Source organism: Dipodomys spectabilis, unplaced genomic scaffold, assembly GCF_019054845.1.
Source record: "Dipodomys spectabilis isolate Male_0828 unplaced genomic scaffold, ASM1905484v1 ptg000103l, whole genome shotgun sequence".
NCBI classification, from domain to species: domain Eukaryota; kingdom Metazoa; phylum Chordata; class Mammalia; order Rodentia; family Heteromyidae; genus Dipodomys; species Dipodomys spectabilis.
Genome location: NW_024870780.1, coordinates 169,373 through 313,551, shown reverse-complemented (window position 1 = coordinate 313,551; position 144,179 = coordinate 169,373). Strand labels below are relative to the sequence as shown.

Sequence of the window (144,179 nt, the reverse complement as noted above, 5' to 3'; positions counted from 1 at the left end):
CCCACCTCAAATGTAGTCAGCCTTCACACTGAGCACAAATCTCTAACAGTGGATGGAGTTTCATCAACTGTTACCTGATAACATACAATTACCTGCTCTCAACAGTATAAACTCTAAGGCAGTATTATTGAAAACTCATGTGTGATTGTCTATTATGCTTTTATCAAAATACTATTTTTTAAATGATATTGATGACACTCCATACCAAGGAAACTCAAAACTGTCAGAACTACTCAGTCACGTGAGTCTGTCCTTCATTCTAGTCACTGCTGCCAGTGTGTTCGGCATGAGCAAGGGATGCACTGCACATCACTTCTCCTTCACTTCCTCACAGATCCAAAGTTCACATGACATCACTTACTGCACATCAGCTGATTAATAAAAAACAGGAGGGGCTGGGAACTTAGCTCAATGAAAGTAAACTTGCCTGGCAAGTGCAAGAATTTAAGTTCAGACCTCAGCTCTGAAAACTACAGAAACAATTAAACAACAACCACAACTACAACCACAACCACAAAAAGTGAGTCTTACCTGATGTTGATGGCTTATACCTGTAATCTTAGCTACTTAGGAGGCTGAGATCTGAGGATTGTGGTTCAAAGCCAGGCTGGGCAGGAAAATCAGTGAGACTCTTATCTCCAAAAAGCCAGAAGTGAGACATAAATGGCTCAAGTAGAGTGCTAGCCTTAGGCACAAAAACTCGGTCAGTACCCAGGGCCTAAGTTCAAGCCCCAGATCCTGCACACACTAAAGTATCTTACTCTAAGACTTATTTATAAACTATCATCACCTAAATTCCTGTCACAAACAAACCCAAAATGAATGCCACAAGACATGTCTTTCTAACACCACTCTTGGAATCCTCACAAGTGGCACAGCCACCTCTACATACACACGTATAGATATTATGTGTATATATATATGTATATATATTTATATATATATATATACATATATATATACACATACATACATACAGGCATATAATTGAAGTAAAACAAAAGATCATTGAAACTATGGAATTCCAGATTGAGCAACCACTCAAAAAGTTTCTGTTCAGGTCCCATAGAAGAGAATGGTAGTAAACCTAATTTTACTTTTGGCATTATTGTTTTATACATTTGTCTTTTAGAACAAATACTCAAGGAAAAAAGTTCTGTCTGGCATAGTGGAACATAGTGGAACACTAGCATTCGGGAGGTGGCTGTAGCAGGCTCACAAGTTAGAGGCCAGCCTAGGACACAGAGAACTCCAGGTCACCCTGGAACTTTCTCCAGAATAATACTAACAACAAATAAAAACAAGATTGCATAAAAAGCTTAGATTCTATAAAAGAAGAAAAATGGAAGTAGAGATTCATCAAGTTTTCTAATTTATTGAAAGGTGGTCTTACACATTTTCTTGCTCTACACCATGCCTTGCCCTACAGTATATCCTTTCACTTGCTCAGCAGACACCATGAAGGCCAACATTACTGTAAAACCAAACACATACCTACTCTAGCAGAATCTAGATCTAGGCAAAGATCTAAATTATCATGAAGTCATAGAGAAATGTCTAACAGGAGCAAAATACAGAGAAACTTCTCTTGCAGCTGCAACCCACATCTACAAATGACTATAAAGTAAGATGCAATACCAAGAAGCTAAAAAAACTCTGAAAAGTCTCAGAAAAGTATATAATATGTGGGTATTTAGAAAGCTTCTTCAGACATACATAAATATGCTATGCCATATACTTGTTAGGGCATCAGCAAGTATGTAGACATCTGTCACAAATCATTTAGCTAATATAAAATTAAAAAGATCTTTAAAAGCAGTTTCAAATCTAAATGCAACAGAACAAACTTGTTTTAAAAAGTTATTAGAAGCTGGGCACTCGTGGCTCAGGCCTGTAATCCTAGCTTCTCAGGAGGCTGAGATCTGAGGATTGTCGTTCAAAGAGAGCCCGGGCAGGAATGTCCATGAGACTCTTATCTCCAGTAAACCACTAAAAACTGGAAGTGGTGCTGTGGCTCAAGTGGTAGAGAGCTAGCCTTCAACTGAAGAGATGAGGGATAGCACCCAGGCCCGAAGTTCAATGTCCCATGACCACCACCAGCACCACCACCACCACCAACAACAACAAAAAGTTTTCACCTAGGTACTTATACCAAAAAAAATTATCTCAGTAAATCAAAGCTCCAAATCAGCCTCTGCTTAGGGATATATAATCATAAAGCATAATTCAACTATCACAATTCTCAATATAAGCAAATAAAAGTACATAGATTTCCACTTCCTCATAGGCTTTCAGAGGACACAAATTCACTCCTTACCTAGAGCCTTTACCTAATCCCCAGGTAACAGATCCATATCCACACATGCTGTCTTCAATTCTAATAGCTCTAGAGAAATGAAGAGTATTCCTGTAACCTACAATTGATGCTCTAGTCAATTTCTACATCAGAAAAAGTGGACCATAAAAGTTGTCCCAGGATCATCCTTTCACAGAGTAATACCATACTGATATGAAGTTGGTTAAATACTAATACATAATTAACAGATTCATATATTACTGAAACTTATGTGGAAAATAGCATTTATAAAGTGACTTACATTTTATCATTCCCACTGTATATTTCAAAATCTCATTTCCCTCTCTGGTCAAATGCATCAAAAACTCTGTTCCCAGGACCACCTCTGCCTCTGCTTCACATGACCCCTCTTGGGCCTCCACGTCCTCTCAGTGGCCTGTCTCGATCAAACCTGTCCACTGGTCTAGGAAAAGGTGACAATGCAATAAAATAAGAGAACCCAAGCCTCTTCCTGTGTTTGGCCACATCCAGTCTCCTGGATGGTGTGGTACACCCTCAATCACCTGCCCACTTTCCCTTCTGCCCATAGTCCTGCTTTCTGAGAACCTACTTTTTTCTACTAGAGTATAATTTCCTAAGATGTAGTTCTAAAGGACTACATCTTTTTAATCATTTTAACCCTTGTTTATTGACATTTTTTATTTGTAAAAGCTTTTCAAAACATTTGCCATAAAATCAAATTATTTATTTAAAAGAGATCCTGCCCAGGCACCAGTGGCTCACACCTGTAATCCTAGCTACACAGGAGGCTGAGATCTGAGGAGCACAGTTCAAAGCCAGCCCAGAGAGGAAAGTCTATGAGACACTATCTCCAATGAACCACCAGAAAACTGGAAGTAGGCTGTGGCTCAAAATGGTAGAGCACTAGCCTTGAACAAAGAAGCTCACAGAGAGGGCCCAAACCCTGAGTTCAAGCCCCATGACTGACCAAAACAAAAAGGGATCATGAAATCAAGAAATTCAGAGCATTAATAGCTTCAATACTTGCACCAGTAACATTATACTACCATTTTCTCATGGCTAAGAAAAGCCATGCTTTCCACAATAGAAAAAAAAAAAAAAAAGATCCCATTTACAAGTTTTCTTTTCTTGAAAAGAAATGCCAAAGTACTGATGATTAATTTTGTTTTTCATATAAAACACTATTCTAAATAAATTCTCTACATTGGCTTTTCTACCCTCTAACAAATCCAAACCAATTTTAAAACAGAAATATTTTTTTCTGATTTTAAATTCTATTCTTTTCCAGTTTTCTTTATTAGCATTTAATATAATTTTGAGAAAAAAGAAATTATTTTTAACATATCAAAATCCCTTATGGAAATTGGACTAGATATAGAAATACAGAAAAAAATCATATCACATTATGAATTGCTAGAATATAGTCCAAAGGGTAATAATTTTTTTAAATAGTTTTAATTGAGATTAAGTGATTAAATAAAATTCACAAATTTCACACTATTGTGGAATAATAATATTTAGTTAAAATCATATACACATTTTAACCTTCACAATGCAAAATTGTCATTATCATGGTCTAAAAAGTTTGTGAATTCTATAAGCTTTGACAATACAACCATTTCTTCCAGATCGGGTGATATGTACCTTTCTTTCCTTTTGTTTAGTGTAAGCTAGTCCCTCTTTCCCTCTCATTCCCTCCTTCCCATTGCTGCCCTTGAGTTGCTTAGTTCATTTTCATCAATGTCAGATGTAGCTGATGGGCCCGCTATCGTGTATATTCCCGTTACCCTCTGATTCTGTGTCCTCCTCGTAGCTTCCCTCAGATGTGCACATATATATGGCATATATATATAATATATATATGATCAAGAACATGGAGTCATTTAGAAATGATATGACAAATTAAGTAGAGGTCCTTTGTTTCTTGAGTCCTGTTTGTTTTGTTATATCCTTGCATTTTGGATTTAACATCCATATATCAGGGAGCCATTTGCAATTTGTCTCTTTGATCTTGGCTTACCCTGTTCGAAATTATTTGTTCTAATTCTATCCATTTCCCTGTGAATGCCATTATTTTGTCCTTTCTAATGGCTGCATATTTCATTTTATATAGGTACTACAATTTTTTGATCCATTCACCTGTAGTGGGGCATCTGAGTTGCTTCCATATCTTGGCTATTGTGAACAGTGCTGCAATAAACATGGAGGAGCAAGTGTCCTTGTATCCTGGTTCTTGTTGCTCAGGGTAGATGCTTAGGAGTGGTATGGCTGGGTCATATGGGAGGTCTATATTTAGCTTTCTAAGGACCCTCCAGACTGCTTTCCAAAGTGGTTGTATTAGTGTACATTCCCACCAGTAATGCAGTAGGGTTCTTCTTTCTCCATATCCCCGCCAGCATTTGTTGTTGGCTGAATTTAGGATGTAGGCCATTCTAATTGGGGTAAGGTGGTGAACATTTCCTCATTTGTTTCTTTGCCATTTTTATCTCTTCTGAGAAGTCTCTCTTTAGCTGCTTTCCCATTTAATCATTGGTTAGATTTGGGAGGGGATAGTTTCTTAAGTTCCCTGTATATAATGAATACTTTCTCTGATATATTGCTGGTAAATAATTTTTTCCCAATTAGTTGGCTGTCTTTCTAGTTTGGTTGCTATTTCTTTATCTATGCAGAAACTTTTTATTTTAAGGTAGTCCCATTTGTCAAGTATCTCTCCAATTTGTTGTGATCCTGAGAATCTGTTCAGGAAGTTCCTGCCTGTGCCTGCAAGTACAATTGCCTCTCTTACTCTGTCCTACAGTCCATTTTGAGTTGATGTTAGTGCAGGGAGACAGGTTAGGGTCTACTTTTAGTTTTCTGTATGTGTCCACCCAGTTTTCCTAGCACCAATAGTTTTCCACAGTATATCTTTGGCTCCTTTGTCAGATATCAGCTGACTGTAGGTATGTGATTTTAATTTTCTAATCTGTTCCATTGGTCTTCGGGTCTGTTACTTTGCCAGTGCTAAGCTGTCTTTGCTATTATGGCTCTGTAGTAGAGCATGAAATCTGGTATCGTGATCTGTCCTGTGTTGTTTCTTTTACCTGTAATTGCTTTGGCTATTCTAGGTCTTTTGTAAAACAGAAATCTTAAAAAAAAATTCTACCCAAAACTTGAACAGCAAATACATATATGGAAAGTTACATCAGGAAAAATCAATCCTACATTTATAGAAATCTAGATCAGATAACAACAAAACACCAAAGTCTTCTCAAATACATTAATGATAGAAACCAAGCCTAAAAACACCCTGTGTTCTGTAATGCTTGAAAACAGTATCTATTCCATATACCTTTTCCCCTTTCCTTTTTTTAAAAATTTTTGTTGTTCTTTTGGGTTTACTTTTTTTGAAACGTGGTCTTCCTAATCTAACCCAGGATATAAACTTGAAATTATCTTGCTTCAGCCTCATAATTACTAGGACAACAGGTGTAAACCACCATATCAGGTCTTCTGTATTTTAAAACCTGATAAAAATTAGATAATCTTGAACTCACGAAGTTTAATATTTGACAAACTCAAACACAAAAGGCAGAAAAATAACAAATAGATCAAGGATCCTGAGCTGGGTGCCAGTGGCTTACACCTGTAATCCTAGCTACTCAGGAGGCTGAGATCTGAGACTTGCAGTTCAAAATCAGCCTGCTCAGGAAAGTCCATGAGACACTTATTTCCAATTAACCACCAGAAAACCAGAGGTGGTGCTGTTGCTCAATGTAGTACAGCACTAGCCTTGGGCAGAAAAGCTCAGGAACAGCTGTGCCCAGAACAATTTCAAGGCCCAAGACAAGAAAAAAAAAGTGATATTTCCCTACATATTTGTCACATGACTCATTGACAGGACACCACTTCTGGTGCTCCTACCAAATGTAAATGGCAGTGTTCCTCCAGGGAAAAAAAATCAGACAAACACAAACCATGGTGTGTGCTACAAAAAGAACTAGTCTACACTCTATTCCTGATTAAAGAAGGTAGAGCACTTCATAAAATTTGAATGCAAATTGTATAATTTAAAAAATTAGGTAACAGTGCTATATTAATGTTAACAATTGTGTCCTGGTTTTTGACGAATAAATAAAGTATTTAGAGATGAAGGAACACATACACACCGTACTTTCAAATGACAAAGAGAAAAGTATGTATGTAGAAAAGGAGAGAATGATAAAGCAAATATATTAACAAGTTGATATTTAGGGAATCCAGATGAAGAGTATAAAAGAATATTTTATATAATTCTTGCAATATTTTTTTATTGTAAAGATACTATACAGAGGGTTACAGTTACATGAGTGAGGTAATGAGTACACTTCCTCTTGAACATTGTTACCCTCTCCATTGTTTTCCCCCTACCATCCCCTCCCTCCCTCCCTTCCCCGAGGTTCTTTTTTTTTTTTTTGATTGTGATTAAGTGATTACATAATTTCAAAGTCACAAGTTCATTCTAACTTTCCTGGAGCAAATTGTCTATCACAGTCTGTAATATATAACAGGGTTCACATGTTATATAACATATTTGTGATCAGCAGCATGGGGATATTTAGTAGTGCTTCAACCAGATGAGTGGGAGTTCTTTGTTTCTTAAGTCCTGTTAGTTTTGTCGTATCACATAACATTTTGGATTTAGCATCCACTTATCAGGGAGACCATGAACCGTTTGTCTCTTCGTTCTTGGCTTACCTCGCTCAACATGATTCCTTCTAGCTCCATCCATTTCCCTGCAAATGCCATTATTTTGTCATTTCTAATGGCTGCATAATATTCCATTGTGTATAGATACCACAATTTCGGATCCATTCATCTGTGGTGGGGCATCTAGGTTGTTTCCATATCCTAGCTATTGCGAACAGTGCTGCAATAAACACGGAGGTGCACATGGCCTTGTATATTGGTTCCTGTTGTTCAGGGTAGATGCCTAGAAGTGGTATGACTGGGTCATAAGGGAGGTCAATCTTTAGCTTTCTAAGGACCCTCCAGACTGCTTTCTAAAGTGGTTGTATAAGTGTACATTCCCACCAGCAGTGTAATAGGGTTCCTCTTTCTCCACATCCCCTCCAGCATTTGTCGTTGGCTGATTTGTGGATGTGGGACATTCTGACTGGGGTAAGGTGGTATCTCAGGGTTGTCTTTATTTGCATTTCCTTCACCACCAGGGATGATGAACATTTCCTCATGTGTTTCTTTGCCATTTTTATTTCTTCATTTGAGAAGTCCCTCTTTAGTTCCCTTGCCCATTTAGTAATTGGTTTGTTAGGTTTGGGAGGGATTAGTTTCTTGAGTTCCCTGTATATACAGGAAGTTAACCCCTTGTCTGACATATTGCTGGTTAATATTTTTTCCCAATTCATTGGTTGTCTTTCTAGCTTAGTTGCGATAGATTTAGCTTTGCAGAAGCTTTTTATTTTAAGGTAGTCCCATTTGTCGAGTCTCTCTCCAACTTGTTGTGATCCTGGGACTCTGTTCAGGAAGTTCCTTCCTGTGCCTATTAGTTCAAGTGTCTCTTCTACTCTGTCCTGCAGTAGTTTCAGAGATTCAGGTTTAATGTTAAGGTCTTTAATCCATTTAGAGTTGATGTTGGTGCATGGTGATAGGCTCGGGTCCACTTTTAGTTTTCTGCATGTGGCTGCCCAGTTTTCCCAGCACCAGCGGTTGAAGAGGCTGTGTTTCTTCCATTGTATGTCTTTGGCTCCTTTGTCGAATATCAGCTGGCTGTAGGCCTGTGGATTTATTTCTGGATCTTCTATTCTGTTCCATTGGTCTTCGGGTCTGTTTTTGTGCCAGTACCATGCTGTCTTTGTTATTATAGCTCTGTAGTAGAGTTTGAAGTTCGGCATGGATAGCCCTCCCATATTGTCTTTATCCCCTAGAATTGTTTTGGCTATTCTAGGTCTTTTGTTGTTCCATATAAATTTTTGGACTGTTTTCTGTATTTCAGTGATGTACGTCATTGGGATTTTAATAGGAATTGCATTGAATTTGTATGTTAGTTTTGGAAGTATTACCATCTTCACTATATTAAGTCAGCCTATCCAGGAGCATGGGAGGTCTTTCCATTTCCTAGTGTCTTCTGCAATTTCTTTCTTTAACTTTTTATTGTTCTCATTAAATAGTTCTTTTACATCTTTGGTTAGGTTAATTCCTAAATATTTTATTTTTTGGGAGGTTATTGTGAATGGGGTTGCTCCCTTTATTTCTCTCTCTTCCTGTACGTTATCAGTGTAGGAAGGCAACTGATTTTTGTGGGTTTATTTTGTATCCTGCTATTTTGCCGAAGTGACTTATGATTTCTAAAAGTTTGGGAATGGAGTTTTGGGATCGTGGAGGTATAGTATCATGTCGTCTGCAAAAAGGGATAGTTTAACTTCTTCTTTCCCTATGCGGATCCCTTTAATGTCTTTTTCTTGCCTTACTGCCCTGGCTAAGAGTTCTAGGACTATGTTGAAGAGGAGTGGAGACAATGGGCATCCTTGCCTTGTTCCTGATTTTAGGAGGATTGGTTGTAGCTTTTCCCCATTAAGTGTAATATTGGCTATTGGTCTGACATAAATGGCTTTAATTGTTTTTAGAAATGTTTCTTCTATTCCTATTTTTCCAGAGCTTTTAGCATGAATGAATGTTGAATTTTATCAAAGGCCTTTTCTGCATCTGTGGTGATAATCATGTGATTCTTGACCTTGGCTCTGTTGATACGTTGGATTACATTTATTGACTTACGTATGTTAAACCATCACTGTGTCTCTGGGATGAAGCCTACCTGATCATAGTGTATTATTTTTTTATGTGTTTCTGGATTCTGTTAGCTAGAATCTTGTTAAGGATCTTTGCATCTGTGTTCATCAAGGAAATTGGCCTGTAATTCTCCTTTTTGGTTGGGTCTTTGCCTGGTTTGGGGATGAGTGTGATATTGGCTTCGTAGAATGAGTTTGGGATAGCTCCCTCCTTCTCTGTTTCTCTGAAGAGCTTGAGGAGTATGGGTATTAGTTCCTGTTTGAAGGTCTTATAGAATTCTGCTCTGAATCCATCTGGTCCTGGGCTTTTTTTTGTTGGAAGACTTTTGATAGCTTCCTGCATCTCATTATAGGATATTGGCTTATTTAATTGGTTAACTTCTTCTTTGCTCAGTTTGGGCAACTTGTATTTCTCTAAAAATGCATCCATTTCTGCCAGATTTTCTTCCTTTAGAGAGTATAGCTTTTGAAAATAGTCTGTTAGAATTGTTTGGATATCTTGGGTACGTGTTGTGATGTTTCAGGTGGCATCCCTAATCCTATTAATATGGGTTTCCCCTCTTCTTTTTTTAATTAATCTTGCCAACGGGCCATCAATTTTGTTTATTTTTCAAAGAACCAGCTTTTTGTTTGGTTTATTTTGGTTATGGTTTTCTGATTTTCTAATTGGTTAATCTCTGCTCTTAATTTGGTTATCTGGCTTCGTCTAGTAGCTTTAGGTCCAATTTTTTCTTGTTTTTCTAGCTGTTTTAGTTGCAACATGAGATTATTTACTTGGTCTGTCTCCATTCTCTTGATGTGGGCACTGAGGGCAATAAATTTGCCCTTCAGGACTGCTTTTGCTGTGTCCCACAAGTTTGTTTGTGAGGTGTTTTCATTTTCATTGAGTTGTAGGAAATGTTTTATTTCTTCTCTGATCTCTTCTGCTACCCAGGCATTGTTAAGGAGTGTGCTGTTCAATTTCCATGTATTAGAGAAATTTCTGCGGTATGCTTTGTTATTGAGAGCTAGCTTGATTCCACTGTGGTCAGATAGGATACAGGGGATTATATCAATCCCTTTGTATTTGCTTAAGTTCCTTGCATGAACTATGATATGGTCTATTTTGAAGAAAGTTCCATGAGCTGCTGAGAAGAATGTGTACTGTGTTGTTTTAGGGTGAAATACTCGGTAGATGTCAGTTAATTCTGCTTGAAGTATAGCCTCACTTAATTCGGTAGCTTCTTTGCCAATCCTCTGGTTGGTAGACCTGTCCTTTGGTGAGAGTGGCATGTTAAAGTCTCGTAGTATTATCGTATTTGGATCTATTTTATTCTGTAAGTTTGAGAGCATTTGTTTGACATATCTGGGTGCACCAATATTTGGGGCATATAAGTTGATGATCGTTATATCCTCCTCTTGGATTGTTCCCTTTATTAATATGTAGTGCCCGTCCTTGTCTTTCTGTACTGATTTTAATGAAAAGTTTATTTTGTCAGATATCAGGATAGCTACAACTGCTTTCTTACTGGGGGCATTTGATTGGTAGACCCTTTTCCACCCCTTCACTCTGAGTTTGTTTGTATGTTTGGCTGAGAGGTGGGTCTCCTGAAGGCAATAGATGGATGGGTCTTGTTTTCTGATCCAGTCCTCAGTTCGTTTTCTTTTAATTGGCGAATTCAGCCCATTTATATTAAGAGAAAGTATAGAGAGATGCATTGTTGTCCCTGCCATTCCGTTTTCCTAAGTTTTTCTTCTTTCCTTTCCTCCTGTGCTTGCTCAGTTAGACTTTGAGTAATGCCTGTTTGGGGCAGGTCCTAGTTCCTGGTTGCTTTCTTCAGGTTGTGTCCCCCCTTTTAGAATTCTTTGTAATGCTGGCTTAATGTTTATGTATTCATTTAGTTTTTCTTTGCTATTAAAAGTTTTCAGTTCTCCATCGAATGTGAATGCTAGCTTTGCCAGGTATATCAGTCTGAGTTGGCAGTTATTGGCTCTCAGTGCTCGTATGGTGCTTTCCCAGGCTTTTCTTGCATTCATTGTTTGTGTGGAGAGATCTGCAGTGATTCTAATATTTTCCCGTTGTAGTATAGCTCCTTGTTCATTTTTGCTGCATGCAGGATTGTTTCCTTATTATTCAGATCCATTATTTTTACTCTAATGTGTCTAGAAGTGTTTCTCCTGGGATCTTGCTTGTTGGGTGTTCGATAAGATTTTGTGATGTAGTTAAGATGGTCGTTTTTGAGGTGGGGAAAATTTTCATTGATTATCTTGTTAAATAGGTGTTGCATTCCCTTGCTCTGGAATTCCTCACCTTCGTCCACTCTGATTATGCGTAGGTTAAATTTTTTAGCATTATCTGCTTGCTCTTGAATTTCCCTTTGGTTTAATTTGAGTGATTTTTCCATATCTGTCACTTTTTGGTCCAGTTGGTGTATTCTGTCTTCTGTATCTGACACTCTACCTTCCATTTCATTCAGTCTGTTGACCGTGGCTTCTATTGTGGTTTGCATGGAGGAAATGGATCCCTTTATGGATTCAATGTTGGTTCACAGAGTACTGATCTCACCTCTCAATGAGGTGCATTACCTCTAATTTGGCGCAAATTAGAGGTGCATTACCTCTAATTTGGCGTTTATCTCACTTCTTACTGAGGTTTGTGCAGCTTTTATTTTTGCATCCAACTCTTGTTTGATATCCTGTATCTCTTTTGATAGTTCATCCTTGTGCTCTTCCAATTTCTGATCAATTTCTCGCTTTATTTTTTGAGTCATTGCCTCCAGCAACCCTTGGATGTAGCTTTTGTCTTCCATTCCTGCTTTGCTCCCACTGGGGCTCTCCCCTGCGTGGCTGCTGGCTTTTGAGGTGAGCTTGCTGTCCTGGGTGGTGGTAAACCTTGTGATTTTTCTCTGTGATTTTTGCATGGGGGTTCAGGAGACTGCTCTGCAATTTTGTTTTGGTGTGTCTGTCTTTGCTTGGTTGCTGATTCTGTATTGGTAGAGAGAGTCTGTGCCTGATCTGGGTTCTGTTGGGAGCCTATTTCCAGCTGCTATTCTGACTTACTTAGGATTCTCAGCTCTCTGCTGTAGATTGCTGGTAATTCCCGCCTTTGGAAGGGTTGAGCAGCCTAGACTGCTTGTGTTTGCTCCTACGGGTGCTCTTGGGAAGATCAGATGCTCTGGATGCACTCTCCCAAATACTGGAGTCTGCTATGGGCTCCTGATGTGTTTTTGTTTGTTTGTTTTGGGCTGGTTGTGGGCTTGAACTCTAGATTTGGGTGCTGTCCCTCGGCTCTTCAGCTCAAAGCTGACACCCTACCATTTGAGCCACAGCACCACTTCTGACCCTTTTTGCTTTTGTGATGCTGAGGAATCAGATCCAGGGCCTCATACATCCAAGACTATCACTCTACTGCTGAGCCGCCTTATCAGCCTGAGCTCCTGCTTACTATCAGGTGCTGGCAGCCTGTGTTGCCCAATTCCCAGCCTAGGGTATATGGGTGGAGTTTTGGTTGGGTTTGTGCTTCTCTTGTCCTGTGCCTCCAGGTCTTTTGTTGTCACAGGCGTGCTTCCCGGGTAGTGTTGTTTCCTGGTTTTCTCCCCTCTGTTGAGGCGTATGCTCAGCTTTTTACTTCAGTTGGGAGGAGTTGGTTGTGTTGTTCAGGCGCCGGATCCCCGGGCCTGGTTCTGGCCCCAGCCTGGAGCGCGCTTGTTAGGCCTGTGCTGATGTGTATACCACCTAGGTTATGCAGCCTGGAGGACACAGTTCAAATTTCTTCTACTGTTGGTAGTCTTGACCCAGGGGCGCTGTTCCTGGCTTGGGCATTTAAGCTCCCTTCCAGGGGCACTCTTGCTCTGACCTGGCCAGCAGAGTGTGCTCCACGGGCTGGTGGAGCTCTCGAACAGTTCCCAGTTTTAGTGGGTCCTGTGGTCCGGGTGTTGGGGTAGGGAGTCTAGGTCAGGGTCTGGGGATTCCCTCCAGCTCTGGTCTCCCTTGAGGGATACACTGTCCCCTGTGGGGTACTCACCCTGGAGCTGGTTGTTTCTGTGTGGTGTAGGTCGTCAGTTGTTGTTGCAATCCGAGTTCAGTTTGGGTGGTAGTGGGCTGGGTTGGGCGGCCCCCGCCGTGTCGTTGCGATCGCTATTGGACGGGTGGTCTGCCGATAGGTTCCTTTGTTGCGCTGCTGGTGCCGGGCAGCTTTGGTGGGATGGAGCCTCTCTGCTCCGATGGTGAGTGAGGGGTGGGGGTAGGATCCTCTTGGAGACTCCCGGCTGGTAGGTTTCTCTGTTCCTGGCGATCTGCTGTTCTGCAATCCGGTACCTGGTGATCTGCAAGCAGGCCCCTGTGTCTCTGGGGCTCCGGCAGCCCCCGCCGAGCCGGCTTGGCGCACTGCCGCGCGGCCAGTAAAGGTTGGGGGAGGGTTCTTCTCTCTTCTCTTTTCTGAAATTCTTCTTTTCCTCTCTTTCTTTTTTTGTTATTTTCCACTTCTGGTTTTCCTCTGAGTGTTCGTCTTTTTGTTGTTGTCGGTCTCTTGGGGAGATTAAGCGTTGGAACTCGAACTCTCTTTTTGGTTGGAGAGAGCTGTGGCGTTTCCCTACTGCTCCGTCGCCATCTTGATCCCCCCACCCTTGCAATATTTTTATAAATCAAATTATTTTAAAAGAAAAAAAGTAAAGGTCACTCCATACTCTCATATCCCTAGGCCCTTACCATTACATATGTTATTTCACTTCACAGATTTTCATGTCACAAAAATATATCCTTTTCAAGGCTACCATACTTATTATTAAAACAAAAAAGAAAAGGTAGCGGGGAGGGGTTGGAAGATACGGAAATGATGAAAGGTGTGACAGTGATCAAGATGCATTGTATTCAAAAGCTGACATGTTCAATTATACTTTTTTTCCCACCCAGGGCTGAGGATGGAACCCAGGGCCTTGCGCCCACCGGGCGGGCGCCCTTCCGCTGGGCTAAACCCCCAGCCCCAATTATACTTTTTAAAGTTCCATACTTTTTAAAAATTCATGGCAATATGGGTTTCTGCCTTTGAACAAAAATTTCGTTTTTTTTTCCATAGAATAAAAGTCTGAATAGAGAAAAAATACATAAACCTTTCAAAAATGTAGTTCTGATCCATGAGGCTTTTCATATATAAGTGGCCATTATGGAGAAAATTTGAAATAATCATCAAAAAATAAAAAATAAAGTTAGCTTTTCCAGAACTTTCTCCAACCTTGTGACAGATCCACCAGGCGGTGGATTGCTGTTTTATGTGTCCCTTCTAGTTGGTGACCACATGCACACCCCTTCAGATGAGCTGATCTCTGCTACATGTGCTTTATTTGCTTAATTGTAATCAACTCTAGCAAGGGTGAGGCACATTTGACTCATGGGCCATATAAGACCTGAAAAAATCATTTGGTACATGACAGGTTATAAATATCCAAATGGCCCTTGGCAGAAACAGGTTTCTCACTCCAGTCTTACAAAGCCATGTTCTTTGGCTAAGACATTGTTTAGGACAAGGTCCTAAATGAATTTGGTAGTCAGGAAGTCAAAACACTTTGAGAACCTTGACTCCCTAGACAAAGAACTATCTTGCTAACAGGAGGCATGAGATAAATAGTAGCTACCTTTGTAGAAGTCTCTGCTCTGATTCAGGAGACATGGTAGAATGAACCATCCCTATGCCATACTTCACACCAGACAACTTTCCAGAGATTGGTACTATGCATCATATTAGACTTTTCTTCACATGTCTCATGATTAAGAATCTGTTTTAATCTGCTTAAGAGTCTGAATTCATAATGCTAAAGCAAAACCTAATTATATCCCTATTCTAAAATTAGCTCCTTAGTCTAAAACTCAAGTAAATTTTTAAAGAATCCAATACACTCATCTGTTTTGGTTTTGTTTTGTTTTGCTGTACTGGCGCTTAATTTAAGGGCTGTATCCTTGCTACAAAGAACTCTACTTGAACCATGCCTCCAGTCCCTTTCGATTATTTACTTTATTTTTTTCTGGTGTCAGTATTGGTGCTTACACTCAAGAGCTTGAGCTTTTACTTACCCTTTTTTGTTTACAGCTGCTTCTCTATTAGGCCACACCTCTAGTCTGGCTAATTGGAGAAAAAATATTATGGATCTTACTGCCTGGGCTGACTTCAAAATGGGATCCTCAGATCTTAGCCTTCTGGGTAGCTAGTATTACAGATATGAGCCATTAACGTCCAGATATTTTGTTACTTTTGTATACTTGCTTTTGTTTAGGCCAGCTTGGACCCCATATTTATGCCTCCCACATAGCTGACAGGCATCTACCACCACACACAGCTTTTTAAAATTTTTTATTGTGTAAATACCGTGCAGAGGGGTTACAAATACATGGGCAAGGTAATGAGTACATTTCTTGTCAAGCATTGTTGCCTCCTATTTTATTTCCCTTTCCCATCCCTTCCCATCTCCCAAACCTCCCACCCCTCCGGCCAAAGTTGTAAAGTTCATTTTTCAACATAACGTCTTGTACATCTCATTGTTGCAATGGGTCCACCTGTATCCCTATTTAAACGTTGTGTTTTTTTTCCTTTCCCTCCATAAATTATACCAACATCAAATACAATGAAAGCAGGGGTTATACCGTGGGTGAGGGACATAGAAAGCAATAAAAATCATCTTATAAATATGTTAGAAACAATCACAAGAAAGAAAAAATGTCTGAATCCTTATCTTGCGATTCATTTCACCTAACATCGACTTAACTGACCTTTTCTGCTTGTCTCAGACATATACTAGTTATTGCAAATAAGGGAAACCATAGGACATATGTTTCTTTGGGCCTGGCTTACTTCACTTAATATAATTTTTTTCCAAGTGGTGTCTTGCAAAACTGCTATGTTAACTGGTGTGAAACACTGAGTGCTTCTCATAGTTACAAGAAAATTATTTTTTTCCTTTACAGTGGTACTAGAAACTGATCCTAGGGCCTTGAACATTCTAAAGTGCTCTATCAATGCTCTACCACTAAAGTACCTTCCAAGTCCACAGTTAATTTATTATTTATTTATTTTTGTTGGTCATGGGGCTTGAACTCTGGGCCTGGGTGCTGTCCCTCAGCTCTTCAGCACAAGGTTAGCACTCTACCATTTGAACCATAGCATCACTAAATGTTTTCTGGTGGTTAATTGGAGATAAGAGTCTCAAGGACTTTCCTGCCCACGCTGTCTTTGAACCGTGATCCTCAGATCTCAGCCTCCAGAGTAGCTAAGCTTATAGGCATGAGCCAACAGCACCAAGCTCCACAATTTAGTTTTAATTATACAACTGGTCCTGAATCTTAATATAAGGTAATCTCTGAAATACACGTAGATCTTTCAGGTGTCATCTAAGATAATTATGACTTGTCGCGTACACTAGCAAAATATTCCTAAGACCCATAATATGGAAAGGTCACAAAGGCTATGGGTGTTATGAAAAGTCATCTGGTTCCCCAACCCTCCAAATTGAGGACTGTGATACATACTTTACCTCTGAAAACTTCTTTTTTTAATTTAATTTAATTTTTTATTGTGAAAATACTGTACAGAGGGGTTCCAATTACATGGGCAAGATAATGAGTACACTTCTTATCAAGCATTGTAGCCTACTTTTTGTTTCCCCTTTCCATCCCTCCTCATCCTCCCCCACACCCCGCGCCAAAGTTGTAAAGTTCGTTTTCGACATAATGACTTGTATATCTCATTGTTGCAATGGGTCAACCTGTATCCCTATTTAAACAATGTGTTTTTCTCCTTCCCCTCCACAAATTATACCCACATCGAAAACAGTGAAAGCAGGGGTTATACTGTGGGGGAGGGACATACAAAGCAACAAAGAAATAATCTTATAAATGTGTTAGAAACAATCTCATGAAAGAAAAATATTTGAATAAATATCTTAAGGTTCATTTCCCTAACATCACCTTATCTGATCTTTTCTGCTTGACTTAGACATATACTAGATATTGCAAATAAGGGAAACCATGGGACCTATGTTTCTTTGGGCCTGGTTTACTTCACTTAATATAATTTTTTCCAAGTCTTTCCATTTCCTAACAAATGGGCAATGTCATTATTTTTGATGGAGGCATAGAATTCCATTGTGTATATATACCACATTTTCTTGATCCATTCATCTACTGAGGGGCAACTGGGTTTGTTCCATATCTTAGCTATAGTAAATAATGCTGCAATAAACATAGTCGTGCTGGTAGCTTTAGTGTAGTCTTGTTTGTAAACATTTGGGTAAATGCCCAAAAGTGGGATTGCTGGGTCAAAGGGGCGCTCTATGTGGAGTCTTTTGAGGAACCTCCTTACTACTTTCCATAGTGGTTTAGCAAGTTTACACTCCCACCAACAATGAAGTAAGGTTCCCTTCTGTCTACATCCCCTCCAGCATCTGTTGTTATTAGAGTTCTTGATTTTTGCCATTCTAACTGGTGTGAGGTGGTATCTCAATGTTGTTTTGATTTGCATTTCTTTTATGGCTAGGGATGTTGAACATTTCTTCATGTGTCTATTGGCCATCCTTCTTTCTTCAGAGAAGTTTCTCTTTAAGTCTTTAGCCCACTTATTTATTGGGCAGTTGTTTCTTTGAGGATTTCTTGTTGGGGGATTTAATTTTTTGAGTTCCAAGTATATTTTAGATATGAGACCCTTGTCTGTTGTATGGCTAGTGAAGATCTTCTCCCAATCATTAGGCTTTCTATAGATCTTGCTAGCTATGTCCTTTGCCATGCAGAAGCTCTGCAACTTCATGCATCCCAATATCCCAATTGTCCAACCTTTCTTTGATTTGTTGTGTTTCTGGGTCTGTATTCAGAAAATTTCAGCCTGAGCCAAGGAGACCTAGGGTTAATCCTATTCCATCCTGTAATGTTGTCAGAGTGTCTGCTTTGACTCCAAGGTCTTTGATCCATTTGGAGTTGATTCTGGTGCAGGGTGATATATAAGGATCTAGCTTTAGTTTTCTACAAGTAGTTAACCAATTTTGCCAGCACCATTTACTGGAGAGGCTGTCTTTCTTCCATTCTATTGTTTTAGCTCCCTTATCGAAGATTAGATGGCTATGGTCTGTAGGTTCATTTCTGGGTTTTCAGTTCTATTCCATTGGTCCTGAGGTCTGCTCTTGTGCCAGTACCAAGCTGTTTTGATTACTCTGGCTTTGTAGTAGAGTTTGAAATTTGGTATTGATATTCCTCCAACAGTGTTCTTTCTGTTGAGGATCGTTTTTGCTATTTGGGGTCTTTTATTGTTGCATATGGATTTTTGGATTGCCTCTTCTATTTCCTTGAAGAATGAGGTTGGAATTTTGGAATTTTGATAGGTATCGCATTGAATTTGTAGATAGCCTTGGGAAGTATTGCCATTTCCACGATGTTAGTCTTTCCAATCCTGGAGCATGGGAGTTTTTGCCATTTTCTAAGTTCTGTTTTGATTTCTTTTTTCAAGTTTTTAAAGTTTTCATCATCTTTCACTTCTTTGGATAAGTTAATTCCTAGATATTTTAATTTCTGTGTGGCTATTGTGAATGGAGTTGCTTTCTGAATTTCATCCACACTTTTATCATTGTTGACATACAGAAAAGCCATTGATTTTTGAGGGTTAATTTTATACCCTGCTACTTTGCCAAAGATTTGAATCAGCTTGAGTAATTTGGGAGTGGAGTCTGTGGGATTCTTTAAATACAAGATCATGTCATCTGCAAAGAGGGAGAGTTTTATTTCTTCTTTCCATATTTGGATCCCCTTTATGTCTGCATCTTGTCTTATTGCTGTAGCTAGGCATTCTAAAACTAGATTGAAGAGAAGTGGAGAGAGTGGACATCCTTGTCTTGTTCCAGAGATAAGAGGAAATGGCTTAAGTTTTTCACTATTAAGTATGATGCTGGCTGTAGGTTTGTCATATACAGCTTTTATTGTATTCAGGAATGTTCCATGGATTCCTAATTTTTCCAGAACCTTCATCATAAAGGGATGTTGGATCTTGTCAAATGCTTTTTCTGCATCTATTGAGATAATCATGTGGTTTTTATCCTTGGTCCTGTTGATGTGATGAATTGTATTATTTGATTTGTGTATATTGAACCAACTTTGCATCCCTGAATTGAATCCTGTTTGCTCGTGGTGTATGATTTTTTGGATGAATTGTTGAAGTCGATTGACCAATTTTTTTTTAGAAGTTTTGTATCAATGTTCATCAAAGAAATGGGTCTATAGCTCTCTTTCTTTGAGAATCCCTGCCTAGTTTTGGGATGAGGGTTATGATGACTTCATAGAATGTGTTCAGTAATGAACTTTCTCTTTCAATTTCATTGAAGAGTTGGAGGAATACTGATGTGAGCTCAGCTTTGAAGTCCTTGTAGAATTCCGTGTAAAACCACCTGGTCCTGGACTTTTCTTAGCTGGGAGGTCTCTTATTGCTGTTTCTATTTCAATGCTTGATATAGGCCTGTTAAGATGGTTTAACTCATCTTTGTTTACTTTTGCCATGTCAATTTTTGCTAGGTAAAGGCCCATTTCTGCCAAGTTCTCAAACTTATTAGCATAAAGTTTTGAGAAGTATTCCCTTATAATGCCCTGAGTCTTGGTTGTTTCTGTGGTGATGTTTCCATTCTCATCTCTGAGTTTATTTATTTTGGTGTGTTCTCTTCTTTTTCTGATAAGATTTTCCAAGGGTCTGTCAATTTTGTTAAGTTTTTCGAAGAACCAACTCTTTGTTTTGTTGATTCTTTTTTTTTTAATTTTTGTTTATTTTTTATTGTGAAAATACTGTACAGAGGGGTTACAATTACAAGGGCAAAATAATGAGTACATTTGTTATCAAGCATTGTAGCCTCCTCCTTTTTTTCCCCTTCTCAGCCCTTCCCAGCCTCCCCCCGCCCCCCTACCCAATCATCCAATTTTGTTGATTCTTTCTATAGTTTTTTTTTATTCTAATTCTGATTCAATTTTAATTATCTCTTTCTGTCTATTGGATTGGGGTTTATCTTGCTGCTCTTTTTTTCAAGGAGATTCAGATGTCTCATTAAATTGTTGGTTTCAGATCTCTCCAATGTGTTGATATAGGAACTCAGAGCTATAAACTTGCCCCTGAGTACTGCCTTTGCTGAGTCCCAGAGGAGCTGGTAATTTGTGTGTTCATTTTTGTTGAATATCATGAACATTTGAATTTCCTTTGTAATGTCTTCCATGACTCGCTCATGATTCAGCAGTATGTTGTTCAGCCTCCATGTGTTACAGGACTCTGAAAGCTTCTTGGCTGTATAGTCTGCCTGCCTCTGGTCTCAGACAGTCAATATTCCCTGTAGGATCTCCATGCTCTCTATCAAGTATTACATCTGTTCCCAGACTGTCATTCCATCCTTGTTGCTCCCCTCTTCTAGGAGTCCACTTCTAGCCTGCCAGCAGAAAACCAAAGCAGAGGGATAAAACACAATATCCATGACAGCACTGGTAAAATTCTGTAGGTTCCTTAAGATTTCATTTTTCTAAAAACAAGTTGGAAAACCATTGGAAAAACTTGGGTATTTCAGGGGGGAAAACTTACTGATGCTATTTCCTGGAATTTATTTATTTTTAATAAAACCTTATTAGTATTGTGACTTCACTTAAGTTTTAGAGAGTATAAGATAAACCATATGGGCTGGGAAGGTGGCTCAGTGGTAGAGTGCTTGCCTTGCATGCTTGAGGCCCTGGGTTTGATTCCTCAGCACCACATAAGCAGAAAAAACCAGAAGTGGCGCTGTGGTTTCAAGTGGTAGAGCACTAGCCTTCAGCTGAAGAGCTGAGGGTCAGTGCCCAGGCCTAGAGTTCATACCCAACCATTAGTCCCCCCCAAAAAAGATAAACCATATAATTATAGGTATCTTTTTCTTTCTTTCTTTCTGTTGTTGCTGTGTTTTGAAATAAGGTCATTACATGTGCTTGACACTAGCCTGGAACTCACAACCTTTCTATATCAAGAATCCTGAGTGTTAAGATCACAGGCATGCACCAGACCTGGTTAATTATAGGTGACCTCTATTAACACATTTTAATAAATTAACTACATTTCACATTTCAAAAGCAGCTTTATGAAACCATAGTTCTAAACCTCATCCAGAAAAGTAGATACATACCATTTCATTAGATTTTACTTTAAAATACATATTAGATTGTACTTAAAATTGTATTTTAAAAAGATTTTCCTGCTCTTTGATGGGATTTATATATTTGCCATATGTCTCTAGTATGGACCTCAATTCAGTTTCCAACTCACTCAAGAAGGCATCTTTTTTCGTCCATTTAAGAATCCACCATCCAGGTAAAACAAGGACAATGTGCTAGCCCTCTCTAGTCTTTTCTCTTCTGATGCATTAGAATGTTCAATCAAATCCTATATTTTTAGCCATCTAATAATTTAGTAAATAAGTTATGAACTTTGTCATTTCTTAACCATCTTCCAAAATTGTCTTTTGCCCCCTTACATTTGAAAGGTCTCCTCAAATATTACTTATAACTTTTACTATAGTTCTTTGATTTTCCTTAGGAGTAATTACTCCACATTAACAGTGCAGATAGAAAACCTTAAAATTTATTCAAATAATGGGTGTACATCTCATTGAATTCCTCTCATGTATCCACATTAAAAATACCGGCATAGAGCTAGGAATGTGGTTTCATGGTTGCCTAGCACGCATGATACCCTGTACTATACAAACAGAAAAAGCCAGAAGTGGTCCTGTGGCTCAAGTGGTAGAACGCTTGCCTTGAGCAAAAGCAGCTCAGAGACAGTGCCCAGATGCTGAGTTCAAGCCCTAGGACAGGCAAAAAAAATATAAAAAATACATGCATTTTTCATTTGTCTCATTAATATTTCCTAACTAAACTTTATAGCCTAACACAAATAAGTACTATCAGGTCTTAAAATAAAAATCCTGTTTGTACATCACAAACATAAAATTACATAATTACCTTTAATATAAAATGCTTTGAGTGTCAACTATTGTGCAAAAGATTTAAGTTCATTTTGATATGGCTTTAATATTCTATAATATCTATAAATATTTAAATCTAATTAATATCACTTAATGGTATTTTCACAGAGGATTATACTTCTACTGCAGAAACAAATCAGGTCAACAAAATTAGAAGGGGTGTTTGAAATCAGAGGAGAATGTCACTAAGTATGTTAACAAGTTGAGCCAGGCACTGGTGGCTCACACCTCTAACCCGAGCTACTCAGAAGGTTGAGATCTGAGGATCATGGTTCAAAGCTAGCCTAGATGGGAAATCCATGAGGCTCTTATCTCCAACTGACCATCAGAAAAACTGAAATTAACACTGAGGTTCACAGTGGTAGAGTGCTAGGCTTGAGCAAAAGATCTCAGGGACAAAATCCAGGCCCTGAGTTCAAGCCCCACAACCAAAGGAAAAAAAATAACAAGGTAAAGCTGGGCACTGGTGGCTCATTCCTGTAGTCCTAGCTACTTATAAGGCTGGGATCTGAGGATCACAGTTCGAAGCCTATCTTGCTATAAAAGTTATGTTATCTCCAAGAAAACCAGAAGTGGAGCTGTGGCTTCAAGTAGTAGAGCAGTAGCTGTGAGCAAAAAGAAAAAGCTAAGAGACAGAGCCCAGGCCTTGGGTGCAAGCTCTAGAACTACCATATAAATAAATATAGTTAACAAACTGAAAAATTAAAGAATTTGCTTTAGATTTTCTATTTGTAACCCATAAGCGTTTGTGTTTTACCATTATAGTATATCCATTCAACTACAGAATTACTTCAGTGCTTATTCTACCTTCTTTTTGCTACCCTATTTTAATTATATCAATTAAAAATGCTTTATAGTAAAGTCACTTCCATCATTTCTGTATGTAAACTGAAAAGTGTTAAATAGAATTGGTTACTTATTAGGACAATTACAAACATTACATTCTCCCTCTAAATCTCCAAAGACCAAAGCTAATAGTAACAGACATTTTGCCCCAGAAATCAGTAGTAAGAGGTCAAGACTACAATTGAATCCACCTTGTTTTTCCATGCTGGAACAGCAGCTTGAAGTAGGTAATGCAAACCTTGCATTTCACCAGCCCTTTCCAATTAAAGACTGACATAAGCATTTTGATCACTGATCTAAACACAAGCCTAGAGAAGAAAAAGAATACAGTAAAATTTCCAGCACGAGTTCCCATAAAATAGTTGCATTTTGGCTCAAAGAGTTTCCTAGGCTCTGAAAGCTGAGGAAAGTAAGCTGAAACAGCCTCTGATGGTTCGAGAATATACTGAGCAAAGGGCCTCTTGAAGGTTTCTATACATATTTGGACAGTCTAGTTACATTAAAACCTCCATTTCCACCGGGCAAGCTTCTGATTTCCACACTCTGGAGGATTAATGTTTCTGGTGTATGTCAAAAAGCATATTCCAAAGTGCTAGACATTTCTCTATGTTAAGCATTCACTCAATCTCCAGACTAAATTTAAAATATTTGAGTATAGAAAAGCACAGACGTTCATAACAGGGCTAATAGGAGTTTTTGAAGATCTCTAAAACCCATTACAGATAATTTTAGTACAGTAACTACATAAATGGAAATTAATGAGGTGCTTGCTGCTATTATGCACTTGAAAAAGAACTGCAATGATATTCTAACTATAATATTAACTCAAGATTTTCAACTATAGATCTCAAAAGCCAGATTGCTTAGACGCTAAATGGGCAGATAAATTGGTAAGTGTGCTAGATTACAATGTCAAGCAGGAAGTAGACTGCATCCCAGTTTTATAGCACTTAAGTTTTGAAAAAAGAAACAGCATTGTGCATTTATGTAATTAAATTTGGGCATATAAATTCACATTTCTGACAGCAGGAAAAATAAAGGGTCTTCATTCAATGTCATGAATGTTTAAAATTTCCAAAACAGGGTAGGACTGCTGTTCATTGGTAAAGTCCTCTGGCCTGGCTTGCTTGAGGCCCCATGTTTGATCCTCAATACTATAAGAAAAAAATGACAAAAACATAATTTTAAATCGAAAACAGTGAAAAGTCAGCTTATTAGCAGTACTAGCTGCAGTGTCACACTCTTCTAAAGGACACAACATTTTCATTTGTTTAAAAAAAAAGAAGCTAGATATGAAGTCATGATGCCACACACTTCTAATGTCAGCTATGTAGGAAGCATAGGGAGACATCTATGTCTGAAAAATAATGAGGCCATCAGTTCAAACTATTACAGCCAAAAATACATAAATAAGTAAATAAATGGAAAAGCCTTGCCTCGTTTAACTTTGTATTTGTCTAATTTAAGAAAAAGTAAGGTCAAAAGTTCATTATCTCATTTGTTCAAATAAGGTCATAAACTTACTGACATATGGAATAGCATTTGGTTTTCAGCATCTTTATTTTACTGACTTCTGATTCTTGTGTAGCAAATCGACTTTACACAGATAAAGGTAGAGCAGTGATTTGCACAAGTCAAGGTGCCAGTTCTTAAAATTTTCTGAACTGGGCTGGAACTCACACTTTGTGTGTGTGTCTGCACACATGCACATGTTTGTGTTCATGCATGTCATGCTCAGGCCTGAGCTCTGTCTCTCAAGACTTCTGGCTCAGGGTTGGCACTCCACTATTGAACCGCAGCCCCACCATGGTTAATTGGAGGTAGGAGTCTCCTGGACTTTACTGCCAGGCTGGATTCGAACCTAGATTCCATCTCAGCTTCCAGAAGACCTAGAAGAAGAGGCATGAGACTCTGTTTCCCAGAAGCAGTGCACAAGTATTGACCAAGCCAGGAACAGGCCAAATAAGCTCTGCTAATTATGACAACTACACATCTAACATCACTACTCATAACAGTGACACTACAAACCTAACCTCAATACTCAGAACAGTAACAACTATACACCTAACCTCAATAATCAGAACAGAAAGAAGAGTGACAACTACACACCTAACCTCAACACTCAGAACAGGGACAAGTGCACACCTAACCTCACTACTATGAACAATGACAACTACACACCTAACCTCAGTACTCAGAACATTCACAACCACATACCTAACCTCAACACTCAGAACAGTGAGAACAGTGACAACTGCACACCTCACGTCAATACTCAGAACAATGACAAATACTTAACCTCAACACTCACAAGAGTGACAACCACACACCTAACCTCAACACTCACAAGAGTGACAACCACACACCTAACCTCAATACTCAGAACAAGGACAACTGCACACCTAACATCAATATCAGAAGAATCAGAATAGTGGCAAACTCACACCTACCCTCACTACTAAGAACTGTGACAACTGCCCACCTAACCTCAATACTCAGAACAGTGACAACTACACACCTAATCTCAACACTCAGAACAGTGACAACTGCACACCTAATCTCAATACTCACAACAGTGACAGCTACACACCTAACCTCAATACTAAGAACAATGGCCGGGCACTGGTGGCTCACGCCTGTAATCCTAGCTACTCAGGAGGCTGAGATCTGAGGATCGTGGTTCAAAGCCAGCCCGGGCAGGAGAGACCGTGAGACTCCTATGTCCAATAAACCACCAGAAAACCGGAAGTGGCGCTGTAGCTCAAGTGGTAGAGCACTCGCCTTGAGCTGAAGAGCTGAGGGACAGCCCCCAGGCCCAGAGTTCAAGCCCCACGACTGACAAAAAAAAAATACTAAGAACAATGACAACTACACACGGAACCACAACATTCAGAACAGTGACAAATGCACACCTAAAATCAATATTCAAATCAGTGACAACCACATACCTAACCTTAGTACTCAGAATAGTGACAACTTCCATATAACCTCAGTACTCAGAACAGTGACAACTGCACACCTAACCACAATACTCAGAACAGTGATAACTACACACCTAACCTCAACACTCAGAGCAGTGACAACAGCTCACCTAACATTAATACTCCTAACACTGACAACCACACACCTAACTTCAACACTCAGAACAGTGACAACTTCACATCTAACCTCAGTATTCAGAACAGTGACAATGACACACCTAACCTCGATGCTCAGAACAGTGGCAACTACACATCTAACCTCAGTACTCAGAACAGTGACAACCACATACTTATCCTCAACACTCAGAACAGTCTTAAGAGTGACTACTGCACACCTCACCTCAATATTCAGAACAATGACAACTATACAACTAGCCTCAAGACTCATAACAGTGACAATCACACACCCAACCCAAATACTCAGAAAAGTGACTATTGCACATCTAACTTCAGTACTGAGAACAGTGACAACCACACACCTAACGTCAACACTGAGAACAGTCTGAACAGTGACAACTGCACACCTAATCTCAGTACTCAGGACAGTGACAACTACACACTTAAACTCAACATTAACAACAACAATGACTACACATCAAACTTCATTACTCACAACAGTGACAACTGGACACCTTACCTCAACACTCAGAACCCTGACAACCGCACACCTAACCTTAATACTCCTAACATTGACAATCACACACCTAACTTCAACACTCAGAGCAGTGACAACTATACATCTAACCTCAGTAATCAGAACAGTGATAACCACAGACCTAACCTCAACACTCAGAACAGTCTGAACAATGAGTACTGCATACCTCACCTCAATACTCAAAACAGTGACAACTAACCTCAACACTCACAAAAGTGACAAGTGCACATGTAACCTCATGACAACAGCACACCTCACTCAGCAATCAGGGAAGAAGGGGGAGACAGGTGCAGGCACCTTAGGCCAGGGCGGTTCAGGTGGAAGTGCTTTCTGAGGTGCTCTTCCCCTTCCTGCACCAGGTGGTGGTCTGATGAGGCAGGAGGCATCTAGAAGCTTGGAGGTGACAGAGTTAGGAATGCCATCTTAGCACAATCAGGGGTGATTCAGGACTGCAAGTGCTGCCAGGCCAACGCCAGCTGGAGAACTGGAGAACTGCAGCCCTGCCCCTGTCCTCCGCCTCCAGCCCCCTGCATTCTCCATGTCCCCGTCCCCCCCACACTTTTCCCCCCTTTCCAGGTCACTCTCTTCCCTTTATGCCGATCCCCTTCCGCACCATGCACTGGCTGGGACAGTGGTGGCGGCAGCACCAGCCCTCTCTGGACTTCTTTCTGCGCAGGCAGGCCCCGCGACCCCCCAACTTTGCCTGACTCCGGAGCCACCTGGGGCGCCACCTTCGCAGCCATGAATGCTCTCGACCCTTGCAATGCCTCTAGGGTGCCCACCCTTGCTGTGCACAGCGCCACTGGCTCACGTGGAGGGTACAGGATGCCAGCCAGAAGGCCTTGTGCCCCACACCCTTCCTCTCCTACCTGCTCCCAGCCAGGGCTGTCTGGGCATGGCACACCGGGCGCTGGGATGATTTTGAGCTCCTTCTGGGACTCCCCGCAGCTGCCGCCCATGCCCAGCCTGGGGACCGAGGTTCCGGCCTGGTTGCGGCTGCCTTGCTTGGCCACACTTGGCCACCCAGGCCGCCAGGAGCCGCCATCGCCACCTGGTCTTGCAGGCAATGCTGTAGCTGCTGCTGGTGCCAGAGCTTAGCATAGTGGAGATTGAACGGGTCCCACTTTTCCTCCAGCAGCTGGTGGAAGCGGTTGGCCACGACCCAGCCGAAGCTCTCCTGCATTGTGATGCAGGTGGCGACCATAGGGCACCCCAGGGTGCCCTTATCCCACCGAGGCCACTGCAGGCCCCGTGGTCAGTCCAAGCAAGCAAGGCTCAGGGGAGCCTGTGGTGAGGACCCATGCTGCCTGCCTCCACCCTCCCTGCCAGGCCCATTCTAGTCCCTCCCTGTACTGCCACTACCACTGCCCGCCCAACTGCCACGAGACAGCCAATCAGCACACAGAGACACGCCCCTTCCCCAGTCTGCGTGCTAGAGAGCCCAAGCGCAGGCTGGGTGGCTGTTACATCACAGGACCTCCCTACCCCACCCCCGGCCTGTTCGGGAGAGGCAGGCCAGGGGCAGAGCCACTGCAAATGAGAGCAGGTGACCTGGGCTGCAGACCCATTGGACACAGCCATCCTGTAACTCCTTGGAGCTTGGGGCACGTTCTGTGTCCGCCACACTTCTGTGAAGGTTACCCATTCACTTAGCTATTCAACAGCCCTATACTTGGCAGTTATTGTGTGGTTGAGGAGGCACCAGCTGCTTCTGTTATGAACCTTAGATGTTATTCTGTCTGAGTGCTGCCCTGAGCTTTTTTTCCCTCAAGATTAGTGCTCTACCAGTTTGAACCATACTGGCACTCCTGGTTTCTGGTGGTTAATCAGAGATAAGAATCTCATAGACTTTACTGCCCGGGCTGGCTTTGAACTGTGTTCTTCAGATCTCAGCCTTCTGAGTAGTATTACAGGAGTGAGCCTGGTTGGACAAAGGTTTTGATTGCATGCAATGATATAAGCTAACTTTGCAAACACTGTACTAACTAAAAGAAGCCAGAGATAAAAGGCCATTTATTGTATGATTCCACTGATATAAAATATCTGTAGAATAGGCAAATCTGTAGGGACAGAGTAGATTAGTGCTACCAGGAGCTAGGGCAATATAATTTTGGAGAATTACTCCTTAATAGGTCTTCTTTAGGGGAAATAAAAATACTCCAGAAATCATGCAATAGTAGCACAAAATTGTGAATTGCTAAATGTCACTGACCTACACATTCTCACATTGTGAAAAATAACTAATATTTTTACCACAACTTAAGGAGAAAATGTACTTTGTACCCAGATCAAGATTTGAGCCCTGATCCTGCCACCCATTAACTCTGTGATTTTGGACACATATTTCTGGGCCTGGTTTTCTCATCTGTAAAATGGAGACATCACAGTCCCTACCTCCAAGGGCTACTTTGAAGTTGGAATGAGATCATTTATTTACAGTGATCAGCACAGTGCCATCACAGAATAAATCCTCATGAGAAGACTTATTATTAAATGTTATTAGTATCATTCATCATCGATCACATACTTTTCAGTCAGGCTTAATAGAGATAGAGTTATCTTAAATTTTCTGAAGATTTGTTTTTGCTTCTGTTTTGGGGCTTGATCATAGAGCCTGAGCACTGTCCCTGGGCCTCTTTGTGCTCAAGGTTAGTGTTCTACCACTTGAGCCACAACTCCGCTTCCAGTTTTTAGGGTCTAATTGGAGATAAGAATCTCACAGGGACTTTTCTGACCAGCCTGCTTCAAATCTGGATCCTCAGATGTCAGCTTCCTGAGTAGCTAGGATTACAGGTGTGAGCCAACATGTGCTGGTACTGAGGCTTGAACTCAAGTCCTCTCATTCTTCCTTGGCTTTTTTGTCAAGTTTTACATTTTACCACTCGATCCACACCTCTACTATTAGCTTTCTGCTGGTTGATTGGAGATAATAGCCTCATGATTCAAACCTTGATCCTCAGATCTCAGCCTCCTAAGTAGGTAGGATTACAGGTGTGAACTACCAGTGCCAACAGAAGATTCTTTTTTGGGGTCTGTTCTTTTTTGGTAGTGGCAATTGAACCCAGGACATTGTGCTTGCTAGACAATCACTTTGCCACTGAGCTACATCCCAGACTGAAGATTCTTTATTCAACAACATTAATACCTATACAAGAGACCATACTTTGTGAAGCACAGTGGTAAGCCAATGTTGTCTCTGGTACCTTTAAGCTGCCACTATACCTCCATAAAACCATCCACTTAAGAAGTTATTGTCTTTCCATTGGACTTCTGGACTCAGACCACTTCCCCACTTTATTCCTATTCTCCTTCCAGCAAGGTTAGCATACAAGTTCTTAGGGCTTGTCCTATGAGCACTGCATCTTAATTTCCAAATCACAAAGGACCATAATAACTGTAAGTAAACCAATGCTATTTGCTTCAGGACTAAGAACAGCTTTAGGATTGCTGAAATGGAGATAAGCTGTCTCTTGCTGATATTATCTGGTCACTTGTTTCTGAATGTACTGTAGACCTTATAATAAGAGGTCTCACATATTTTACTTATCATTTTTCTGCTAGGAGGTTGTAATCTTAAATACATTCATGAAATACAATCAGACTGCATTAGCATGAGTTATTTAAGACACTGCTTGATGTGATCAATTTTGCAAACATCAAATAACTCAAGATGTGAAAATGATCTGTAGTAATTATAATAAGTAAATACACACATCCCTATAATGTAGAAAATATATATGTAACATTATATATATTCCAGTGGTTATTACCACCAATGGATACACAGTGAATCTAAACTACACAAAATGTAAAATGTTTTGAGTTTCAAGAGTTTCATTAAATATAACGTAAAATTGCCAAATACCAGTGGCTTATGCCTATAGTCGTAGCTATTCAGGAGGCTGACATCTAAGGATTGTAGTTCAAAGCCAGCCCATGGCAAAAAGTCTATGAGACTCTCTTTTCCAACCAACCACCAAAAAGGCTCCAAGTGGAGCCATGGCTCAAGTCTTAAACTGAAAAGCTTATGGACAGTGCCCAGGCCCTACATTCAACGTTGGGCGCCAAAATCTTCAGATAGACTTAGAATTTAATTCAGTTGAGAGTTCAACTCTCAGTAGTTACTCCTTTCAATTACATCTTGGTGAAGCCAACGAAGAGCAGCTTCAGTGCCTTGAAATCACCTTTCATTCTGTAATTATTTATTGTCGATGAGTGAATTTCTTGTTTGTGTGTCTTTGCTCAAGGCAAATATTCTTTAATGTGTTAAAATTATATAAAGGGCTAGGTGCTTGTGACGAATTCCTGTAATCCTAGTTACTCAAGAGGCTGAGATCTGAGGTTTAAGATTCAAAGCTAGCCCAGGCACGAATGGCCATGAGATTCTTATCTCCGATTAACCACAAAAAGCCAAAAATGGAGTTGTGGCTCAAGTTGTAGAGCACTAGTCTTGTCACAAAAGCTCAGGGACAGCACCCAGATCCAGAGTTCAAGCCCCAGGACAGGCAAAACGAACATAAAACTTTAACAAATTAATATATGACAAACTAGATATATCACAAGATCAAGTGGATGTGATACTGTTTATTTTTACTAGTAATTGCAGCTGAATCTTATACAGTGCCTACTAAGTGCCAGTTGTATGTACACCTGACCTGCTTGTGCAATCCATGTATCTCCTTAATGACATGGATGCCTTCATTTCCCCATGTTCTGTGGCATGAGTGTTCTAAGAGGAAGATCTAGGTCTGTCAGTCCAGGGAGTGTGTCCTGAGTCTGCTCTCCTAACCTGGTGCTTTAGTTATAATCACTGAGCTAAAAGTTGGGATTTTAGTAGGGCAATCTTTTCTTAAAGACCTATTTACAGTAATAGTGGGAAACAGTGCTGAAGCCTGTAATCCTAGCTACTTAGGAGGCTGAGATCTGAGGAATGCAGTTTGAAGACAGCGTGTGCAGACAAGTCCATGAATCTCTTATCTACAATTAACCATAAAAAAAAAACGGAAAAAGAAGTATGGTTCAAGTATTAGAACAGTGCCTTGAAAAAAAAGCTAAAGCCCCACAACCAACCAAAAAATAAGAATAGAAGTGAAGTAGGAAGAGGAGGAGGAGGAGAAGGAGCTAGAGCAGGAGGAGGAGGAGGAGGAAGAACTATGTAAGCAAAGAACAATCAATATTGTTAGACCATGTACTGTTTGTCTGCTGTTGGCTTACCTCGCTCAACATGATTCCTTCTAGTTCTATCCATTTCCCTGCAAATGCCATTATTTTGTCAATTCTAATGGCTGCATAATATTTCATTGTGTATAGATAACACAATTTTTGGATCCACTTATCTGTGGTGGGGCATGTGGGTTGTTTCCATATCTTAGCTATTGTGAACAGTGCTGCAATAAACATGGAGGTGCAAGTGTCCTTGTATATTGGTTATTGTTGTTCAGGGTAGATGCCTAGAAGTGGTATGACTGGGTCATAAAGGAGGTCAATCTTTAGCTTTCTAAGGACCCTCCAGACTGCTTTCCAAAGTGGTTGTATAAGTGTACATTCCCACCAGCAGTGTAATAGGGTTCCTCTTTCTCCACATCCCCTCCAGCATTTATTGTAAGCTGATTTGTGCATGTGGGATATTCTGACTGGGGTAAGCTGGTATTTCAGGGTTGTCTTTATTTGCATTTCCTTCACCACCAGGGATGATGAACATTTCCTCATGTGTTTCTTTGCCATTTTTATTTCTTCATCTGAGAAGTCCCTCTTTAGTTCCCTTGCCCATTTAATATTTGGTTTGTTAGGTTTGGGAGTTCCCTGTATATACTGGATGATAACCCCTTGTCTGATGTATTGCTGGTAAATATTGTTTCCCAATTAGTTGGTTGTCTTTCTAGCTTGGTTGAGATAGATTTAGCTGTGCAGAAGCTTTTTATTTTAAGGTTGTCCAATTTGTCGAGTATCTCTCCAATTTGTTGTGACCCTGGGACTCTGTTCAGGAAGTTCCTTCCTGTGACTATTAGTTTAAGTGTCTCTTCTACTCTGTCCTGCAGTAGTTTCAGAGATTCAGGTTTAATGTTAAGGTCTTTGATCCATTTTGAGTTGATGTTGGTCCATGGTATAGGCGGGGGTCCACTTTTAGTTTTCTCCATATGGCCGCCCAGTTTTCCCAGCACCAGTGATTGAAGAGGCTGTGTTTCTTCCATTGTATGTCTTTGGATCCTTTGTTGAATATCAGCTGGCTGTAGGCCTGTGGATTTATTTCTGGATCTTCTATTCTATTCCTTTGGTCTTCGGATCTGTTTTTGTGCCGGTACCATTCTGTCTTTGTTATTATAGCTCTGTAGTAGAGTTTGAAGTTCAGCATGGATATCCCTCCCATGTTGTCTTTATTCCCTAGAATTGTTTTGGCTATTCTAGGTCTTTTGTTGTTCCATATGAATTTTTGGACTGTTTTCTGAATTTCAGTGATGTACATCATTGGGATTTTAATAGGAATTGCATTGAATTTGTATATTAATTTTGGCAGTATTACAATCTACACTATATTAAGTCGGCCTATCCAAGAGCATGGGAGGTCTTTCCATTTCCTAGTGTCTTCTGCAATTTCTTTCTTTAACTTTTTATAGTTTTAATTAAATAGTTCTTTTACATCTTTGGTTAGGCTAATTCCTAAATATTTTATTTTGGGGGAGGTTATTGTGAATGGGATTGCTCCCTTTATTTCCCTCTCTTCTTGTACATTGTCAGTGTACAGGAAGGCAACTGATTTTTGTGGGTTTATTTTGTATCCTGCTATTTTGCCGAAGTGATTTATGATTTCTAAGAGTTTGGGGATGGAGTTTTTGGGATCATGAAGGTATAGTATCATGTCGTCTGCAAAAATGGATAGTTTAACTTCTTTCCCTATGCAGATCTTTAATGTCTTTTTCTTGCCTTATTGCCCTAGCTAAGGTTTCCAGGACTATATTGAAGAGGAGTGGAGACAGTGGGCACCTTGCCTTGTTCCTGATTTTAGGAGGATTGGTTGTAGCTTTTCCCCATTACGTATAATTGGCTATTGGTCTGTCACAAATGGCTTTTATTGTTTTTAGAAATGTTCCTTCTATTCCTATTTTCTGCAGAGCTTTTAGCATGAATGAATGTTGAATTTTATCAAAGGCCTTTTCTGCATCTGTGGTGATAATCATGTGATTCTTGACCTTGGCTCTGTTAATATGTTGGATTACATTTATTGACTAACATATGTTAAACCATCCCTGTGTCTCTGGGATGAAGCCTACCTGATCATAGTGTATGATTATTTTTATGTGTTTCTGGATTCTGTTAGCTAGAATCTTGTTAAGGATCTTTGCATCTGTGTTCATCAAGGAAATTGTCCTGTAATTCTCCTTTTTGGTTGGGTCTTTGCCTGGTTTGGGGATGAGTGTGATATTGGCATTGTAGAATGAGTTTGGGATAGCTCCCTCCTTCTCTGTTTCTCTGAAGAGCTTGAGGAATATGGGTATTAGTTCTTCTTTAAAGGTCTTATAGAATTCTGCTGTGAATCCATCTGGTCCTGGGCATTTTTTTGTTGAAAGACTTTTGATAGCTTCCTGCATCTAGTTGTAGGATATTGGCTTATTTAATTGGTTAACTTCTTCTTTGCTCAGTTTGGGCAACTTGTATTTCTCTAAAAATGCATCCATTTCTGCCGGGTTTTCTTCCTTTAGAGAGTATAACTTTTGAAAGTAGTGTGTTTGGATTGTTTGGATATCTTGGGTACGAGTTGTGATTTTTCCCGGGGCATCCCTAATCCTGTTAATATAGGTTTTCTCTCTTCTTTTTTAAATTAATCTTGCCAAAGTTCCATCAATTTAATTTATTTTTTCAAAGAACCAGCTTTTTATTTGGTTAATTTTGGCTATAATTTTCTGCTTTTCTAATTGGTTAATCTCTGCTCTTAATTTGGTTATCTGGCTCCATCTAGTAACTTTAGGTTCCATTTTTTCTTGTTTTTCTAGCTGTTTTAATTGCCACATGAGATTATTTACTTGATCTGTCTCCATTTTCTTGATGTGGGCACTGCGGGCAATAAATTTGCCCCTCAGGACTGCTTTTGCTGTGTCCCACAAGTTTCTTTGCGATGTGTTTTCATTTTCATTGAGTTGTAGGAAATGTTTTATTTCTTCTCTGATCTCTTCCGTTACCCAGGCATTGCTAAGAAGTGTGCTGTTCAATTTCCATGTATTAGAGAAATTTCTGCGGTATGCTTTGTTATTGAGAACTAGCTTGATTCCACTGTGGTCAGATAGGATACAGGGGATTATGTCGATCCCTTTGTATTTGCTTAAGTTCCTTGCATGAACTATGATATGGTCTATTTTGGAAAAAGTTCCATGAGCTGCTGAGAAGAATGTTTATTGTATTGTTTTTGGGTGAAATACTTGGTAGATGTCAGTTAATTCCGCTTGAAGTATGGCCTCACTTAATTCGGTATCTTCTTTGCCAATCCTCTGGTTGGTGGACCTGTCCTTTGGTGAGAGTGGTGTGTTAAAGTCTCCTAGTATTATCGTATTGGGATCTATTTTATTCTGTAAGTTTGAGGGTATTTGTTTAACATATCTGGGTACACCAATATTTGGGGCATATAAGTTGATGATGGTAATATCCTCCTCTTGTATTGTTCCCTGTGTTAATATGTAGTGTCCGTCCTTGTCTTTCTGTACTGATTTTAATGAAAAGTTTATTTTGTCAGATATCAGGATAGCTATACCCGATTTCTTACTGGGGGCATTTGATTGGTAGATCCTTTTCCAACCCTTTACTTGAATTTGTTTGTATGTTTGGCTGAGAGGTGGGTCTCCTGAAGGCAACAGATGTATAGGTCATGTTTTCTGATCCAGTGTGCAGTTCTTTTTTGATTGGCGAATTAAGCCCATTTAATATTATGAAAAAGTATAGAGAGATGCGTTATTATCCTTGTCTTTCCATTTTCCTAAGATTTTCTTCTTTCATTTCCTCCTGTGCTTGCTCAGTTAGACTTTGATTAATGCCTGTCTGGGTGCAGGTCCCCGTTCCTGGTTGCTTTCTTCAGGTGGTGTCCCCCCTCTTAGTATTCTTTGTAATGCTGGCTTAATGTTTATATATTCATTTAGTTTTTCTTTGCTATTAAAAATTTTCAGTTCTCCATCGAATGTGAATGCTAGCTTTGCCAGGTATATCAGTCTGGGTTGGCAGTTATTGGCTCTCAGGGCTTGTATGGTGCTTTCCCAGGCCTTTCCTGCTTTCAGTGTTTGTGTGGAGAGATCTGCAATGATTCTAATTTTTTTCCCATTGTAGGATAGCTCCTTCTTCATTTTTGCTGCATGCAAGATTGTTTCCTTATTATTCAGATTTATCATTTTTACTATAATGTGTCTAGAAGTGTTTCTCCTGGGATCTTGCTTGTTGGGTGTTCTATGTGCTTCTGTTATGTAGGTAAGATGTTTTTTTTGAGGTGGGGAAAAATTTCACCGATTATCTTGTCAAATTAGTGTTGCATTCCCTTGCTCTGAAATTCCTCACCTTCGTCCACTCCAATTATACGAAGATTAAATTTCTTGGCATTATCTGCTTGTTCTTAAATTTCCGTTTGGATAAATTTGAGTGATTTTTCCATATCTGTCACTTTTTGGTCCAGTTGGTGTATTCTGTCTTCTGTATCTTACACTCTACATTTCGTTCACTCTGCTAACTGTGGTTTTTATTGTGGTTTGCATGGAGGAAATGGACTCCTTTATGGATTTGATGTTTGTTTTCAATGTACTGATCTCACCTCTTAATGAGGTATGTACTGCCTCTAATTTGGCATTTATTTGCAGCCTCTATTTTTGCTGCATCTCCTGTTTGATATCCATTATCTCTTTTGATAGTTCATCCTTGTGCTCTTTCAATTTCTGGTCTATTTCTTGCTTTATTGCTTGAGTCATTGCCTACAGCATCCCTTAGATGTAGCTTTTGTCTTCCATTCCTGCTTTGCTCCCACTGGGGATCTCCCCTGCCTGGCTGCTGGCTATTGAGGATAGCTTGCTATCCTCAGTGTTGATAAACCTTGTAATTTTTCTCTGTGATTTTTGCATGGGGCTTTAGGGATTATTGGAGACTAATCTGCAATCTTGTTTTGGTGTGTCTGTCTTTGCTTGGTTGCTGATTCTGTATTGGTAGAGAGAGTCTGTGCCTGATCTGGGTTCTATTTGGGGCCTACCTCTAGCTGCTGGTCTGACCTACAGAGGATTCTCGGCTCTCTGCTGTATATTGCTGGCAATTCCCGCCTTTGGAAGGATTGAGCAGCCTAGACTGCTCCTGCTTGCTCCTATGGGTGCTCTTGGCAAGATTGTATGCTCTGAATGCACTCTCCCAGATGCTGGAGTCTGCTATCGGCTCCTTTTTTTTTTGGCCAGTTGTGGGCTTGAACTCTGGGTTTAGGTGCTGTTCCTCAGCTCTTCAGCTCAAGGCTGGCACCCTACCATTTGAGCCACAGCACCACTTCTGACCCTTTCTGCTTATGTGATGCTGAGGAATCAGATTCAGGACCTCATGCACCCAAGACTATCACTCTACTGCTGAGCCACCTTACCAGCCTGAGCTCCTGCCTACTATCAGGTGCTGGCTGCCTGTGTTGCCCAATTCCCAGCCTAGAGTATATAGGTTGGGTTTTGGTGGGGTTTGGGTTCTCTTGTCCTGAGCCTCCAGGTCTTTTGTTGTCACAGGCGTGCTTCCCAGGGGGTGCAGTTCCCTTTTTTTCTCCCCTCTGCTGAGGCATATGCTCAGCTTTTGACTTCAGTTGGGAGGAGTTGGTTGTGTTGTTCAGATGCCGGATCCCCAGGCCTGGTCCCAGCCCCCACCTGGGGCACACCGATTGGGCCTGTGCTGCTGTGTATACCACTTAGGTTATGCAGCCTGGAGTACACAGTTCAAATTCCTTCTACTGTTGGTTGTCTTGACCCAGGGGCACTGTTCCTGGCTTGGGCATTTAAGTTCCCTTCCAGGGGCACTCTTGCTCTAGCCTGGCCAGTGGAGTGTGCTCCATGGGCTAGTGGAGCTCTCGAACAGTTCCCAGTTTTAGTGGGTCCTGTGGTCCGGGTGTAGGGAGTCTGGGTCTGGGTCTGGGGATTCTCTCCAGCTCTGGTCTCCCTTGAGGGATACACTCTCCCCTGTGGGGTACTCACCCTGGAGCTAGTTGTTTCTGTGTGGTGTATGTCGTCAGTTGCTGTTGCAATTTGAGTTCAGTTGGGGTGGTTGTGGGCTGGGCTGAACGGTGGTGGCTCTGTGTGATTCTCTTCTGTCTCTGCCTCTGTTGACGCTGTCGGTTCCACAGTGCCCACGCTGCAGGCGAGGGGTGGGGGCTGGTCCTCCTTACAGGTTCTGAGGGCTGGGGTTTGCACTCTCCGGATCAGCACCAGTTCCTTGTAGGTCTTTTGCTTTGCTGTTCTGTGGGAGTCCCGTGTAGCTCTGGGGATCCCGTCGTGGGGCTGAGTTCTGGGCTTGGGATATTTTTCTGTTTATTGGCAGGTCTTACACCGGTACCTCAGGTGGCTTCTGAGCAAGTTATCTGTAGACAGCTCCCTGTGTCTCTGGGAGCCCTGCCGTGTCCTCGTCACAATTGGTGTGTCTGACACTGGTACCTCAGGAGACTTCTGCGTGGGTGATCTGCAGGCAGCCCCCTGTTTCTCTGGGATCCCGGCAGCCCCCAGCGGATCATTGCAATCGGCGGGTCTGACACCTGTACCTCAGGCAGATACTGCTCGGGTAATTTGCAGACCGCCCCCTGTGTCTCTGGGACCCCGGCAGCCCCTGCTGGGTCATCACAATCAGTGGGTCTGACACCAGTACCTCAGACTGCTTCTGCGTGGGTTACCTGCAGACAGCTTCCTGTGTCTCTGGGACTCTGGCAGCCCATGCAGGGTCCACTGGTGACGGCTTCATGTGCTGCCGGTGCCGGGAGGCTTCGGTGGGATGGAGCCTCTCTGCTAGGGTGGAGACTGAGGGGTGAAGGTGGGATCTTCATGGAGACTCCGGGCTGGTAGGTTTCTCTGTTTGTGACGATCAGCGGGTCTGCAAACCAGTACCTCAGGTGGCTTCTGCATGGGTGATCTGCAGGCAGCCCCCTGTGTCTCTGGGACTCCGGTAGCCCCCGCCGGGCTGGGTGTCCATTGCTTGGCGTGCTGCCGCACAGCCAGTAAGGGTTGGAGGAGGGGTCTTCGCTCTTCTCTGTTCTGTAATTCTTCTTTTCCTCTCTTTCTTTTTTGTTATTTTCCACCTCCTGTTTTTCTCTGAGTGTTCATCTTTTTGTTGTTTTCCATCTCTTGGGGAGGTTAAGCGTTGGAACTCGAACTGTCTTTTTGGCTGGGGAGAGCTGTGGCATTTCCTTGCTGCCCTGTCACCATCTTGGTCCCCCCTTCCGTTTCCTTAAGTTTTAATACTTTATTTTATCCCTTGGCAGTACTGTAGTTTTGATTCTGAGGCTCATGCTGGGCAAGCAAGTGCTCTACCCCTTGACCCCTGCCCCCAGCCCTTGTTATTCATTTTACTTTAGATGAGCTCTTATTGTATTATTTTGCTTGGGTCAGAATCAGACTGTGATTGTAATGTATTTTCCTGCTGGGAAGCTTTTTTGTCCTTTCATATTTTTTGTAAATATAATTTTTCTTCTTATTAAAAAGAAGGTGCACAGAGGTGTACATTTATATGTCATTTTAAAATTCAAAACATTATTTTAAGAGTAAAAATGCATTCTTTCTGATGGAGGCATAGAATTCCATTGTGTATATATACCACATCTTCTTGATCCATTCATCTACTGAGGGGCATCTGGGTTGGTTCCATATCTTAGCTATGGTAAATAATGCTGCAATAAACATAGTTGTGCTGGTAGCTTTAGTGTGGCCTTGTTTGTGATCATTTGGGTAAATGCCCAAAAGTGGGATTGCTGGGTCATTGGGGAGCTCTATGTGGAGTCTTTTGAGGAACCTCCATACTGCTTTCCAAAGTGGTTGAACAAGTTTACATTCCCACCAACAATGAAGTAAGGTTCCCTTCTGTCCACATCCCCTCCAGCATCTGTTGTTGTTAGAGTTCTTGATTTTTGCCATTCTAACTGGAGTGAGGTGATATCTCAATGTTGTTTTGATTTGCATTTCTTTTATGGCTAGGGATGTTGAACATTTCTTCATGTGTCTATTGGCCATCCGTCTTTCTTCTTCAGAGAAGCTTCTCTTTAAGTCTTTCGCCCACTTACTTATTGGGCAGTTGTTTCTTTGAGGATTTGTTGTTGGGTGGTTTAATTTTTTGAGTTCCAAGTATATTTTAGATATGAGACCCTTGTCCGTTGTATGGCTAGTAAAGATCTTCTCCCAGTCCATGGGCTTTCTATTGATCTTGCTAGCTATGTCATTTGCCCTGCAGAAGCTCTGCAACCTTATACAATCCCATTTGTCCAACCTTTCTTTGATTTGATGCCTCCATCAGAAAGAATGACATTTCCCCATTTGTTAGGAAATGGAAAGGCTTGGAAAAAATTATATTAAGTGAAGTAAGCCAGGCACAAAGAAACATAGGTCCCATGGTTTCCCTTATTTGCAATATCTAGTATAGGTATGAGTCAAGCGGAAAAAGTCAGAGAATTTAATGTTAGGAAAACGAACCCTCAAATATGTATTTTAATGTTTTTGTTTCTTTCATGCATGTGTTCTAACGCATTTATAAGATTATTTCTTTGTTGCTTTGTATGTCCCTCCCCCACAGTGTAACCCCCGCTTTCACTATATTTGATGTCAGTATAACATGTGGAGGAGACGGGGACAAACAAGTCGTTTAAGGATTCAGGTGGACCTGTTGCAACAATGAGAAGTACAAAATGTCATGTCAAAACCAATGTCGGTGGAGGGGGAGGGGGGGTATGATTGGGTGGGGGGGAGGGGGGAGGCTGGGAAGGGAGGTGAAGGGTAAACAAAGGAGGAGGCTGCAATGCTTGGTAAGAAATGTATGCATTATCCTGCCCATGTAATTGTAACCCCTCTGTACAGTATGTTCTCAAATAAAATAAAATAAAATTTAAAAAAAAAGAGTAAAAATGCAAATAATCACAAAAATTCATCTCTAGAAAAAAATGACTACCAGATTAAATGTTTTTGGAGGCTGGGTCAGTGGCATTTGGTATAGTTCTCACTTCAGCTCTAGACAATGCTTCATAGTTCCAGGCCTGCATGACCTAAATAAAAACAAGTAAAAAAGTAAGAAAAATGATCCTTTAGGGCACAACTGTGGAAGATTTGAAATACTCTTGTACATTTTATTGACCATTTGTACATTTCTGTGGTGATGAAAAGTTATATAACAATTATGGTAGAATTTGTCACATTATTCTAACAAAACATAGCATGACCACATTACCCAGCAATTCTATTGCTCATTGCATTACAAAAATAACTGAAAAGAAAAAACCTGGAGTGTCTATCAGATGAACAGGTTTATAAAATATGAGATATGTATGAATGGATTATGACATCCACAAAAAGGCTGCAATTTAATATATGTCTGTCACGGATGGACACCAAAAATAATCTACTATTTATGTGAAACATATTGACTAAACCATTTCATAAGAGAAACTGGAAGATTAAAATTTCTGGAGCAGGTCATTGGGGTGATTATTACTCTATGATTGTGTGGATTCCATCAGTATCGAAAAGATAGTTCACAAACAGAGGTAATGGTTACAAAGTAGTGTGGATATAATTAATGTCCCTAGCAAGCATGAGGCCCTGCATTCAACCCCCAGCACATCCAAAAAACTGCTAAATCTTCCTTCCTTTTCTGCTGTTTTGATTGTATTCCTCAGAGGATCTCTGGTGGATCTCTGAGGTTTAGTCATGCATTAGAGAAAATCCATTATTTGAATATTAATTTTAAAGGAAACCTCGTATATTAAAATGAGAGCAATGCTTGCAGTTCTAACCCTGGGCTAAAACAGGAAGATCCTTACACAGTCAAGGCTGCATAGAGAGGTCATGTCTAAATCATTGTGGTATCTGCTGAAACTGGAGGGACAACTATTTGTAAGCAATTACAAGTGAGAGATAAAAGAGAGATAAGTTTTTGATCACATTATATTTTGGTCATGTCGGTTTGTATTTAATATTTACATGATTTTTAAAATTTTTCCTTTTTCCCTTACTCTCAGTATGTCATTTTGAAACTTTGTACTATGTTCTCGTTTGCCGCATTAAAATAAACATAGTTTTCCTTTATAGCATATTAAACATGGTTTTTAATTTTTTCTATATTACAACTACTTTTATTTATTTTAGAAAGCTTTTATCGTTTTTTTTTCCTGCATGTAGGGAGTGGCCACTGTCTCAGAGATTTTTCTCAGTTCTGCTAATTGAACCACAGCGCAACTTCCACATTCATTCTTTTGAAAAGTCTCATGCAAAGCCCAGCACAACTAAGGAGGCTAAAATCTGAGGATCTTTGTTTGAAGCCAGTCTGAGCAGCAAAATCTGAGATTCTTATCTCCAATTAATCACCAAAAAGCAGTGGGTAGTAGAACTCTAGCCTTGAGTAAAACAGGGCAAGTTCAAGCCTTAGTACTGGTAATTACACAAACAAGTATCATGGACTTTCTTGCTTGGGCTGGCTTTGAACTGCTGCCCTTAGATTTCAGCCTCCTGGGTAGTTAGGATATACAGGCATGAGCAACCAACTGCTGACTTATTTTAATTTTTTTTGTGGTAGTTTCATGGGGATTAAAATCTGGGCTTAGGCAAGCACTCTACTGCTTGAGTCATAGAACCACTTCCAGTTTTCTGGTGGTTTATTGGAGATAAGAGTCTCATGGACTTTCCTGCCCGGGGTGGCTTGGAACTGTGATCCTCAATATCAGCCTCCTGAGTAGCCAGGATTACAGGCGTGAGCCGTGGTACACGGCTTATTTTAATATTTTTAACGATCTCTTTCTTGCTTTCAACTTCAAAACATTGTTTATTTTGTCCAGTAGACATGATCTTTGGGCCACATTGCTGTTTCTTAGTTATTTTGAAGGGCGGTAGGGGTGGAACTCTCAGCCTAGGTGCTGTCTTTGTGCTCTTCAGCTTAAGGCAAATGCTCTGCCAGTTCACCCACAAAGCCACTTCAGGTTTTCTGGTAGTTAATTGGAAATAAGAGTCTCATGAACTTTCCTGGCCAGGCTGACTTTGAACCGTGATCTTCATATCTCAGCCTCCTGAGTAGTAGGATTACAGGCTAGAGCCAGCAGTGCCCTTCTGTTTCTTAGCATTTTGACTCAAGGATGATGTTCTACAATTTCAACCACAGCTCCACTTCTAGCTTTTTTTGGTTTATTGGACATAAGTTTCAAATGTACTTTTCTGGGTAGTCTAGCTTCAAACCATGATCCTCAGATTTCAGCTTCCTGAGGTGCTCCGATTATACACATGAAGCACAAACCCATTGATCATTTAAAAAATATTAATATGTTTTTTCACTTTTTAATTTTAAATTTTCCTTGTTTTTTATTTTTGTATATGTTCTAGTCCTGGGACTACAAATCAGGACCTAATACAATGCCAGAGATTTTCTTCAAGACTAGTGGCTTATCACATGAGCCAAAGCATAACTTTTGGCTATGCTTGTTTGTCTTCGTGCTAGAAGTAGAGGCCTGGGTGCTGTACTAGAAAGTGATTGCCCAGTTTGCATCTTGGGTTATAGCTCAACTCCAGGTTTTTTTTTAAAATTCTTGGTAGTTAATAGGAGATTAGTTTTATGCAAAGCCTAGCATGAATCAATTGGCTGAATTCTAAGGATCATGGTTCAAAGCCAACCAGGGCAGAAAGCCAATGAGACTCTTAGCTCCAATTAATCACTGAAAAGCTGGGAATGGTAGAGCTCTATCCTTGAAAAAAACAACATAAATTCAAGCCACAAGATAGCACACAGATGCACATACAGAGAAGGCTTCATGGGCTTTCTGGCATGGGCTAGCTTTGACCCATGCTTCTCAGATTTCAGCCTCTCTTCATCCTCTCTTCTTTGAAAATTTTATTGGTTCTGTGGTTTGACCTCTGACTCTAAGGCCTATATGTTAGCTTTTAAACTCAAGGCTGGTGCTTTACCACCTCAGCCACAGCTCAAGACTTTGTAGCGTGTAGCTACAGATGAGAATCTCAAGCACGTTCCTTCCTAGGTTGACTTGACCCTGCAATGCTCAGTTGTCAGCCTCTTGTGTAGTAAGGATGACACACAGGGCCATCAACATTTGGGTCATTTTAAAACTTTAATATGTGCTTGTTTCCACCTTCTTTTTCTTTTTCCATTTTTGCTTGTCCTGGGAGTAGAAAATGAAGCTCAGATGTTGTCTCAGAGCACACATGGGACAAACCATAACATTTGGCTTTGCAGGGGAGGTTAATTGGAGAGAAAAGAATCATGGAGAGCTAGGCCAGATTCAGGAGGCTGAAAATTGAGGAGAGTTCATGACTCTCTTTTCTCCAACTAACCACTAAAATCAGAGTTGTAAATCATTGAGCAAAATAGTGCAAGTTCAAGCACCAGGATTGGCAAACACACACACACACACACACACACACACACACACACACGTCTTATGAACACCTGTACATGAGCTAAGCTTTAAAGAGTATCCTCAAATTTCAGCCTGAGTATATAGAATTATAGATATGAGCCACCAATGATTATCTCATCAAAAGCTTTGTTATTTAGTTTTTCTTCTCTTCTTCTACCCTTCTTTTCATTTATTTCTTTCCTTTTGTGTGTGTTGGTGCTGGAGCTCGAGCTCATGCAAGGCCTGGCCTGATTCAGGAGGCTGAAATCTGTCCATCATAGTTTGAAAGCAGCCTGAGCAGGAAAGTCCAAGAAACTCTTATCTCCCTTTAATCAACAAGAACCTATCCCCAGTGTGGCCACCACACACAAAACAGTCTCCTGGAATTTTTTGATTGGGTTTGCCTTTACACAGGATCTTATATTTCAGTCTCCTGCATTTCTAGAATTACAGACATGAGCCAACAGTCCTAGGTTCTCTACTTCCAAGCATTTAATTTTCTTGTTGAGATCTTGAGGCTGGATCTGTGATCCAGGGCACTGTTTCAATAAGTTATTAGTTCAAGGCTGGTGCTTTACAACTACAATCACAGCTTCATTTCTGGCGTTTTCTGCTGGTTAGTTGGAGACTTATGAACTTCCCTGTCCAGGCTGGTTATGAACAACAAACTTTAGATTTCATTCTTGTGAGTCAGTAGGATTGCACATATCGACCAAACATTCATGCATGGATCATTTTGAAACTTTAATTGGATTTTCTCACACCGTTTTTCTTCTTTTTCCTAATTCTGGGGCTTGAATTTAGGCCTTGGGCACTGTCCCTGAACTTCTGTTACTCAAGGTAAGAACTCTACTACTTGAGCCACTGTGCCACTGCCAGCCTTTTTTATTTATGAGGTACTGAGGATACAAACCCAGGGATTCAAACATGGTAGGCAAACACTCTGTCACTAAGCCACATTCCCAGCCATTCTTACACCTTTTCATTTGTATTTTTATTCTCTTGTGTATGTTGGTCCTGGGTCTAAAAATCAGCCCAGTTGCAGTCCCAGAAGTTTTTATTCAAGACTAGCACACTAAGACATGAACCACAGCATAACTTGTGGCTATTAGTTTTTGTTTTGTTTTAAATAGCTACTTACAGTTGAGTCAATGAATTCTCCTACCTGGGCTGGCTTTCAACTGTGATCTTCAGATTTGAGCCTCCCAAGTGGCTACCATCACAGATGTGTGCCGCCTATGCTTGGCTCATTTTAAACTCTGAAATTGGCCCTTTCTTCTCCCAACTTCTCTACATTTATTTATTTTAATGTTTGTGTGTATGTTGGTCCTGAAGTTAATATCAAGATCTAGGTGCTGTCCCAGAAATTATTTTCTCATTTCTGCCATTGAAGCCACAGCTCAATCACCATGTTTTATTTTTCTTCCTTTTGGTGGTTAATTGAAGAGTCTCATGTAAAGCCCAGCAAGACACAGGAGGCTGAAATCTGGGGATTGAAGTTGAAGCTATCCTGCATAGGAAAGTCCATGAGACTATTTCCATCAACTAACTACTCAAATTCAAGCCCCAGGTTGGCACACACAGTAAAAAAGCCCCATAGACTTTCCTGTTTGGGCTGGTCTTAAAACGTATCTTCAGACTTCAGCTCCCCGAATAGCTATAATAATAAGCAAGAACAACCAGCCCCAGGCTTATTTTTAAGTCCCAAATGGTCATTTCTTCTCTTCTTTCAGTTTTGTTTTTGGTCGACTTTAGGCTGAATTATGGACCGGGGAACTGTTTCCCAGTTTTTTTCACTAAATTTCAGTACTTTACAGCTACTATCACACCTTAATTTCCAGCTTTTACTGGGTAGTTGGAGAAAAGAATTTCAATCACTTTCCTGCCCAGGCTGGCTTTTAACTGTGATCCTCATATTTCATCTTTCTGAGTAGCAAGGAATACACACATACACCAATAACTCATGGCTCATTTTGAAACTATAATTTTCTCGTTCTCCCATCTTTTATAATTTGTGCTTTTTTTCTTTCTTTGTAAGTGTCTGTGCTAGGGCATCAGCACCAAGGTCTGTGTGCTGTCCCAGAGCTTTCTGTTTAAGACTAGCACTCTACCACATGTGCCAGAGCACAGCTAGTGGCATATTTTTTATGACAAATGAGTCATAAGAATCTCAGGGATTCTCCTACCTGGGCTAGCCTTCAACTGTGATCCTAAGCTTTCATCCTCCTGAGTAGCTGATAGAAAATCAGTGAGCTACCAATGCTTGATTTATTTAGACCTCTGTCATTGGATCTTCCTTCTGCACTTCTACCCTCCTTTTCTTTAATAATTCTGTGATAGTCCTGGGGCTTGAACTCAGCGCCTGGTTGCTGTCCCAGAAAGTGATTGCCCCATTCTGCCCCTTGAGCCATAACTCAATTCCCAGGGTTTTTTTTTTCTTTTCTTTTTGAAAATTAATTGGAGATAAGAGTCTGAGACAAAGCCTAGCATAAATCAAGCTAGCCTGGGAAGGAAAGTCCATGAGACTATGACCTCCAATTAACCACTGAATAGCTGGGAGTGGTAGGGCACTATCCTTGAACAAACCAGCAGAAGTTCAAGGATGGCACACACAAGCCGCAGGATGGCACAGAGATGCACAAACACAGGCTCATGGATTTTCTTGCTTGTGTTAGCTTTGAACTCTGATCCTCAGATTTCAGTCTCTCTTCTTCCACTGTCCTTTTTATTTATTGTTTTTTATTTGTAATTTTTAGTGGCCCTGCAGCTTGATATCTGGTTCTGAGGACTGTTTCTTAGCTTTTTAAATAAAGGCTGCTACTTTACAACCTCAGCTTCAGCTCAGGGCTTTGTGCTAGGTAGTTTGGATAAGCACCTCAAGCATGTTTATGCCCAGGATGACTTGATACCACAATTCTCAGATGTCAGCCTTTTGTGTAGTTAGGATTATACACAGGACCAACAACCCTTGTGTCATTTTAAAACTTTAATATGTGCTGTCACTATCTACTGTTGTTTACTTTTTTTTTTTTTTTTGCATGTGTGCGCTGTTACTGGGTCTACAAATTGGGGCTCATATTCTGTCCCAGAAGTTTTTTTTTTTTTTTTTTTTGGGTCCGGTCGTGGGGCCTGAACTCTGGGCCTGGGCACTGTCCCTCAGGTCTTCAGCTCAAGGGTAGTGCTCTACCACTTGAGCCACAGTGCCACTTCCGGCTTTTTTCCTTTTGCTTATGTGGTGCTGAGCAATCGAACCCAGGGCCTTGAGCATGCAAGGTAAACGCTCTACCACTGAGCCACCTTCCCAGCCCTTGTCCCAGAAGTTTTTATCAAGGCTATCCTCTATTACATGAGACACACTATAACTTTTTGGCCCTGTTTTTGTGGGGGTGATTAATTATAGACAAGATTTTCATGGACTCTCCTGCCAGGGCTGGACATAAACCACTTGAATAGCTAGTAGAACATGTATGAGCCACTAATGCTTGATTCATTTAAGCCTTTGTCACTCACTCTTCCTTGGTTACTTCTACTCTTCTTTATTTCTTCTGTAAATGTCCTGGGGCTTGAACTCAGGGTTTAGGTGGAGTACCAGAATATATTTGCCTGGTTCTGCCACTTAAGCCATAGCTCAAATTCCAGCTGAATCAGGTGGCTGAAATCTGAGGACCATGTTTCCTTTGAAACCAGCCTGGGCAGGAAATTGATGACACTCTTATCTCCAATTCACCACTCAAAATCTGGGAATGCTAGGGCACTAGCAAAGTATGGTACACAAACACACACATCACAGATACAAACACATACACACACACGAACATACACACATATACACACATACACACAAAGTCTCCTGGACTTTGCTTCTTGACCTGGCCTTGAAAGTTGATCCTCAAATTTCTGCCACCTGAGTGGACTACAGCCATGATCAACAAGCACCAAGCTTATGTTTCAATTTACAATTGGACTTTCTTCTCTTCTCCTACACATTTTTTAGCACCAGGAATTGATCTCTGGGTCAGCAAACAAGTTTTTTTCTTTTCTTTTTTTTTTTTAGCTTTTTCAACAAATAGAGTGTTTTACAACTACAATGATATCTATACTGGGTAGTTGGGTGTAAGTGTTTCATGTACTTTCTTGCCCAGTCTAGCTTTGAACCTTGAATAGCTAGGAATACACATATGAACCAAAACCCATGCTCATTTTGAAACTGGCTTTCAGTTTTCCCATCATTTTTAGTTTGGGGTTTTATGTTTTTTTTGAAATGTGTGTCTAGGATTTCAACTTAGGGCTTAGGTGCTGCTCCAAGCTTTTCGGTTTAAGACTACCATTCAACTGCATGAGCCAAAGTACAGCTTTGTAGCTTATTTTTGGGGGCAAATTAGATAGATGAGTCTCATGAGTCTCATGGACTCTCCTGCCTTGGCTGGTCATGAATTGTGATCCTTAAATTTCATCCTCCTGAGTACCTCGTATAACATGTGTGAGCAACCAATGTTTGATTCATTTCAACCTCTATCACTGATGGAGGTTTTGTACTTCTATCCTCCTTTTCTTTTATTTCTTCTGTGTCTGTCCTGTGGCTTGAACTCAGGGTCTGGGTTCTGTACCAGATACTATTTCCCAGTTCTGTCACTTGACCACAGCTGAATTCCAGGGTTTATCTTTTATTTTCTGTTTTGGTGGTTAATTTGAAATGAGTAGAGCTAGTCCAGATTCATGAGGCTGAGGATCAAAGTTTGTACCAGCCTAGGCAGGAAAGACCATAATATCTCCAATTATAACCACTAAAAAGCTGAGAATAGTAGAGCCTTGAGAAAAACATCTTTAAATATTATCCTCAGATTTTAGCCTCTTGAGTAACTAGAATTACAGTTATGAGTCACCAATGATTGGCTGATTGGCTCATTGAAGCTTCGGTTATTGGTTCTTCTCTTCTTCTACCCTTCTTTACATTTATTCATTTCATTGTTTTGTGTGTGATGGTCCTGGAGCTAGAACTCATTCAAGGCCTGGCCTGTTTCAGGAGGCTGAAGTCTGACCATCATGGTTAAAAGCCACCCTGAGCAGGAAAGTCTAAGATCCTTACCTCCAATTAACTGCCAAAAATCTGGGAGTAGTACAGTTCCAGCCCCAGGAATCTCCACAAAGAACTGTCTTCTGGGCTTTCCTGCTAAGTTTGGCCTTTACACTGGATCCCCATATTTCTGCCTCCTGGATTCTAGAATTACAGGCATGAATGACCAGCCCCAGGTTCTATGTTTCTTATCATTTTTTTGTGATCCAGAGGCTGGATCTCTGAGGCACTCAGGGTACTGTTTTATAGCTTTCTCACTCAAGGCTGGTACTTTACAACTCCAATCACAGCTTCACTTCTGTTTTCTTGTTTGTTTTGCTAGTGATTTGATGATGAGACACCATAACCCTCAGATTTCATCTATCTTAGTATCTAGGATTACGCACATGAAACAAAAACTCATGGCTCATTTTGAAATTTTAATTGGATTTTCCAATACATTTTTAATTTCTATTTTTTATTTCCATATGGGTATTGTCCCAGTACTTTTTTTTGCCAGTCGTGGGGCCTGAACTCTGGGCTTGGGCACTGTCCCTCAGCTCTTCAGCTTGAGGCTAGAGCCCTAGCAGTTGTTCCACAGTGCCACTTCTGGCTTTTTCTGCTTATTTGTTGCTGAGGAATTGAACCCAGGGCCTCATGCATGCAAGGCAGCACTCTACCACATTGCCAACTTCCAACCCCCGTCCCAGTACATTTTTGGGGAAACAAAGGAGGAGGCTACAATGCTTGATGAGAAATGGACTCATTACCTTGCCCATGTAATTATAACCCCTCTGTACAGTATTTTCACAATAAAAAAGTCAACTTATCTCCCCAAAACAAACAACAAAAAATACTAGCACTCTAATACGTGAGCCACAGCACAATTTGTGGATTTTTTAAAAACTGTGGTTGTCTAATTAAAGATGAGTCCATGGACTCACCTGTCTTGGCTGGCCTTGAACACTGTGAGTTTCAGATGTATGACCCTTGAGTAATTATAATAACAAGTGTAAGCTACCTCAGTTTTGATTTTATCCTCTGAAATTGGCTCTCCCTTTTCTTCTTCCACCTTTCTTTACATTTATTTATTTTATTCTTGTTTTTACTGGTCCTGGAGCTTGATCTCAAGATGTGGGTGCTGTCCCAGAAATCAGTCTCATTTCTGCCATTGAAGCCACAGCTCAACCTCCAGCTGTTTTTTTTTTTTTTTCTTTTCTTTATTTTTTTTGGTTCATTGGAGGTAAGAGTCTCGTGCAAAGCACAGAATACCTCAGGAAGCTGAAATGTGAGGATCACAGTTTTGAAGCCAGCCTGCAAAGGAAATTCCATGATTCTCTTTATCTCCAGTTAGTTGGTAGTGATCCCACCAATAAGCTGAGATTGATAGAACTCCAGCCTTAAGTAAAGTAGAACAAATTCAACTCCCATGACTGGCACACACAGAAAAATGGCCAATGGGTTTTCCTGCTTGGGATTGCCTTTAAATGGTATTTTCTGACTTTAGTCCCCTATGTAGTTAATACAACATGTGTAAGCCACCAATGATTGATTAAAACTCTGTCACTGGCTATTCCTTCTCTTGTTCTACAATTCTTTATTTCTTTTGTGGTGGTGCTTAGGCTTTAACTCAGGGCTTTGATGTTTGTCTTTTTATGTCTTCTATATAATCTGTTTCAGTTTTGTTCTAATGTTTCATTTGTTTATGTTGCTTTTTATATCTTACATAACTAAATTTTTGTATCTCACAAAAGTAACTTTTACCTGGGTCCTGGTGGCTCATGCCTGTTATCCCACTCAGGAGGCTGACATCAAGGATCACAGTTTGAAGCGAGTACAGGCAGAAAAATCTGGGAAATTCTTATCTCCACTACACTACCAAATATACTAGAAATGAAGATATGACTGAAGTAGTAACTTGCTAGACTTGAGCAAAAAACTCAGAGCCCCGGTCTCAAGTTCAAGATCTTGGACTGGCACACAAAAAAAACTTTCATTAGCTTATATTATACTAGGATTATTGGTGTGAGACACGAGTCCTGGTTTTAAAAACCAACTTTTGTAGCAGCTGCCCCTTTTGATGTTTTCCCTAGGAACTTTTATGCTTGTTTTTTTCATGCCTTATTTTTACATTCCACTAAATGGCATTCTTATTTTTTTGTTGTTTGGAGAGACATTTCAATAATTCAGTGACAAATCAAAAAAGGCATGTCTTGAATTTTTCTTTAATTTAAATAGGAAAGGAAAATAATGAGTCTGAACCAAGGAGAGAGTGAATGATGGTTTGTTAAATGTATTTGTTTTTTTTTAATTTAATTTTATTTTATTTGTGAACATACTGTACAGAGGGGTTACAATTACATGGGCAGGATAATGCGTACATTTCTTACCAAGCATTGCAGCCTCCTCCTTTGATTTACCCTTCACATCCCTTCCCAGCCTCCCCCCTCCCCCCCAATCCCAATCCTTCTCCTCCCCCCCTTCCCCCCGCCCCGCACCCACGTTGTAAAGCTCGTTTTGGACATGACAACTTGTACTTCTCATTGTTGCAACAGGTCCACCTGTATCCTTAAACAACTGGTTTTTCCCCATCTCCTCCAGAAGTTATACTGACATCAAATATAGTGAAAGCAGGGGTTATACTGTGGGGGAGGGACATACAAAGCAACAAAGAGATAATCTTATAAAAGCGTTAGAAACACATGCATAAAAGAAAAAAACATTAAAATACATATCTAAGGGTTCATTTTCCTGACATCACATTATCTGACCTTTTCCGCTTGACTCATACATATACTAGATATTGCAAATAAGGGAAACCATGGGACCTATGTTTCTTTGTGCCTGGCTTACTTCACTTAATATAATTTTTTCCAAGTTTTTCCATTTCCTAACAAATGGGGCAATGTCATTCTTTCTGATGGAGGCATAGAATTCCATTGTGTATATATACCACATTTTCTTGATCCATTCATCTACTGAGGGGCATCTGGGTTGGTTCCATATCTTAGCTATGGTAAATAATGCTGCAATAAACATAGTCGTGCTGGTAGCTTTAGTGTGGTATTGTTTGTAAACATTTGGGTAAATGCCCAAAAGTGGGATTGCTGGGTCATAGGGGAGTTCTATGTGAAGTCTTTTGAGGAACCTCCATACTGCTTTCCAAAGTGGTTGAACAAGTTTACATTCCCACCAACAATGAAGTAAGGTTCCTTTCTGTCCCCATCCCCTCCAGCATCTGTTGTTGTTAGAGTTCTTGATTTTTGCCGTTCTAACTGGGGTGAGGTGATATCTCAATGTTGTTTTGATTTGCATTTCTTTTATGGCTAGGGATGTTCAACATTTCTTCATGTGTCTATTGGCCATCCTTCTTTCTTCTTCAGAGAAGTTTCTCTTTAAGTCTTTCACCCACTTATTTATTGGGCAGTTGTTTCTTTGAGGATTTGTTGTTGTGGGGTTTAAATTTTTGAGTTCCAAGTGTATTTTAGATATGAGACCCTTGTCCGTTGTATGGCTAGTAAAGATCTTCTCCCAATCCGTGGGCTTTCTATTGATCTTGCTAGCTATGTCATTTGCCCTGCAGAAGCTCTGCAACTTCATGCAATCCCATTTGTCCAACCTTTCTTTGATTTGTTGTGTTTCCGGGTCTCTATTCAGAAATTTTCGGCCTGAGCCAAGGAGACCTAGGGTTTGTCCTATTCCATCCTGTAATGTTGTCAGAGTGTCTGCTTTGACTTCAAGGTCTTTGATGCATTTGGAGTTGATTCTGGTGCAGGGTGATATATAAGGATCTAGCTTTAGTTTTCTACATGTAGTTAACCAATTTTGCCAGCACCATTTACTGAAGAGGCTGTCTTTCTTCCATTCTATTGTTTTAGCTCCCTTATCGAAGATTAGATGGCTATAGGTCTGCAGGTTCATTTCTGGGTTTTCAATTCTATTCCATTGGTCCTGAGGTCTGTTCTTATGCCAATACCAAGCTGTTCTGATTACTATGGCTTTATACTAGAGTTTGAAATTTGGTATTGGTATTCCTCCAGCAGTGTTCTTTCCGTTGAGGAGCGTTTTTGGTGTTCGGGGTCTTTTATTGTTCCATATGAATTATTGGATTGCCTCTTCTATTTCCTTGAAGAATGAGGTTGGAATTTTGATAGGTATTGCGTTGAATTTGTAGATAGCTTTGGGAAGTATTGCCATTTTCATGATGTTAATCTTTCCAATCCAGGAGCATGGGAGGCTTTGCCATTTTTTTAGTTCTGTGATGATTTCCTTTTTCAAGATTTTAAAGTTTTCATCATAGAGGTCCTCCACTTCGTTGGTTAAGTTAATTCGTAGGTATTTTATTTTTTGTGGGGCTATTAAAAATGGAGTTGCTTTCCTAATTTCAGCCACACTTTTCTCATTGTTGGCATACAGTAAAGCCATTGATTTTGGGGTTTTAATTTTATAACCTGCTACTTTGCCAAAGTTTTGAATCAGCTTGAGTAATTTGGGAGTGGAGTCTATGGGGTTCTTTAAATAGAAGATCATGGCATCTGCAAAGAGGGAGAGTTTTATTTCTTCTTTCCATATTTGGATCCCCTTTATGTCTGCATCTTGTCTTACTGCTGTAGCTAGGCATTCTAATACTAGATTGAAGAGAAGTGGAGAGAGTGGGCATCCTTGTCTTGTTCCTGAGTTAAGAGGAAATGGCTTTAGTTTTTCACCATTGAGTATAATGCTGGCTGTATGTTTGTCATGTACAGCCTTTATTGTATTGAGGAATGTTCCATGGATTCCTAATTTTTCCAAAACCTTCATCATAAAGGGGTGTTGGATCTTGTCGAATGCTTTTTCTGCCTCTATTGAGATAACCATGTGGTTCTTATCCTTGCTCCTGCTGATGTGATGAATAATATTAATTGATTTGCGTATATTGAACCAGCTTTGCGTCCCTGAAATGAATCGAATTGTTGAAGTCGATTGGCCAAGATTTGGTTGAGAACTTTTGCATCAAAATTCATCAAAGAAATGGGTCTATAGTTCTCTTTCTTTGATGAGTCTCTGCCTGGTTTTGGAATGATGCTTATGATGGCTTCATAGAATGTGTTCGGTAATGAACTTTCTCTTTCAATTTCATTGAAGAGTTGGAGGAGTATTGGTGTGAGCTCTGCTTTGAAGGCCTTGTAAAATTCCTCTGTAAAACCATCTGGTCCCTGACTTTTCTTAGCTGGGAAGTCTCTTATTGCTATTTCTATTGCAGTGCTTGATATGGGCCCATTAAGATCGTTTAACTCAGGGGGGAGGCTGGGAAGGGATGTGAAGGGTAAACAAAGGAGGAGGCTGCAATGCTTGGTAAGAAATGTACACATTATCCTGCCCATGTAACTGTAACTCCTCTGTACAGTATGTTCACAAATAAAATTAAATTATATTAAAAAAAAAAAGATCTTTAACTCATCTTGGTTTAGTTTTGGCATGTCAATATTTGCTAGGAAAAGGTCCATTTCTGTCAAGTTCTCAAACTTATTAGCATAAAGTTTTGAGATGTCTTCCCTTATAATGTTCTGAATCTTGGTTGTTTCCGTGGTGATGTTTCCATTCTCATCTCTGAGTTTATTAATTTGGGTGTGTTCTCTTCTTTTTCTGATAAGATTTGCTAAGGGTCTGTCAATTTTGTTAAGTTTTTCGAAGAAAAAACTCTTTGTTTTGTTGATTCTTTCTATAGTTTATTTGGATTCTAATTCATTTAATTCTGATTTAATTTTGATTATTTCTTTCCGCCTACTGGATTGGGGTTTATATTGCTGCTCTTTTTCAAGAAGGTTTAGATGTGTCATTAAATTGTTAGTTTCAGATCTCTCCAATTTTGTTAATGTAGGAGCTCAGAGCTATAAACTTGCCTCTGAGTACTGCCTTTGCTGTGTCCCAGAGGAGCTGGTAATTTGTGTGTTCATTTTTGTTGAATAGCATGAACATTTGAATTTCCTTTCTAATCTCTTCCATGACCCACTCATGATTCAACAGTGTGTTGTTCAGCCTCCATGTGATGCCGGACTTTCTTTGGTGGCTTTTGGTGTTGAGACCGAGTTTTATTCCCTTGTGGTCAGAGAGGATGCAAGGTATAACTTCAATGTTTCTGAATTTAGACAAGTTTGCTTTGTGGCCGAAAATGTGGTCTATTTTAGAAAACGTTCCATGTGCTGCTGAGAAAAACGTGTATTCTGATGATGCTGGGTGAAATGTTCGGTAGATGTCTGTTAAGTCCAGTTGAACTATGCAGCTGTTTAGATCTGCGGTTTCTCTGTTGAGTTTTTGTCGAGTTGATCTATCGAGTGGGGAGAGTGGTGTGTTAAAATCCCCAACATTTAATGTCTTTACATCTATATGGGATTTGAAGGAAAGTAGTGTTTCTTTGATAAATTTGGGTGCTCCATTGTTTGGTGAATAGATATTTAGAATTGTAATATTCTCCTGATGTAGAGATCCTTTAATTAGTATGTAGCGACCTTCTTTATGTCTTCCCACGAATTTTAATTTGAAGTCTATTTTATCTGATATTAGGATTGCAACTCCCGCCTGTTTATGGGGGCCGTTTGCTTGGTAGATTTTGTTCCAGCATTTAACATTGAAAATGTGTTTGTTTTTACGGGCAAGATGTGACTCCTGCAGGCAGCAGATAGAAGGGTCTTGCTTTTTAATCCAACTAGACAGTCTATGTCGCTTAATTGGAGATTTCAGTCCGTTAATGTTAAGAGATAGGACTGAGAGGTATTTGGGAGTTCCTGCCATGTTATCTACCTTCTTGGGGGCTGCGAAAACTGGGTTCTTCCTATGGTTCTTGGATTCTCAGTTTGGGTGCAGTTTCTTGGCCTTTATTGCGGTCTTGTTGGTTTTCTATGTGTAGGACATCTTTAAGAATCTTTTGTAGGGCTGGTTTGGTGGAGATGTATTGTTTCAATTTTTCTTTGCTATGGAAGGTTTTTATTTGGCCTTCAGTTATGAAGGAGAGTTTAGCTGGGTACAGTATTCTTGGTTGATAGTTGTTTGTTTTTAGGGCATGGCATACATCATTCCAGGCTCTTCTTGCTTTGATTGTCTCTGCTGAGAAATCTGAGGTGATTCTAATTGGTTTCCCTTTATAGGTGATTACCCTTTTCTCCTTGACAGCTTTAAGGATCTTTTCCTTGTTCTGAGTTGATCCTGTGTGGATTATAATGTGACTGTGGGATGTCCTATTCTGGTCTGGACTATTTGGGGCTCTAAAGGCTTCTTTTATCTGAATAGGCCTATTTTTTTGCATGTTTGGGAAGTTCTCTGCTAGGATCCTGTTAAACAAATTTCCTAGACCATTAACTTCTGTTTCTAGGTGTCCTTCTACACCCATTATCCTTAGATTAGGCCTTCTGATGGTGTCTTCCATGTGTTGGATAGATCTATCATATTTCTTGGACTTGTCTTGGATGGTTGTATGTTCTTTCTCTATAATATCTAGGCTGTCTTCAATCCCTGAGATTCGATCTTCTGCATGGTCTAACGTGCTGTCAAGACTCTCTACTTTGTTTTTTATCTCTTTTCCTTCTAATTGGTCAGCTTTGATGGCTTCAAGTTCTTTGTTGAAGCTCTGTTTTAGGTCTTGTATGAATTTCTTTACTTGCTTAATTTGGTGGTCAGTGTTTGTTCTCAAATCACTTAGTTGATTGGCTATGGTTTCTTTGGACTCCCATTCCTTCTGTTGGGTTCCATTCAGCATGCCCTTTGTGGTCTCCCTGACTTCCTTCAGCTCTTTGTTAATGGATTCCATGAATGCCTTTAGTGATCTTTGTGTATTCTCTACCTGGTCTCTCAATTCCTGTATTACTCTTTGATTAGATTCCTCCCGTTCGTGGGATTCCTGTAGTTCTCTCTCCTCCCGTTGGTGGGATTCCTGCAGTTCTCTTTGAGTGCTCTCAGCCTGCTCATGCCATTCCTCCCTTTCTCTTTGAGTATTCTCAAGTTGTTCACACAAATCCTGTATCAGTTTTTGAGGAGCTTCCTCACGCTTATGATATTCCTGTATAAGTTTTTGGGATGCCTCCTCTCTCTCCCTTTCATGCTCATACAGAGTCCTTTGTAAGTTGTCAAACTTCTCATTTATCATGTTTGCCAGCAGTGTTTGTAGAGCTATTTCGGAACTCTCCTCTGGATTATTCATTATCTGTTCTGACCCTGATTATCAAGATTGGGAATTGAGATATCCGGATTTGCCATTTTTCTTGTGTTTTTCCTGCTTACTCTGCCCATTTGAGATGAAAATAACACCAGTTTTGTGCTAGAACACTATCTTAAGGCAACCATCAATCAAAGTTTGCATTTGTACAGTCAATAGTCTACAGATACAATCTAGTTCAACAGATACATCTATTCAGCATCAAACAACTATATGTTAATGGGCTTCGAACCACAGAGAAGAATTTGGAAAACCAGAAATTATTAGGGTTAGGCAGAGGTGTGGGTAAAAAATAGGAATAGATTGGTGTGGGGAGGCCGAGGGAGAGTTAACTATGTCCTAATCCCAATGCAGGAAATAGGTTGGGTAGGATGCAAGTAGAGAGAGAGAGAGAAAGAAGAAAGGAAAAGGAAATGAAAAGAGACCAGAAAAAAATAGAAACGTAAAAGTTAATGTTATTATGGAGTATAAAAGACCATCTATTTAGAGAGGAATGTGAGTATATTAAGAAAAGGGAAGGGACATAGAGGAGAAATGAAAAACTTAAAAAAATGCTTAAAATATTATATAGGTATAAAGAGGTAGTACTGCTATTAAGGAATTTAAGTCTCAGAGGTTTTGAATTGAATAATAAATTTGTGGATTAAGTGTGTACACAATTGGGGATAGGGTCTACTAGTTAACTCTGGGTTTATCTGAGGATGTGCAGGACAAGATTTAAGTCACATAAAGATCAAAAGAGAAGAAAAGGTGGAAAGGATAAGAAAGGGAGGAAAAAAGATCAGAAGTTCAGTAGAGCTAGACAACAAACAAAAAGATAGTTAAGAAAGAAAGAAAAAGAGAAAGAAGACAAGAAAATAAAGGAAAACGCACATTCACGTATTCCTAAAATAAAATTTATAAGAGGAAAAAAAAATTACTGGAAAACAATTATTTTTTCAAAAAAGGCAAAAATTAAAGATTAATAAAATTTTTAGAAAAGGAAAAACAATTTTTTATATATATAAGGTACCAAAAAAAAAAAAAAAAAAGAAAGAAAAGAAAAGAAGAAGAAGAAAAAAATAAGTTCTTTGATTTTTTTTTTTATTTTTTTGGGAGGGGTGGGAGGAATCCTGTATCTCCCTTTTGTCTGTAACCAGCCTCTTGTTGGAGTCTCTGGTCAGCTTGAGGTCCTGTGGCTTGATTGGTTTCTTAAGTCAGTTTGTTTGAACAGGCAGAAAAATGCTCTGCTTTACCCAAGATTTTGAGATTCCCCCTCCCAGATTAGTTTAATGGGAGGTTGATCTGCTTTGAGAATCACAAAAGAGGGGGATGCAGTGGTGAAGCTAGGTTCTGGGTAGAGTTGAGGCCTTTCAACAATCAGTAGCTTTTCCCTGGGCTATTTTGTGAAAAAAAACTCACAGCGCCCAGCCTGGAGCCATTCTCAGGGTTTCTGTTTTTCAATTAATTGTTGAGGCTGCTAGAGGGAGGGGCAGCCTCTGGCTCTGGTTACCCAGTGAGGAGAGCCACTCCAATGGCTGGCGCCTGAGCTGGGTGACTTTTCCCTAGATGGAGCTGAGTCTGGCAGGTCACTTCACCGTTAAGTTCTTGTGACCTGCTAAATGACTCGTTTTATTCCAAGGCCTGAGTTTGAGGTGGCAGCTCCTCCGAGCTTTGTCGTTATCCAAGATGGAGATCACCAGTGCTGGGGGGGGAGGGGTGACCTTCCCTCCTCTGCTCCCTGAGAAGGAGTGAGGACGTCGGGCTTCTACTCACGCCGAGTCTTGGATCCTGGGTCGTCTCTGGTCTGAAAACTGCAGGATGAAGATGTCCGCTCCTTGTCAGTTCTTGCTGGTGTTGGATAGAATCCGCTCGCCTGCTGCATCTGGCTCCTTCCTCCCAGACTCTCTGTGTGAGCGCTCAGGTGTGGCCCCAGCTGCGGTCTCCGCCGCAACCCTGCTGCCGCCGCCGCCGCGGTGTCTGCTGGCAAGCGCTCAGATGTGTCTTCTTGCCTTGGCTTTCCCTTTCTTGTCTAACTCTCTGTCCTGTGATGGCACACTTGGTGTGATTCTCTGGCTTAGGACTGTTCACTGGAACTCTAAAACTGCTTTCTATGGGAGAGCTTGTTCAGATTCCAACTTCTCCTCTGCCATCTTCCCGGAACCCCAAGAAGTATACATTTTATACCCTGAGCCCTTATTCTTCTTTAGAATCCTTTTTATTCTTTCAGTGTATTTGAAATATAAATTTGGCCAGGAGGATTTAATCTTAGCAATATAGGACTGGTGCTCAAGAGGAGTATTAAATTCATGGTGTTTCTGCTATTTTGAAGAGGAGGATGACAAGAGCCAATGTTGTTGTTTTTACTCCTTGGCCCAGTTTTATAGTTTTCAATCTCCCAAAAGCATGCCAGTAGCAAAAAGCAGTTTGAAGAGAAAGAAAACTAGATCCAGATGCTACTTCTCCTTCAGACAGCCACAGGTTTTTGTCTCATTATCCATCAGAGGGATTTCAATCACATTCTCCAGAAACAATATCAGGAACACTGATCCCTGTGTTTAGAGTTCAGATGGCAATGAAGCAGCACTCACAGGATGAGTGCAAGTTCTTGGTTGCCAGGATAGTTTCTCAAGGCATCTGGCAACTTTATGTACAGAAGTGACTCTAGCTGTTTGAGGGAATGAGAGGCTGAGAAGCTGACCAGTCCCATAGTGTATCAAGAACTGCTTGACACAGTACTTCCAAGTCAAACAGAGGAGGGAAGACATGGCCTCTCCCAATGACCCATACTCATGTTCATTTTTCCAGCAGTGAAAGCTGTCTGAGGCCCACAGGGTGTTGTAAGGACATAAGGGATGGATGGATCTAGCCTGTTGGGTATGTTTACTTTACATGAGTGAGACAGAAATCTCAATTGCTTAGAACCTACAATGGCCAGGAAGAGATTGAAGACTTTTGTTTTCACTGGAAGCCAAATCAGTCACTGATTCTTTTTGCCAGAATCTTTCACTCTTCCCTCAGTGAGGCTCCCGGCAGGTTGTCTGTGCCAAGCATTCTTCCTGTAAGAATCCCTTTTTCTTCAGAAACAGGACCTGTGGGAATACTGCAACTTATAGAAAGCTCTAAGGAAAAGGTACTACTGGATGAGGTGGAAGTCCCTCGCTGCAAGTAAAGTTGGGAGATGGTAAGTTCCATAAGCTTTCCTTTACCAGGCATGAGGTTGGGGAAGGGTGGGAAGGGATGGGATAGAGATCTTTAAGCCAAGCTGGCCTCACTCATTAGAAAATAAACTGTCCCAGAGGGTGATCTGTGACTAGAAACAGGTTGTTTTCTGTCCTTGCCCTAGGGCAGATCAAAGTGCAAATAGCTTCCATTGTGGGAGTCCTAAGGAGTAAGTGTTGACACCTCAGGGTCTCTAGTCCTAGAACTGACCAGGTCGGATGACCCCAAATCTTCTAAGGCTGCTGGGTCAGAACTGAAGGCAAGCATGGCCAAGGAACTTTCATCCCTCAGTGGGTTAAGGATTGAGGGCAAGCTGTGATGGAGGCACCACCCAGCTTATCTACCAGTGTTTGACTAAGAACATTTTTGTTTTCTCTTACGTACCCATTTATGAGTCTTTTCTGGTGGCTTTGGCTTATTTCTTTACAATTTTGAAGAAGTAGTTATGGTTCATAATTAATGACTCATGCCTCACATCTTAGAAAACTCCTGTTGATAATTTTACCAGTAGATCACCATGAATTTCTCAGGAATGGCTTTTGTTTTCTCCTAGCCAGAGCTTTGCATTCATTGCCACACAAGCTAATGTTGAATTAATTCCTATAGATTGGTGATTTTTTTGTCCAATTGCAAAGTGCAGCATCTCCCTTATTTTCACGTACCTTAGTAATTGTATCAAATACTTAATAGAGTTCTTAACAAGCATGATAAGCAAAGTTCAGAGGTGAAGATACAGCTCAGTGGTAGAGTACATGCCTGGCATGCACAAGACTCTCAGTTCAGTCCCCAGCACCAAAGAGAGGAAAGTCAAGTAATGTTACGCTCAGGAGAGGATACATTAGGACTCATAGAAAAACAGCACCCAGATTGGCATTGAGAAGTTACGTCCTGAGGGAACACAGGTAGAATGTTTGTAGGGGGAAAGAAGAGAGCCCCTTGATGTGTGTACCCTTTTAGAAAGCAGAGGTAGAAACAGGGGATGGACCTCTGGTAGTCAGCCTAGGCCATGGGAGGAAGAAGCCATGACATGTATGTTACTCTAATGGGACCAGAGTGTAAAGTGGCACCACCATACCAGGCCATGGCCCAACAAGAACAGGTTTGTCAAAAGGACTTTCTTGCATTGGAGACGTGTCTTTTGACCACTTTGGCCTTGTTAATGGTATTTCCTTATGCTGTTCCTTTTTCCTTCCAACTTGTCATACCTATAGAATATCCTGTCCAGGAGACCCATTTTCTCTAATCTCATTCTCTAAAAGTCTCCCAGTTTATAGCTGTACATATCCTAGACCAAAAAAGTAGGGGGTGGGTATTCTGTCAGACATAGATTGAAACTGAAAGGTATCTTTGAAGTAGACTTTGACAAGGTTCTGGTATTGACAGTCTTGTGTTGATATGTGCTGTGATTGCAACCAGCTTCTGGTCTAATTCTGAAATGACAGTGGGAGAGAAATGGTGATAGGACATCATGGACCACTATGATTTCAACCCCTTCTCAGGTACATCCCCATTCATGGATGTGCTATCAGCCAACCTACAGATGTCTGTTAAAGGAGAGATGGCTGGGAAAAGGAAATTTATTGGCCACAGATGAGACCAGCCTTTGGACAAGTGGTTGCCTTTCAGTGTGAGGCAAAGAGTGCCTACCTATACAGAGATATTTTTCAGGAAGCAAGACGATTCACCCACATCTTGTTATCCACAAAATAATCTGAGAAGAACTCTGTAAACCCAGAGGTGGGAGTCATGTGCTTTGCATTTCTATATGACTGCTTTGCTTCAAGGCTCTTTATGCTCTTCTGAAACCTCCTACTGAGCTGGCCCACAATGTGCCCAGGAGGCAGGAATTAAAGGGGACTTGGTAGCTTGGCTGCTAATCATTCTGGCCACACTGACTTAGGGCTGCAGGCATGTGCTGGGCATCTGCTCCATTCTAGTGGTATGGGCTCCAGTGGGAGCTTTGACTCTTACCAGGAGAAGCTAACAGTGCCTCTGTCTTTGAGCCATCTCCCAGGTCAGGATGTCTTTATCATCAGTGGCTCGAGCTATGCCATAGCTCTCATCGTGACAGGTATTTTCCTTTCAATTTCCTTCCTTCCTTTCTTCCTTCCTTCCTTCCTTCCTTCCTTCCTTCCTTCCTTCCTTTCTTCCTTCCTTCCTTCCTTCCTTCCTTCCTTCCTTCCTTCCTTCCTTCCTTCCTCCCTTCCTTCCTTCCTCCCTTCCTTTCTTTCTTTCTTTCTTTTTTCTCTCTCTTTCTTTCTTTTTTTCTTTCTTTCTTACTTTCTTCTTTCCTTCCTTCCTTCTTTCTTTTCCTATTTTCTTTCTTTATTTTGTCAGTCATGGGACTTGAACTCTAGGCCTAGGAGCTGTCTCTCCATTCTTCAGCTCAAGTCTAGCTCTCTATAACTTGAGCCACAGTGCCACTTCCAGTTTTCTGTTGGTTTCTTGGAGATAAGTGTCTCAAGACCTTTCTTGCCCAGGCGAATTTTTAACTGGCATACTCAGATCTCTGCCTCCTGGGTAGCTAGGTTTACAGTCATGGGCACTGGTGCCCAGCTTGACAAGTTAATTATTTGCTAAACATAACAATGGCCACATTCTGTCCTATGAGGAGTTTCCCCATCATCCTACAACACTGGTGGTCTTAGCGTTGTTGCAGAGAACACAGCAAGGGGGCTTTCTATGCATGCATATTGACTAGTACCTGAAAAGGGAGCTTGCCAAGGTCAGGGAGATTGTTGTTGAAGAGATTGTTGTTCAAAAACCCCCAATGCTAGAAAGCCTCTAGAATTGCATACATCTCAATTTGCACCGGGCATTTCCAAATTTTAAGTTCTAGTGCTGGTTCTTTTCCTTTGTACACAGCTTTAGTAGGTTGCTCCAGACAAGGAAAGCTACCTACGGAAGGTCTGTGTGTTAGCTACACTCACCCAGACCAAGCAGTTCAGGTCTTGATTTTTGGTACATTTTTAGACTAATCTGTTCACTTGTGAGGTTTTTTTAATGTTTCCAAGATCATTTAAAATGATTTTGTGTCATCTCACCATCTCACTTAGGTTTCTATCCTAAATTAAATCAGCAACAACAATAACAAAAACAACAACGAACAGACTGACTGGACTCACTTGTAAAGTAGTTAAAAGTGCCCCCTGCTGTTAAAACTGCAGAAATACCCATTGCTTGTAACCTGCAGAGAAACAAAGGCTTTCTTCTTCTTATTATTATTTTTGTGAAAATACCGTACAGAGGGGTCTTTCTTTTCCTATGCTATTCCTCTTGTTTCATAGTTACAGTGTACTTTGTCCCCAGCACATATGTCTCTCCTTCCAGAAAATAAGAAATGTACAGACTGTTTATTTTTGTTCTATGCAAAGCAAAGCACATCAGGCTGAGCATGAGTTTTCTGTAGTTTGGTTGTCTACTAGCAAAATGCTTATAGTACTCTATACCCAAAGTTGTCTTTATCATTGGAACTTATGATGGTGAGTTCCAGGTGATAAAAAAAAGTCCAGAGTGCCCTGAAAACAGTCACTGCCGATGACAGCAGGTGTATCTCAGTGCACTGGGCAGCGTCTTCTATTGTGGCCTGAACTTAACTTACTTCATAGACCAAGATGGCAGATGCAATCAGGTTTGCAGAGCCAATGTGTTTGCGTCAGGGTTGGGGTTAGTTTTCCAAGTACTAGCACTGAAGATCACAGCCCTGCATAGGCTTCAATGTCAATGATTTAACTCAATTGACTCAATTAACTCATCTGCTCTTTCTATGGGTCTGACATAAATGACTGCTTATCAGAGGCCAATAACTGAAACCCAGCAAGTGCTCAGGCATGTTGGCTAAGAGTGCTGTATAGATAATGTACAGCTGCATGTTACTTGTGCTGTACACTTCTCCTATGCTTCCCTGAATTCTAAATATTTCTAATAGAGAGGAAATAAGCCATATGTTAATGACTTCTTTGCCTTAGTATCTGAATCCAGCTAACGAGCTCATCCTACATCTGTTAGGTTGTTTTGATAGTACTATCGTTTGATTGGACTCAAAACCTCATACATGCTAGGCATGCACTCTACCACCCTCCTGCCCGCTTCTTGCTTTAAGTATTTTAAGTAATTTTTGGGCTTTGCTCTTCCCCCACATATACCTCCCACAGAGCTGGGATTTCAGGAATAAACTCCTTAGCCAGAAGTATTTGTGGAGATAAGGTCTGCTTGCTAACACTTTGCCTAGACTAGCCTTGGATCTCCGTCCTCCCCATCTCTGTTATTCCCCAGAATAACATACCTATGTTTTGCAATGTTATAATCCCATTATTATTCTGGGTTCTCTAATTGGAGTTTTGTGGTGCTAGAAGGCACTGCCTTCTTTGAAATTATAAACCTTCATCAGTGGACATAATTCTGCTCTAGACTATCAGCACCTCATATCAATGTCTGGATACCGCTCATTGCTAAATCATAGTTCAGGATATGTTGCATGACTTTAAGCCTCACTTTTTACACACACACACACACACACACACACACACACACACACACACACACACACACACAAACCATTGTCTTTTGTGGTGACTTTGTACATCTTCTGTGAGACCACCTGAGTCCTCTCCTGTGCATCTTAGAGCTTTTCTTACCAATTTTACTTCTCTCCAGTCTGCTTCCTCCTCATGTGTCCAGTCTCTAATCTTGAGAGTGGCTGAGGCTTCTAGTACTGGGATTAGAGAAAGAGAAAAGATAGATACAGATATTTAAGTAGAAACCTCATCTCTTGCACTTTTAGGTGATTTTAGATGCTTGTATTCATCAGATCCTGACTCCTATTTCTTCTCCCAGCCTCCCAAAGCCATGTCCTTCTCCTGGATCCCACAGAAGGCTCAGCTGATATTATAGGAAACAGAAACATTGTGCTTCTGTGAAACCTGCATTGCTGCTGCTTTGAGTAAATGTATTTTTATCAGCGATAATTTTTCTTAATGGAATATGGGAGAATCAAAAAAATAATTATTTAAAGCAGTTTCACTTAACCTTTCACTTACTCAATTTAAATTAACTTCATATGCCTATGAGGGACATTACATAAAACAAACTTTCTATGTACAGATTTTTTGCTTGTTTCTGTGGTATCATGACTCAAATTCCTTAAACTTTTTGAGGCAAAGATCTTCATTGTCGTAAATATTCAGAATGGAAGAGAGAATGGAGATCAACTAACATGTTACATCGTCAATTGTCCAGGGCTGCTATTTCCACTATTGGACTTGATGATAGCCAGTTTGCAGATTCATTGCCATGAAATGGCCTTTATATCATTGATAAAACTGAGTATCTTGGGTTCCCTTTATAGTATTGGACTTTTGATGTCTGCATACTATCTGTCTGAAGGACCCAAGAGCAAGCTCATCTCCACAGAAGTGAGGTCTCTTCTCATGATAGAGTGAGATAATGTGGGGACTTTCCAAAGGAAAAGGCTATTACTCAGCACTCTGATATTATAGGATTTGGAGAGAGAACAAAACAAGCCAATAAACTGGCCCTAGAACTTGACCTCTTCCCACTCATTCCTTTAATCAGATAATAAAGCTGAGTAAGCTGAGGAAGGAAGCACACTACTTCCTAATTCAAATCTTGTTGCCTGGTTTTCCTAGACAATTCCTACACCCTTCCATGAGGGTTTGACTTAACATCTGATCTTGTCAAGTGTCTTCTCAGAAGTTATTCTATTGAATAATAATGTCTTCAAAAACTAACTTTGTGGAAAATCTTTCCTTCCCTTTCATATCTAAGACAGCTTTTAACTCAGTTCACAGATGATCCAGTGGGAACAAATACAAATTTAGTATACTGCATTGTACACCTTTTAATGTACACCTTTTTATGGGCTTTAATTTCTTTTTTTTTTTTTTTGTCAGTCGTGGGGCTTGAACTCTGGGTCTGGGCGCTGTCCCTCAGCTCTTCAGCTCAAGGCGAGTGCTCTACCACTTGAGATACAATGCCACTTCCTGTTTTCTGGTGGTTTATTGGAGATAGGAGTCTCACAGTCTCTCCTGCCCGGGCTGGCATTGAACCGCGATCCTCAGATCTCAGCCTCCTGAGTAGCTAGGATTACAGGCGTGAGCCACCAGAGCCCCGTTGGGCTTTAATTTGAAGTATTAAAAGATACATATAAAAACCCAGAGCCTGCTGGTTCATGCCTGTAATCCTAGCTACTCAGGGGGCTGAAATCTGAGGATTTCAGTTTGAAGTCAGCTGAGACAAGGAAGTCCATGAGATTCATCTCCAATAAAATAATCAGAAAAAGCTGGAAGTGGTGTTGGGACTTACTTGGTATAATACTAGCCTTCAGCACAAAGAGGCTCAGAGACAATGCCCAGGCCCTATGTTCAAGCCCCATGGCTAGCAAACAAAACCGTATGTATACTTAACAAAACTGTACACATTTTCCTCTTTAGGTCCATCATGATCTCCTACCAGTAGCCACACTGCCGCTGGATTTTTGTAGTTCATGATACTGCAGCTTTGTGGACTGGGGAGGTCTATCCTGACAGGTCATTTCTACAAAGCTTTGTGGGTGGCTGTGTTTTAACAAATTGAGTTTCTGTTCAACTCATGTTTAAAAATGAGTTTACACATCATCACGGCACCCTTCCTCTGAGCAGGGCTGCTAGTGAAATCAGCATGGACCCCTGAAATAGAAACATAATTTAATTTGACATTATTATCATTCCAGGCAAAAATTGAAATTCCAGTTATAAAACAATGTATAAATCCTATTGAAATCCTGGTATTGATTTTCCTCATAGACTTTAAAACCAGATTTTTTTTTAAATTTTGAAAATATGGTACAGAAGGGTTACAATTACATGAGCAAGGTAATGAGTACATTTCTTTTTTTTTGGGAGGGGGGGGTCCGGTCGTGGGCCTGAACTCTGGGCCTGGGCACTGTCCCTCAGCTCTTCACCTCAAGGCTAGAACTCTACCACTTGAGCCACAGCATCACTTCCAGCTTTTTTTTTCTGCTTCTGTGGTTCTGAGGAATCAAACCCAGGGCCTCATGCATGCAAGGCAAGCACTGTACCACTGATCCACTTTCCCAGCCCACATGAGTACATTTCTTATCAAGCATTGTTGCCTCCTCCTTTGTTTCCCCTTACCATCACTTCCAATCTCTCTCCCCATACCACGCCAGAGTTGTAAAGTTCGTTTTTCGACACAACATCTTGTACATCTCATTGTTGCAATGGGTCCACCCGTATCCCTGTTTAAACAATTTGTTTTTAACCTTCCCCTCCACAAATTATAGCATCATAAAATACAGTGAAAATAGGGGTTATACCGAGGAGGAGGGACATAAAAAGCCACAAAGAAATCATCTTATAAATATGTTAAAAACCATAGCAAGAAAAAAAATATATGTGAGTCCTTATCTTGGGGTTCATTTCGCCTAACATCAACTCCTCTGAACATTTCTGCTTGTCTCAGACATATACTAGTCATTGATAATAAGGGAAACCATGGGACCTGTGTTTCTTTGGGCTTGAGACCAGAATTTTTATATATGTACAAATATATGATAGGAGAAGCATGGAATCGTGGACAGTTTTTTATTCTTATGTGTTAATGTACCACAGCTTTATCATTAAACCCCATTGTGAGGTTTTGCACAATGCCTTGGGCCATCTCATTTAGAAACCTTAGATATTACTGCAGCTTGTTCATTTAAAGGAATCAATTCTTGTATAATGCAAAACATTACTTACCTTGGGGGCAATCGGCAAGGCTGAGATGAGGTCGACCTCACCTCACGGACTACACCTCACACCAATTGCTGGAATCTCCATCTGCAAGCCCTGTTCTCCTGTGTTCCTTACAAACCTCCCAACCTCCCTCCTTACAATATAATCTAGCTGGAAGCAGTGACTCACATCTGTAATTCTAGCTACTCAAAAGTCTGAGAGCCATCTAGAGGATCTTGTGTTGAGACCAGATCAATTAGAAAAGTCTGTTAAAATTGAGCCTCCAATGATTAGTACAAACAGGACTGAAAGTGTGATTCAAGTACTCAAGTGCCAACCAACTAAGCAGAAGGCCCAGAGTTCAACTGCACGACTTGCACAAGTGTGGGGGGAGGAAGGGGAGAGGGGAGATGCAGCACTATATTCCATCTGATAGTATTCAGAGGATGGGGAACTAGTAGGAAGTGCCTCAATAGCTGTTGTCAGTCACACCCTGCCTTAGAACTCTGTATATGAAAAGTTGTAGTTAAGGAACCTCCATACTGCTTTCCAAAGTGGTTGAACAAGTTTACATCCCCTATGACCCAGCAATCCCACTTTTGGGCATTTACCCAAATGTTTACAAACAAGACCACACTAAAGCTACCAGCACAACTATGTTTATTGCAGCATTATTTACCATTGCTAAGATCTGGAACCAACCCAGATGCCCCTCGTAGATGAATGGATCAAGAAAATGTGGTATATATACACAGTGGAATTCTATGCCTCCATCAGAAAGAATGACATTGCTCCATTTGTTAGGAAATGGAAAGACTTGGAAAAAATTATATTAAGAGAAGTAAGCCAGGCCCAAAGAAACATAGGCCCCATGGTTTCCCTTATTTGCAATATCTAGTATATGTATGAATCAAGCGGAAAAGGTCAGATAATGTGATGTTAGGAAAATGAACCCTTAGATATGTATTTTAATGTTTTTTTCTTTCATGAATGTGTTTCTAATGCATTTATAAGATTATTTCTTTGTTGCTTTGTATGTCCCTCCCCCACAATATAGCCCCTGCTTTCACTATATTTGATGTCAGTATAACTTGTGGAGGAGATGGGGAAAACAAGTCGTTTAAGGATACAGGTGGACCTGTTGCAACAATGAGAAGTACAAGTTGTCATGTCGAAAACGAGCTTTACAATGTTGGTGCGTGGGGGGGGGAAGGATTGGGACTGGGGGGGGAGAGGGGAGGCTGGGAAGGGATGTGAAGGATAAACAAAGGAGGAGGCTGCAATGCTTGGTAAGAAATGTACGCATTATCCTGCCCATGTAATTGTAACCCCTCTGTACATTATGTTCACAAATAAAATAAAATAAATTTTAAAATAAAAGGAAAAAGAATATAAGTCAAGTAGGCCAGGCCCAAAGAAACATAGGTCCCATGGTTTCCCTTATTTGCAATAACTAGTATACTCTAGGATAATCTTACCAGACAAGCAAAAAAGTTCAAAAGTTATGTACTTATGATCATATAAGATGATGCTAAGAGAAATGAACCCCACAATAGGGAAACAATAGTATTTTTCTTTGTCACTGTTGCTTTTAATGTACTATATGATTTTTAAATTTCTTTTGCATGTTCGTTCCCCATGGTATAACACCTGTTGTTGCTGTATTTGATTCTGGTGCCCTGCATCTTGTATATACATTTTTCTAATTTGGGGAGGGGAAGAGAACTAACAAAATGCTGAAACAAGGATACAGGTTCACCCATTTTAACAATGAGACATACAGACATGTTGAAAATGAACTTTACAACTTGGTGGGGCGAGGAGTTGGGGAAGGAAGGGATGGTAGGGGAAAAACAAAAGACGTGGTAACAATGCTCGATAGGAAATGGACTCATTACCTTACTCATGTAACTGTAACCACTCTGTATAGTACCTTTACAATTAAAAAAATTTTTTAAAGGAAAAAAAAAAAGAAATGTTGTAGTTATTCTTCAATGGTCAGGCTCAAACTACCTATAAAGAATCACTTTATATGTATGTAGGTATAAGTTTATGCTTTGCTCTACTGTGTGAAATCAGAACAAGAAATTACCTCTGAAACCAGAATCAGCTGTATGGTGGGGAAGAATAAGCAGGTTCCCTATATAGTATAGTATCAACCTCCCTGGAACTACAAAGCCTATAAAATAAACTCCAGCACAGCATTGGCTGTGTTTTATGGCAAGTTCTTGTCCCCTGCAAAGGCCACCTTCACCCATGCCTGCTTTGCTCTTCAATTTCCTGTGGCAGTATCATCCACCAACACATACTGGGATACGGGCATTGAGATGCTTGTGATCTTTCTTTCCAACCTTATGTCTTAAATTAGCTTATCTCCTTGTCCATAAGTTAATTTAGTCCAGTTTATAAGACCTTAGAAAATACCTGTTTCTAATTCAATGTGTAAAGTCTCCTTGCAGGGGCAGGTTATATCCCTTAGTCAATAACCCTTCAGTCAGTACCAGACAATCTTAGTGCCAAGTTCACTCTGAATTTTCCCTTTTCTTGGACACAAGAACTCCCTAAAGTCAGTATGATCCTTGGTTTTTCAAAGAGAGAAAGTTGGAAATGCTATATGCAATAGGCAGAGTTGCCAAGAGCCAGTGTAAATAAGAAAGCAGTTCTGGCTATGTCACCCACAACCAGGGGCAGCAGCCACACATGTGTGATATCTAGGCTCTAGGTAAGCCTTTACAACCTGCAGCAGGTAGATCCACAGTCTACCTTTTCTGGGAGGAGGTTTTTTTTTTTTAAAAAAAAAAACAACAAATCTTAGTTTTTATGACTTGCACAGTTTCTGCTTGGAAACTTCCAATCTAGAATAGATTTTTTTCATCTGCTCATACATGCAATGTTTTTATTTGTTCCGTGTGTATTTCTTTTAACTTTAGAAACTTAGTGAATACTTTCATTCAGTTTAAGAAGCTTAATTTTGTAGCAATAAAGGGCCCAGTCATTGGACTAGGAACATCCATATTGCCTCTTTTTGATGTGGTTTGGACCAAGGAAAAGGCTTGGTTCCAAACACCCTGTACCCCAATAGGACAGGATCCAGATGGCTGCTCTACTGGTATCTTTCCCAAGGTTATGGGAGGCACATCTCTAAGGGGCTTGGTTACAAACTTATTTTAGACAATGTCCTAAGAACCTGTGCTTTGGGTGTTGTTCCACTCAGGGTATCCTGTGTGTTCTCTGGGGGCATTTCATCAAACCTACTTGGTTCATGTAATGCTGTAATACTTCCCAGGAGAAGGCCATTCCTCCCATGAGGAGCCTCCAGATTTACCTAAATCACACTGATACCCTATTTTATATCAAGAATTGTTCTTTTACTTCACTTTAAAAGCTGCCCTTTTAAAGTGGCAGTGAGAGGCCATGCACTAGTGGCTCTCACACACCTGTAATACTAGCCTTTTGGGAGGCTGATACCAGAATTGCAGTTTGAAGCCAGTGTAGGGAGAGAAACCCAAGAGATTCTTATTGCAGTTAGCTTGGAAAAAGCCACTAGGGAGCAGTAGCTGGAATGTAGAGTGCCAGCTTTAAACAAAAAGAGCCAGGTTAAGAGCCAAATGCCCTGAGTTCAAGTCCTATTATACATAATGTCCCCTGCACCCTTACCCATACACATTCTCCAACAAACACACAAAAGCATTTAGGGAGCAAACTTGCACAAACAAAGGAAATGGAGAGAGAGGTTCAGTATAATTTTGTGGTTCATTTTTTCACTATTTAAATTAGTCCATTCATGATGAGAGATTGTGTTTGTGTTTTCTCAATTACATATACCTTGTTCCTTAGTTCTAGAGACAGACTGAGGGAGTTGGCAGAGAGGAGAATCCACAGAGATTGAATTCTGTTGAAGGGAGGGACTGGATGTCAGATTGGATAGGGGGACAAGTGTAACTCCTCCAGCTCCACCACTGAGTGCCCGTAGTTTGACCTGGCCAATTGGCATAATGCTGTCTTGTACCCATCAGGTTGGGGAATGCAGGAAGACCATTGTGTCATGGAGAATGACTGTAGCTGAGGAAGTTGCTGAAGGAACTGACAGCCCACAGCTGAAGTAACAGAATCTCCCTTTGTGATTCACAGCTAAGTTTACCTCCTCGTGCAGAAATATCCTTGGGGAGCCTACAATGAGGGGAGATAGTACAATTTCAGGCAATCTTGGGAGCAATTAGAGTACAATGAAGAAGAAAATGTGTGTCTCCTCTCTGAAATTTCAGAAGGTAAGAGTAACTGAGGAGAGGAAACTGTCAGTCACTGCTGAGTTGGTAGGGTTGAGAAGGAAGGCACATTGGATCTGGGAGTCACATGTGTAATCCTAACTATTTAAGATACTGAGATTTGGGTGATCATTATTCAGGGCCAGCCCAGGCCAAAAACTGGGTGACATCTCCTCTTAAGCTAGCAATGAATATCAACTTCACTACAACAGGAAGCTTAAAATAGGTGAGTCCAGGCCCAGGCATGTACCTGGATAGGAAGCAAGACCATAACTAAAAAATGACCAGCACAAAATAGGTGTATAGCTCACTTACCTAGCAAGTACAATGCTCTGAGTTCTAACATGAGTACTATGAACAAGGGTAAGCATGGTGACCTCGGTGTTCCAGTGTGATTCACTGAGATGGCTACAGCATCTGTTGCTCTGTGGTCTCCTGCCAAAGAGGAAGAGTCCATCGACATCCCTCAATCTATGCCTACCAAGACAGCAAATGATGAGCAGAACCCCTCATGATGGCCAAAGATGGAGTTTGGTGGGAACTTTGGCCCCTCAAAGGGGAGGAGAGCAATGATATGCAGGACCAGATGGACTCCTGAGTGAGAGAAGGGCAGAAAGAGGCAATGTTGAGGTTGGTATGGGGTTTGTGTTTAATGACTAATATGGCTTCAATGGAAATGTTCTGACTTTGATTAATATGTTTTATGACATGTGAATCGAGGGAGAGCTAGGGCAGTCAGGGAAACACACTTGTGTAAATTTTCCATAGGTTGAAACTTACTCTAAAGTCTAAGTTGTTTTTGAAAAGTGAAATGTGGAGTTGATAAAAGAGCAAAACTCCCCAGTACTGGCACTGTTCTCTGTAGATTTATTGCCCTATTCGTCCCTCTACTGGTGGGTATTGTCCCCAGGGTGCCTCATACACCATCCCTGTGTGCTGCTCAAGCCAGAACAGCTGCTGTTGGGCAGGGAGGATCAGGAAGCCCTGATGCACTCATGTGCCAACAGTGCCTCCTTCCCTTGGAGGCACAACACAATCCAGAGCTCTGCAGCACCTAATCATTGCTATGAATTGGAGCCGCCAACACTTGGGCTTTTCCTGCATTAGTTCCCTACACCTCCAGACCAGCCTTTTGGGGACTTCTGAGACCTGGGAGCAAGATATGTAGGCCTGGAGGCAGCATCTGTTCCCATTGGAGCACTGAGTTTGCAACAAGGACCTAACAGGCGGAGAACCTTGGGAATGAAAAGTGCAGGTTGGCTAAACCTTGATACTCTCTGCTAACATGCCAGGCATTCACTGACATTTATATTCTAGCCCTCTGTGTCCACCAAACCATGGCCATTTGGTGTGTGTGTGTGTGTGTGTGTGTGTGTGTGTGTGTGTGTGTGTGTGTGTGTGTATGTGTGTGTCTGATAAGTCAGGAAGTGATTGGATAGCAAACAAGAATGACCAGTGCTAATGGGTTCATATGGTTGACTGTACTGTCCCTTTATGAGAGATCTCTGGTAGATGTGAATGTGATGTTGAAGTTGACAATCCTTTCCATCAACCCATCCCTCAATTTATCATTCAGTTCACATGCTACTCCATACTTTTCCAGCTCTCTGACCAGCATTCCAGGTTAACACTCAGTACTGTTCAGACCCAATACTTTGACATCAAGTAGATGACCAGTGCAGTGTCATTTGGGGTTATTTTCTTCTTGTTGTCACTATAGGATGATGCTGTAAAGAAGTGGCCTATCCCCTCCTTGGCTTGCATGCCCACACTGTCTGACCACGACCACATCCAGTCCATTTCTATAAGTCCATAAGTTCTTAGTAAGTACGAATGTGTCTTCTCAGAAATTCCATGCCACGTTTTAGGCTCCTGTCTTTCTTCACCTGTAGCCTGGCATACTTTCCTCAGATTTCTCAGATTACTGAGTTTTTCTAAACTTCTCCAGCAATTTGAGAAGAGTAAGGGTTGGACTCAGTCTCAGCCTACTATTTTCCTGATATCCAGGAGTCCCACCAGCACAAGAAGTATTCTGCCATCACCTGGGAGGTCCATGTTTAGCACATGATGGTATCAGATCAGGTCCCATAGTGTTCCACCTGGCATTGAAATGCTGTTTTGTCCATTTTACTATGCTGTGTCCACCTATCCCTACCTGATTAAGGGTAGATCTTTAAGCTCATTGTGATTTATTACTGAAGAAGGTGACTTGCTAACAATTAAATGCTAATTCTACCACTAAAGAATCCTTATTTCCAGGAAAATGTTAAGATCATTGTAAACAATAATCTGGGGAATGTGTGGAGGTGCAATGGTATGGGAGGATGAGGGTCAACTAGAGGAAAGACTAAGTAAATATGGATAGGTAAACACCATCTAACCAAATGGCATTTTGGAAGTGGAATCTTTGTAGTGAATGTTGACAATGGTAGAATTCTTGATGGTTCATTGTGTTTGGAAAGATTCAAATTGGTTTGAAGTCTCTGCAACATAAGCACGTGCACCTTGATTAATATTATCAGTGTACACAACAAGTGCATGAGTATGTGAAGTTGTACACATACACACATATAAACAAAGTTGGAATTGAAGAGATATTATTAGTTCAGACCTGGGACTAAAGAGCCTGTGCTACAAGCAGCAAAAAGTGACCTATACTATGACAGCTCTTGCTCAGATTGTATGCTCACTGTAAGCCATACTTCCAGCCCTTCTTTTGTGATTATGTTGAAGGTGGGATCTCAAGACTTTTCTGCTTAGGCTGGTCTCGGAGCCACAATCCTCCAGATTTAAGCCTACTTATTAGCTAAGATTATAGGTGTGAGCCACCAATCCTGGCCCACTGCTTGTGTGTTTAAGTGGGAAACGATTAACAGCCTTGAATCAGTCATGTCATTCATACTTTTGGCAAAATTCAGGAACTCCTTTCATTGTCTTGCACATCCAGCCATTTGGAAAAGTGAAAAGCACAAGTCAGGAAAGACTCCCTACTAACAAACAGATGTGTATGGAGCTAGCTTGGAAGAAGGACGATGGACCACCATGACAGTGTGCTGGCTAGAGACAGATGGCTCCACTTAGACAAGATGGAGAGAACCAGATATGGGCATGAATAGAATGTAAATGGAAGACAGCCATGTTAGAGCTATTGGCTGACCTTCAAAGGGCAGAAAACAAAAAGAAGTAATGAGGCTAGGCATGGTGGTACATGCCTATGATCTGCATACACAGGGAGCTTAGCCCAAAGTCCAACTTAGATTAGACATTATCTCAAAAAAGAGAAGAAAAGTGACTGAGAGAACAGAGCAGAACCTCTATTACCAAGTTCTTTGGACCTCAACATGTTGGCATATACTGTGTTGAGCATATACTTCTATTGACTAGTGGGACTAGGCTGTGGCTTCCATACTGTATGTTGAGAAAGAAAATGATGCTCTAAGATGGGAAAATTCAGTGGTCCTAGGGCCCTTCTCCTTTATCCATTCTCACTTGTCTGCCTTGAAGAACTGACTTAATATAAAGAATAAGGTTTAGCGAGATTTCTGATAAGTGTTTACTTATAGAAGTCCCTTTTCCCCCAAGGAGAGTCTGCTTAGTCAACCTGTGGCTTAGCAGAACATTCCACACTTTTCAGATGTTCATGACCTGTCCAAGACTGTGCTCAAATGCCAGCCTCACTTAGGGTGATGTTCAGAACCTTGCAAGGCTTTCTGCTGAGGAACAGGTTCCCTGCCACTGTGTTCATCCCTTTGCCTCTCTTGAACTGTGGCGAATCAGCCACATCTTTGCTCTCCAGCAGTCACTTGTGTGTTCTCTACACTGTGTAGAAGTAAACAAGCACTGGCAACTCTAGTATGCACTAGATCACTGTGGGCAATTTTCATGAAGATTGCATCTCTTGAGAAGGGAGTCTCTACCCACAGTTTGTTTACCTGAACCCCTGAAGCTCTGGGTCTGGTTTTTGGCACCTCCAGAGAAACACAGAAGGAAGTCATCACTTTGACCCATTCTCCCCTTCTTACCCTGCATGAGCATATGTGAGCCTGTTACTGGAATGGTGAAATCCAGACACCTTCCTCTAAAACCAAAATGACAACCTGGGATGAAGTTAAAGTCAGTGTAATTTGTACAAGCATGTATTGTTGTATAAAATACTACATGTTTTAAAAACGAAATATGTTCACTTCCTCCATGCAGACATGCAAATTCATGTGTCAGACTCAGTTAACATGGCAATAATTTTGGGAACATGAAAGTCCTGGCTTTTTTGTCTCATATATATATATATATATATATATATTAGCCCATTAGTACATGGACTCTGTGTCTCAGGAACGAGTCATTTTCATAACTCAGATAGGAGAAGGAACCCCAGACAGCCATTCTATGCCTAGTTTACTTCCATAAGATTAACAATTACTTGGCCTTATTTATGGCTCATTTTACTGCATAAGAAGAGTTCACACATGGGAGCTGGCTTTAGAGGACAGAGTGCAGATAAAGGAAGTTAAAAAAAATAACCTCAAACACAAAATAGACCTTTTCTAGTTCACATTTTTGGAGTCCATATGATTCTGAATGAGGTTATGTCTTTCTCATAATAGCCCAGCCCATCTGCCCATTGGATCATGACTCCACACAATTCATAATTAGTGTCTACTAGCACGTGTGCCACAGGATCTGGGGTTTGTGAGTACCCATCCTTAGTGTTGACATTGGAGGATGAGGCCCACTATGTCTGCTTGCATCATGTTTCACATCTCAACACTCTCCTTCCTTTCAGGCCAATGATACGATGCTCAGTGATTGGAAGCTGACCACAGAGGAGACTTGTGGCAAAGGCCTGGTCTCCCAGGTTTCTGGCCAGGGAAGTCATGGTTCTAGTCATGGAGCTCGCCTCCTGTAATACAGTTTTTCATATAGTTGGTTCTTTTACATGTTAGTTTTTAAAAAATAAAATCTTGGGCTGGGAAGTTGGCCCAGTGGTAGAGTGCTTGCCTAACATTCATGAAGCCTTGGATTTGATTCCTCAGTAACCACATACACAGAAAAAGCCGTTAGTGTTGCTGTGGCTCAAGTGTTGGTATGCTAGCTTTAAGCAAAAAAATGCTTAGGGTCAGTGCACAGGCACTGAGTTCAGGCCACAGGAATTGCAAATTGTTGATCAGCTTTTACCACTTCAGGTGATAAAAAAGGCTAACAAGGCTCAGGACTGTTGCTATAAGAGCTCATGTCTTCCCACAAACAGAGGGATAAGGCTCATGTCTCTCACTTTCCAGTACCTAGAAAACCCTCAAATGGTGAATGGATGAATAAAATGTGGTATACACGTATGAGGTTACATATATATATATATATATGTATATATGAGGTTACATATATGTATACCACATTTATATACATATATGCATATATACACATATATATGTGTGTGTATATGTACACATATATACATATATATATATATATAAATGTATGTATAAACACACACACTCACACACAAACACAGAGAGATATCCCACTTATCCATCAGAGAGCATGATAGACTACCATTTGTAAAAATGTGGAAAGACTTGGAAAGCATTATATTATGGGAAGTAATACAGACCTGGAGAACACAAGCTGAATGGTTTCCCTTATTGTGGCTGCTAGAATGCTCCAATAAACCCAAAAGCAAATACACTCGGTTGTATGCTAATGGTAACAGATGAATTAACTGAAGTATAGTAGACTCTATGAAGAGCAGAAATAGTGTGATATTTTTTTCCTCTAAAGAATTGTTTAATGGTCTGCCAAGAAAACAAAAATTTCCAAAGTTTGTCTGGCAATCCATTTACTTGTTAATAACTTAGTAATTAAGGGTGCTCTCACCAGAGTGGGCAAGAGTAAACGTAGTAGTCACACACATTTTAGTGACTAAAAATCCAAAGCCTACTGACATCACAAATAAATGCATCATGTTTAAAATTTTAATCTATTTCTACTTCCTGATTTTCCACACCAAGAATTACTGTCTCACAAGGGAATATGAAAATAAAAACATCCATTTGTGGAAATGAGCATGAGGTTAGTTGTTCTTTCTCAGAAGTTTGTCTCAATGAAAACAAGGAACTAAACTTAAATGCTGAGGAAAATAAATGTTATTACTTCATTATACCATAAAAAGAATGTAAACTGTGAGCAAGGTAAACATGACAGGCAAAAATAAGGCAAATAACAGAGTTTCAGTGAAATAAATTTCTTTTTCTCATTGCTATCTAAAACCCTCTTTCTCTGTGTTCTTCTGGTACACAGCTGAGAATCAGGCAGAACTCTTAAGGACCAGAGCAAAATGGACAATCTCCACACAGGCCAAATGAACACAGTAAGTTGACAGGTACCCGTGGAGTGGGAGTTTCAGTATGGGAAACTGTTGGAATACTTATTCTTTTCTCATAATCCAGACAAATGTTCATGACAAGGTCCAAAAATGTCGAAGTAAGGCTTATAAAGGCCACAGGTGAAAAAGAAATAATCTACCATGAAAGTTAAATGTTTCAAACAGGAATGTGGAATGCATGACTGTAATCCTAGAACTCTGTAATGTGAGGCAGGAGGAGATTCACTTTTAGTCCAGCTAGGTAATAAAGCCAGGTCTTGCCTTAGGAAGCTCAGGTTTCCTACTATCACTTGCCAAAGAATAAGTACTTGCATGAGAAACACCATCCGAGATTTCCATGGCACCCTCTCCATCTTCACATTCATTGCCTTTACTGGTTTCTTCTCTGTCACTGTCCATTTTCTAGTCAATCAACTGCAGTTCATCTCCCTTGGCCCTATCTTCTGCACACAAATTGTTCCTGCCTATTCTAGTGCCAATCCTATTCTTTCTCTGTATTTTAAACAGTGTCCTATCTTCATCTGAGTGATCGTTTTCACTGGATCTTCATGGTATAATTGTGAGCTCAATTACTAGATGTGATTGTTTCTTTCGTCCTGGAGATAATTCAATATTTCAATAATTCAATATTTCAGATGTACTGAAATCCCTCTCCAAACTTGAGCCATGCTTCAGAAAGGGAGGCAGCAGCTGTGCCCACTCTCCTAAGATTTGCTCCTCTGACGTGTGGTGGACTCTTGTGGAAAGGATGGGTACTCTATGTCCCACTTCCTTTTCCACTTGGGTCTGCTGGTGCCATCACGAGAGACATGGTATCAGCCCATGATAATATACTTGTTTGGAGAGTATAAGACAAAAACCAATAAATGAAGCACAAGGAAAGTATATGGTGTTCAGAGTGTAAATAGAAAATTCATAGTGAAGCAAAATTTATGCAGGTCAAACCTCCATTTTCAGAGGCCATGAAGGTAAAGGTCAAGCCATCGTACTAGTTCTTCATATCTGTGTGTAACATTTATCCTCATGCTCTTCTAGTAGTCATGTAGATCATACTGACCACCAGGAGTCACTGGAAGTACAGGATACATTTGGTGCAGGGGTGGAGGGGTTCTCCTGGAGGCCTTTGTTGGCACTGACAGGCCAGTGATGAGGGCAAGAAGGAGGTAGCAGTAGTTTCAGGGATTACTGCCAATTATTAGATATTAAATTATGTCTCCATTTAATGGTGTGTCCCAGTTGAACAATTAATAAAGCATTAATTAATAATTACTCAATATCCTGTTATTGTTTATCATATATGTACATATAAACATATATATACATATTTTATAGAATGAGACAGTTGTCTATATATAATTAAATTATGCATCATGTGTCACTACCTATTATTAGGCATTTAATTATGTCTCCATGTAATTTTTATTCTGGTAATGCTTAATAAAATATTAATAAACCTTAATACACTTCCTATAATTGTTGCATCTAATTTAATCTAGAATGATTTACTAATTCAACCCTTTTTCATTTATTGTAGTGACAATTATTCCACCTATGACATTTATTACATTTGTGACATCCTATTACATAGCATATAGATTTGCATCCAAATTATACATCCTACCTGACACTGAGCACTTTCAAAGAAAAAGAAAACGTGTCATGCTCGGCTTCTCACTCCAAGATTACACTTTTGGCAGTGCTGGGATCTAAACTCAGGGCCTAGAAGTTCATGAATGGGTGATTGTCAGCTCAGCAGCCAATTCAGCTCCTAGGCAGTTCCCAGGCCCTGAGATGGAGCCCCATATATTGACTCCACATTGTGCTTAGTGTAGCTATTCATTTAATTTTTTGTTTTATTCATCTATTTACCATTTATTTTATTGACTGTTATTACACATGGAATATTTATTACATTTATTACAGAGGATATAGATTAGCCTATGTATGAAACTTCACACCTGACATCCAGGACTTTCATAGAAAAGGAAAACATGTGTCACCATGGGCTTCTTACTCCACAATTCAATTTTTGTGAGTGCTGGCATCTGAACTCACAGCCTTCAAGGCCCAATGCATGCATGGGTGAATGCCAGCATGCCAGCCTGGTGCATATTGAGCCCACAAGTAGTTCCCAGCACCTGAGATCGAGCCTCAGGGTTTGACAAAATAATAACAGATTGACATGCAGATGGTTGTACACAAATAAGTATAGATCTTTATAGAGTTTCAGAGATGTTTATACAATATTAAGTTATATATGCTACATTTCTACCAATTCTTGGGTACTTATTATGCTTCCATGTAATTAATATTGTTTTCATCCTTAATGAATTATTAATTAAATCAACCACTGTTCTGAAATTATTGCATCCATGTAATTAATAGTATTCTTTTAATGTGCCAAAAATATTCATTAAAATTCATCGGCCTCCTGAAATCACTCTAATTTTATAGTAGTATCATTCAGGAACAACTAATTCAACCTTGACATTCATAACCTTCCATCTGTATTCTTATCAATAGGAAGGAGACTCTTAGGATTGCCTGCCATTGGTAAGGGCCAGGACCGGGCTTTGCACCCAGGGCCTATGTTGCTGTGTTGGCCTATGGCCTGATAGCCTGCCAGCCTTCAGCAATGCTAGGTTACCAACACTTTTCAACCATGTCATTCAGACCCAGGAAGGTCACCTTGCAAAGAAAACAAATGTAAAACCTGCAGCCATATGCAAGTTGCTGGGCTTTTTTTTCTTGTGTCATTTTTCTTTTCCTGTCAGCCTTTGGGGCCCAGGAACCCAGGTTCAGCTGTGGGTCCAGTGGCTGCACCCTAGCCTAGAGTGATCGAAGCTGAGGCAGAGTTGCCATGACCTGAGTTCAAGCCCTGTGCTTGACAAAATAAAAATGCATCATACATACATACATATATACATAAATACATACATATATACATATATACAAACATACATACATACACACACACACACATACATACATTACAAATATCTAAAATATTTTGAGGCTCCTTGGCTTCGAATTCATGCTATTTTTTTTCTGCCAGGCCTGGGATTTGAACTCAGGGTCTGGGTAAATCTGCAGCATTGTGGGGGAAGGGGAAGCTCACCGTGCTGGAAGACAAGAAAGTTAGGACTGTTCCCAGGGCCTGAATTCAAGTCCTAGCACTCGTATACATTTTAAATACATGATTTATATTTACATACACATGCTTACTGCATATTGCAGTTAGTGTAGTTATTCGTTTTATTTTGTTTTCTTTATTTATTTTGTATTTTAGTGAGTATGATTACACCTATAACTTTTTACATCCTATTACATAGGACACAGATTTGCCTATATATTATACAACATTCCTGAGACCCAGGATTTTCACCGATAAGGAAAATAAGTGGGACAATTGGCTTCTTCCACCAGGATTAAGTTTTTGGCAGTTCTGTGATTTGAACTCCGGGCACTTCATGAATGGGTCAATGTTAGCACCCCAGTCAGATGCAAGTGAAGTTTTCAGGCAAATTTGAGGACCTGAGATCAAGCCCTAGGAGTGGCCAATATATAAACACATAGATATGTAGATTGCAGTGTGTGTGTGTATTTACGTATGTATATGCATCCATAAATGTATGCAGAGACAGATAGACATTTATGTAGATTCTAGTGTATATCTCTATATAAAAAGTAATATCCTCTGCTTTCACTGTATTTGATTTCGGTGTAATTTGTGGAGGGGAAGGGGAAAAACAAATCATTTAAATAGGGATACAGGTGGACCCATTGCAACAATGAGATGTACAAGTTGTTATGTCGAAAACGAACTTTACAAGTTTGGTGCGGGGAGGGCATCAGGGGGAGTGGAGAGGATTGGGTGGGGAGACAGGGGAAGGATGGGAAGGGATGGGAAAGGGAAACAAGGAGGAGGCTACAATGCTTGATAAGAAATGTACTCATTATCTTGCCCATGTAATTGTAATCCCTCTGTACAGTATTTTTACAATAAAAAATAAATAAAATAAAATAAAGGGCAACTACAAAAAACAAAGTAATGTCTATATCTTACTTTAATATATTCTAATACTACCAATTATTTGGTCTAAAATTATGCCTCCATTAATTAATCTCAGTACAAGGCTTCATAAATATTAATCAGTGACCTGTATTTATTGCATACAAACTTATAGAATGACCAGCTAATTAGTAATTCAATTAGTACATTTCAAACATTCTATTAGTGTTCCTATACATAGGAACGAGTTTCCTAGGATCTTCAACAGTGTGTAGGTGCCAGTCCCAGAATCCAACTCAGGGCCTAGGTGTGTGAGCTGGGCTTCACTAACAGCCTGCCAGCCTTCAGCCATGCAAGGTCACTTTCAATCTTCAAGCTGAGTCACTGAGACCCAGGATGGTCACAGTGCAAAGGAAGCAAAGGTAAAACGGTTGTGTAAAACTTCTTGGTTTTGGGTTAGGAAGGTGGCTCAGTGGTAGAGCACTTTCCTTGCAGGCAAGAGGCCCTGGGTTCGATTCCTCCGCACCACATAAGCAAAAAGAAAAAGCCAGAAGTGGTGCTGTGGCTCAAGTGGTAGAGCGCTAGCCTTGAGCTGAAGAGCTGAGGGACAGCGCCCAGGCCCAGAGTTCAGGCCTCACGACCAGACAAAAGAAAAAAAAAACTTCCTGGTTTTTTTCCTCCTCCATTTGTGTTGGTTTCATGGTTTTTTTGCCAGTGCTGGGAATTGAACTTGGTTCCTAGGATCCCTGGATCATCTGTGGGTGTAAAGGCTAAAGCCCAGCCTAGAGTAATCATGGTTTAAGACACAATAAAATGCTTTCTTGAGCAAAAAGAGCTCAGGGAATATGTCTAGGCTCACGGTTCAAGCCTTAGGACCTGCCACACACAAAAAGAGCCAGTAATTCCATGTGTCTGTGTATGTATGCATGTATTTCTATTGGTGAACATCCAGATTCTCTATGAAGAAAAGCACCCAGCTAGGAAATTTGCTTTGAATAGAATGATTTCATAGCATAGAGAGTGCTTTCAAGACAGTGCATGTCCGGGGCTCCCTTCACTGTTCCAGTGTAGCCTGAGTGTTTCTGTGCACGCCAGGCTGCTGGAGTAAGTCTGCCTCATTGTTGGAACAGGCAGACAAAAAGCCTCACTCCTGTACAGCTTTGTAATAATTCATCCGGGGGCAATTTTTGAGGATGAATGTGGGTGGGCTCTGAATTCCAGGAGAAAAAGGCCTCTTTGTACCCCAAGCTCTTTCTCTCCCCGGTGCTCTGTTTTGACAGGAAGCCTTCATTTGTGCCACCTCCCATGGCAGGCCTGGGTGATGTCTCTGAGCTCTTCAGCTCAAGCTCTACCACTTGAGCTACAGCATCCCTTCAGGCTTTCTGGTGGTTCACTGGAGATAACCATCTCAAGGAATTTCCTGCCAGGCTGGTTAGGAATGTGATCCTCAGCTCTCTGCCTCCTGAGTAGCTAGGATGACAGGCTCGAGTCAGCGGCACTGGCTTCCACTACAAGTTTCTAAGTGGTGAGTAAGAGATAATAGTATCATGGGACCTTTTGTGTCTGGGATAGTTTTGAACCCAGATCCTCAGATCTCAGCTTCCTGAGTAGGCAGGATGACAGACCTCAGCTACAGATGCCTAGGGTCTTTGGCTCCACATGATAGGGCACTAGCCATGAGCCCAACAGGGAAGGATCAGTGCCTTGGCCCTGAGTTCAACATTCACATCCGAAAAAAATAAACCAGGAGACAACTCATTAGAATTCAATACATACATAATGTTGGCCCTGACATGGGGACATATTTGAGCCTCAACTTTCTCATGTGCACAATCATCTTACTTGTGGAGCTCTTACAAGGACCAGATGAAAGAATGCACCCATGAAGGATTCATCACACAACACCTCATGAAGGACTCACCACATAGCTGTATCCCACAAGGTATCGTTAGAATTAGGGTGTTTTCATCAGTATCACCATTCTTTCAGAAACATGTCACAAACTGCACAAAGTTCACATCTAATGGTTTAGAGGAGTGGGGTTTTTTTTGGAGGGCGGAGTTAGCCATGGGTATTGCACTCAAGGGTTGGGGCTACTGTCCTAAGATCTTTAGCTCAAGGCTGGAGCTCTAACACTTTGAGCCACAGCTCAGTTTCTCAGACTTCCTGCCAGGACTGGGTTTTAAACCCACAAGTGTCAGATCTCAGCTCCCGAGTATTTTGGATGACAGGGGTGAATGAGCCAGCAGCATCTGGTTCCATGGAGCTGGGTTGAAATGGTTTACCTCTGGCTAAGTCAGGTTAGATGGCAGCTGTCAGGACCAGACTCCCAGCTTGCTGTGTGATATTTACAGTCCTATCCTTATATCATTGTGCTCAGACATTCTTTTTTTTTTTGGTGCCAGTCTTTGGTCTTGAGTAAGGGTCTAGACACAGTCCCTAAGCTTTTATGTTCAAAGCTAGTGCTCGACTGCTTGAGCGACAGCACGACTTCCAGATTTTTCTGTGCATGTGGTAGTAAGAAATAGAAACCAGAGCTTTATACGTACTAGGGGAGCACTCTACCACTGAGCCCCAGGAGTGACAACTGTATAACCAGATAAATGTGTAGATTGATAGATAAATAGATAGGCAGATAGATAGATAGATGTATATGTATAAAGCAAGAGAGATGTCTGTATATTATGAAATTGCATATACGATATTACTACTAACTATTGGCAACTAAATTATTTCTTCCTTTTTTAAGTATCATGATTGAATACATAATAAAGTATTAATTGAAAATTACTCAATGTAGTATAATTGTGTATAATTTTATAGTATGAAAATCATACACTAACTACAAATTTATTTGTTATTTTTATAACATTCCATTTGTACAGATGTATCATCAGAATAAGCCTCTTAGAACCTCCCACCATTCGTTAGTGGCAGTCCTTGGATTTGACCTCCAGGGCTAAGTTACCAGTTTTGGCTATGGCTTCGCTAATAGCCCACCAAACATCAGCAATGCAAGGTCATGTGCACTTTCTGGGCCTTGTCATTTAGACCCAGGATGGTCACAACACAAAGGAAAAAAATAGTAAAACCACCTCCTTGAACTTCTCAGTTTTATCCTTCTCCTTCTCCTAATTTTTTTTTTTTTGCCAGCCCCAAGATTTGGACTCGGGTTCTAGGATCCCAAGACTGGCTGTCTCAGAGGTGCCAACACCTAAGTTCAGCCCCGTGCTTGGCCAAAAAAAAAAATAATAATAATAAGGCCCTGGCTTGGAATTTGCACCATTTTTTCTGGCAGGCCTGGGATTTGAACTCAGGGTCTGGGTAACTCTGTGGCATTGTGGGTGAAGAGGAAGCTCACCATCCTTGAAGACAAGAAATTCAAACCAGTTCTCAGGGCCTGAATTCAAGCCTCAGCACTGGAAAAAATAATATTCACATATGAGATCTATTTACATACATGGGTTTACTGAGCATGACATTTACTACCCTTATTTATTTAGTATTATTACACATATAAAACTTCATTTATTACATCATATCACCTAGATTATATTTGCATATGGATTATACATTGTACTGAGACCCAGGACTTTCACACAGAAGGAAAAAAATGTGTCAAAGTTCGCTTTTTACTCCACGATTAAATTTTTGGCCATGCTAGGATTTCAACCCATGGCCTACAATGCCCAATCCATAAATGGGGTCACAGTCTTAGCACACCAGCCTCCAGAAAACTGAGCTGCCAGGAAGTTCTGAAGACCTTTGATCAAGCCACAGTAGTGCCCAATATATACATTGATAGATATGTATATGTATGTATATATGTGTATATATACGCATATATATACTGAGAGAGGTGGAATGTGAGAATATTAAATTATATATATTATTACCAATTATTGGTTATTACATTATGCCACCATTTAATGAAGTAGCATGGTTGAATACATACAAAAGCATTAATTAAAAATTAGCCAATATCCTTCCATTAGGGGAATCATACCATGGTGCTAGAATTGAAGATATAAATCCAATAATATTCTGTGGCATTCTTAAGTAGAACCATGAATTAACTGCAAATTTAATGATTACTTTTATAATATTTTATCAGAATTCACACAAATAGGAATGAGTTTGTCAGGATCTTCCTCCATTTGTGGGGGGCAATCCTAGCAATCGAACTCCAAGGTAGTTTACTTCGAATACAAACCATTGAAATGACACTGTGAAGGTTTCAGATTGTCACAGTTATAAAAAGAACAAGAAGAAAAGAAAGCCAAGTGTCAGCGGCTCCTGCCTGTAATCCTAGCTCCTCAGGAGGTTAAGATGTAGAGAATGCCAATTTGAATTCAGCCAGGACAGGAAAGTCAGAGACACTTATTTCTAAGAGATCACAGGAAAAAAAGAAAACCAAAAACCATGAGTGGGATCGTAGCTCAAGTTGCAGAGTACTGACCTTGAGCAAAAGGAGCTCAGGGACAGGGCCTAGGTTCATAGTTCAACCCCAGACCTGCCCCCTCCTCCAACAAAAAGGCAGCAATAACTCCATGTCTCTGTGTATGGAGGGATGATATGTGAATGATGGGCATTCAGCAGGTTGCCCATGTTCAGCCCACCCAACCTGGGCAAGCTGGGACAAGCCCTCAGAGTTCCTAGGCTGTAGGAGTGGTTGAAGGTTCTGGATCCATATTCTCTATCCCTCTGTAGTATGTGAGCCTAGACCTCTAGGGCCTGGTAGCTCTCACTTATTCATCCATCCTCATTGCCGAGTCACAGACTGGTCCCAAATCTTGGCAAAGATATGAAATAGTCAGTGATTTCTATGTCGAATGGGGTAAACCTATAAATCCCACCCTCATAACTCCTGTTACAAGTCAGTCTTGGGCTGCAAATGTGGCTTAGCAGTAGAGTGCTTACCTAGTATTCACGAGGCCCTGGGTTCGATTCCTCAGTACCACAGAAACAGAGAAAGCCAAAAGTGGCACTGTGGCTAGCCTTGAACAAAAGAAGCTCAGGAAAATGCCCAGACCCTGAGTTCAAGCCCCAAGTCTGGCAAAAAAAAGTGAGCCTGGTGAGACATATTCTTCTGGGACTCAGGAGGGCCAAGGTTAGAGGTAAGAGGTAGAGGGCAGGTGCTGATGGCCCACCCCTGTAATCTCAGCTACTCAGGAGGCTGAGATCTGAGGATCACAATTACAAGCAGGAAAGTCTATATGAGAACTTTTGTCCAATTAAACACCCAAAAAGCCAGAAGTAGAGCTGTGATTCAAATAGTAGATGCTAGCCTTGAGCACAAAAGCTCAGGGATAGCGTCCAGGCTATGAATTCAAAACCCAGGAATGGTACACACACACACACACACCCACCCACACACACACACACACACACACACACACACACACAAACCAAGATAGAGCATTTTCCAGTTAGCCTGCACAAGTTCCATCTCTAGAGAAAGAAGGAAGGAAAGACTTGCTCCAGGAAGTGATAAAAGCAGTGCCAAAATTCCACAGGAATTCTAAAATGTGGAAAAGGACAGAGAGCCTCAGGCAGAAGGTCCAGCATGGGCAAATGTCCTGAGGTGTGGTGTAGAGCAGGTGATGTGGGTGGAATGAAGGTTTTGTGCCTTCAGACTAGTCTAGCAGTACATTCAAGGCTGGGTCAAGGTTTGTATTTGAGTCACAGGTAGGGAAGAGGTTGGGGTCCCAGAATGGGCCCCAGGGGGAAGATTAGCTTGACTTTTCACCATTGACCCAGCCATTTTCTGTGTCTGGAAGCATATTTTTCACAGCTCTTGACCCTCAGGCCTCCTTTGCATTGAGGAGCCAGCGCAAATGCAGGGAAGAACTCTTGCTTAAGAAAACCCTTTAGTCCAATGCCACCAGTGGCTCTACCCCTTTAAATCCTAGCTACTCAGGAGACTGGGATCAGAGATCTTGGGTCAAAGCCAGTTCAGGGGAGGAAAGTTAGTGGGACTCTTCTTGCCAATGAACTACCAAAAGCCAGAAATGGCACTGTGGCTCAAGTGGTAGAGTGCCAGGCTTGAGGGAAAAAGTTAAGAGACCAGAGCCCAGACCCTGAGTTCAAGGCCAGTATTGCCATAGAAAATAATAAAGAAAAGCTTTCAGGAGCTCCTAGTCCACTGTGGTGAAAGGCCAGAGCAGCTGGGTGCCGGTGGCTCATGCCTGTCCCCCAAGCTCCTCAGGAGGTTGAGATCTGAGGATCGTGGTTCAAAGGCAGCCCAGTCAGGAAAGTCCAGGAGACGCTGATATCCAAGGACCCACCAGAAAACCGGAAATGGTGCTGTGGCTCAAGCAGTAAGCTGAAGAGCTGAGGGGACGGTGCCCAGGCCCAGAGTTCCATTCCCATGACCAACTCCCCTGGCCAGTTTGGAACTCACCCTTTGGCTCTAGGCAGAGTACTTTCCAGTGGGCCCCTGAGTTTCTCCCAATGTCTAGGTGTTCTACAAGTCTTGAGAGTAGCTCAGGGGAGGCCGTTTCCTATAGAGCAGGCCACATTATCAGAGAAGTGTCAAGCCTTGGGGCATGGAGGTCATTGGCCCGATCATCTGAATGGCATCTGTCATGGATGCAATGTGAATCTGAGCAGTAAATCAATGTCTCAGACCACAGTTCTGGGCCAGGAGGGGCAGAAGCTGCAAGATGGCATGGCAGGTAATGCCCACTCACGCAGGTATCAGAAGAGTGCTAATCTGTCAAGCACACCTCGGGCAGGTATTGAGTTGGGCTCATGATAGACTTGTGGGCTCACGAAATCACAGCCAGCTGACTGCTGCTTCTAGCAGTCTCTATCCCTGGAGTCCCAGGGCTCAGAGCCCTTCTTTCCTCACCAGGTCTTGGGGATAAATGAAGGTCTGCAATCGTGGGCCAATTACAAAGGAGCATCCTTAGTGTTCTTTCCCTTGGCCCTGTGGCCCCATGCATGGATGGAGGGGCAGGTTCCCTGGAACTTACTGCCATGGCGCAGACCCCTCAGCCCAAGAAGGACTTGGGGAGAAACAACTTGATCTGGCTTGAGAGATTACTATGACTATGCCTCAGGACTGCTCCCAGTTCTGGCTCAGCTCATCATTACCACCTTCCTGTGTGTATGGGCGCATCTTCGTACTAGGTCTTGAACTCAGGTCCTGGGCTCTGTCCCTCAGATTTTTTCATTCAAGGCTAGCACTCCACCACTTGAGCCATAGCTTTTCTTCCAGCTTTCAGATGATTAATGGGAGAGGAGAGTCTCAAACACTTTTCTAGCTCTGCCTCTGGCAATCCTCAGATCTCAGCCTCCTGAGTAGCTAGGGATATGAGAGCTTGAGCTATTGCTATCCTTCTTGGCTAAAGACAGAGTACCTCTCTCCCAGACTAGCACCCATCTACAGTTACCCCTCCTACCACATCCTTACTCCTCCAGGCTTCAGAGGAATCATACCCTCCCTGAGGACAAAGAAATAGGACCAGGTTTGAGCTTTATGTTCTCCACACAGTAAGGGGCTGCTGGGAGCTGAAGTGTACTGTAGTTCAAGTGATAGAGCACCAACCTTATGTAAACAAGCTAAAAGATACCACCTAGGCTCTGAGTTCAAGCCCTGGTAAATTCACACAAACACACACACACAGGCACGCACACACGTACACGCACGCACACACATACACACACACACACACACAAACAAGCACATACAAAAACATCCTTAGCAGGTCCCAATGGCTTACACAAGCAATATTAGCTACGTAAGAGGCTAAGCTCTTAGGATGGCCGCTTGAAGCCAGGCCAGGAAGGAAAGTCCATGAGACTCTTGTCTCCACTAAACTACTAAAAATGATGAAAGGTGAGCTGTGGTTCAAGTGGTAGAGTGTTAGCTTTGAGCAATGGAAGCTTAGGGACAGTGCCTAGGCCCTGAGTTCCAGCTCTAAGATTTTTTTGACACCCTTTGACCCACCTCACCCCCAATCAGGCCATAAATCCAGATTTTGGTCACCCTGGATCTCACTTCCACTCCTGCCACTTTCACAGCACTGCCACAAGTGGCCGGTGTGTGGCCAGCACTGGATTAAGAAGTGAACGTACAACAATGGGGCATAGCCAAGTCAAGGCTAATGACCCAGAACATTGAGGTATTGGCCATACATCCCCTAGTTCCCTGGACCTAGAATCTAAAGTGTGTGCATCTGGATTCTGGGCATCCAGAATCATCTAGAAGGACATGAGCAGCCAAGCTGGGGGTGGAGGGCGGTGGTGGAGGAGACAGACTTTCCTGGGACAAGGTATGTTGACATTTCCTAGACACCGAAGGATACTTCCAAGCCACCTTGGTCTCACCTCGCATGTATCCCCGGATCCTCCTTGCTTGGGCGGCCTTCAGACAGCTATCAAGCTTGAGTTGGTTAGGGCCACCGGAAACCCTCCCTCCTCCACTCCACTGCAAGCATGCAGGGAGGGACATGCAGCCAAAGACCCAGGTGAGGAAAAGGACAGGACATCGCATGACTGAGCTCCCCCAGAGGCAGGGGAGACCCTATGCCAGCTGGCCATGCTGACCCAGAATCCCCTGGAGGCGCCCAAATATTTGGACAGGCCCGACTTGGGTCCCAAACAAAAGCTGGAATGTAGGCCTCTGGCAATTTAGGACTCATTGTAGACTTTGATAGGGGGCTAAAGGGCAAGGTCAGTGTGGAGGAGGGGCACCATCCAAGGTCAGAAAGAGGCAGACAGGCACCCAGGAAGGGGACAGAGAAAGATGAAAGAAAAATACACACACACACACACACACACACACACACACACACACACACGGGTAGCCCAAGGCCTCAGCAGTCCCTGAGCACCCTGAATATCCCACCCCTAAGAAGATGGTACCACTGTCCTCAGACCAAGTGTAGACAAAACTAAGGACATCTCACACATCTGGAATGGCTCATAACACATCTTGGCATTTCCTAAACGTACACACCACTATGCAGAAAACTCAGCTACATTATTTTTGGTTGTTAGTCATGGGGATTGAACTCTGGGCTTGCACGCAGTCCCTCAGCTCTTCAGCTGAAGGTGGGCGCTCTACCACCACTTCTGGCTTTCTGGTGGTTCACTGGAGATAAAGTCTCTGAAATTTCCCTGCCCAAGCTGGCTTTGAACCGCAATCCTCAGATCTCAGCCTCCTGAGTAACAACGATGACAGTTGTGAGCCACTGGCAGCAACCGGCTTCAGCCTCCTTCTTAGACACAGGGGAAACCCAACTCGTCAGGCCACAAACCACGTGCAACCCTTCAATTCAGACTTTGTCACCAGCATCCAAAACCATTCTTCCATGGATGGAGAGCATATAATTGACACTACCATCCCACCCCTGCTCCCATTCACCCACTCCCTGCCTGCCACAGGCCACGACCTCTGGAATTCTTGGTAAGGCACCACCCACCCTGTTATGGCTTCACACTGGTGCAAATTTGGGGAGTACTTAGAAATGTCTGTACAGTGAGACCATCATCTGGTCTCCCAACCACAGCAACCTCACTATTTCACCATCTCTTGCAAGCAAGGAAGGGGTGTCTTTCTTTCTTTCTTTTTTTTTTTTTTTTTTGGTTGAGGGGCTTGAACTCAGGGCTTGGGTACTGTGACTGACGTCAATTTTTCCTCAAGGCCAGTGCTCTACCACTTGAGCCACAATGCCACTTCTGGTTGGAGATTGGAGATGAGGTTCTCGTGGGACTTTCCTGCCTGTGCTGGGAAATGAGATCCTCTGGGTCTCAGCCTCCCGAGTGGCCAGGATGACAGGTGTGAACCACCAGCTCATGGCTTAAGGTGTCTAGTCCTTCAGAATTTCCACCTAGTCCTCTAGATGCTACCACTTGGACACCCCCTCTACCTCCCTCAGGGAGAGCAAAGGTTAGCTCTGAATCTGGGTGGGGCCGTGTGGATTAAAGGGCCCCCTCCACATCACTAGGCCTCTCTAACCTCCCATCTGCCTCCTCCAGATTTCCTTTTCATCCAGGGCAGATCAGACCCACTAGGAGTTTTGGGGCCTGCCCTATATCACCCTTACCCACCCAACCGTTACCTGAGGATTTCTGGGGCCAGCTGCTCCAAGTCCCGGTGGAAGACGTTGGGAGGGTTGCTGAAAGCCAGGTAAAGGAGTGCCCAGGGCAAAAGGAGTCTCCAGCTCCCCTCTGCCAAAGGAAACACAAATCATGGATGGCTCTACTAAGAGCTTCAGGGCATAGCCATCAACTTGTCACCAACGTCCCTGAGCGAACTGTTTTATAGTGACAGCCCTGGCGCCTGACCTCGGGGCCCTGGCACTGTCCCCGACTTTCTTTGTCTCCAGGGGAGTGCTCTTTCACCTGAGCCACAGTGCCACTTCCAGCTTTTCTGTGTATGCAGGACCTAGGAATCGAACCAGTGCTTTTCTGCATGGTAGGAGAGCCCTCTACCTCTAAGACTCAATCCCAGCCCTGGATAGCTGTTCTTCTGTATCCCCTCAGGCCTGCCTTGGGACAGTCTCGCACATCTATACCAATTCTCACACACCTATACCAAGTCTCACACATCTATACTGAGTCTCTCACCAGCAGCCCTGCCTGGAAATGAACATACTCTGCTATGTTGTCCATCATCTGCAGCACCTTTGCTCTCTTTGGTTCCTATCAGATCCTCCTTGGTAAGCAAGACCCCCTTTTCAAGTGCTGCCTCCAAGAAGCCCGTTCCGATCACCTTGGCAGAGCTGGAGCCTCTCCACTCTGTAGGCTGCTGGCCTTGTCACGCTCTGCCTTCCAGCCAGTGTAGGTTGAGAGTGCACGAAGGGGAAGGTCTGGATTCCACCACCGAGTTCGGAAGTTCCTGATACACCACCCAGGGATAGGTGTTGTATCACACTCCGTGACAGTGGGCTCGAGGCCTGGGCAATATCTGGGGAAAAAGATGGAGCCATTTTTTTGTGTGTGTAGGCTTGAACTGTGAATCTGGGAGCTGTCTCTCTGAGTTTTATTGCTCAAGAGTGGTGCTCTACCACTTGAGCCACAGCTCCACTTCTAGATTTTTGGTGGTTCCATGAAGAGTAGAGTCTCACAGGCTTTCCAGCTTATGGCTGGCTTCAAACTGTGATCCTCAGATCTCAGCCTCCTGAGTAGACAGGATGATAGGCATGAGCCTGAGCCCCAGGTGATGGGCACCAAAGGCTTTATTTTTTTTTTCTCCCGTTTATCTCCTGTCAACTAACAAGCCCAAGTTAAAATAATCAGTTACAGGGGATCAGATTCCTCACCTAGGTCAGTTAATCCAAGGAGATAAAGTGTCTTTGGAAAAGCCTAGTCTGAATTGGCCTAGGGGTGTGTGTGTGTGTGTGTGTGTGTGTGTGTGTGTGTGTGTGTGTGTGTGTGTGTAAGTGTCAGGGATACCTACCCTCATCTCTGTGGTGCCTCATCCTCCCAGCAAGGAGTGCATCCAGGATCCTGACCCCAAGGAAGGTGGGTGGGGGAGGGTACTTAAGGTCACATCCAGGGGGATGATCCGAATTCTGTCTTGCAACTGAAGCCTGGACAGATAAAGGAGAGAAGAAGAGGTTTAGGGAAACATCAAGGGGAGCCCCTTATCTTTGGCTACAACTACCAGCGAGAAGACTGAATCCATCTTTCTTGCTAGTCAGATAAAAGGTGTACACTGTTCATTTATTTTATGATTGTGTTAGTCCTAGGGCTTGGATTTGGGGCCTGGGTGTTATCCCTGAGCTTCATTTGTTCAAGGCTGAGTCTCTACCACTTGAGTCACAGCACCAGATCTGGCATTTTTGTGTGTGGGCTTGGGGAGGGAGGTGGTTTATGGTAGATAAGAATCTCACAGACTTTCCTGCCCGGGTTGACTCTGAGTCATGACCATCAGACCTCAGCCTCCAGGACAGCCAGGATGATGGGTGGGAGCCATGAGCTCCTGTCCGCCACCATCCATTTATAATCCCTTCGGCCCAGAGCTGGGCCACCCACACTGCACCACCTTGTTGGGAGTAGGAAGCAGACATGAGTGAGTTTGATACTTCAACAGCCTACCTATCTTTGAGCATTGTTCCAGGTGATTCTGATGGTGGCTTCCTCTTTATCCACAGCAATGACTGGGCTCTGTCACAAGAACAAATGTCCCCTGGGAGGTGTCACGTCTGGGGCTTTTCCTCTTCACCTCGCTCCCCTAACCGAAATGACACTCCCCAGAAAAGGGTAGTAGACACCAAGAAATTTCATTGTCTTATAGCCAGGGTCTAGCCAGATAGGTGGGGTATGTGTCAGAGGCCTGGGATTGGGCTGCACAGGGGGACAAGGCAACACCTCCTCATCCACTTTCCTTCAACGGTGTAGCAGAGGGATATGGGGAAGAATTCACGGGATTTACAATGAGTCTAGCTGGGGCACAGAGGGCCTTACCTCATGAAGCTGGTTCAACAGACTGAGCAAAAAAGCTCCTGACCCACAGCCCACCTCCAGAATGAGAGTGCCACCTTGGGTTCCAGCCACATGGGGATGCTGGCCCACCTCCTACCAGTTCCTGAGAGAGAAAGAGAGGGGGGGAGAGAGAGAGAAAGAGGGAGAGAGAGAGAGAAAGGGAGAGAAAGAGGTCCAGATTACACTTAAGACATGTGCTGGTGTCTCAGGCCTACAATCCTAACTAAACAGGAAGCTGAGATGTGAAGATCATGGTTCATAGTTGCCCCTGGCAGGAACATCGGTGAGACTCATCCTCAAAGTACCAACAGAAAACCGGAAGTGATGCTGTGGCTTATGTGGTAGAGCCCTAACCTTGACCTGAGGAACTCAGGGACAGCATCCAGGCCCAGAATTGAAGCCCCACGAATGACAGGAAGTGGATGTCCCACGACAAGAAGTGGACTGAATAACACCCACTATCCTAGGAAGCATGGCAGAGAAGTCAGGCCGAGCTTCCTGTCAGCTGGGGTCATGAGTAGGTCACCTGGCTTCTTCATGCCTTGTTTTCCTCAGCTGCAAAAGTGAATGCAGTGAAGGATCCCCTTCCTCATGGGGATAGGGTAATGATGAAAGACAGTCATGTTTTGTTTCATAATCCCACACCTGTTGCCTGATAAATAGCAGACCTCATCTGAGCCCATTCAGGGTAACTTCCAGTCATAGCTCACAGAATTGTTGAGAACCATATCTGACAGATTCTCCCTCTATGCCTGGCCCGGCTCCAGAGATCCCTCTGTATTAGTCCCTTGTTTCCTCACAATTGTCCCGTGAGGAGACTGAGGTCCGATGGTCGATATCCAACACAGAGCTTCACCTGTGGTCAAGAATCAGCTGCCCTTGACTAAGAGTTTGGGACAATCCATCTACAAGATGACTCAGCTGGGCGGTAAATGTCTACCACCCCCCCCCCCACACACACACAAACATACCTCAACCTTATGTTTTACTTTCTTTTTCTTGGTTGTGGGGCTTGAACTCTGGGCTTGGGTGCTGTCCCTGAGTTCTTCAGCTCAAATCCAGCACTCTACTACTTGAGCCACAGCACCACTTTGGGTTTTCTGGTGCTTTATTAGAGAGAAGAGTCTGAGGGTCTTTCCTGCCCAAGCTGGTTTTGAACCATGATCCTAAGATCTCAGCTCCTGAATACTTAGGATGACAGCCATAAGCCACTGGCACCCAGCCAAAGATGGTTTTCCATGCCTGTCATCCTATCCTTTCAGGAGACAGATCTGAGGACTGCAGTTGCATGCCACCCTTGGCAGCAAAGTCATTAACTATTATCTCCAATTAAACATCCAAAAATGTTGCAAGTGGAGCTGTTGCTCAAATGGTAGAGGGATAGCTTTGAGCATAAAACAAGGGATGGGACACAGGTCCTACTTATAAGCTTTTTCTAGCATAGACCCACCCAAGAAAGAAAGCAGGTGAGCACACGGGAGCTCAAAGTTCACACATAATACTCAAGACTCACAGAATAGACCCCATCCTGCTCTGATTCTCTAGATTCTATGTCCTAGATCATGACAGTCTTAGATGGGACTGACCATGCACCAAGACAGGACGTTCAAGTAGAATCTCATACTGACCATGACCTCATCAAGGACTCAAGATCTCTCCCTGTCCTGCCTCGACACTGGACAGTCAGTTGAGGTCTAGTTATCCAACCAAGGATATGGGAATGACTAGATTTCTCAGCCAAGGGATGCAGACTGGAGAGCTCTAGGTCCCTCTCTCTTGAGAAGGAGAAACGGGCTGGTCCATCCCAGGAATGTTCTTGGGTTTTGAGTGCCGCGGACCGGGTTCTGTCGGGACGACGGAGGACACCTAAGGGAGGAACCTGGAATAGGTGGGGAGATGGCAAACAGACAACTCACACACATTAGGAGTGGATGCTGAGTGCGATTTAATGCAGAGGATAACAAACTTTTATAGCAAAAGTCTCCATGAGAAAGGGCAAAAGGTTACACAATCTTGCTGCAGGGCTTCTTTCTTGGGTGGTCACCAGCTGGTCGCCTGAAAGGGCAAAAGGTTACACAACCTTGCTGCAGGGCTTCATTCTTGGGTGGTCACCAGCTGGTCACCTGATAGGCACTTGTTTCCGGCTTATCTCTAAGAAATATAATGGGTTTGGGTTTCGATGTTTGTCACCAATTAACCATTACCTATCTTTATAGAGGCCTTAACTTTCCCATACGATCTTTCTTGTTTTTTCTTTAATAGTAAACCTCAAGGAGACCTGGATCTAGCACTTCTCTAGGTCTAGCAATTCTCTTAGTAAATAGCAGGAAATTCTTTCTCCTAAGTAATTATCTCAGCAATTGCCATACATTCTTTCTGTTCTAGCTGAGCCTACAGCTTCTTGTAAGTCCCTTACAAACAATTCCTTCTGCTGAAGTGACTTTGTGAAACCCCCAATACTTTTATATTTACTTATAACTTATCTCCTAGCCTCCATAAGAGCTGTTTCAGGGTAGCACTTAACTCTGGTGAGTTGGTCATATTTTTAAGACACTCATCAGATATTGGAGTCGTCAACACTCTTAAGAAAGAGCTTTGAATAAGGGAACGTTGACAATGAGCAAGTACAAAGAGCAGTAGAAGCAGTAAAAGATTAATAGGCACTCTTATGCAGTGAAGAAAGGCAGAAACACATCTTTTCCCAGGGGTTTTTCCAGCCGTTTCCCAGAAGTAGGCCTCTTAGAAGCCCTATTCTCCGAGGTAGACTTCGGTGAAGTCCCAAAACTTGGAGATAGGTTTCTGTAAAGCCCCATTCTCTGAGGTAGACTTCGGTGAAGTCCCAAGACTCAGAGATAGGTCTCGAAGCCCCTGTCATGGTCTGATAGATGGTCTCCCATGCTAAGCAGACTCTACTGGGGTCGGCGTGGCATTTGAGTATCCTCAAAGAAACAACCCTGCTCAGAACCCAGTGCCTCTGGTTTTCCAACCAGCCTCGACCTTCAGTCAGCCCTCTCTGAATCCCACATCTGTCTTCTAGAATAAAGGCTGAGCCAGCAAAGAGACCCACCTCTACCTCTGAGAATGGCAGTCACGGGGCCCTAGAGTTCCCTAGAAGAAGTCTTAGAGCAACACGGGTCTGACTCCCGCCCTCATTTCCTGGCTGTCCTGTGCCAGTGGCACGTCTACCTCTGTCTCTTGACCAGGAATGAACACTGCGGGTGTCATTTTCAGATTGAGCCAGCAAAAGTCCCAGTCCCCAAGGATGTACTGCACAGGCATCCTGTAGCCAACGACAACCAGGTCAATGGTGAATCCAGAGTGCCAGGATTTTAATAGCCATGTGGCTGTGTCGAAAGCTCTATCACTGATGGTCTAGGTTGTCAGGTGAGGTCATGGCTCCAATGGCCTGACACGCCTGATCTGGGTTCGTCCTCCCTCTTCATCTTCATGCTTATCCCTTGACAACGCCTCTTGACACTCTTTCACTCTATACCTCCCTAGCCATTGGACACTTTCTTCTTATCTGACAGGAAAACAAACTCGGTGAGACAGGGGAGATTGAAACTCTGTGACCCACCCTGAACCCTATGGTCTACCCGAGGTTGTTTCCCTCTGCAGTCAGCGACCACACAGATTCTGGATGTCATGAAGTCACAGAGGGGTCTGTGACTTGGTCCTACATACTGGATTTTGGCTCTGAAACTGACCCCACAGAGATTGTGAATGTTTGGCTCCCTTGATCCAGAGACTCCAAACCAAGGCTTGCATGCTCCCTTCTTCCTTCCTTTCCTCCTTTTCTCCCTCCATCGTTTCCTCCTCTCTTTCTCTTTCCTCTCTTTGTGTCACTCCTAGGCCTTGAACTCAGAGCCTGGGTGTTGTCCCTGAGCCTTTTTACTCAAAGACACTCATCCACTTTTTACTTGAGCCACTCATCCACTTCTGTTGTTTTCTTTTTGGTAGTTACTTGGCGATAAGAGTCTTACGAGCTTTCCTGCCTGGGCCTTAAGCCTCAATCCTCCCATCTCAGCCTCCTAAGTAGCTAGGATGTCAGGTGTGAAGCACCGGCATCCAACTCAAACCAAGATTTCTTCATGTGCTGTGGAACCAGCACTGGAACCTTTCATTGTCTATGCCGCCCCCTTCCCTCCCGGCCCTGGCGCACACTGTAACTGTTTGTTGTATAAATAAATGAGCATCTGCCTACAACAATACTACAGAAAAGTCCCATGCAATTCAGGTAAGCATCCTGGGTGGGGGAAAAGCCTGATGTAGCTTTCCCACTGTTCTCCCTCCATTCCCACCCTCCTGGTGCCACCCACTTAACTGTTTTGTTTCCAAGGATGTGAGCCGTGATGTACTCACTGGATTCCGGGGTCTCTGGGATGCCTATTTTCTCAAAGATCTCTATCCAGCCACTGACCAGCTCTGTGGAACTCAATTCCCTACTCAGGTGTGAACAAGGTTGCTGTGAAGTGAATGCCAGGCTCAAGAGCCCTCTTCTCCACTCTCTGGGGCCAGAAAGGATGGTCCACCATATCCGGTCCCCAAATTTCATGCTGCAGAGAAAGGATCCTTGAGGCATCCCGGGTCTCTGAATCTCCCAGAGTCCAGTACAGGTTTTGGGTATTGTCTCTGTTCACAGCTGGCAGGCTGCGGATGGGGAGGTCACAGTCTGTGCTCCCCATGACATCCTCAACTGTAGTGGTCACCCTAGAGAGAGCCAGAGGAGAATCAGCAGCTGCCAGAGAAAGGCAGTCAAGGCATGACCTTCATAGCAGGAGACCATCTGGCTTGGGAACTCTGCTTGTGCCACTTTGAACGTCATTGTTTGGTGGCTGAAATGGTCCATCTAATTTGAGCGTCCCAGAATCCCAGGCATTAGTAGAAATTGCCAGCTTCAAGAAAAACAACCCTGGAAAATCTGGCATTTCACTTGTCCCAATCAAACTTAAAGGGTTCCAAAGTCAGTAGACCCCTTTTCCTTGCAGACAGCCTACAGCAGGTTACAGAAAATGGCATTCAGAGAGCCTTAGCTAACTGCCATGTCCTGATCCCAAGCACGCTCCAGCATGGGGAACACACTTGCTTACCATTGCCCAGCTGGAAACAGCCCAGGAGGGCACAGATTGGAGTCTGCAGAACTCCAGAGAGGACTGCCCACCAGTGCACTGCCCAGGGAGGGTATCCACACCACCATTGGGTGCCCGGAGCCCCCTTCCCTGATGCCCACAGACACTGCCAATGCCTGGGTAAGATTCCCCTCTCATTCTCGGTCACAGTGAACCATCTGCCATGTCACACCGTTTGACACTTCCCAGACCCTCTTAGCTTCACAGCCACTGCCCTACTCCCCCCCCATCTCATTCCCTATTTATGTTTGGCAGACACATTCCCAACTTTGAATTAGCTCCAATTATACACACCAGAGCATATTGTCTGGCTGGAAGAGTGCAGCTGTGGTCACAGTAGCCTCATGAGCCTTCTGGCTGAAGACAGATGGGCAGGTGTCCACTCTGGTCTGCGGTTCACACAGGCCTCCTAAGGGAGACCCACACAGGTCCAGCAGCTACTGTGGGCTGCAAGAAAGGGGAAGAAAGAGGTGGAAAGGAACATCTACTGAAACCTTCCCTAAAGGAGCCATGAAATGGTGAAAGAGAATACAAAAATTGTGGCTGGGCTCACACTGGACATTAATGATTAAAGAACAACAAATAAAATTCTCTTGCTCTTTTTAGACACGGTGACAAATATATTTTCATTGTTCTCATCTCCCTGCTATCCCAACACACACACACACACACACACACACACACACACACACACACACACACACACACACAGAAACACAAACACACAAAAATCCAAACTAGTGACAGAAGACTTATCCATGCAGCACTTGGAATTTGCCAACTGATTATTCACCTGAGCACAGACAGGCTGTACCATGAGAAAGATGATCTCTCTCTCTCTCTCTCTCTCTCTCTCTCTCTCTCTCTCTCTCTCTCTCTCTCTCTCTCTTTCACTCACACACATAAGCATACAGACTCAGAGCAGTGCCTCTCCTCAGTTTGTTGGTTTCTCATCTGGGCATGTACCAGCTCGAGCACGGGGGTTCCCTTGTCAGAACCAGGGGCTCCCACCCAAGGGAATCAATGCTCTAATAATGCAGAACCACCCTGCCTCCCCCTTTTTCTAGGGCCAGACCCTTCCCCTTGGCAACAACCAGCCTTGACTTCCCATTCACCAAAACCCTAGGCCAGGACGCTGGGTGAAGGAGTCTGGAGACAGGTGGCTCCTCAGAGCCTGGACAGAAAACAAAGTAGGGGGTCATGGTGCCTACACAAAAGTGTCTGGCCTGGGGTGGGGTCGTTGTTGGGGACTTTATTGGGGTCCTAAAGGCTATATATATGGATGGACTCCCTACTTCCAGCTTAGATACTTCTGGGTGACTTGGTGGATTCTTGGGTAGGACAAGGAGACTAGATGGCCTGGGAACACTAGCAGAGGTTGGCAGAGCTGGGAAATGTGATCACCCAGTCAGAACTGTTGACAACTGGGGTTGGGGGTACAGGCCAGGTGTATGTTTGTCAGAGAGGGTGTGTTTTTCTGCCAAATATCCACCTTCTATCTGACCCCAGTGCCCTCACCTCTCTAGTGGGCTCTTCTGGGAATGTCCTCAGGTGAAAGGGTGACTGAGCACAGAAGACAAGGGTTCACACATCAAAGGAGCCTATGTTCTGCATCTAACACCCCCCTCCCAGTGAAAATGAAAAGACCTTAGAAAGCAGGTGTAGAGGTGCTGCTTCCCACCTCTGACTAAAGCCACCAGGTTCTCACCAGGGAAGGGTGCAGATGCGTGGCTGTGTGGCTCCCACTGCTCCAGGCCAGGGGTTCTGTGGTGCCCCCTCTCCACCCATCCCTGCAGCTTCCCTTTTCCTGGGACACTGGCCACTAGGGATGAGGGTGGGATCCCTGGGTAGACACCCACATCCACCCGCCACCCCTGGAGTTCATTTGTGGCAGAGCCAGTGTGGACTGTGGGGCGCTGGGGATATCCAGGGGTGGATGGAGAGGGGAGGTGAGAGGAACGGGTCCGGGTCCTCACAGGTGGGTGGAAGGGTAGAGTAGGGGGGTTGCAGGGTGCAGGGGTCGTGGGGTGCAGGCATGCAGGGTAGCCACTCACATGTGCTGCTGGGAGAAGCTGTAGGCTGTGACTCTGGGTGCGTGCCCCGAGTATGAGGACCACAGGCCTGGACCAAGTCAGGGCCACAAGCAATCCAGGGGCACACCATCTCCCCTAAGTGCCTGCAAGAGGCTCCGAGTTTTGGAGCTGTCAGCGCCATGTTTGAAACACGGTGCTGCTGGGAGGAGGAGGAGGCATCTGCAGGCGCGTGGTGGGGCTGTGTACAGCCTCTGCTCCTTTTCCTCAGCCGCCACCAATGCCTCAGTGGCCTCCTGCCCTGTGAAGGTGGCTTCCGCCACCGTCTCCATCTCCACCTCTGTAGCCTCTGCTCTGCTGTGTTCCATGCCGCCATGGCTGCCGTGCCTCTGAGGGGCTGCACCCAGCAAAGTGCCTGCCATGCAGGCTCAGCATCCCACGCTATGATCTGGGCGGCCACCACCACTGAAGCCATTTCCACTGGTGCTTGTGCTCATGCTCACTCTTCTTTCTGCTCTCTCTTGGCCAAACAATCCTCTCCTGGGCCACCCCATCCCTGTTGCACACATGACCCTGACCCTTTGGGTCCCTGGCCATTGCTGCCACCAAAGTGGGCACCTGGGCCCGGCCCCCTCCTCCCCTGGGCCCCGTCCCCCACCCACAGTTGCAGACCTGACTGGGCCCTGAGGCTTCCAGACCATAGCAATTGCAGCCTTACCTCAGCTCAGCACTCCCCCCAACCCCAGTACCTGCCAGGGGGATTGAATCTCCCCTCAGCCCCATCCCTGGAGGAGACTCTCCTCCATCCTCCTCCACTTCACACACCAAGCAGTTGCATGGTGACACTCATGCATGTATGTGTGTTTGTGTTTGTGTGTGTGTGATTGTTGGGGATAATTACCTCTCAAGGACTCAGAACATAGCACCCTCTGGGATGACTCAGCACACAGCCCACTTCCAAAAACAGCACAAAGCACCCTGTGTAAAGGACTCAGCACACAGCTCCCTTTGAAGGACTCAATATGCAGTACGCTGGGTAGAGTACTCAGCACACAGCACCTTTTGAAGGAGGGAGTCCATAGCCCACAGTGTAAAGGACTCACTGCATGGTATGCTTTGAAAAACTCAGCACGTAACATTGTTTCCCAGGGACATCATGTTAAGACTCCACACATCACACCATGTTAAGACTCCACACACAGCAACCTTTGAAGGGCTGAGTATGAAGCACTGTCCCTGAGCTCTTTGGTTCAATGCTAGAGCTCTACCACTTGGAGGCACAGCTCCCATTTTGTTTTGTGGGGTTGTTCTTTGACAGGTCTTATGGTGGTAAGACCAAGTTGGGGTATCCGTGGGCAAAGGTTCTTAGCTCAGCCTGGAGCTGACCTCTCCCTTCCTTGTGTCCCTGGTAAGCCGGGCCTCCTGGAACTCTCTTGGCCTAGGGTGGAACAGACCTGCTCTGGCATCAGCAATGAGGGTGAGCAAAACTCAGCTTGGCCCTGGTCACTTCCCCAAATTGAACTCTTGAGGATGATGGCATGGGGCCGCATGTTCAGCATCTGGCCACCAGGGAGCAGGAGTCGCCCACCATAGAGATTGTACCTACGAGTTGTGTTTACTCTTGCTTCCCTGGGGCCCCCATCATGCTTCAACCACCCTAGACAGAAAAGTCCTTGAGACTCTTACCTACAATTAACCATCGAAAAGCAAATGGGGCTGTGGCTCAAGGGGCAGAGCACTAGCCTTGAGCAAGAAAACTCAGGGATAGAGCCTAGGCCCTGAGTTCACACACACATACACACACACACACACACACACACACACACACACACACACACACACACCTCATGCATACAAAATCAGAAATTTCTACACTACAATCTTTGGGTATTGTCTACTTTTTCCCCACTAAGCCTGGTGGCTGCTGGCCTAGGTGTTTGATGCATATACCACCTGACATCTTTAATTTTGGGGGAACAGAATTGCTAGGAGGTCAGCCTTCCCCCATCCCAGCTCCTTGAGTGGGTCATGGTCTATCCAGGCCCTTTGGGGCTCCTTTACAGACTTGCCAAGATGCCTCCAAAGGCATCATATACTGGGCACTGGTAGCTCATGCCTGGCATCGTTGCTACTCAGGAAGCTGAGATCTGGAGGATCATGGTGCCAAGTGAGTCTGGAGAGAACAATGTATGAGACTCTTATCCTTGATGAACCATCAGTAAACAAAAGTGGCACTGTGGCTCAAGTGGTAGAGTGCCAACCTTGAGAAAAAGAGCTCAGGGACAGCGCTCATGGCCAACAACAACAAGGAGAGGCATTGCATGTTGGCTTTGGGATTGGCATGGGACAAATATAATTGGAATTTTCAAGTGCTCCAAGACAAAACAGTACCTGCTTTAGTCCCGTGCTCCTCCATCTGGTCTCACCCCTTGGCCTTGTCCATGCTTTGGGTCAGCATGGCTCTGGCTAGATGGGAGGGCTACAAGGAAGGTCTCACCTCCTTCTGCCCTTCTCACCCTGCTGCTTCTGCTCTTTGCCATAGACCGTCTTCCTGTAATCCATGCATGAGGTCATCACTGCCAACATAGTGGTGAGTGGTGGGTCTGGTCTAACTCGGAGCAGTCAGAGGTGGAAGTGGGTCTGGGACTAGGAGCTTCCACCCTGGGTGTGGGCTGAGGCCAGGGCTGACATTTAGTTCATCCTGAGCCTTGCAGTGGTGGGGAGACAGTGTAGACTCCACATTGAGTCAGGTAAGATCAGAATCTGGAGGACCACGTGTGGGAGAGGATGTAGGACTCAGGGGGCCACTGTTGTTGGTACTCTCTCAGGACTCCCCTCTCCCTTTCTCATCCCTCAATGTTAGAAGAGAAACTTCAACTAAGGGTGTGGGAAGAGGGGGCGGGGGAGTATTTTGTTGTGAACCAGACTTGTGCTTCATATTCATCCTAGCCCCTACTTCCTATTTATCTGAGGAATGGCCATATGGGTTTGGGAGGGGGGGAGAATCATCTTAGCGGAACATGTGGCTCAGTGTTATAGTGGTCGCCTACCATGCCTGAAGCCCTGGGTTCGATTCCACACAGAAAATGTTGAAGGAGAGGTGGGGCTCAACTGGTAGAGGGCCAGCATTGATCAAAAAGAGCTCGGGGGCGGGGACCAAGATGGTGATGGGGCAGTAGGGAAACTCCACAGCTCTCCCAAACCAAAAAGAGAGTTTGAGTTCCAACGCTTAATCTCCCCAAGAGACTGACAACAACAAAAAGATGAACACTCAGAGAAAAACAGGAGATGGAAAATAACAAAAAAGAAAGAGAAGAAAAGAAGAATTTCAGAACAGAGAAGAGCGAAGACCCCTCCCCCAACCTTTACTGGCCAAGCGGCAGTGTGCCAAGCCGTGGCCAGCCGACCTGGCAGGGGCTGCCGGAGCCCCAGAGACACAGGGGGCCGCCTGCAGATCACCGGTGCAGAAGCCGCCTGAGGTACCGGTTTGCAGAACAGCTGATAGCCACAAACAGAGAAACCTACCAGCCGGGAGTCTCCAAGAGGATCCCACCTCCACCCCTCAGTCTCCACCCGAGCAGAGAGGCTCCATCTGGCCAAGGCCGCCTGGCACCGGCAGCGCGACAAAGGGACCTGTCTGCAGACCACCCGCGCGAAAGCCACCTGAGGCACTAGACCCTCCCGATCACGATCACAACGACCCGGCAGGGGCCGCCCAGGTCCCAGAGGCACAGGGGGCTGCCTGCAGATCACCCGCGCCTGAGCATGGACACTGTGCACCCGACAGCTTCGATGGAGGCAGAGACAGAAAAGAATCACACAGAGCCACCACCGCCCAGCCCAGCCAACAACCACCCCAACTGAACTCGGATTGCAACAGCAACTGAAGACCTACACCACACAGAAACAGCCAGCTCCAGAGTGAGTATTCCACAGGGGACAGTGTATCCCTCAAGGGAGACCAGAGCTGGAGGGAATCCGCAGATGCTGACCTAGACTCCTTACCACAACACCCGGACCACAAGACCCACTAAAACTGGGAACTGTTCGAGAACTCCACCAGCCTGTGGAGCACACTCCGCTGGCCAGGCCAGAGCAAGAGTGCCCCTGGAAGGGAGCTTAAATGCCTAAGCCAGGAACAGCGCCCCTGGGTCAAGACTACCAACAGTAGAAAATTGAACTGTGTCCTCCAGGCTGCATAACCTAGGTGGTATACACATCAGCACAGGTCAAACGAGCACTCTCCAGGCGGGGGCCTGAACCAGGCCTGGGGATCCAGTGCCTGAACAACACAACTAACTCCTCCCAACTGAAGCCAAAAGCTGAGCATACGCCTCAACAGAGGGGAGAAAATCAGGAAACAGCACTCCCCGGGAAGCACGCCTGTGACAACAAAAGACCTGGAGGCTCAGGACAAGAGAAGCCCAAACCCCACCAAAACTCCACCCATATACCCTAGGCTGGGAATTGGGCAACACAGGCTGCCAGCACCTGATAGTAAGCAGGAGCTCAGGCTGATAAGGCGGCTCAGCAGTAGAGTGATAGTCTTGGATGTATGAGGCCCTGGATCTGATTCCTCAGCATCACAAAAGCAAAAAGGGTCAGAAGTGGTGCTGTGGTTCAAATGGTAGGGTACCAGCCTTGAGCTGAAGAGCTGAGGGACAGCACCCAAACCTAGAGTTCAAGCCCACAACCAGCCCAAAACAAACAAACAAACAAAAACACATCAAGAGCCCATAGCAGACTCCAGTATTTGGGAGAGTGCATCCAGAGCATCTGATCTTCCCAAGAGCACCCGTAGGAGCAAACACAAGCAGTCTAGGCTGCTCAACCCTTCCAAAGGCGGGAATTGCCAGCAATCTACAGCAGAGAGCCAAGAATCCTAAGTAGGTCAGAACAGCAGCTGGAAATAGGCTCTCAACAGAACCCAGATCAGGCACAGACTCTCTCTACCAATACAGAATCAGCAACCAAGCAAAGACAGACACACCAAAACAAAATTGCAGAGCAGTTTCCTGAACCCCCATGCGAAAATCACAGAGAAAAATCATAAGGTTTACCACCACCCAGGACAGCAAGCTCACCTCAAAAGCCAGCAGCCACGCAAGGGAGAGCCCGAGTGGGAGCAAAGCAGGAATGGAAGACAAAAGCTATATCCAAGGGGTGCTGGAGGCAATGACTCAAGAAATAAAGCGAGAAATTGATCAGAATTTGAAAGAGCACAAGGATGAACTATCAAAAGAGATACAGGATATCAAACAAGAGTTGGATGCAAAAATAGAAGCTGCACAAACCTCAGTAAGAAGTGAGATAAACGCCAAATTAGAGGTAATACATACGGAGATCAGTACTATGAGAACCAACATTGAATCCATAAAGGGATCCATTTCCTCCATGCAAACCACAATAGAAGCCACGGTCAACAGACTGAATGAAATGGAAGGTAGAGTGTCAGATACAGAAGACAGAATACACCAACTGGACCAAAAAGTGACAGATATGGAAAGATCACTCAAATTAAACCAAAAGGAAATTCAAGAGCAAGCAGATAATGCCAAGAAACTTAACCTTCATATAATCGGAGTGGACGAAGATGAGGAATTCCAGAGCAAGGGAAAGCAACACCTATTCAACAAGATAATCAATGAAAAATTTCCCCACCTCAAAAAAGGGCATCTTACCTACATTACAGAAGAGTATAGAACATCCAACAAGCAAGATCCCAGGAGAAACACTTCTAGACACATTATAGTAAAAATGATAGATCTGAATCATAAGGAAACAATCCTGCATGAAAATGAAGAAGGAGCTATTCTACAACGAGAAAAAAATTAGAATCACTGCAGATCTCTCCACACAAACAATGAATGCAAGAAAAGCCTGGGAAAGCACCATACGAGCCCTGAAAGCCAAGAACTGCCAACCGAGACTGATATATCCAGCAAAGCTAGCATTCACATTCGATGGAGAACTGAAAACTTTTAATGCGAAGAAAAACTAAATGAATACATAAACATTAAGCCAGCATTACAAAGAATTCTAAGAGGGGGGACACAACCTGAAGAAAGCAACCGGGAACTGGGACCTGCCCCAAACAGGCATTACTCAAAGTCTAACTGAGCAAGCACAAGAGGAAAGGAAAGAAGAAAAACTTAGGAAAATGGAATGGCAGGGACAACAATGCATCTCTCTATACTTTCTCTTAATATAAATGGGCTGAATTCGCCAATTAAAAGAAAACGAACTGAGGACTGGATCAGAAAACAAGACCCATCCATCTGTTGCCTTCAGGAGTCCCACCTCTAGGCCAAATATACAAACTCAGTGTGAAGGGGTGGAAAAGGATCTACCAATCAAATGCCCCCAGTAAGAAAGCAGGTGTAGCTATCCTGATATCTGACAAAATAAACATTTCATTAAAATCAGTACAGAAAGACAAGGACGGACACTACATATTAATAAAGGGAACAATCCAAGAGGAGGATATAACCATCATCAACTTATATGCCCCAAATATTGGTGCACCCAGATATGTTAAACAAATGCTCTCAAACTTACAGAATAAAATGGATCCCAATACGATAATACTAGGAGACTTTAACACACCACTCTCACCAAAGGACAGGTCTACCAACCAGAGGATTGGCAAAGAAGCTACCGAATTAAGTGAGGCCATACTTCAAGGGGAATTAACTGACATCTACCAAGTATTTCACCCAAAAACAACACAGTACACATTCTTCTCAGCAGCTCATGGAACGTTTTCCAAAATAGATCATATCATAGTACATGCAAGGAACTTAAGCAAATACAAAGGGATCAACATAATCCCCTGTATCCTATCTGACCACAGTGGAATCAAGCTAGCTTTCAATAACAAAGCATACCGCAGAAATTTCTCTAATACATGGAAATTGAACAGAACACTCCTTAACAATGCCTGGGTAATGGAAGAGATCAGGGAAGAAATAAAACATTTCCTACAACTCAATGTAAATGAAAACACCTCACAAAGAAACTTGTGGGACACAGCACAAGCAATCCTGAGGGGCAAATTTATTGCCCTCAGTGTCCACATCAAGAGAATGGAGACAGACCAAGCAAATAATCTCATGTTGCAATTAAAACAGCTAGAAAAACAAGAAAAAATGGGACCAAAAGTTACTAGACGAAGCCAGATAACCAAATTAAGAGCAGAGATTAACCAATTAGAAAATAAGAAAATCATAACCAAAATAAACCAACAAAAAGCTTGTTCTTTGAAAAAATAAACAAAATTGATGGCCCATTGGCAAGATTAATTAAAAAAAGAAGGGAGGAAACCCATATTAACAGGATTAGGAATGCCACGGGAAACATCAGAACACGTACCCATGATATCCAAACAATTCTAACAGACTACTTTCAAAAGTTGCACTCTCTAAAGGAAGAAAATCTGGCAGAAATGGATGCATTTTTAGAGAAATACAAAAGTTATACTCTCTAAAGGAAGAAAACCCGGCAGAATTGGATGCATTTTTAGAGAAATACAAGTTGCCCAAACTGAGCAAAGAAGAAGTTAACCAATTAAATAAGTCAATACCCTGTAACGACATACAGGAAGCTATCAAAAGTCTTCCAACAAAAAAGCCCAGGATCAGATGGATTCACAGCAGAATTCTATAAGACCTTTAAATAAGAACTAATACCCATACTCCTCAAGCTCTTCAGAGAAACAGAGAAGGAGGGAGCTATCCCAAACTCATTCTATGAAGCCAATATCACACTCATCCCCAAACCAGGCAAAGACCCAACCAAAAAGGAGAATTACAGGTCAATTTCCTTGATGAACACAGATGCAAAGATCCTTAACAAGATTCTAGCTAACAGAATCCAGAAACACATAAAAAAATTATACACTATGACCAGGTAGGCTTCATCCCAGAGACACAGGGATGGTTTAACATACGTAAGTCAATAAATGTAATCCAACATATCAACAGAGCCAAGGTCAAGAATCACATGATTATCACCACAGATGCAGAAAAGGCCTTTGATAAAATTCAACATTCATTCATGCTAAAAGCTCTGGAGAAAATAGGAATAGAAGGAACATTTCTAAAAACAATAAAAGCCATTTATGACAGACCAATAGCCAATATTATACTTAATGGGGAAATGCTACAACCAATTCTCCTAAAATCAGGAACAAGGCAAGGAGGCTCACTGTCTCCACTCCTCTTCAATATAGTCCTGGAAACCTTAGCCAGGGCAATAAGGCAAGAAAAAGACATTAAAGGGATCCGCATAGGGAAAGAAGAAGTTAAACTATCCCTTTTGGCAGATGACATGATACTAAACCTTAACGATCCCAAAAACTCCATCCCAAAACTCTTAGAAATCATAAATCACTTCGGCAAAATAGCAGGATACAAAATAAACCCACAAAAATCAGTTGCCTTCCTGTACACTGACAATGTACAAGAAGAGAGGGAAATAAAGGGAGCAACCCCATTCACAATAACTTCCCCCCAAAATAAAATATTTAGGAATTAACCTAACCAAAGATGTAAAAGAACTATTTAATGAAAACTATAAAAAGTTAAAGAAAGAAATTGCAGAAGACACTAGGAAATGGAAAGACCTCCCATGCTCTTGGATAGGACGACTTAATATAGTGAAGATGGTAATACTGCCAAAACTAATATACAAATTCAATGTAATTCCTATTAAAATCCCAATGACGTACATCACTGAAATACAGAAAACAGTCCAAAAATTCATATGGAACAATAAAAGACCTAGAATAGCCAAATCAATTCTAGGGGATAAAGATAATATGGGAGGGCTATCCATGCCGAACTTCAAACTCTACTACAGAGATATAATAACAATGACAGCATGGTACTGGCACAAAAACAGACCCGAAGACCAATGGAACAAAATAGAAGATCCAGAAATAAACCCACAGGCCTACAGCCAGCTAATATTCGACAAAGGAGCCAAAGACATACAATGGAAGAAACACAGCCTCTTCAACCACTGGTGCTGGGAAAACTGGGCTGCCACATGCAGAAAACTAAAAGTGGACCCCAGCCTATCACCATGCACCAACATCAACTCAAAATGGATTAAACATTAAACCTGAATCTCTGAAACTACTTCAGGACAGAGTAGGAGAGATACTTGAACTAATAGGCACAGGAAGGAACTTCCTGAACAGAGTCCCAGGGTCACCACAAGTTGGAGAGAGACTCGACAAATGGGAATACCTTAAAATAAAAAGCTTCTGCACAGCTAAATCTATCGCAACTAAGCTATATATCAGACTAGGGGTTAACATCCTGTATATACAGGGAACTCAAGAAACTAATCCCTCCCAAACCTAACAAACAAATTTCTAAATGGGCAAGGGAACTAAAGAGGGACTTCTCAGATGAAGAAATAAAAATGGCAAAGAAACACATGAGGAAATGTTCATCATGCCTGGTGGTGAAGAAAATGCAAATAAAGACAACCCTGAGATACCACCTTACCCCAGTCAGAATGTCCCACATCCACAAATCAGCCAACGACAAATGCTGGAGGGGATGTGGAGAAAGAGGAACCCTATTACACTGCTGGTGGGAATGTACACTTATACAACCACTTTGGAAAGCAGTCTGGAGGGTCCTTAGAAAGCTAAAGATTGACCTCCCTTATGACCCAGTCATACCACTTCTAGGCATCTACCCTGAACAACAGGAACCAATATACAAGGGCACGTGCACCTCCATGTTTATTGCAGCACTGTTTACAATAGCTTGGATATGGAAACAACCCAGATGCTCGACCTCAGCTGAATGGATCAAAAAATTGTTGTATCTATACACAATGGAATATTATGCAGCCATTAGAAAGGACAAAATAATGGCATTTGCAGGGAAATGGATGGAGCTAGATGGAATCATGTTGAGCAAGATAAGCCAAGAACGAAGAGACTAATGGTACATGGTCTCCCTGATAAGTGGATGCTAAATCCAAAATGTTAGGTGATACGACAAAACTAACAGGACTTAAGAAACAAAGAACTCCCACTCATCTGGTTGAACCACTACTAAATATCCCCATGCTGCTGATCACATATATGGTATATAACATGTGAACACCGTTATATGTTACAGACTGTGATAGACAATTGCTCCAGGAAAGTTAGAATGAACTTGTGACTTTAAATGAGCATCATTATTCCACAATACTGTGAAATTCCGGAAATTATGTAATCACTTAATCACAATCAAAAAAAAAAAAGAACCTCAAGGAAGGTAGGGAGGGAGGGGACGGTAGGGGGAAAACAATCGAGGGGGTAACAATGTTCAAGAGGAAGTGTACTCATTACTTCACTCATGTAACTGTAACCCTCTTTATAGTATCTTTACAATAATAAAAAAAGAGCTCAGTTACAGTGGACAGGCCCTGAGTTCAAGCCCCAGGACTAGAAGAATAAATCGTTCTTGGAGGGTTTTTTTTTGCTTTGTAAACAATTTATTAATTGCGATAAGCATAACATGGGCCTCTTTCCTGGCCACCAATGGGCCATTAGATGTCCCTTGAATTTGGGCCAACTCCCAGCAGCCTATGCCCTACCCGACCCCCAGTTTAACTTTCCCATCACCTGGTAAATGGAGTCCTGAGAGAAGGGCACCTGGCCACTTACTTCTGGTGGCTGCCAAGGCTTTTGAGAGTCAGTATGTCACATAGAGAGTCATTATCTGCATCAATCTACAGAAGAAAGTGAGGGAGCACTCCTCACCTGAGCCTGGGAGCTGTGGGTGGATCTGGATGTGGGGCATCTTTGGCAGGATAAGCTCCTTGAGGGAGTCCACTATGGGGTCTGGAACCCTGACCTCTCCTCTGGCAGTTTCCATGCTGTCTTCAAGTTGCAATTCTTCAAAACCTTTCTGCTCCTCCCTCATTTCACCCACCACAGGCCCTGAGGCATCTGAAGCAGTGTTGGTGGGGGGGGGGACCAGCCTGTACTGGCATCTGGAGACTGCTGTCTGTGGCTTCCCCTGCTGGGAGCAACTGCAGCTCCCGCAGCACTCTCCTCCATCTTCTCCTGGGACAGCCACTGCAAACACTCGGCTTTCTCCCAGCACAGCTCATGCAGGACCAACATCTGCTCTTTACACACCAAAAGGGACTCTTCGATGGTTCAGATGTGTGCTGACAGCTGGCTGTATCCATGGTGGAGCTCACTTGCTGGACTCTGGAAGTCCACCTCATCAGGCAGGTCATGGATGAAGCAGATTTTCTTCTTAGATACCCATATGTCCCGCATCCCATCCCCACACATATTGTGGTGACAGCTCATGGGGGAGAGGGCCTGTGGCTCCAGCTTAGTCTGGCACTGAGCTGCCTGGTGGCCCGGGTGCCTACAGCGGGCCTGCTGCTCCTGTTGACGGATTTTCCCCCTGTGGATCTCAGCCTCCAAGTGTGGTAACAGAGCCTAGTCCATCTATCAGACAGCATGGAATGTGGGCGTGGCAACAATTCTTGTATCCCATTGGTCAGAAAGAACCATGAAATAATGGGGGTGTGGCTGGAATCCTGTGATGCACGCAGAATGGGTGGAGTCAAGATGACAGTGGCCCCCTAGCCCCTTTCCCAGGGAACTCTGTCCAATTGAGTTGGGGCTGCACAGATTGTTGTGTATGTCTGTTTCTTGCCAGTCCCAGAACTTTAACTCAGGATCTGGGCACAGTCCATGACCTGCTTTTGCTCAAGGCTAGCCCTCTGCCAGTGGAGCCATACGGCTCTACTTCTGGCTTTGTTGGCACTGAAGTTAGACAGGGGTCTCAAGGACTTTTTTGCTTAGGGTGATTTTGACCATGATCCTCCTATCACAGCCTTGTAAGTATCAAGGAGGACTGCTGAGAGCCATTGGTACCTGCCTAATCACTGCTCTTGCTGATGTTCTTGGAGAGACCAGTGAGTTCCCTATCCTCAGGTTGAAGTGGTGGGAGCTGGAGCCCACAGTTTGAATCCTGGTCCTGCCACCTCCAAATGGCAGGTGGGAGATCCTAAGAAACTCATTCCTATCCATATGAATACCAATGGAATGTGATGTATATCATGATTGAATGGGCAGTTCTTGAATGATTCTAGGATAAAATTATACACAATTATTTTATAGGACACTGATTGAGTTTAATTAATACTTGATGAAGATTTAAACAATCACATTCATTAAATGGGGGCATAATGAAATACCTAAGTATTGGGTGTCACATAGTATAGAGATGCCATATTTTCTGCCCGGACTTTCTTTACTTAATTGCTATATAGAATTTTCTGAATGTACTTTGGAATATGCAACAAGGATATATTATACCTGACCTGGAAATCAATTATTCAAACAGTTTTTTAAATCAAACATGCTTATAGCAAAATAAAGAGGTAAATCCAAATTATGTGCATTTAAAGATAATGCTAGGTTAGTCCTCTTCTCACATTCCTCATTCCCTTGAGAATAATACACATTGTAAGGAAATGCTTAGAAAGTTTTGGAGAAATAAGTTGACTTTAAACTAGTGAGTTACTCTATGCTGAATCTTGTTTACTTTATATCTAGAAAAGATAAATTCTCACCTTATCATTTTTCTTAGGTTTATACTCAGGTTTAATCTCCGATGGGTGACAAATAAAGATATAAACATTTTTTAACAGTGGCTAAATTTAGGCTGAGGAATCTAGGTACAACTATACTCATGCAGGTAAGCCTCATCAGTCATGAGACCATGATATCAAAATGATAACCAATGCTTATTGGTGTCAGGCTTATGAGATTTTGTGTATTATAAACAGTGGTGGGATGGGAAGGTGGCTCAATGGTAGAGCGCTTGCCTTGCATGCAAGAGGCCCTGGGTTTGATTCCTCAGCACCACATAAGCAAAAGGAAAAAAAGCCGGAAGTGGTGCTGTGGCTCAAGTGGTAGAGCGTTAGCCTTGAGATGAAGAGCTGAGGGATAGCACCCAGGCCCAGAGTTCAGGCCCCACGACTGGACCCCCCCCAAAAAATAAATAAATAAAACAGGGTTATTAGATTTGTTTTGTAATCAACATCATTTCATGGGTTAGGAACTGAAGTTAGACATTAAACTCAGAACTAAATTGAAGGAGGAATCCAAAGTTAGTCACCAAGATATACATTATTAACACAGTATTTTAAAAATGCAAGCTAAAGGAAATAATTTATGAAAAAATCAACATTTACAGTAAATACAGAATCAGCATAACTGGTATTTCTTTTATCCCAGTTGCAATACGGCTTGCATGATGACTTTTCTGATTATATGTTTAGTTAGGTCTTGATATTTATTTGAAATTCTGTTCTTTCATATAATCATTTGTCAGATCAAAGAGGAAATTAATTCTATGCCAGAGTCAACATTCATAATAATGTTACAGTTGTATCCTGCTATTTTGCCAAAGTTTCAAATCACTTTGAGTATCTTGGATCTTTTTTGGATCTAACTAAATAGGTATGCAATTTTGTCTGCACTAGAAAGATTTTGACCACCACTTATTAAAATAGTATTTTCCAGAAACTACTTCTCTCTTTTCATGAGATTTTTAATGTCATTTATATCATGGGTTGATGTTTTCCTTTAATTAACCCACATTCAGTCTTCTACGAAGTGTAATTTGGAGTAGTTTGAAATTATGTACACTCAGGTACACTGCTCAGATTCTATTATTTGCATATTTTGTTCTTGTTAAATCAGTAGGATTTAGGTCTTAATATGGATACTATTGGACTTATTGGTTGCATTTCTGAATTTTTTAAGTATGTGATAATTTTTTTTTTTTTTTTTTTTTAATTTAATTTAATTTTATTTGTGAACATACTGTACAGAGGAGTTACAGTTACATGGGCAGGATAATGTGTACATTTCTTACCAAGCATTGCAGCCTCCTCCTTTGTTTATCCTTCACATCCCTTCCCAGCCTCCCCCCTCCCCCCCTAATCCCAATCCTTCTCCTTCCTCCCTCCCCCCAGCCCCCCCCCCACCAACATTGTAAAGTTCGTTTTGGACATGACAACTTGTACTTCTCATTGTTGCAACAGGTCCACCTGTATCCTTAAACAACTGGTTTTTCCCCATCTCCTCCACAAGTTATACTGACATCAAATATAGTGAAAGCAAGGGTTATACTGTGGGGGAGGGACATACAAAGCAACAAAGAGATAATCTTATAAATGTGTTAGAAACACATGCATGAAAGAAAAAAACATTAAAATACACATCTAAGGGTTCATTTTCCTGACATCACATTATCTGACCTTTTCCGCTTGACTCATACATATACTAGATATTACAAATAAGGGAAACCATGGGACCTACGTTTCTTTGGGCCTGGCTTACTTCACTTAATATAATTTTTTCCAAGTTTTTCCATTTCCTAACAAATGGGGCAATGTCATTCTTTCTGATGGAGGCATAGAATTCCATTGTGTATATATACCACATTTTCTTGATCCATTCATCTACTGAGGGGCATCTGGGTTGGTTCCATATCTTAGCTATGGTAAATAAGGCTGCAATAAACATAGTTGTGCTGGTAAGCTTTAGTATCGTCATGTTTGTGATCATTTGGGTAAATGCCCAAAAGTGGGATTGCTGGATTATAGGGGAGCGCTATGTGGAGTCTTTTGGGGAACATCCATACTGCTTTCCAAAGTGGTTGAACAAATTTACACTCCCATCAACAATGCAGTAAGGTTCCCTTCTGTCCACATCCCCTCCAGCTTCTGATGTTATTAGAGTTCTTGATTATAGCCATTCTAACTGTGGTGAGGTGGTATCTCAATATTGTTTAGATTTGCATTTCTTTTATGGTTAGGGAAGTTGAGTATTTCTTCATGTGTCTATTGACCATCCTTCTTTCTTCTTCAGAGAAGTTTCTCTTTAAGTCTTTAGCCCACTTATTTATTGGGAAGTTGTTTGAGGATTTGTTCTTAGATTTACTTTTGTGAATTCCTGGTACATTTTGGAAATGAAACCCTTGTCCGTTGTATGGCTAGTGAAGGTCTTCTCCCAATCCTTGGGTTTTCTACTGATCTTGCTAGATTTATCCTTTGCCATGCAGAAGCTCTGCAATTTCATACAATCCCATTTGTCTAACCTTTCTTTGATTTGTTGTGTTTCTGGGTCTCTATTAAGAAAATTTTGGCCTGTGACAAGGAGACCTAGGGTGTCTGCTGTGACTCCAGGTCTTTGATCCATTTGGAGTTGATTCTGGTGCAGGGTGAAAGTTAAGGATTTAGCTTTATTTTTCTATGAGTGATTGACCTATTGTGCCAGCCACTTACTGAAGAGGCTTCCTTTCTTCCATTCTATTTTTTTAGCTCCCTTATCGAAGATTAGATGGCTATATGTCTGTGGGTTAATTTCTGGGTTTTCACTTCTATTCCATTGGTCCTGAGATCGGTTCTGGTACCAATACCATGCTGTTTTGATTACTATGGCTCTGTAGTAGAGTTTGAAATTTGGTATTGATATTCCTCCAGCACTATTCTATTAAGGATTGTTTTTGTTATTCGAGGTCTTTTATTGTTCCATATGAATTTTTGGATTGCCTCTTCTATTTTCTTGAAGAATGAGGTTGGAATACTCATAACTATCACATTGAATTTGTACATAGCCTAGGGAAGTGTTGCCATTTTCATGATGATGATCTTTCCAATCCAGAGATGTTTTTCCACTTTCTAAGTTCTGTTTTGATTTCCTTTTTTAGGTTTTTTAAGTTTTCATCATAGAGATTTTTACTTCTTTGGTTAAACTAACTCCTAGTCATTTCATTTTTTGTGGGGCTATTACGAATGGAGTTGTTTTCCTTATTTCAGCCACGCTATTCTCATTGTTGGCGTATAGTAAAGCCGTTGATTTTTGAGGGTTAACATTATACTCTGCTACTCTGCCAAAGTTTTCAATGAGCATGAGTGATTTGGGAGTGGATTCTGTGGGAATCTTTAAATATAAGATCATATCATCTGAAAAGAGGGAGAGTTTTACATGATCTTTACCTATTTGGATCCTCTAATGATTGCCTCTTGTCTTATTGCTGTAGCTAGGTATTCTAATACTAAATTGAAGAGAAGTGGAGAGATTGGACATCCTTGTTTCGTTCTTAAGAGGAAATGGCTTTAGTTTTTCACCATTAAGTATAATGCTGGCTGTAGGTTTGTCATATACAGCCTTTATTGTTTTGAGGAATGTTCCCTGGATTCCTAATTTTTCCAGAACCTTTATCATAAAGGGGTTTTGGAACTTGTCAAATGCTTTTTTCTGCATTTATTGAGATAATCATGTGGTTCTTATCCTTGCTCTTGTTGATGTGATGAATTATATTAATTGATTTGCATATATTTAACCAGCTTTGCAACCTTGAAATGAATCCTGTTTGATCGTGTTGTATGATTTTTTGGATGAATTGTTGAAGTAGGTAGGCCAAAATTTTGTTGAGAAGTTTTGCATCAATGTTCATCAAAGAAATGGGTCTATAGTTCTCTTTCTTTGATGAGTCTCTGCCTGGTTTTGGGATGAGGGTTATGATGTCTTCATAGAATGAGTTCAGTAGTGCACTTTCTCTTTCAATTTCATTGAAAAGTTGGAGGAGTATTGGTGTGAGCTCTGCTTTGAAGTCCTTGTAGAATTTCACTGTAAATCCATCTGGTCAAGGGTTTTTCTTAGATGAGAGTACTCTTATTGATGTTTCTATTTCAATGCTTGGTATGGGTCTGTTAAGTTGGTTTAACTCATCTTGGTTTAGTTTTGTCATGTCAATATTTGCTAGGAAAAGGTCTATTTCTACCAGATTCTCAAACTTATTAGCAAAAGCTTTGAGAAGTATTCCCTTATAATGTTCTGTATCTTGGTTGTTTCTGTGGTGATGTTTCCATTCTCATCTCTGAGTTTATTTCCTTGTGTGCTCTTCTTCTTCTGATAAGATTTGCTAAGGGTCTGTCAACTTTTGTTAACTTTTTGAAGAACCAATTCTTTGTTTTGTTGATTCTTTCTAGGTTTTTTTGGATTCTAATTAGTTTAATTCTGATTTAAATTTAATTATTTTTTCAATCTACTGGATTGGTGTTTATTTTGTTGCTCTTTTTCATGAAGGTTCAGATGTCTAATTAAATTGTTGTTTTCAGATCTCTCTAATTTGTTGATGTAGAAACTCAGAGGTACAAAATTGCCTCTGAGAACTGCATTTCCTGTGTCCCAGAGAAGCTGGCAATTTATGTGTTCATTTTTGTTGAATATCATGAACATTTGCATTTCCTTTCTAATCTCTTCTATGACCCATTGGTGATTCAACAGTGTGTTGTTCAGCCTCCATGTGTTACAGGACTTTTCTTTGGTGGCTTTTAGTGTTGAGTTCTAATTTTATTCCCTTGGATGCTGTTTCTTGGCCTTTATTGTGGTCTTATTGGTTTTCTATGTGTAGGACATCTTTAAGTATCTTTTATAAGTCTGATTTGGTGGTTCTAAAAGCGTCTTGTATCTGCATAGGCTTATCTTTTTGCATGTTTGGAAAGTTCTCTACTAAGATTCTGTTACATAAAATTTCTAAACCATTAACTTCTGTCTCTAGGTGCTCCTCTACACCCATTATCCTCAGGTTAGGCCTTCTGATGGTGCCTTCCAAATGTTGAATAGATCTATCATATTTCTTGGATTTGTCTTGGATAGTTATACATTCTTTCTCTATAATATCTAGGCTGTCTTTTATCCCTGAGATTCTATCTTCTGCATGGTCTAACTGACTGTCAAGATTTTCTACTTTGTTTTTTTATTTCTTTTCCTTCTAATTGTTTGGCTTTGATGGATTCAAATTCTTTGTTGGAGCTTTGTTTTAGGTCTTGTATGAACTTTACTTCCTTAATTTGGTGTTCAGTTTTTATTCTCAAATCACTTAGATTATTCCTTATGGTTTCCTAGGACTCCCATTCCTTTTATTGGGCTCCATTGGGCATTCCCCCCTCTGAATTCATTCAACTGTCTATTCATAGATTCCATCAATGCCTTTATTGATTTAGTCTATTGTCATCCCTCTCTCGCAATTCCTGTATTACTCTTTGATTAGCTTCCTCACAATCATGCAATTCCTGTCTTTCTCTTTGACTGATCTCAGCTTTCTCATGCGATTCCTGTATTTCGCTTTCACTGTTCTCTACCTGTTCATGCAATTCCTGTATTAATCTTTGAGTAGCTTCCTCATGTTCATAAGATTCCTGTATTAATCATTGGTTCGCCCCCTGTTGCTCTCTATCACACTCACAGAGTCCTTTGCAAGTTTTCAATCTATTCATTCACCATGTTTACAAGGAGTGTTTGTAGAGCTTTTTGGGAACTCTTCTCTGCATTATTCATTAACTAATCGGTCTCCTGATTATCATGAGTGGGAATTCGTATACCCGGACTTGCCATTTTTCTTGTTTTTTTGGCTTGTTTTGCCCATTTGGTATGAAGGTAAAACCAATTTGTGCTAGAACACTATTTTAAGGCAAGCATCAACTGGAGTTCTGTAGTTGCACAGTCAAAATGTCTGCAGATACAATCTAGTTCATCAGATACAATCTATTCAACATCAAACAACCATGAACTAAGGGGCTACTAAATGCAAAAAGGATTTGACACACCAGAAATTATTAGGTTTAGGGAGAAATGTGGAGAAAAATGGGATTAGAGGGATGTGGAGAGGTAAGAGAAGAGTGAATTTAACCAAGTCCTAATTTCTGAGCGGGAAATGGATTGGACAGAATGATAGGAGAGAGATTTTAAAAACTAAAGAAAAAAATGGATAAACAAAAATTTAAATTTAAGAAGTGAAACACTTAAAAATTATGTAAATTTAAAGAAATGATATTGAGAGAAGAAAAGGAAAGGATGAAATGAGAGGACGGATAGAAAGGAAACATGAAAAACTAAAAAGTTAAAAGTTTTAAAATTAGTTACTTGCAAATTATATTGGTATAAAGAGATAATACTGCTATTAAAGAAGTTAAGCCTAAGACGTTTTGAATAGAGTAATAAATTTCTGGATTAAGTATGAACACAATGGGGAATAAGGTCTAATAATCGACCACAGGTAAATATCTGGGGATGAGCAGAACGGCAATTAACTCAAACAAAAAAAGAAGAAAGAGAGAAAAAAATGAAAACAATAAAAAAGGACCAAAAGGTCAGAAGAGATTAAACACACACACACACACACACACACACACACACACACACACACACACACACACACACACACACACACCAAAAATTAAAAATATGAGAAAAAATTAACATCAAACACTTAAAAAAATAAAAATTGAAAAAAAGGTTAAAATAGAGTTCTTTGATTTTTTTTTTTTTGGGTGGGGGTAATGGGATGACACTGTATCTCCCCTGTGTCCATATCCAGTCTCTTGGTTATGCTTGCTTATGCTTGTGTGCTTGTGGTGTTTGGTTTTCGTTTTGCTTGATTGATTTCTTAAGTTAGTATTTTTGGGCAGGCAGAAAAATGCTCTGCTTTACTCAGGATTTTGTGATCCTCCTCCCAGGCTATTTCAGTGGGAGGGAGATCTGCTTTGAGTATCACAAAAGAGGGAGATGGCTGTTTCCTCCAGTGTGAAGATGCTGTGATGAGTCTAGGTTCTGGGTAGGGTTGAGGAGTTTTAGGAAACAATAGCTTTTCCCTGAGGCGCAACTCCTGAAATACTCATGGAACCCATTCTCAGGGTTTATGTTTACTGAGCTTCAATTGTTTGTCTAGGCTACTCTAATGAGGGGCAGCCTTTAGTTTTGTTTACCCTGTGAAGGAAATCACTCCTCTGAGGACAGAGCTACCACTGGCTGGGTGGGGTGACATTCCCCTGGGTGGAGCTGACCCTGGCAGGTCATGTCTACTTCCTATGACCTGCTAAATGACTCTTTTGTTTTCTTCCAAAGCCTGAGTTGGAGCTATCTGCTCAGCCCTGAGTAGCACAGTATCATAGATGGAGATCTCTGGTGGTGGGGGAGGGGAGGCCTTCCCTCCTCTGCTCCCTGAGGAGTGAGGATGTCAGGATTCTACTCATGCTGGATTGTTGGTTCCTGGGTCGTCTCTGGTCTGTGATCTGCAGGATGAAGATATCTGCTCCTTGTCAGTTCTTGCTGGTGTTGAGTAGAATATGCTCACCGGCCTCGTCTGGGGCCTTTGTTGTGGACTCTCTCTGTAGATATGGTGGCTATAGCCACTGGTGCTGTCCCTACTGATGCCACAGCTGTGGCTACTGGCAAGTGCTCAGGTCTGTCATCTTGCCTGGATTTTCCCTCTCTTGCCAAATTCTCTGTACTGTGATGGCACACTAACTGCTTTCTATGCAAGAGCTTGTTTACCCTCCAGCTTTTCGTCTTCCATCTTCCCCCAAATCCTCATGGTTTTTTATGAGTGGTTTTTTAGTGAAAAATGTTTTTGGTGTTTATATTTTCAGTTGGCATAAAATGAGCCTACTTTTGTCTTAATTTAATAAATAAAACTCTCTGATTCTATGACAGCATAAACTTTTTGGGTAATGGTTAAGACTAGGTTGCCTTTCTGAAAAAAATAATCTTATCACCCAAAAAAAGAGGAACAAAAGGAAAATAAAATATGACAGGAAACTTATAAATCTTAATGGACTAATAGTCTGTTAGTTTGTTTTAATTTTTACTGAAAAATTAAAGTAAAACTTGACAATGTTTTATTAACATATTTAAATTTCTTCATCCTTTTTATTTAAGATTCACTTTAAAAAGAAATTCAACAGGTGACAATGTTTTTTTTCCTGACTTTTCCAAAGAAATGATCATTTCATCATTATAGTGTATAGCACAATATACCCAGAAAGCATTAGTTAAGGAAAAAAATTCCTATTCTTTGGTTTGCTTCAGTGTGTATCTAAAGCTGCATATCACATCTTACCCACCCTATTGTCAGTCTTCTCATTTGAAATATTTCAATAACTTTTCATTCCTTGGTTTGTCAGCCAGCAAATCTTTATAAAACAACATGCTTTCATTCATTGTGCTTTCCAAAATGTATCTCACAAATGCCTAGAACGAAGCACAATCTGAAACATCTGTGGAGTTTTCCACCTAGAGTACAAAGTAATCACTTTCCATACTCTTTAGAACCAGCTGTTCACTGGCATTAATTGCTCTGTCACTTCCATGATTTAAAACAACAGCATTTGACAATGGCGTACATTTTAATTGGTTTACCACATTTGGTTCGTTTTCAGCAAGGACTGTCTTCACGGAAGATGGTAATAGATGAGGTTTGCAATTATGTATTTTAAAAGGGCTCTAAGTTGTGGATATTGAATATCCATTTCAGTGACTAAATATTTAAATTAAATCCTATGAAGTATACTCCTTCAATTTTCTGGCTAAAGTGTTCTACAATCTATATATATATATATATTGTCGGCCGTGGGGCTTGAACTCTGGGCCTGGGCACTGTCCCTCAGCTCTTCAGCTCAAGGCGAGTGCTCTACCACTTGAGCTACAGCACCACTTCCGGTTTTTTGGTGGTTTATTGGAGATAGGAGTCTCACTGTCTCTCCTGCCCCGGCTGGCTTTGAACCGCAGTCCTCAAGATCTCAGCCTCCTGTGTAGCTAGGATTACAGGTGTGAGCCACCAGCGCCCAGCCAATCTAGATATTTTTAAAGGAAATATTGTACGTTGTTTCCTTGGTGACAATGTAATTGGAAGACTTAACATTTTCATGCACCATTGCCATCTTAAATGAAGTAGATGTACATGGGTTTGCATACAGAACTTTTGGAACAGCATTAATGTTGATCTTGGATGGAATTTGATTGGGAATTGTGGCAGGTTTTCATGGTATGAGAAGAAAAAGGCCACACTAATATTTTATCTGCTACAATGCTATATTAGTTTATTCAAACACACACATACACACATATACACAGATATACACATGTGTAGTATGAAGACCCAGTAAGTATGCAAGAAAATATTTTAATAGGAATTCCATAAGATATTTAGTCTGCTGAGATCTAATTAGAATTTGTAGACATATCTAGTTGCTTCAACCCCTGGACAAGTCATTATCATTGGTGAAGGTGTTGCCATTTGAATTTAGAATGCCCCAGAAAGACCTATGTGTTAAAGAAAAATGACTTATCATTTCCTCCCAGACTGTGGAGAATACCTGAATAGTTTTTTTGGAGATTAAGTTCTTCAGAGTGAAACCTATGAGAACATGGACTGTCATCTACTTTCTTTTCTCTTTAATCATTCTAGGTCAAAAACATTTCTTTTTGACATACTCCCCACCTTGACGTTGTCTTGTCATAGGCCACCAAAGCCATAAAACCAATTGAACATACACTCAAACCTTCAAACTTATAAATCTGAGTAAGCCTTTCTGCTTATTAAATGGACATTATCACTTATTATGGTAGGTTATAAAGCTAACACAGAAATCTAGTCTTTCTAACAAGGTAAAGTATATAAAAATGCTTCATTATAAAATATCTAACTCCAAGTTGTATTTTGTGTTTTTGTTTCTGTAGATCCTAGAGCTTAAACTCACGGCCTGAATGGTGCTTTTGTGTTCAAGGCCAGTGCGCTACATAAAATCTGACCTGGAACTCCATTTCTCCTGTTGGTTAATTGGAAATAAGAATCTAATGAACTTTCCTATGCAGGCTGTCGTATTCATGTTGCATACTTTATGTAATGCCGATTCTCAACATTGTATAGATGCTCCAACTACAATATAAAAAAAAAAAACTTAAAACATACTAAGGATATTTGTAAAGTATAAAATGAAGGAAAAATTTTCATCCTTTACAAATCTATGCAAAATCTATGCTAAACAATTGATATTTTACTGTACCTTTCCTACAACCAGTTTGATATAGTTTAATACTTGTCACACCAAGTTTCTCTGTATTCTACTGGATATTTACTTTTTCACATATGTGTGTATATGTATACATATATGCATCTATCTATATCTGTTTCAATGTCGATCATCAGACTTGAAGCTGCTTTGTTTTGCTGTTCAGCAATTGAACCTTGCCGGCTCATTCTGTGACAATATCTGTGCTCATTCTCATCATTCCTTTATTTACCAAATCATCACCTTCTAAAATCAGCTTCATTTCTTGGGTAAGTTTACCAATCAGTCCAACCAATATCCACCCAGAGGGTCTTAATAAATCAAGTTTTAAGGAAGAAGATAACATGAAGTGACAACTACAGAAATTCTACAGAGACCTGACATCTTTCACATTTCTGCCTTCCTTCTCTTCTCATTCTTCAAAAGCATTGACTAACACTATAAATATACTGCAATTATAAGTTAAGGATCAGTGGGGTTTTTCCCAACCTGAAGCCTTCTTTTCCGTGATTCTTGACATAAACTTTTTGGGAGATTTTTTGAATTGTGAGGGGATTCCATCCAAAACAAAGCCATGTATATCAAGAAAATCAATATTTTCAACTCAGATTACTCAACAAAAGAGGGAGAAAATTAAGGTTAGCTATATATGTTAAGCACAAATATAGGCAATATCAAGATATCTTGAAATTGTATACTTTTATTGGATAAAGTGGCTCAATCCTGTAATATTATCTACTTAGAAAACAGAGATTAGAGTATTGCATTTCCAGGCAAGCCCAGACAAAAAAAGACTTTTCAGAAACTCTAACCATTTGCTGGGTGCAATGTGTTTTGCTTGTGTTTGGAGGACTACAGTCCAAGCAGGCCCAGCATAGTGATACTACCTCAAAATAAGCAATCAAATTACAATCTGCAGGTATGGCATAGTAGAGATGCCAAAGTTGTAAAGTTCCTTTCGTTGCTGCAATTGGTTTTCCTGTATCCCTATTTAAATATTTTTCCTTTCCCCTCCACAAATGATGCCAACATCAAAAATGTGTGCTTATGTAAGAAATGCATGATTCTAAAATTTCATGACAATTCTTTTGAACTTACTTTTTGTGGAATTGTCTAGTTTAAGAAAATCAATTACACTTTCTATATAAAAAATGTTCTGGGGCTGGGAAGGTGGCTCAGTGGTAGAGTGCTTGCCTTGCAAGCCTGAGTCCCTGGGTTCAATTTCTCAGCAGCACATAACAAAAAGAAAAAAGCTGGAAGTGGCGCTATGGCTCAAGTGGTAGAGCTATCGCTAGCCTTGAGCTGAAGAGCTGAGGGACAGCGCCCAGGCCCAGAGTACAGGCCCCACGACCGGACCCCCCGGAAAAAAAAACATGTTCTGTGCTTAATCTGGTAGCCCATTTACTAACATTGAAATGATACAGAGAAGATTAGCATGGCCCCTGAACAAGGATGACTCGCAAATTCATGAGGCAATCCATATTTATACAACAACAGATGCTGGAGGGGATGTGGCCACAAGGGAACCCTACTCCATTTTTGGGTGGGAGTGTAAACGTGTTCAACCACTTTGGAAAGCAGTATGGAGTTTCTTCAAAAGACTCCACATAAAGCTCCCCTATGACCCAGCAACCCCACTTTTGTTCATTTTCCCAAAGGATCACAAACAAGACCATACTAAAACTACCAGCACAACTATGTTTATTGCAGCATTATTTACCATAGCTAAGATATGGAACCAACCCCTATGCCCCTCAGTAGATGAATGGATCAAGAAAACGTGGTAAATATATACAATTGCATTCTATGCTTCCATCGGAAAGAATGATATCGCCCAATTTGTTTGGAAATGGAAAGACTTGGAAAAAAATTTATTAAGTGAAATAAGCCAACTCCAAAGAAACATAGGTCCCATGGTTTCTCTTATTTTCAATAACTAATATATGTCCCGGATTATCATAAAATGTCAAAAGCTATGTGCATTTGACCAGATAAGATGATGTTAAGCTAAATGAACCCCAAGATAGGGACACAAGTGGTTCTATCTTGTTATTATTTCTAACATACAAATACTATATGATGTGATTTTTTTGTTTCTTTGTATGTTCCTCAACCATGCTATAACCCCTTTTTTCACTATATTTGAAGTTGGTGCGCCTACATCTTGTATATACGTTTCTTTAATTTGGGGAGGGGAAGGAAAAAACAAAATGCTTAAATAGGGATACGGTTTGACCCTTGGTAACAATGAGATGCACAAGACACTATGTTGAAAAATGAATTGTACAATTTAGGCAGGGGGAGGGGGAGAGGAGGAGTGGAGTGTACTTGTGGAGGTGGGAGAGAAGGGATGGTGGGGGAAAAACAAAGGAGGAGGTAACAATGCTTGTTAAGAAATGTACTCATTACCTTGCTCATGTAAATGTAACCCCTCTGTGCAGTATTGTTAAAATAAAAAAATGTATAAAAATGTTCTGAGATTGAAGAGTTCATTTCCCTTATTTTACCCATATAATATCGTTAACAAATAAATTAATGCAAAACACTGACATGAAGGTATTATGAATAAATCTGTGTGTTTGTGCATGAGTGCACACGTGTTGGTGTGATCAGAATTTGAATTCAGGGCTTCAAGGTCTTGCTAGGCCTTTCCTCTCTAGATTGGTGAGCTATTATATGAGCTACATCTCCACTCCTGGCTCTTTGCTAGTTCATTAAAATTTTTGAAAAATAATCTCAAATATTTTTTTGCCCTGATTGGCTTCCAATTGTTCTCCACAGATCTCAGCCTCCTGAGTAGATATCTCAAGTAGACAAGATTACAGGTGTGACCAACCAGCACAAGGCTGTCAGAATAATTTTAAAAGTAGAAGAAAATTTACTTCATGGGGGCCTGTTATTATCATCTCCTACTTTTAAAGCACTTTGCTTTAAAAGTAAATGTGAATTTATTAAATTAAATGTGAATTTATTTCTCTTTTGGATTCTTAAAAGACAGAAAGTGATGATATTTAAATGTTTTGGTACTTTTTTAAAAGAAAAATGGAAGTGTAGGACAGAAGAAATTTGGCTGTCTTTGAAAATCAATTTATAAGCTCAATTATGTACATGATAACGCAATGTCGCCAACACAGTCTGTGCTGAAGTCAAATTGTGACAGAAAAAATCATCATGGGGAATAATTGCTATGCTATTATTTCTTGGGCAATATGAATATTGAATTTAGAGTGTAAGAGAATGGTGAGATTTTACCTACCTTTTCTGTAATTGCTGAAAGATTTTTGGAAACTTTGATTCATTTCCTTCCTCACTGTGGGTCTTTGGGCCATTCACTTAGTGCCTTTAATTACAATTTTCCCAACACTAAAATGGTAATAACATTAGCATTATAGCAAATGTTATCTTAAGAATTAAGAGAAATAAAACTTGTGAAAAATTTAACATACACTTCTATGAATGAGCTTTGAGTTTAGCCAACAGTTTTTTAAATATTAAATAAAATGTATTACAGAAACCATTACATGTAGTGAGCAACCAGAAGTAATGTTACCTATTGACAATGCTCTGCTTCCAAGGAACCCAGGTGGATAACTTCTCATGCTGTAAATCAAAATGGTTATCTTATGTTTTGATAGTGTAAAAATATCAGGGACATTATAAAGAAGGAATGTTGTAGACAGATGTGAAGTCCATATGAAAATGTACAAAACTGATAAAACATAATCGTATCTGAACAGTATATTTTGGTTTACATAATTTAAGGTACATCACAAAGATAGGGAAAACCTAGAAGAATGAACTATCTTTTTGAAATCCTATCATATATCCTTAGCAGGATGAACTCTTTCCTCATTCTTGTAGAGGCATCATCAGATGAGAGGAACTCTATTTTTTTGTTTGTTTCCTTCCATTTATTCTTCAGTTTGAAATCAACTACATGAGACTGAAAGAACCAAAATTAGACACGCAGGGTTTGGAAAGAGCAATCAACATAAAATAAATAATGTACATAAAGTTTTGTAAAAGGTCTACCCAAATTGAGTTATATAGTCTCAAGCATAAACAGAAAATGATTTAAGCAATATCATTTTATTGGAAATTGAAAAATGTTAGGCGTTGTTTAATTTTTCCTTTCTACTACATTGAATTAAGTATTGATTTTGTATAGAGACATTAAAGATGAGATAAATAAGAAACTTGATTTAAAATGGACAAAAGTTCTGAATAGACATGCTTTCCAAAAAGCCCTGAAAATCACAAAGTTGTGTGTAATACCACTTCTATGCTGGCTTAATGCTTTCTGAACAGACGTCATTAGAGAAATGCAGCTCAAAATTACTATGATACTACTTCATAATTATTATAACTCTTATCAAAAAAATCAAAGAAGCCAGGTGTGGTGGTAAAGGCTTGTAATTCCAAGCATTTAGGGGGTTGGAGTAAGAGGATTTGATTCTAAGGCCAGTCTGGGGTACTGCTCATAGTAAAAACCTGCCCTTTAAAAAACTCAGAAGGTAATAATGTTGTGAGAGTGTGGAGAAAAGGAAATTTTGTACTCTCTTGGTCAAAATACAGGTTAATATTCTCGTTGTAGAAAGTAGTATGCAGTTTTCTAAAGAAATGCAAAGATGAAATATCATCTGACCCACTAATCATGTGATTATTTCTCTTTGGGTAACTCGAGCTTTGTGTTTTACAGATACACTTCAGGATTTCTTTTTCATGAATCAAACATGGGAAAGAACTAAATGCAACGTCCCTTAATTCAAAAAAGAATAGAAGCTATATTTATTTGTATTACTGTGCATGAAGAAATCCTGGAGATTTCTGGTTAATTCAGAGGGACCCATGCAAAAATATAGGACAAGAGGAAAGTAAAACTGTTTTTAAAGTATAATAGATTATCATTGATGAAAAGTTTTAGTGGTCAATTTTCCTTTTTTTTTTTGCCAGTTGTTCAATACAGCAGCAAGGCTGTACCCTGGAACCCTTTCTATGTTACCACGTGAACCTCCACTTCTGTAGTGCTTGTGGGTGTGGTGCCTCCTCAAGTGGGGCCCCCTCCCTTGTGGTGGATGTGCAGTGAAGGGATTGTGTGTGCATGGTCCCCAGCATTGCCAGATGAGCCCTGCCCACCCTGCCCACCTCCCTTCCCAGTCTCACTTGCTCAATTTCACCCAGGAGCTGGCAGCCATGAGGCTGAAGTTGAGCCACTGCTGCCCTCTCCTCTGTCAGCTGTGATGGTACTTGTCTGTGGTGGTCCTGGGTTCAAGTGCCATCCCAGTGAGACTGTTCTGGGGTCACTGCCTGCCCCCATGGGTGTAGGGTGGAGGACACCATGTTTGTACACTGCACAGTCCACAGGAGAAGGAAGGCTTGGTGGACAGTTCACCCCCTTGGGGCCAGGCAGCCCAGCCTTGGTTCAGACTTTAGTGCATTCTGGAGACTAGAGTCGTGTGCTGACCCCTCTGCCAGCGGGCTTGTGACAGCTGTGGCAGCTCAGCACCCTGGAGCCCCTTCAGCATCCCCATAGACCTCCATTTTCTGTTCCTTGTGGTCTCAGGTATGGAGCCATCCTTGCATATGCCCATCAGTGCCAGAGGAGCCTGGACTTGCAGTGCACCAGCTGCAGCACTGGAGGCCCAAAGCCCCTTTGGCTTTGCTGTGTAGCCTCCTCCATTGTCCTTCTGGTCCACATGGATACAGCCCTGGGTGCCATTCCGGGGATGCTCCGTTTGGCAGCAATGGCCTCATCCCCTACCCTCATTGGGATCCAAAGCAGGCATGGGTCTGGCCTTGGCAGTGTAGGCCACACAGATGGAATGCAGGACTTGGGGTCTGCCCTGCCTTACCTCCTGGCTTTGGCACCTGAGGCTGGGTTGCTTGGTTTGGTCACAGATGGAGCCTTGTTGGATGCAGCCCACCACAACAAGTGCTGAACCTGCTGCAGCAGCAGTGAGGTGTCCCAGATTCCCCCTCAGGATCACCACAGGGACCTCTGATGGGTCTATATAGACTTGGTGTTGGTGTCATCCCAGGACTCCCATTAGGAAGTGCCACTCCCCTTCGTAGTACTGGAAGTAAGAGGTGTCACATATAATTTCTGCTTTCTAACGTTTTTCTTCACTAAGTTAAACAGAAAAGGGAGATATAAATAAGTTTTATAAAAACAAAACATATAACCTATATCACTTCTACCTGTTAAAACACTGTAATATTTTTTATCCAGTAGGAATCTTTCCGTACTTACTTATTTTACTTTTGAATGTAACGAATGTAATATTTTTGTGTGTATTTTACTATTCTAGTAAACATTATTTGCACTACTTACATACAATTTTTTTTTAATTCTGAGATTTAAGAATGTGTTTTTTGGAGAACTCTAACAACAACAGATGCTGGAGGGGATGTGGACAGAAAGGAACCTTACTTCATTGTTGGTGGGAATGTAAACTTGTTCAACCACTTTGGAAAGCAGTATGGAGGTTCCTCAAAAGACTTCACATAGAACTCCCCTATGACCCAGCAATCCCACTTTTGGGCATTTACCCAAATGTTTACAAACAAGACCACATTAAAGCTACCAGCACCACAATATTTATTGCAGCATTATTTACCATGGTTAAGATATGGAACCAACCCAGATGCCCCTCAGTAGATGAATGGATCAAGAAAATGTGGTATATATACACAATGGAATTCTATGCCTCCATCAGAAAGAATGACATTGCCCCATTTGTTAAGAAATGGAAAAACTTGGAAAAAATTATATTAAGTGAAGTAAGCCAGGCACAAAGAAACATAGGACCCATGGTTTCCCTTATTTGCAATATCTAGTATATGTATGAGTCAAGCGGAAAAGGTCAGATAATGTGATGTCAGGAAAATGAACCCTTAGATATGTATTTTAATGTTTTTTTCTTTCATGCATGTGTTTCTAACGCTTTTATAAGATTATCTCTTTGTTGCTTTGTATGGCCCTCCCCCACAGTATAACCCCTGCTTTCACTATATTTGATGTCAGTATAACTTGTGGAGGAGATGGGGAAAAACCAGTTGTTTAAGGATACAGGTGGACCTGTTGCAACAATGAGAAGTACAAGTTGTCATGTCCAAAACGAGCTTTACAACGTCGGTGCGGGGGGGGAAGGGGGGGAAGGAGAAGGATTGGGATTGGGGTGGGAGGGGGGAGGCTGGGAAGGGATGTGAAGGGTAAACCAAACCAAAGGAGGAGGCTGCAATGCTTGGTAAGAAATGTACGCATTATCCTGCCCATGTAATTGTAACCCCTCTGTACAGTATGTTCACAAATAAAATAAAATCAAATTAAAAAAAAAGAGTTTTGTTGTACTTTTATTTCAGTTTGCCATTAGGCCTTATAAATGCATACAATAAAATCCATTCTTGCTAGTATCAAGTTCAATGGTTTTGTAGACTAGAGACTCAAGGATATATCATTATATATCATACAGTAATGTGTGTCAATTTGTTTATAACTGCTCCATAAAATAATTACTAATTGAGGCAGCAGCCACTTCATCTGGCATCCTGGTCCCTCTGATGAAGTAGGATCCTAGTGGCAGCCTGCCCAACTCGGGTGCTTCTGGGCATCTCGCCTGAGACTAGGGGAGGATATCAGGGTGTACCTGTTGTTGGACTAAGGAAGCTGCTGCGTGAATGACACAGTGCCACTGACCCACATCTAGCACCCACCAGCCCCATGGGCCTGGGCCCTAAGGATCAGCCCATGAGAGCACACACACACGGTGGGGCGGGAGAGCACCCACCTAGAAAGGAGTGCAGACAAAACAGAAGCCACTCTGGGGATCAGCTTGTACAGTATCATCTGTGGAGCAGGGGACGATTGTGCTCAGCTCTGGGGAGAAGACAAGAAATACAGGCCCAGGTGGGTTGATGCTAACTTTTGTACTCAGGCTGGCAAGGAAACTTTCCTCCAGACACTCTCCTGTAGGCTCAGGGTGCCCTTCCATGCTCCTTGTCCATGGAGTATCAGCCAGGGACACTCATGTCCGGTACTCCTGGCTGCTCTTTTGGGGTTTGTTAATTTACACAGACAGCCCCTGCCTCAGACAGCAGAGTTATACTCTGGGTTTTGTAAAACTTTCTGCATCTGAGCATTTCACAGTGTTTTGTCTTTGTATCGTTTCTTATAAATGCTTTGTGAAATTTGTGTTTAGGTGTTGAGGTGCAGGAGGAGCCAGATTATGAACATAGTTTCCTACAATACTTTCATCTAAAAATGAAAATATATTCTTTCTAAAAATGCCTATCAGGAAATGAATTTGAGAGAGGGAAAAGGCAGTTTTCTCATGAGATCAAAATGTGCTAGTTTTATATGCATGTTTTATGCGTTCAAAATACAACTAAATAATTCACTATCTAGGAACAATTGTCCAGACCTAAGAGTTAGGTGTCTTGGGAGCTAGAGGCAGGGTTTTTGTGAGGTTTATCCAAAGGGAGGGAAGAAAGTTAAAATCCATAGATTACTTTGTAGAATGAAAGTGGTAATACCAAATGAGAATCACATAAATCCTCTCTGCCATTCAGGGTCTTTTATTCTTCCATATGAATTTTTGGATTGCTTCTTCTATTTCATTGAAAGTGAGATTGGGATATTGATAGGTATCACATTGAATTTGGATATAGCCTTTGGCAGTATTGCCATTTTTATGATGTTACTCTTCCCAATCCAGGAGCGTGGGAGGTTTCCCACTTCCTTAGTTCTGCTTTAATTTTATTTTTCAGGTATTTAAAGTTTCCATCATAGAGGTCTTTCACCTCTTAAGTTAACTCCTAGGTATTTTGGGAGGAGGATATTAAAAAGGTATTGTGTTCTTATTTTCAACCTCACTCTTATCGTTATTGGAATACAGGAAAGCCATTGAATTTTGAGGGTTAATTTTATATTCTGCTAGTTTGCCAAAGTTTCTGATCAGCTCAAGTAACTTGGGAGTGGAGTCCATGGGGTTCTTTAAATACAAGATCATGTCATCTGCAAAGAGGGATAGTTTTACTTCATCTTTCCCTATTTAGATCCCCTTTAAGTTTGCATCTTGTCTTATTGCCCCAGCTGGCATTGGAATACTAAGTTGAAGAGGAGTGGAGAGAGAAGACATCCTTATCTCATTCCTGAATTTGTAAGAAATGATTTTAACTTTTTGCCATTAACTCTAATGCTGGCTGTAGGTCTGTCAATCCTTATCAGAAAGAACAGTGCTGGAGCAATATCAGTTCCAAATTTCAAACTCTATTAAAAAGCCATAGTAATAAGAACAGATTGATAATGGCACAAGAACAAACCTGAGGACAAATGGAAAAGGACTGAAGACTCAGAAATGAATCCACTGACCTATAGCCACTTAATCTTTGACAAGGGCCAAAAAACATAGAGTGGAATAAGACAGCCTTCTCAGTAAATGGTGTTGGCAAAATTGGTTAAACACCTATTAAACTAAAACTAGATTTGTATATATCGCCCTGCACCAGAATCAACTGCAAATGGATAAAAGAATTCAAAATAAAAGCAGACACTGTGAAAACATTACATGAAGGAATAGGAGAAACTCTAGGGCTCTTTAGCGCAAGCCAAAATTTTCTTAATAGAGAACAAGAAACAAAACAAATCAAAGAAAGGTTGGGCAAATGGGATTTCATGAAACAGCAGAGCTTCTGCAAGGCAAAGGTAAAAGCTAACAAGAACTGTAGAAAGCCCACGTACTGGGAGATCTTCATGAGTCATAAAATGGACAAGGTCTTATATCTAAAATATACTTAGGACACAAAAATTAAATTCCCCAACAACAAATCCTCAAAGAAACAACTGCCTGATAACTCAGTGGGCTAAAGACTTAAAGAGAGATTTCTCTGAAGAGGAAATAAAAATGCCCGTTAGGCACATGAAGGAATGCTCAAGTTTTCTAGCCATAAAAGAAATGCAAATCAAGACAACATTGAGATCGCACCTCATTCCAGTTAGAATGTCTATAATCAAGAAATGTAATAATTACAGATGCTGGAGGGAACTCTACTGCATTGTTAGTGGGAGTGTAAAATTGTTCAACCACTTTGGAAAGCAGTATGGAAGTTCTTCAAAAGACTCCACATAGAGTTCCCTATGACCCAGCAATCCCACTTTTGGGCATTTACCCAAATGATCATAAACAAGATCACACCAAAGCTACCAGCACAACCATGTTTATTGCAGCATTATTCACCATAGCTATGATATGGAACCAACTCCGATTCTCCTCAGTAGATGAATGGATCTAGAAAATATTTTATATATATATATATATATATATATATATATATATATATATATATGAATGTACACACACACACACACACACACACACACACAATGGAATTCTATGCCTCCATTAGAAAGAATGGCATTGCCCCATTTGTTAGGAAATGGAAAGACTTGTTAAAAATTATATTAAGTGAAGTAAGCCTGGCCCAGAGAAACATAGGTCCCATGGTTTCACTTATTTGCAAGGACTAGTACATGTCTAGGACAAGCAGAGAAGATCAAAGGTTATGTACATATGATCATATAAGATGATGTTAAGTGAAATATACCTCAAGTCAGTCTTGGTTTTGTTTTTAATATACTTATAAGGCACTATGTGTTTCTTTTGTAGGTTCATCCCCCCCATGATATAACCCTTGTTTTCACTGTATTTGATTCCAATGTTGTGCATCTTGTATATTCACTTTTGTAATTTGGGGAGTTGAAAGGATGTAGCAAAATGCTTAAATGGGGCTGCAGGTTGACCCATTGTGACGAAGAGATGTACAGGACACTATGTAGAAAATGAATTTACAATGTCAGGCACGGATTGTGGAGGGAGGAGTTGGAGAGGTGGGGAGGGAAGGGATGGTAGGGGAAAAACCAAGGAGGAGGCAACAATGCTCGATAGGAAATGTACTCATTACCCTACTCATGTAACTGAACCCCCTCTGTACAGGATTTTTCCAGTGCTGCCCTCCGCATTGAATTTTTTGCCTTTGCTGGCTGTGGTTAAGTCCACCTGCTCAGTAGATTAGTAGTCTTCAATGCATCTTGGTCCTCAAATGGGACTTGCATTATCCAGTGGTGGTTGGAACCGGGCCAAGGGCAGTGCAAAGACCACTTCCAGGGCATGGCTTCTTCATTCCCCATGCAACTAGAATTGCAAGCAGTATTTCTCTGAATTTGACTCCAGAAAACAATCACTGAACCAAAAGGCAAGGCCGCCAAACACCTATCCTCCTCCCCCCATTCCCTCCTTTCTCCATCCTTGGGAGAGTACAAAATAATTTCGCAGGTTTTGGCAAACACACAAATTGCCCACCACCTCCCCTGGTAAATTAGGTTTCAAGTCACTAAGTCATGTAAACGGATAATGCCTCACTCATTATTCTGGTCAACATCTTCAGGTTGTTTGATGCTTTAATTTTTGTTGTTGTTGTTGTTGGTAGGGGGACCTGAACTCTGGGTCTGGGCACGGTCCCTGAGCTCTTCAGCTCAAGGCTATCACTTGAGTCATAGCGCCACTTCCAGTTTTTTCTGCTTATGTGGTGCAGAGGAATTGAAACCAGGACCTCATTCATGCAAGACAAGCACTCTACCACTGAGTCTCCTTCCTGGCCCTAATGCTTTAATTTTTTAAATTTCTTTTTTTCAGTCCTGGGTCTTGAACTCAGGGACTCGGTTTTAGCATATCCCTGAGTTCTTCAGCTCAAGAGAAGCCCTCTTCCACTTGAGCCACAGTGCCACTTCCTGTTTGGAGACAAGTGACTCACAGACTTTCCTGCCAGGGTTTGCTTTGAACCGTGAATTTTAAAATTATATTCCTTCTAGGTGTTTATTGGAACATTACAGTTTTTCTGGAATTTAAAGTTTTCTGTAAACATTTGTCTTCAAGTAATCCAACAACATTAAATATTACATTTAGAAGCTATCCTGTAGCATATCCATTTTGAAATTATTATGTTAAGATGAAATTCTTATTCTTTGTAGAAAAAAACCATTAAACTCCAAATGAGAACATGCTAATTTCAGCTGCCTTGAGTCTCCTTCCTCTTTTTTTTCTCTCCAGTATCTTTTCTTGTTTTGGAACAAGTGTCATGGACTGTCCAACCATTCAAAAGAAGCTTATTCCATTAATTTAATAGAAAAGAATCCAATCTTCCTGCATCTCAAGGCAACTTTGAGTATAATGTTAATCTGATAATTCACATCATTGAGTTTTCATAGTAATTTTGATAATTTTTGGTTAAACCATTCATTAAAGAGCTTCCAAAAAGCAAGAATAAAAAATAACGTTCTGCTTTCTAAGAAGGTTTAAAAAGCTAGTAATTCAACAAAACACATTCTATTCTTCCAAGATTCCATGGTGAAAAATTTCTCTTTCATCATCGCCCTTACCACTGACCCCTTCCCTTCAAACTTTCAGCTTTCTTGTTCCAGCTTTCATTTTGGTACTAGCATCAGTAATCTCTTTGTAGTATTTGACAATGAAATTCCATTTGTTGTTAGAGAGCTCAATTTATATTGCCAAAAGCAGACTCATGAGCATAACATTGAACATAAAATATTGAATATCATTAATGTGATCTTATGTAACTATTTCATAAATTAATATAAGTTCCACATAAATGTGCATCTTCATATAATTTTTAAAATGCAAAGTAGTTACATATCTATGTCAAAAAATAATTCAGATCACTAGTAGAAGAGTATAAGCTAAACCTATTGCATCATCCCCAATATCTTTGTAAAATTTTCTTTTCTCATTAACTTTCACCTTAGGGCCTTCTTTTCCTAGCCACAAATTGTCAATTGATATCCGTGGATATTGGTCACCTCTGAGTAACCTCACTTCTTTCCACCACCAGTAATTCCCCTGTGTTAAATACCTGAAGAATAACGTCCCAATGTGCCTGCAAGAGGAGTACCCAAGTCGACTGTCTGTGCCCACTGTTCCCTTGTTTTGTTTGGGAATGTGCTATCAGAGACAAGGATGTCAGGGATCAGGTGGCTGGAACCATGGTGTTATGAATTATGGGTAGCAGAAAAGAGTAGCAGAGACTAGGATACCAGGGAAAGTGTAATTGTGACTGTCATAACTTAGTTGAAGTGGCAGGAAATTGGGTAGCAGCAACCGCTTTGCAAGGGTTGGGGTAGCTAATACAGGCATCCAGAACAGTTTAGCAGGGACAAGAAAGCATAGACTAAGTGAAAGAGTAAAAGTTGTGAGGGATTGTGGGGCACAATCAGGGTCATGAGTGGGTAAACTGGGTAGCCAGTACTATGGTAGAAGCAATTGGCATGGTGGACTGATGCGGTGCAGAGCTCTGGGTTTGCCTGTCCAGTTTTGGCTGTTAGATTTTTAAGGAAACTACCTCTAGCAGCTCATTATCAGATTTGTTTTTTGGTCTGTCATGGGCTTGAACTCTGGGCCTGAGTGCTCTCCCTCACCTCTTCAGCTCAAGGCGAGTGCTTTACCACTAGAGCTACAGTGCCACTTCCGGTTTTCTGGTGGTTTATTGAAGATAAGAATTTCACAGACTTTCCTGCCCGGGCTGGCTTTGAACCTCGATCCTCAGATCTCAGCCTCCTAAGTAGCTAGGATTACAGGCGTGAGGCACCAGCAACCGGTGAGAAGTGAATGTTTCCACTGTATCATTGGTAAATATTTTTGGATAGATACCTAATCCTAATTTCACTGGGTTTTGTGGCATTGTGTTTTTGCTTTAATGAGGGACCTCCATATTGATTTTGAGAGCAATTACAATAGGTTGAAGATAATCTATAATATGTGAATATTAGATCAAAATTTAAATATATCAATGAACACATACAGGACCATCATATATAGTTTATAATTTGAAGAAATTTTAAGAAGACCAACAGTTGGGGGAAAAGAATATTTCAGAAGCTTAATAAAAAACATACACACATAGGAAAATACAAAAACAGGTACAACTAATTAGTGCTAATAGTAACAAAACATTTTCCTCAAGTTTTAAAAATGAAATTATTAAAATAATATTTAACATAAAATAAATATGACATGGAAGAAAATGTACCATAAACAAAGTTTTCCCCATAATTTGTTTTATTTTTATAGCAAATGGATTAAAAGAAAATGTAATTACATGTCGGAAGATGATAACACTGTCAAGTGTCATTGATAGAATCCAGCAAAGGAAAGTAACAGAAAAATAGAGAGTAAGAACAACCTGGCTATGGCTGAATATACTCAGAACTTTGTGAGGAAAGAATGCTCCATTTTCCTCATCAAAATAGAGTTAGGATAGCTACCGTTTGACAGAATACTTGTAATGCAGTCAGAGCAGTGGAGTTACTAATTTAGGTAGTAATTTATTACTTTTATTCCCTAATCTTATGATGTGATTCCCAAATGATGTGAGTGATCTTAGATTTTCTGAGCCCTTTTTTCACCCAAAGTTTCTAATTCCTCCCCCTGCCTATGATTCTTCTGCTACTCTCATTTCTTCTTGTCTCTGAACTAGACTCCTATGACCTTTTTGTTCATGAGAAAGAGCTGGAGAAATATGAGAATGGCCTGGAGTCGGAGCTAACATCCACTCCAACTTGGAGGATCTGGTGAAGGACCTACATCTGGGCCTCAGAATCAGATATTAATTGAACTCTTTGGAAATGGAGAAACTCACCCCCCAACCACAGGCAGAATCTGTCATTCCTTGATTTTCTCTGAAGAGATTTGGTACTAGGGCACAATTCAGAGAATAAGTTTTCCTACCACCCACCACAGCCTTGTCAGGAGGAACAGGTTCAAAACTAAATGTGGCCTCAGTTCCCACCGGGCCAGTCAGAAGCCAAGAGATCACACTTTTCTCCTCATTAGGGATCTTCTGGTAGGAATAGAGTCATCTGGGCAAAGTCTATTATGGAGATTAAGTGAGACTGGACCTATGGAGGACACAAGAGAATGACCCTGTCTTTGACTACAAGTGAGTTGTGTAGTGAGACATGACAACTTCCTTCATATATGAAAATTCACTAGGTGTTATCTCACTGCCACTTTGCAGGAGGTCAGTTTCCCCAAAGGAGAAGTTGTTAAATGTTGTGACTTCCAGTTTGCTCTCTAAGCTCTTGTCTCTTCCACAGGAGAGGAATGCATTGCTTCTTTCAGGCACTCAACTACTTGACTGACTCCTAGGCAGGAATACTGTAGGCTATTATTTGGCTAACCTCTTGCATTTGAGGTAGAATAAGCCTAGGCTCTGCTTATGCCATGAGGTAGATGCACGAAGCTGAGTATAAGCTCATATTTATACAGAAAACCAATCATATTGAAAAAAAATAGTTGAGTGATTTAGGGTTTATAGCCACTAAATTTAGGTTATTATTAGAAACACACCTAGAACCATGGATTAGGAAGAGAACAGTGAAGTAGGTTTAAGATAAAACGGAAAAGACACCTAATAGCCATAACAGGAGATGAGAGTGTGAAGGAACTATTGGCATAGTTCCTTTTACTATCTTAGGAGTGACGTTGGATAGGAGGCTTTTAGAATAATATCTAAAATAGAGGGACGTGCTGGGCCCTGGTGGCTCACATCTGTTATCCAAGCTACCCAGGAGGGTGGTATCTGAGTATCATGATTCAAAGCAAGCCCAGGAAGAAAAAGCCAGAAGTGGTGCTGTGGCTCAAGTGGTAGAGCACCAGTTTGGAGCTCAGGGACACTGCCTAGTTCCTGAGTTCAAGATTCAGCATCAGCAAAACAGCAACAACGAAACAATAATGATAAAAAGAAATAAAAGAAGGACTTAAAGATATGCGATGGAATGATGATCCTGTGTAACTGTTTAGGAAACATAAAAGGAGACAAAATTTGGAGCAAAATGATACCTATTCATTACTAATCAAGGATGCAAAGCAAATGACAAATTCCTCTTCTTGAAAACTTCCAAACTTGGGCTGGGAAGGTGACTCAGTTGTTAGAGTGCTTGCCTTGCATACACGAGGCCCTGGGTTCGATTCCTCAGCCAGAAGTGGTGCTATGGCTTGAGTGGTAGATTACTAGCCTTGAGGTGAAGAGGTGAGGGACAGCACCCAGGCCCAGAGTTTAGGCCCCATGACCGACTCCATCCAAAAAAAACAAAAAAAATTTCCAAACTTACCTTTTCTCATAATTGAGAAGAGGCTTCCTTTACAAGAATTCTCCTTATCTAGCTCAAGGTCATTAGAACTTCAGTAGACTTTTCCTATTGAGATGTAATGCACCTAACTCTACTGAACTTAATCAAGGCTAGGAAAGTATGGAAATTGATAGGTTTATTGTATTTTTCTTTGTAAATATATACTACCGTCAGGTACTATATATAGCATATATTATAATATACAATATATTATACATTATATATAATATATTATAATATAACATATATTATATATTAACAGTCTTCCTAATTTTAGAGTTAGGAACAAGCAACATATTGAAAGACAAATGCTTGAATCTCTGAGTAATTTCTCTACCACTGAACAATTCCAGGTTTCATTCTTATTACCCAAAGAGCAACGTAAGAAAGTGATGCCCATGAAGGTGGTTCTCTGGATTTTGGAAACTGTGATCTGCAAATATATATATATATATATATATATATATATATATATATATACATATATATATATATATAAATTTATATAAAATATAAATTTACATATAAATAAATTATATATAAATATAATATATATTTATATATAATTTATATTATATATATAATTGTTTTACTAGTAAATGTGTAAATCTATAGCAACAGATAAACAAATGATCATCTATGTGCACACACTCAATCACTTATAAAAATTTCTTTTCTATGGTCCCTATTCACCTACACAGAGAGTACATGAGTTGCCCTTGAATTGTCCTGGAAGTTCTTTATCTGGCTACTGTAGTTTCACATCCTTTGTTTTCTAAGCAGCCAGATGTTATGTGTTCAACAACAATACTTGATACAGGCAAAAGTATCCACCCTGAAACAGAGAAACTTGGATTTCAGAAATGCCACAAATAAGTGGGAGGTACAGCACTACTTTTCAAAATTGAATAGATTACATATTTATTAGAAAGTTTGTAAGAAAAATAACTTCAGTGTAGGATGAAACACTTGAAGAAAACTTCAGTTTGGATTACATATAGCTAGGTGCTGGTAGCTCATGCCTGTAATCTTGGCTAATCTGGAGGCTGATATCTGAGGATCACAGTTCAAACCCAGCTTGGGAAGAAAAGTTCCCTTGAGACACTTATCGCCAACTAATCACTCAAGACTAAAATTGATACTGTGGCTTGATATTTTAGAGAGCTAACCTTGAGCCAAAGACCTCAGGAACAGTGCCCAGCGCCCAAGTTCAAACTATGCAATAGAAAATCAATAAAAATAAAAAATAAATTACATATGATTTATTACCAACTCTGTCCAAGGAAAATAGGATATGACACATGGCAACATATGACTTCAAGGTACAAAGTTCCAGGGCATTTCCCCAAGCTTGAGAACTAGGATTAATCCATATTGAAAAAATAAAAAGATGAATGATTTATACCAAATTTCAAAACATACTATATGTTATACAAAGGAAATGCAATAAACATACATTTCACAGTCTACTAACATCATATTGTATAAGCATTCTGATTAACTGATTCATCAAAATCAATACAATGCAGTTAAAACATCCAATATCTCAGGTGTCAACTTAGCAGAATACTTTCAACGTATGATGGTTATTTTGTGTATTATCCAGCCCTATCTATCCCACAATTGCAGAAGGCTCTTCCTGAGAAAGACCAGAGACCTGTCTACTGTGAGTGCTCAATGTCTACCTGTTCCCATTCTCTGTTATTTGGGCATGTGATAGACTGAATATCTGGTAACTTGCCAAAGGCACAATTTGGGACTGGCTTTCAGTGATGATAGTTTAGTTCTCAGGAAAAAAAAAGGGAAATTGAAGACAGAGGGAAAATCTACCAGATCCCTGAAAGATTTCTATCATTGTGCTAAAACTGTACCCTTCTACTGAACAAACTGCAGTAATTGTCACTCCAACCACATGTCCAAAAAATGGCTTTCCATATATTGGCCTGTTTTCACTTTGGTATATCAAGACATACTCTTGTGACCCCGTTTTACTTAAACTATCAGCTATGGTTGGCCCAAGGAATAGTTGACCTTACCAATTTCTTAAATTTTAGGTCATCACACAAACACTTCATAACCCTTAAACATTAAAAATACCTATCCGTATAAGTCCGCATTACATACTTATTAGTTTTTCTTCATTTGTCATGTTTTACATATTTGTGTATCTCAGGGCTTAGTTCTGTAATCTTCCTTCTCATGATTGTTACCACTGAGTGCACATAATTATTTGGCTTTTTTTCTCCAGCTCTGTTCTTTCTTTAATTCAAGTCCTTAATAGCATCCTGTCTACTGACAAATCCTAGCTACTGATTTTTTTTTTCGGGGGGGGGGGGGAGGTCCGGTCATGGGGCCTGAACTCTGGGCCTGGGCACTGTCCCTCAGCTCTGCAGCTCAAGGCTGGCGCTCTACCACTTGAGCCACAGTGCCACTTCCGGCTTTTTTTCTTTTTGCTTATGTGGTGCTGAGGAATTGAACCCAGGGCCTCGAGCATGCAAGGCAAGCGCTCTACCACTGAGCCACCTTCCCAGCC

General features: G+C 41.5%; 1 non-coding gene across 1 annotated transcript; it reads left to right on the top strand.

Annotated features, from left to right (window-relative positions):
* The first annotated feature begins 126,828 nt into the window (after window positions 1-126,828).
* On the top strand, window positions 126,829-126,935 carry LOC122114024. The gene has a single exon (XR_006148509.1). It is a non-coding gene; the product is annotated as a U6 spliceosomal RNA (small nuclear RNA).
* The last annotated feature ends 17,244 nt before the right edge of the window (window positions 126,936-144,179 follow it).